The sequence below is a fragment of the Nannobrachium achirus genome (assembly GCF_963921795.1).
Source record: "Nannobrachium achirus genome assembly, chromosome: 21".
Classification (NCBI taxonomy): Eukaryota; Metazoa; Chordata; class Actinopteri; order Myctophiformes; family Myctophidae; genus Nannobrachium; species Nannobrachium achirus.
Window position 1 is genome coordinate 24,911,419 of NC_137828.1, and position 144,179 is coordinate 25,055,597.

At 41.4% G+C, this 144,179-nt stretch overlaps 3 protein-coding genes across 6 annotated transcripts; 2 read left to right on the forward strand and 1 right to left on the reverse strand.

The window, feature by feature from the left end:
• Nucleotides 1-3,013: 3,013 nt before the first annotated feature.
• On the reverse strand, nucleotides 3,014-15,136 carry LOC308307176 (ADP-ribosyl cyclase/cyclic ADP-ribose hydrolase 1; the record flags this gene model as incomplete). Its single annotated transcript, XM_080752347.1, has 8 exons — nucleotides 3,014-3,113; nucleotides 3,707-3,793; nucleotides 4,327-4,419; nucleotides 4,997-5,070; nucleotides 5,439-5,521; nucleotides 10,286-10,421; nucleotides 13,886-14,018; nucleotides 15,057-15,136. The coding sequence occupies 8 exons, from the start codon at nucleotides 15,134-15,136 to the stop codon at nucleotides 3,014-3,016; spliced, it is 786 nt and encodes a 261-aa protein (XP_080608473.1).
• Nucleotides 15,137-25,721: 10,585 nt separating this feature from the next.
• On the forward strand, nucleotides 25,722-69,914 carry LOC308307164 (inositol monophosphatase 1-like). 4 transcript variants are annotated; one of them, XR_013963216.1, is made up of 10 exons: nucleotides 25,722-25,766; nucleotides 27,222-27,292; nucleotides 29,187-29,320; nucleotides 31,821-31,925; nucleotides 34,622-34,667; nucleotides 39,567-39,675; nucleotides 42,284-42,392; nucleotides 52,082-52,233; nucleotides 61,705-62,532; nucleotides 69,897-69,914. XR_013963216.1 is itself a non-coding variant. In XM_080752333.1 (9 exons), exons 2-9 carry the CDS (start codon nucleotides 27,230-27,232, stop codon nucleotides 61,821-61,823), a joined length of 837 nt encoding a protein of 278 aa, XP_080608459.1. In that variant the 5' UTR covers nucleotides 25,722-25,766; nucleotides 27,222-27,229; the 3' UTR covers nucleotides 61,824-62,686. The 4 variants fall into 4 exon arrangements, 3 of the variants coding, with proteins under 3 accessions (XP_080608459.1, XP_080608460.1, XP_080608461.1); XM_080752333.1 differs by lacking the exon at nucleotides 69,897-69,914 and having other exon boundaries at nucleotides 61,705-62,686; XM_080752334.1 differs by lacking the exon at nucleotides 69,897-69,914 and having other exon boundaries at nucleotides 25,747-25,770; nucleotides 61,705-62,686.
• A 2,194-nt stretch (nucleotides 69,915-72,108) lies between these two features.
• On the forward strand, nucleotides 72,109-97,366 carry LOC308307163 (inositol monophosphatase 1-like). Its single transcript, XM_080752332.1, has 9 exons — nucleotides 72,109-72,248; nucleotides 74,827-74,924; nucleotides 75,975-76,108; nucleotides 79,799-79,903; nucleotides 83,244-83,289; nucleotides 86,749-86,857; nucleotides 87,890-87,998; nucleotides 90,111-90,262; nucleotides 96,490-97,366. Exons 2-9 carry the CDS (start codon nucleotides 74,862-74,864, stop codon nucleotides 96,615-96,617), a joined length of 846 nt encoding a protein of 281 aa, XP_080608458.1. The 5' UTR covers nucleotides 72,109-72,248; nucleotides 74,827-74,861; the 3' UTR covers nucleotides 96,618-97,366.
• The last annotated feature ends 46,813 nt before the right edge of the window (nucleotides 97,367-144,179 follow it).

Consider the following 144,179-nt stretch of genomic DNA (forward strand, 5'->3'; position numbering starts at 1 on the left):
TAAATATTTTATTTTGTAGCATTTTGGACAAAATAGGTGATCTACAAAAAAAAACTGATTTTCAAAAGATTCTTTATACATTTTGATAGCACTTTTACTTAATAGCAATAGTAGTAGTAGTAGTAGTAGTAGTAGTAGTAGTAGTAGTAGTAGGCTACTTCTTCCATCCCTGCCTATATGTTGTTATGTACAGGCTAAGTTACTAATTACGTGTGAGTGATCTGGGACTCACAGAGTCCAAGTGCAGAGGTGTGCATTTATGGCTGCCAGTTGCAGTTAAGTAGTATGGAGTTGCCAAAAGCTTCATCACATCTCCTTATACGTCAGTAACAGGAGAGACTGGCTGCAGGAGGCAGGCAGGAGACAGCTGCCATGTGCCATATAGTTTAGTCTCTATAGCAGGGGTCTTCAACGTTTTCAGGCCAAGGACCCCTTAGCTGAGAGAGAGATGAAGCAGGGTCCACAACCTGTTCATAGATTCCATATAGTTTCATCGTTTGACAGCACAATCATCAGTATATTTTGGATGTCAATTTGTGCTTTCAGATATTTAACCACTTGAACCGTCAATACTAGTAGTTCACGGAATATGGATATGGATATATTATATTATATAAAAAAGGAGGGAAAAAAAACGTTCTATCACGCAAAGATTTGGAGGACCCCCTGTAGTAACTCTGAGGACACCCTAGGGCTCCCGGACCCCCTGTTGAAGACCCATGCTCTATAGGCAGTGGTCAAAAGTATCAACACTGCAATGTAGAAAACTCTGTTAGGGCAAGATCACACTGCACTTTTATTCTACCTATGAGGGTGGATTCTGCCAATGAATTTCAATGGGAATGGAGCAGTTTGCTGTCATTTGTGGATTAAAAAAAAAAGAATAAAACACTCATACCCATTGAAATGCAGCAGTAGAATCCAACCTCATAGGTACAGTAGAATAAACGTGCGGTGTGACTGTGCACTTAGGTTGTTTTTTTCGTTATTTGCTTGTCTTTATATCATTCAGCCTCTTCATGGACAACAGACCAACATAATGTTACTTAAATGTTGGCAACATTTAAGTACAGCCACATACCAGAATAGAACTATTGAGTCAAACCAATTTTCAGTGAGTGCTCATCTGAAGACCACATTTATGTTGTAAACAACAACAAAAAACAAACATAATTATTAATTCTTTAGACTGGGATGTGCAGAGTGCAAGAAGCCATCTAGATTTCCATGGTTACTGTAAGAAAAGCATGGTTTCTGGTGCAGTGGGCAATGGGGGGAAAGGCTATGATATAATTATGATACATGATAAAGGATGCTCAGTTGTTCTCCTTGTGTTCAACACTCTCTTGATAATTCAAATATTCACAGTTGACCATGGTCATCGGATGGTTATAAATGTACATTGTAAATACAACACCAGAGGGAGCGCACACAACGATCTGATAATGCAAACCCATAGCACTATGGGAAAATTCTCCTTTTACAACACTGCACTCAAGTGTGGAACTCCTTTTGACTACCGGTATTTCCCTTAAAACAAGTAACTCGCTGGTCTCCTTCAAAACGGCCCTGACAATTCACCTTTCAGGAGGCCAGAAGCGAAGGTAGTCATCACTTCTCCCATAAGACAGGCGAAAAGTGAGACCCCCCCCCCCACCTTTTCCCCTGTGCTGAACATAGTGGTTTTTTTTGTTGTTGTTTTTTTTATTAAATGCAACGAATATTGTTTTGTTACTGTTGCTATGTCTGTGAATTGAGTGCCAAGGACTTCCAATGTAAACAAGACCTTAAAAGACCTTATTGGGGATGTTCCTGTTGGGCAGGATGTTCTAAGTGTACCTGTGCCGTGCTGCATCTCACATGTGACTACTGTTGTGTTGTTATTCATTGTGACTAATACAATATTCAATCAATCACATTAAAAATACAAATTCAATGAATAACACGTGCAGGTGGGAAAAAAAAGTTTGTATCACCTATTATGGAACTGGGTAGAAGACAACATTATTTGCATAAAGTATTTACTTTAATATCCAACACTGTTCCAACGTGCCTCACTACAGGTTCTAACGTGCCTCACCCTCCTCCATGTACCATTGTATGGCTTAAGACCCAACTTCTTAAACAGCCTTCAATACAATATATTGTTGACAAAAATGGATTTTGGCAGGCCTTGATGGTCGTAATAATGCCTGATTTTACACGTGGTTGCCTGCTGAAAATAGCTGATGTACAAGCTCACAACGTGATGCATTGTGAATTCGTAGATCTGATATATTTGTAATCTACAAGCTCACAATGCACCGCATTGCTGTTTTGTTATGTAGAACATGTTTGAAAATGTGTCAATGAAAAGAAATGTTCACCTGTAGGCTACTGACATGCCCAGATAAGAAATTAAGTCCATCACTGTTGCAAAAATAAATGGTTTAATCCCAGATGTATTGTTTTGTTCCAGCATAACCACATTGCATGTCATAATGAATTACATTACAAACTAATTATACAATAATAAGTGGGTTGTAATGTAAAGTGTTAATGCCTTGATAACAATTTAATCATCATTAAATGACAGTTTGATTTATTGCTTTATTGCTTAATGTATCATTCCGGAAAACAAGTACACGACTTCATCAGACACGCTACATGGTCATCAAGGTTGGGTGTGGTGATCAAGAATCATATACAAGAACGGTCAACCCCAAGCCAACATAGCGACAGTGGTGGAAAAAGTACTTTTGCCTAGGTAAAAGTATCAATACTGCATTGTAGAAATACTCTGTTACTGTCCTGAATTCAACATTTAATTGAGTAAAAGTACAAAGTATTTGTATCAAAATGTACGAATATATATGAAAGTATACTCATTATGCAGAATGTGCCGTTTCACAAATTGTATACAATAATAATGAAAATAGCCGGTCTACAAGCTCACAATGCATTGTGTGCTTGTAGATCTGCTCAAATAATTGTGTATACGAGTGGGTTTCGGCGTGAGCGTTCCGGCAAGCACTCAGCTACTTGGAAGTGTTCCTCTGTGCACGAGGCTGTTTGCACACATCTGACAGGACGACTGTCTGGGGTTCTGCATGCACTGAAGGATCATCAGAGACCTGCGGGCAAACATTATCACCACCCATTAGCAATATAGTAACTAGCCATTTAGTGTTATAACATTACAAAAACAAAAAGTTATACAGTATATCGTTAGGTAGAAACCTTGTATCTCCAAGTTTCACATTTGTATGTTTTTTTTGTAAGTTAAAGCCCCACTTCATCATACAAAAGTGTTGCACAAAAGTACTTTTAAATATTTTTTAAAATGATAAATACAAAGTAAACGGTTTTGGACATGGTTTCCACCCGACAACGACGATTCCCAGTCATGTTCCACCAGTACAGTATTTGCTCATGTAGTAATTTGTACGCTCTAAAGTCTAAACCGTACAGTATCTTGGCAGCAGTTCCTGCAGCTCTTTGTGTTGTAATTCTTATAGAAAACCTCAACAAAAGCAACAGCCGTAGCCTGATATCAGACTGAAAAGCCTGATTGCTTCACAAGAGTCTGGACCCAGGCAAACAGTAGATCAGACTTGTACCCAAATTGTATTCAAGTTGTCCCTGTTGATCATCGATCCTTTCTACCTACAGTATAACAGGCTGAAGCGTGTTGGGCCGTACTGTCAGACTTGTAGTTGACACTCACAGGTCTTTGTCTGTGCAGGTCCAGCGGAACCCTCTGGTCTGCAGAATGTTGATTAGTTCCACAATTGATCCTTTCCTGCACGATTCTCTGCAGGGTAAGAGAATAAAGAGACATAATTCAGAAAGAATTGTTCAAACAAGACCTAATCTTGGTAGAACAACCTCAATTTAGGACAGGAGTCTTCAACGCTTTTTCAGGCCAAGGACTCCTTAGCTAAGACAGAGATGAAGCAGGGACCGGCCCCCCACTACATATTGGTTTCATGTTAAATGCGAGTTTTCAGACATTTAACCCCTTAAACCCTCACTACTTTGTAAACTTGCCCTTTGGTTTGGTACTTGGTCTGCTCTTTTTCCCCCTCTATACACAAAACATCTTAGGCGAGAAAAGCTGATCTACAAGGTATTGACGACGCCTGAGCTTGTAGATCGTCTATTTTCGGCTAATGCTCCCCCCAGAATAGGGAAGTGGTCAATGTAAAAAAAAAAAAATCAAATAGTTTCTATCACACAAAGATTTGATGGCTCCCCCTGCAGTAACTCTGAGGACCGCCTAGCTAGGGGTCCCAGACCCCTTGTTGAAGACCCCTGATGTAGAGTGAGTGTTAATTTTATCCTCACATAAAGGGTCCCTCTAGGTTGGCTACCACCTTGATGTTGACATGATCCACCATTCTTGGGTTCAGGCTGTCCAATTCAACACTTCCAAACATGCTGTGAAAACATAATAATATTTATGTTTTTTCTTTTTTTTAAATTGCGGGCTATTATTATACTGGCATGTTTGCTTTATAATTAAAGGTTGGGTAAGAGATTTTCTTTGGTTAAAATAAGTGTTAAATCTTTTGTCTGAGTCAGTACTCATTGCCATAGATAGAGTGTTTGTTCAGATGTTTCTCCAGCTCTTTATTAAACAGAACATGCATTTTCAGGTCAGGATGCCAATTTTATCCAATCAGGATAGAGAACACAACCAGATTAAACAAGTGAAATTGGAAGTGGAACACTATAGCTGATGAATGGCTACTCTTTCCTGATTGGCTGAAATGTTGTCACTAGCTGAAAAATGCATTTTCTGTTTATTATGGGAGTAGTTTACCCCCAAAATGTTTTGGGGGTGAACTACTCCTTTAAAGAGCTGGAAAGACAGCTAGGATAAACAAACACTCTATAGCAATGATTAGTACTGTATCACAATAGAAAATAGTCCTTTAAACTTTGAATTAAAAAAAAACATTACAATTTTATCACACATCACTTACCCTACAGTACCTTTCATGTCTCACATTACCTTTTCCTATTGAAGGCGTTGTCGATAGATCCGTTTAATAGCACTGTGATGTTGCCACACGCTGTCTCTGCAAACTGATGAGGTAATAGAAGAGAGTGACGGTGACAGTGAGTACGGTCACACCGAAGTTTAATTCGCCAATGCATTTCAATAGGAATGGAGTGTTCTTTTGCTTGCCTGGCTCCAGCCCATAGACCCGCGTCACCCGCCCACTCTCTGAGCGGACTGCGCCGAGTCTGAAATCACAAATTCACAAATGGCAGCAAACCGCTCCATTCCCATTGAAATGCATTGACAGAATCCACCCTCAGACGTAGAATAAAAGTGAGGCGTAACCGTGCCCTTAGGCCTTTATTTTTATGAAGGTGATAATGTGTTATTTCGGGGAAGATGCTCTAAAGTCTAAATGATTGATGCTTACATTTTTAATGATTAAGCTTACATTTTGTGAGGCTTGCCTCCACAGGGAGTACACCGGATGATGGATACACTCTGACCACTCTGGGCAGGAACCTAAATCAAACCCTGTGCAACACATAAGAAACCTGCAGTGAACCAAATGTCTTGTGACTATATTTTATAGCGGGTACAGAATACTGAGTAACATGATAGACAAAAGGCCAAGGATCCCCTTAGCTGAGAGAGAGAGAGAGAGAGAGAGAGAGAGAGAGAGAGAGAGAGAGAGAGAGAGAGAGAGGGAGAGAGAGAGAGAGAGAGAGAGAGAGAGAGAGAGCTGGGACCCCCACTACACACTGTATAAAATTGTGTTGCATAGATGTCATAATACATTGCTTCATAGCAGTGTTTGACACATTCATGTTAACCACTTAACCCTTACGTTCTGTTCAGATTCACTACACCTTCGTTCTGTTCGGGTCATTTTGACCCGGGGGACATTTGGTTTAAAAAAAACAACACTAATATACATTTTAACTTAACAAATCATCATGATACATTGACTTTGACTCAATACCAAACAATTCATATGATGTATATGGTAAATGTTTGCATTTCTGCTTTGCTATATCACATTAAACACTGAAAGAGCTAGGCGTTTTTACTGATTTAGCTGAAATTCATGTAAAAAAACTACTTTATTTAATACTGGGCAATATTGCTCATGCTTATAGGAAAAAATGAAAATCAGACAATATTTTTATGAACTTTTTTTTTTTTTTTTTTCAACATGCCCATTAATTGAATACTTTTGGTTCAGGAACAGGACATCATTCTCACATAGAGCTGAACACACATGTGAACACACATGAACGTCACATATGAATATACACTTGAACGTATACGGTACAGTGGTTTTCAAACACTTTGGTCTCAGGGCACCCCTGTAAACAACATTTTCATCCACATGATGGTGATAGGAGGGGGGAGGAGGGGGGGAAGGAGGTGACTGTGTGTCTGTGTTAGTATACATGCTTTCTTTTATTTCTGTGCATCTGGGGTGGCGGGGGGGGGGGGGGGTGGGAGGGAGGTGGGGTTGGGTTGGGTTGGGGGGTTTGGAGGGGAGGGGTAAGGGTGAGGTGAGGGGGGTTGGAGGGGGGAGGGGTGGAAGGGGTTAGGGGGTGATTTTGTATCTGTGTTTGTACGTGATTCCTTGTATTTCTGTGCATCAGGGGAGGGGGGGTTAGGTGGGGGAGTAGGGGGAGGGTTCGGAATGGGGCTTCGGAAGGGGGGTGTTAGAAGTGGGGGTGACTGTGTGTCTATGTTTTGGTATAATACTGTGTATTTCTGTGCATCTGTGCTTCCGGGTCAAAATGACCCGAACAGCACTAAAGGTTCAAAAAATATGAGGGGGGTGTAGCATGGGTGTAGTGCAAAAATATTTTTTTTACATGTTCATCTCAGAAGAATCTTTAAGGCCAGTGAGTTTCAGGTGGAAAAAAATTAAACTTCTACCTTTTTTTTTCAAATGAAAATGTAAAACGGGTCAAAATGACCCGAACAGCACTTAAGGGTTAAACCTTCAATACTTAGAAAACTTGCACTTGGTCTGCTTTTCCCCCCCTTAAACCAAACCTCTTTGCTGAAAATAGTTGATCTACAAGCTTACAAAGTCTCATAGCGCAAGGCGTTGTGAACTAGATCTGCTATTTTCCGCTAACGTTATCCTCAGAGTAGGGATGCTAGGGTTCAAGTGGTTAACGTAAAACAAGAGAGAGGTTCCTGTCACACAAAGATTTGGTGACCCCAGTAGTAACTTCTTACTTACTTGTAGTAACTCTGAGGTTGCCTAGGGGTCCCGGATCCCCTGTTGAAGACCCCTAGTCTAAATGCTTGCATGAAATTCACACTATATAACAATACATTTTTTTCAATCTCAAGGGAAGATCATGTTCAGTGCAAAAAAAAAACAGTTTTTGCTCTGTTCCAGGTGTGCAGACTGAATACACTCTAAGATTACAGGCCACAATTATCTCTGGACAATGGAGTGCAGATAATGATGTATGACAAAGAGTGTAACACAAGAAGATGATTGACAGGTAACCTCGTTCCCAGTTTTATCTCCATCTCACAAGGAGAAAAATCACAGAAAAGAACTACGACTGAATGTTGTGTAACCGGAAGTACAGGAAACACAGGCCTACATGTTGACCAGCCTAGGAACATCCCTTTTACTTCATGTTGCACACTTTAGGACACACTTTAGGTCAGCGGTCTTCAACAGGGGGTCCGTGACCCATAGGGGGTCCTCAGAGTTATTACAGGGGGTCCTCTAAATCTTTGAGTGGTAGAAAGTTTTTTTTCTCCTTTTTTATATTAACCACTTGAACCTATAGTGTCCATATTCTGAGAACTGTAGCCAAAAATAGCAGATCTGCAAGCTCACAACGCCTCGCGTTGCGAGGTGTTGTGAGCTTGTAGATCGGTTATTTTCGGCAAAGAGGTTTGGTGTATAGAGGGGGAAAAGAGCAGACTAAGTACAGAGTGAAAGGTCAAGTTTATTAAGTATTGATGGGTCAAGTGGTTAAATATCTGAAAACACAAATTGACATGAATCCAAAATACACTGTCAACCTGTGGGTCGTGACCCCCAGGGGGGTCCCCAGTCCACTGGTTGAAAATCTTTGGCCTACCACGACACAATGGAGGCGCGACTGCGACAATAAAGTTATACCATGTAACTTTTTTTATAAAACAAATCTTAAAATTGTCCTAACTGTTAAATCGCTAAAGTTTTAGAACACCCACTCCGTTATTTTCAGCTTCTAAAGCCTTCTCTTTATATGTTTTCTATGATCCTCGCCGGGGTCCGGTTTTCGCGGAAAAATAACGTCATCATATACGTTGGCCAATCACATCGCGGAACATACACACATGATACACTACTGGCCAATCACAGCGGATCTGCCGGGTCTTCAGGAAGTAGCCTCGCTCAGCTACAGTGTTTACCATGGTGAAGGATTCTTAACCTCTTAATCCCCAAATCCTGGCCAGAAAATTACGTTCTACCCATGGTTCTACCCCTCCACGGATTTGTATCGGTCGCGGTGGTTTGCGACGCCGCTCCGGTGGTCCGCGGCGGTGGTCCGCGACGACTCCGGGCGAAAAACGGCCGAAAAAAGCAATACCGCTACTGACAACTAGTTTAGCAACTTACACAGTATAGCTTTAATGCATGATCGTCTATTTTCATCATTACGTGAAACTGCGGCTGAGTCGCCGACACGCTGAGGGACCTAATGATTCAGCTCTAAATGCAACTGATAGTCTAGCCTATTAAATAAATACAAATCTTTGGAATTTGCATCATGATTATATTATGCTTTGCGCTAGCAATAGGCTACATTTTTTACATAGGCCTATTCTTTTATTTATTTTAAACTAGTCCTTACCCGTTCAAAGATATGAGCTCTGAAATGATGTGCAGTGTGTGGGTTATGGGATGTGCACTGTGCACACAGTATATGAGGGATGGAAAGTAACTTTAACTGGTGCTTGCATGATAATATGTAGGAGCATCAATGTAAGAAATACCCGTTTAGTTTAATGGCTACAGAGATACTGTGTACCGATCTGCATGATTTTTGGACAAAATCTGTAACAGGGCCAGACAACAGACCCCCCCCCCCCCCCCCCCACCCGCCCACCCACCCACACACACACACACACACACACACACACACACACACACACACACACACACACACACACACACACACACACACACAGAGCTGGTTAAACATGTTGCCTCATGCTAGATGCAGAATAGATATGCCTCAAGCTAGATGCAGAATAGATATAGATACACCATAAAAATGCTAATATACAGCATATGATTTGTGAATGTGACAAACGGGCTTCACAGTTATGTTAGGTGTGTTCATATGCTAATGGTGATGTGATTTCAGATCAATTGCTCCAGCCACTGAGGAGAAACGCTGTGACAGACACTCACTCAGACAGACAGACAGACACTCAGACAGACAGACAGACAGACAGACAGACAGACAGACATTTGGAAAATTATATGTTTGATATACGGTATGTGTTGGAATGGGCAGAATGGGCACATATGTATTTAATTTGATGTTTGGCACTTTGATGAAAATATGGGCGTAATATGGCCGTAAAGTGCTTGATGAATCCGGCCCATTGTCTGCATAAAACTGAAGCAACCCAATGGTAAAACGGTGCACCAAATTCTGGGCCCAGGGTACAAGGATTCACTGTGGGCCCCACATGAATGTTGTTCATAGGGGAGGGGGTTTAACCCATTTAGACCGTTATTACACGTTATTTTGTGCTTTAACTATTGAAAAATAGCAGATACACAAGCTCACAGCGCAGCACCGAGTCCGAGTGCTGCGCTGCGAGCTTGTAGATCTGCTATTCATGAAAAATCGTGAAAATCTGTGCAAGTCTTTGAATATTTTTGACCCGATTCTATAAATGTCTTCTAAATCAAATACATTTTTTGAAAAACCTGTTTTTTTCTGCGTCAGTGCTCAAGCCTTTTCATGTGAAGGACCCCCAAAATGATATGTATTTGGCCACAGACCCCCATCTCAAAATACTTAGTTCCAGGCACCCCCATTTGTAACTCAAAATTTGAGTTACAAATGTTCGCTTAAAATACATATAGGCCAAGATTTGCACACATTTTCACGACTTTTCAAAAATAGCAGATCTACAAGCTCGCAGCGCGGCACTCGGTGCCGCGCTGTGAGCTTGTATATCTGCTATTTTTCAATAGCTAAAGTATAATTAAGGCCCCCTCCACCTTGGGCCCTGGTAACTCCCACGTCCCTGACAACAGAAAACATATAATCCAACCTATGTCCTCCTCGTGGCCGCACCAGATGAGGTCATTGAACATGTAGCCCACCAAGGTGTCCTCCAGTGTCCAGAAGCCTCGGTGCACGGCTGCATAGCTGTGCATGAGGGTCCTGGTTTTACTCCAGAACAGGAACTGAACACACCACATGGAAGCAAGACAAAGCAATTTAACTGGTTTAGGAAGAGACAGTGATTGATTTGTCTTTGCCTTTTCAACCTTTGCCCTCCTGAATAATTTACTCTTTGCATTTTTACTTAATATGCTCAGGGCTGTTAGGGTTAGGTCAAACTGGGCCCTACTAGGCACAGGCAGATTTTCAGCATAACCTGCAACCTTCTTCCGTTTGGAAGAAGCGAGATGCGTTCATTTTCCAAAAATAAACAGCCTAATTATCCACGAGAGACATGCCTATATCTGGGTATTGAAAACCTGAAGGGATGCGTCCATGACGTGTGTACCATGCGACCACCTAAACTTAAGATTTCCAATGCTAGCAATTTTGACCCACAGATGAAGTATATTAACACCTTGACGTCCGAAATAGAATGGTGGTTGGTAGATTAGCCGTGACATTTCTATTATTGTATTGTGATCTGAGACATAATATTATGTTTATAAACATGACCCCGCAGCCCCTCCATCTTGAACAGCGCCGCTGTTTTTTCTTTTTTTTTTCCCCCCAGGCCAGTAACTCACCATGATTTTCTCGATTTCCGTTGGGATAGAATGGGGGTTTTGGCCGATCGTCGATGTCCCCGTGCGTTTCGCGTGCGCGATCCTTTCACGTAAATGTCCCCGCAAATAGTCCATGTGTGACTGAAGAACAGAACTGAAAAGTTTCGCTAGCATAGCCCCAAGCATGGCTGCAGGAGGAGCTCGAGTGTGTAGACAGTAAACGGATGGGTGGAAGGTGCCTTGGAGAAGGAGAGGCGCTGACGTCACCTCTGCTTCATGCACGGTCTGCATGAGCTATCAGTGCACGAGTGGTGACTAGGGAAGGTTAGACGATCGCCGATTTTCGGATCAAAAGCTTTTATTCCGGTTTTAAAGACAAAGTCCGGGAATGTACGACGTGGCTGAGAGTCCCTGGGGGGATGTGCGATATAGTACGGTTTTAACATTAAGGGGCTCCCCTTGGCTTAGAAGGTGTTAAATTATATTGTAGGTAGTGTATCAAGATGACAGATATGCCACTTTAAAAAGGCAAAATTAAACTCATGGGACACTTTATTAGAACACAAAAAAAAATCGATATGGCCTCAGTAGTCAACCACTGAAATTATGATATTTCACGATGCCTCTCATTGGGATTGCATTGGCAGCTGCAGTGCACCGTTCTTCCTTACCCGAAGTGGGGCCGCTGTCACAATAGGGGGCGCGAATTTATAGGCGCCTGTGTGTCTCTATACTATATACATTTCGGCTATTTGAAAATAGCTGATCTACACACACACAATGCATCTTGTTGTGACACTTCTTAGTAGTTTGTCTTTCAGTTTTGTCTTTCTTTTGCATGGGTGCATTTTGGGGCCCTCCCATGACGGGCCCTATAGGCCAGTGCTTAGAGTGTCTGTGCAGAAAAACAGCTCTGCTTATGCTGCATATCATTGCTGTGGGGCAGAAACCTCTTATCTGCATATTTTAACTTTTTGTGTTTTTTGAAGCGGTGAAAGCCGCTTCCAAGGAGTGGCTTTGTGTGTCCCGTTCATGTCCATATATGGTCATTTCAGTCCAGAATGAACAGGTTTTATCTGTCCGTAAATGTGTGTCCCATGTGTGTCCCCTCATGTCCATATATGGTCATTTCAGTCCAGAATGAACAGGTTTTATCTGTCTGTAAATGTGTGTCCCATGTGTGTCCCCTGACTCCCCTCATGTCCATACATGGTCATTTCAGTCCAGAATGAACAGGTTTTATCTGTCCCGTATACGTCCAGAATATGTGTGTAGTGTCCATCCCGGTCTGATGATTGGATGATTAAAAATGTCCAATGAGACCATACTTTGAGGATTGGTCAAGCTTCACATGACAATTCGGCCCTCCAGATAAAATCATTCAGAATTCAGAATTCAGAATTCTTAAGCTCTAGAACACATAGGATAAAAGTTCACCGCTTCACTTTGAACCGAGGTTTGATTTCTTAAATGAATGCCCTTGACAAGGGGTGTTCGACATTTTTCAGCCCAAAGCACTGAGAGCAAGATGAAGCAGTTTAAACTTTTCTATAGCTATTTGGATTCACGCTAATGTGAATTTTCAGATAGTTAACCTTTTAAAACCTATAAATATATGTATCTTGGCCTGCTCTTTTTTTCCCCTCTACACCAACTCTCTGAAAAATAGCCTAACTACAAGCTCACAATGGGTGCGTTTATATGCACAGTATTCCACTTATATACGGAATGACTGCTCATTCAGAATAGAAATGCTCATATAAACGTTTAGGAATGGCCATTCCGGTGTGACCCGAATGAATTTTCATTCTGGTCTGAAGAGGTGGTTTATGCCGTTTCAATCAGTATACATTTGTCATATGAACGCTCCATTCGGAATGAACTGCTGTCTGGAATAAATGAATGCTACACATGAATGCCCCCCCCCCCCCCCTTCTCCGACCTGAAGTAGGCCTAATTTGCGCATGCCCAAAGTTCTATTCCGAATGAATCCTTTGGTCATGTAAACGACAGTGGAATGAGGGATACTTGTATTCAGGTCCCATGTAAACGTTTGGGTATGAAGCTCTATTCAGAATAAGTTCATTCTGAATGCCATTCTGAATGTGCATATAAACGCACCCATTATTGTCTCGCAGCGGGACTAGTGGAGAAGAGATCAGAATCAGAATTTCACAGGTTTTTCACAGGTTTACAGCTTTCACAGGTTTACAGAAGTAAAGAAGTGGGTGAAAATCGTTTTTGTCATCAAAATCATTCCCATTGTATCACTGCACACATATAGGCCTACCTGTATCTACATAAATACAACCAAAAAATTAAAACAATCCAGTAGAACTAAAAGACAAGTCATTTTATGGTGTTGCACTCTTGCCAATATGTTTAATTTTATAATGGACAAAGGGATTTGGGGCCTTGGGGTAGGGCATTCACGAATAGTGATTTTTAGTATTCAAATTATTCGACCTCAAAGTATTCGAATAGTCGAATATTCGACAGGCCTGGCCAAACGGGCCAAACTGTCAAATATTACAGTAAGTAAGCAAGAGCCAAACATTGTGAAAATAGCCGATCTACATGCTCACAACGCCTCGCGTTGCGAGGCGTTGTGAGCATGTAGAGAGGCGTTGTGAGCATGTAGATCGGCTATTTTCACAATATTTATCTGCGGAACCGAGTCACATTAAATGCAATACCTACAATTCCAAGTGCTTGTCAGGGTTCTTATGACTTCCTATCTACTAGCCAAGCTTTATAAACCATGGAGAAATATATATATTTTTAAAGACAAAGCAATAAAAAAATAAACGAATATTCGACTTCGGTGAACAACGTCGAATAGTGACTTTGATATTCGAATATTCAAATATTTGGTGAATGCCCTACCTTGGGGGGACAGTAAAGAATAAAGAAAAACTCACTCTATCACAAGACCAGGTTTGTTTTGGCACCATGGCAGTGAACAGCTGCTGGTAGTGCTTCACTGTTACACCACAAGACGACCGCTGGACAACAGCCTCCTCAAACTCTGTCCAGATCAGCTCACAGTCATAGCTGAACACACACACACACACACACACGCACACACACGCACACGCACACGCACACGCACGCGCGCACACACGCAAAACGATCAAAATGATCAAAATAACAATTCTTACACATTCTCTAATTGTGTAGACTTCTTGTAAATTAAGCAATGCAGATGTCTAACAATGATTTAACTCTTGAGAGCGTAAAATGGAACCAAATGGACCCGTAAGGGTCCATTTGGTTTCATTTTATAGAATTTGAATCCTGAAAAGTAACAGTTCAAAAGAGGTTTCCACCCGACAGAGACGATAATGTAAGATCAACCACAAATTCGCAGGGGAGATATACCGGTGTGTGGACTGAGAGAATATTTAGTAGTCCAGTAGTGTGCACAGCAGCAAGATTCATGAGTTGCTGATAGGAAAAGGATATCAAATGTAACACAACCACCTTAAAGGGCCACTTCACCTCCGGGACAACCCTATCTTATTTCATTATTGTTTGGGACACGATCAACACAATCCTGAGTTATTTTTTGTGTTCAGTCTGTTCTTTTAGATATTTTAGTATTTCAGCATGACTAGTGATGCATTTTGCATCATCAGTGATGCGTTTTGCATCTAATATCTCAAAAAACAGATTGAACACAAAACATAACTCAGGATTGTATTGATCGTGTCCCAAACAACAATAAAATAAGATAGGGTTGTCCCAGAGGTGAAGTGGCCCTTTAAAGACTACTAGTCGTGTGTATATCCCTCAACTGTGAGTAACCTCTGTACATAGATACTGTTATTGTACTGTTTAGACTGATGATAGACGTGTTTCCTATGTATGTGGGTATACAGTATATAAACCAACTATTCCTGACAGCAAATGCACAATTCTTATGGTTTTGTAAGTTAGATTTGCCTCAGTTGCAATGTAACAGCTCTGAGAATACATCAATTTGACATACATTATTATGTTTGATTGTATTGTTCCACTTTTGCTTTGGCAATGTTAACATATATATGTTTTCTCATGCCAATAAAGCCCTTGGAATTTAATTGTATTTACCTGGAGCCTGGGTGTAATAGTGTGATGTAATTGTAACAGCGTCCAATCACAATCTGTTTCAGGTTGGGCGTGGTCCCCATCTCTGCACACAACTCATGATTAGGACAACACAGCAGCATTATAAACCCTTTGAAATGGACACAAAGAGAGATGATTATAGGTATCACGATGTCAATATACCACAAAGAAATATATAGAGAATTAATTCAATGAAATGGATGACATGAATTGTATGTGAACACTGGGAGAAAAGAAAGAAAGAAAGAAAGAACAAACAAAGGTCTTTTGTTGTGAAAATAAATAAGGGTGGCAGCGGACCTGCAGTTTTCTGGGAGTTTGTTCCAGATATGTGGTGCTGGTGCATAATAAACTAAATGCATGCTTGCTTCCCCATGTTTAGTTTTGGTTTTAGGGACAGAAAGCAGACCTTTCCCAGGTGAGATACCTGAGAGATCTGGAAAGAAAGAAAGAAAGAAAGAAAGAAAGAAAGAAAGAAAGAAAGATGACACCAATAGAGATGTCAGGGTCAGTGACTTACATAGCACGCTGGACATTGCAGAGGACTTTAATGTTTTAACTGAGGTCATGATGTTGGTGAGAGGGAAGCCCCTGGGTTTCCTCATTGGTCTTCAATCAGAACTCAGACAGATCTGTGGTGGAGAGGCGAGTTCAAACATTTAAGTCAAATAATAAACGAATAACCTACACGTTTGTGAATAATCTATTACAAGTAGGTTAAGTTCTTTTCTTTGGTTAAAACAAGTGTTAAATACCTCTATATTCTGATAGTAATCATTGCTATAAAGTGTTTGTTCAGTAAAAATAGCTCTATTTTCTGATAGTATAGCCTAATATTGCTCTAGACGTGTTTGTTCAGTAACAGTGTTAAATAGCTCCATATTCTGACATTAAACATTGCTCTGGACTGGAGTGTTTGTTTTGTAACAGATGTTAAATAGCTCTATATTGTGATAGTAATCATAGCTCTAGAATGTTTGTTCAGTAACAGAAGTCTCCTGTCTCCATGTCTCTCAAGCTCTTAAACGGAAAATGCATTCTCAGCTCAGGATACAATTTTATCCGATCAGGATTGAGAACTCAGACAGGAAAGAGAAATTGGAAGTGATGACACAAATATGCTAAATGAGCAGACATAATTGGACCTGAAACTCAAAAAATGTATCTGATAATTGGTAGGCCTACTCTCTCCTGAATGTGGTCACCTACCGAAGATGTATTTTCTGAGAGACAGGGAGAGCCCTGTTACTGAACTAACACTCTATATCAATCTGATTACTCAGAATATAGTACTTTAGTCATAATAACATCTACTTACCGTATTCTAAAGTGTTACTGATAATGTGGAGGGGAAACGAATAAAGGGCCTTGAATTAGGGGGGCTCCAGTGAATGAATGAATAAGTCAGAGGTTCTCAAGGTGTGGTCCAGGGACCCTCAGGGTTCCTTGAGACGGGGTACCCTATGTCTGTGACTGTGTGTTCAAATGGAACCTTACCTCAGGTCGGGTGCTTGAAATTAAAAAGTTTGAGAACCACTGAACTAACTGTGTGCGTGTGTGCGTGCGTGCGTGCGTGCGTGTTTGTGCAGGCTATGGTATTTCTGGGAAATACCATAGCTGATTAAAGATCAAAGTGTTTGTGTCTGCCGTGACATGCTGACACCAAACAACAAAACTAACACATTTGTTTTAATAGCCTTTTATGGAACACCAAAAAAGCCCCAAGGCTACAAGAACATAGTTTGCAACAGTTAGCTAAACTTAGTGAGTTTCAAACACTTTTTTAATATCATGTTGTCCATAAGACTGCAGCAACTTTGATAGTTTGGTGGCTACTTCAGGGGGGGTAAATCTTGGTGACGAGTCACGCTGTCTATCTTGCTCAGCTTCAATGCAGAAGCCGGGGTCCAGGGCCAATGACCACTTGAATACTGTTATACATTATAATACAAGGAGTAGACCCGTTCTAGTGTTAGATTCTTAGGACTTCTAGTATTTGATGTTCTTCTTCAATAGACTTCTCTTCTTATATATTATATATTATATATTATTGTGGGCTCGCCTGGAAGGCGAGCACACGTATGTTATCTTCATTATTTATTTCTATATTTATATACTAGTCAGTATCTCCTCAAAACTTTGGCACGCTTCATCTCTTAAACGCTTACACCTTTCAACACCATTCAAATTTTTATGTGTTCAGCTTACTGAGGACACGTGTGCTTGTACTTTTGGTTTTGAAATGTTTTGTAGTATAAATATAAAAAAATAAAAATGTTTAACTTTAAGCACCCAATGCATTTCCAATGGGTTTAGTGAGTGGGGACAGAGTGGAGAGAAGGATAATAGACCCATGTTTATGTTAAGGCGCTGTGGCTGCAGTGTTCACACTTCAGATATGCTATCTATATCATTGCGTTCACACAGGTCTGCTCTCTGATTTGATCCAAATGTCTAAGCTGTGTGATGTATAAAACTATAGTTATAGTTAAAACTATAAATAAATGTCCCTCTCCACTCTACTGATTACACAGCTGTGATCAAGAATCAAGTCCGGGCGATGGGATGTAAATCCCATAGCCATATATCCTAGAGCCCGCAGGGACAGTCAGCCATATTAGTGGTTGTTGTTGGTTGTCAGGGAGATATCAAAACCAATGCATTTCCAAGTCAGATCCACAAACACAATAAAAGCCATGCTCCACTCCTCAGTCTGGTGTGGCCACATAGAAGAACGCCTTGGTTATAGACATAGTGGAGGACAGATGTGATCTGGGATTGTTAGCCTACAGTATATGCACTCAATATACTCCACTACAGTTGGAGTCCATTTGACAGTTGCTGGTTCCCAAACACAGAATCAAAAATGTAGATCTAGAACACATAGAATATGTACAGTACAGTAAGGTTCAGTAGAGTACAGTAAAAGTACAGTAAGGTTCAGTAGAGTACAGTAAAGTACAGTAAGGTACAGAAAGGTACAGTACAGAAAGGTACAGTAGAGTACAGTACAGTAAGGTACAGTAAAGTACAATACAGTACAGTAAGGTACAGTAGAGTACAGTAAAGTACAATAAAGTACAGTAAAGTAGAATAAAGTACAGTAAGGTACAGTGGAGTACAGTAAAGTACAGTAGAGTACAGTAAAGTACAGTATAGTAAGGTACAGTAGAGTACAGTACAGTAAGGTACAGTACGGTACAGTAGAGTACAGTATAGTATAGTACAGTAAGGTACAGTACAGTACAGTAAGGTACAGTAGAGTACAGTACAGTAAGGTACAGTATAGTACAGTAAAGTACAGTAAGTTAAAGTAGAATACAGTAAAGTACAGTACAGTAGAGTACAGTAAAGTACAGTAAGTTACAGTACAGTACAGTACAGTACAGTACAGTACAGTAAGGTGCAGTACAGTATAGTAAGGTACAGTACAATACTGTAAGGTACTGTACCTTACAGTACCTTAAAGTATCCTATTTGTTGGGTTGGAATCGAGCCCACACTGTTTCAAAGGAACAGTATTTCTAGTTATATATATATTATTAATATATCACTCTAACGGGATCTAGCCTTGCGGAGTCAAGGAGGGAATTAGGATTCTTGAATCTCTAATTATGTGGTTACAAGCTGCAATCCTTATTGCGCTCTGGTGAGTTGGTGATATTCACCGGATAGGTTACTTTAACTCAAATTCGATCACGCCTGAAATGCTGCTTCCAATCCTCCTATAGTCTCAAACATGTCATGTTGTCTATAAGGCTGTATACCGGTAGCTACTTTGATGAAAAGAGATCATAGTCCCAGCTCAACAGAGCTGCTTCTCAATATTCTTTATTATCCATTGATGTTAAGATTAAAAATGTATGCAGCAATTCAACGTATGTTCACAAGACTTAAACTCTGGGCTTTGTGGGCAGCTGTCGTGGTATGACAGAAATGATGTTCATTAGTCCCTCCAGAATAACGTGGGCAAAAATCCTTGAGTACATGCAGGCACAAATCTTCATTATGCAGGGGAGAAAAAAGATCCTTCCTTATGCAATCAAGGTTTTTGTGAATGTGAAATTGGGGGAATTTGCTTGTGGGAACTTGTGAAAGTTGAAGATAAATGTGTGAACTTGAAAAAATATAAACGGTGATTCTCCTACTTCCTGTTCTGACTACTAATACTAATGTTTGCAGTGCTTGGTAAATCCAGGAAAAACAAAACATCAAATACAGGGGTCATCGCCATGCTGGCTTGTGGACATTTTTGTCAAAATTCCATTTTTGCCATGGACAATAATATTAGCAGAAACACTTAAAGAGCTAATAGCCCTGAATGACCATTACAGGGCTGTAACTCTGATAGTGTACAAATGGGACCAAATGGACCTGTTGTACACTCTCAGAGTAATGGTGGTCCTCAAAAATAAAAGGTTTGACAAACAATTTGTACTAGCAGGGGTCTTCAACGTTTTCATGCCAAGGACCCCTTAGTTGAGAGGGAGATGAAGCAGGGACCCCCACAACCTTTTCATAGATTCCATATAGTTTCATCTTTTGACAGCACACTCATCAGTGTATTTTGGATGCATGTCAATTTGTGTCATCAGATATTTAACCACTTGAAGCGTCAATACTTAATAAACTTGACCTTTCACTCTGTACTTAGTCTGCTCTTTTTTCCCCCTCTACACCTAAACCTCTTTGCCGAAAATAGCCGATCTACAAGCTCACAACGCCTCGCAGCGCAAGGTGTTGTGAGCTTGTAGATCTGCTATTTTTGGCTAAAGTTCTCCGAATATGGACGTTAGTGTTCAAGTAGTTAATATAAAAATGGAGAAAAAAAGGTTTCTATCACACAAAGATTTGAAGGACCCCCTGTAGTAACTCTGAGGACCCCCTAGGGGTCCCGGACCCCCTGTTGAAGACCCCTGTACTAGTGGACTCCTGATGTCTCATAGAGTCATAGTAATTCAGTGTCGTACATATCGTGAAGAAAACCTGGAGTCTTGTGATCAAAATAAGAACAAAATCCATAATTTGCTACGGACAAAGCCACAGACACATTTTGTCTCTGTACGCCGGACATATTGATGACCCCCTGATCAAAGAAGTTCTTATACCATGTCGGTTTGTTGTGCTATAAACCAGTGGTTCTCAACCAGTGGTCCGGGGACCACCACCAGTGGTCCTTGAGGGGGTTCCAGGTGATCCCCAGCTAAATGATGGAGAGTTGGTAACCAAATGGACCTTTATTAGATCTTTAACTTAATTAGATCTTTAACTCTTGAGAGCGTACAATGAAACCAAATGCACAGTCCATTTGATTTAATTTTACTCTCTCAAGAGTTAAATTATTGTTAAACATCTGCATTACTTAATTTACAAGAAGTCTACACAATTAGAGAATGTAGAATAATAGCTATTTTGATTAACGTTTGCCTGTTATCTCTATGGTATAGGCCTACCACATTGGCAGTGGCTCAGGGGTAGAGAAACCGTCATTAGAACACGGAGGGTTCCCAGTTCGATCCCAGGCTCCACCAGAGTTAGTGTCGAAGAGTCCTTGAGCGAGACTCTGAACCCCTAGTTGCTCCCGGTGAGCAGGTTGGTGCCTTGCATGGTTTCCTCTGCCATGTGTGTGTGAATGGGTGAATTTAATGCACAATCTCTGTAAAGCACCTTGGATAAAGGTGCAAATTATAAATGCACCATTTACCATTTACATTAATACAGCACGGAATTGTGAACAACATCTTATCCAACAATTCTTCTAAGTGTTGGGTCTGAGAGGCTAAATCTCATCAAATGGTGGTCTGTGGCTTAAATACTGAATAAGTAATGCACCTTGATATGAAAAAGGTTGAAAACCACTGCTATAAACCCTTAGGAAACAACAATAAGAGCTATACCTCCATCAGTGGGACGTCCATGGCTCTTCCTTGGTCTTGCTGTGGTGTGATACCGAATACCGTATGAGGAACCTCCTCTCTCCAGGCTGATCCTGAGGCTGGTCTTCATAACCCAATAAAAGCAGCTCCTTCCTAATTGTTAGGGAACAGATATAGCCTTTTTCCCTCAGCCTTGTCAGTCTGAATAGTTGATCCACATGACTCTTGTTAGGGTGCCATTAAAAAAAAAGAATAAAAAAAAGAGAGAGAGAGAGAGAGAAAGAAAACTCTACAGGCTTTTCTCTATGACTGGGTGACGAGGGCTTGAAGAAGAAAACATTGTGTTTTACTGGTACCGTCTGCATTCTTTTGATTTTGTCTTGTTTTTTTTTTATGTATGAACATAAAACTTTGTATTTTTTTCCTTTCCCAGAATGCAATGCATACATAGATGTATAAGGAGATTAGGATATTTCAGTGTTTCATTCATGAGGTTCTGAATGTGAATTCAATAGGCAAGAACATTTAAAGAAATGTACTGTTATGACTGTGGTTACTTTCACTGACTCCTAATAATCCAGGCCTATTGTTATTCAGGAAAAAATAAAAATAAAATAACAACAGAGAATCCAATTGATGCCCAGATATCTTAAAAGGTCTTGGAATAAATTCCTTACCGAACATATTCTTCACCAATGTGTTCAGAAAGGTGTCTAGTAACACATCTCACAAAGGAGAATCCCTAGGAGAATCCGTTACAGCTGCTGAAAGTTAAAACACACACACACACACACACACACACACACACACACACACACACACACACACACACACACACACACACACACACACACACACACACACACCAAAATGAATATGCTTTAAGGAGGATGCAAGGGGTCAAACTATAAGGGTTTTTCATGATTCTGAATCCATTGCAAGCAAGGTAAAGGCGGCTCCCACAAGACTGTGAAAAGTGATGACTCATCAATAAACCATAGTTTTGTGGGGCCTTTTGAAGCCCGAGGAATGTTTTTTTGTGCAAACCCCAACTTTCAGCAGCTGTCAAAGATTCTCCTATGGGGAAGCTGAATTTCTGTCTTTGTGAGATGTTAGACACCTTTACAAACACATTGGTGAAGAACGTTTTTGGTAAGGAATTTATTCCAGGGTTTGACACTATTTCTGAAGATATCCCCTGACAACACCAATAGATTTCAGGCTGAGTGTGTTAGCTTAAGGATAGCATCAGAAAATACAATTTCATTCAGAACTTGGTAGGCCTACAGGGATTTTGGTGAAACATTATAGGCCTACTCACTTTTAAGGAGCTTGGCCTGACTGAAACCTTGCCCAAATATGGAGAAGGCATTTTCTCATGTCCTAAATTAGGACATGAGAAAATGCCTTGTCCATGTAATCAGCGCCTATATTATACAGTATAATATATATATATAATGAATCCAGTTGTTTGTAACAAGAAATGTTATTGGTAAGACCCAATCGTTCTTCCAATCTATGTCATTATATAGATTATTCCAATAGAAAACTGCTGCGGGTTTAGAAACAATATCTCTTTGAATAATAGACCTACTCCTTGATTCCTGTTCACACTGAAATCATAAATCACAGTGTGTTTCTGAGGTAGGAGGGAGATTACCCTGTCCTAGCCAATGAGAGGAGCACTTTTTTTTGCCAGTGCTATGAGTTGACCAATCACAGTGAGAGGTTAGTTTGTTTAGCCCCACCCCTGCTGGCTGCTAGATCATAGTGTTGCCATGTCTGCTTATTACAAGCGACTTTGGGCTTTCCCCCCCTCTAAAGTAGCTTTATTGGTAGTTGCTTATTTTGGGCCTGCCTCCCCTCGTATTTTTTTTTAACAGAGTAGATGTATTTTACTGTGTTCTGTTGAATTTTGCATGTTTGATACTTTTATCAGGCCTTCTTAAAGGGATATTCCACTTTCAACAGGGAAACAGTGGAAGGGCTTCTCTCCCCACCCACACCCATTGTAACGTCAAACTTAATTTTAACCATGATAGATTCATTAAACACCCATTATTTTTTCTGGTGACTCATACTACCCTCCTAATACGTGTTTTTTCCATAACTTTTTTAATTTATTTTTAATCATTATTTGGGAAAATGGGAAAAAATGAAATAAAAAAAATAATTATTAAAAATAAATGAAACAAGTTATCGAAAAAGCACGGCCTGCTCACGTATTAGGAGGGTAGTAAGAGCCACCAGAAAAGAAAATGTGTGTTTTTAATGAATCTATCATGTTTAAATTGAAATTTGAAGTTACAATGGGTGTGTGTGGGGAGAGGCCCTGGGCCTGGATGGCCTGGTAACATTTACATCAAATATCTAAATATTGAATCAAGCAAATTAAAATCTGTTCAGGGTGTTCATAAAATCCTGATTAGATGATACAATTACCAAAAGTTTTTTTGAAAGTGAAATATCCCTTTAACTAGCAAGGAAAATAATGGGTACAATCTAATTCTAAGCCATTAAACGCAAAGTAGGAGTACAGAAATTGATTTAATGACTGCAATGTAAGACCCATCTTTAATAGTGACCATGCAGTCATTAACGTACATGAATATCTCTGTATGACTGCATGCACTGCCCCAACCCTTTAAGCCAGGGGTCGGCAACCCAAAATGTTGAAAGAGCCATATTGGACAAAAAAAACCCAAAACAAATCTGTCTGGAGCCGCAAAAAATTATAAAAGCCTTATATATCGTCGTTGTTGGGTAGAAACCTTGTATGTCCAAAACTTCGTTTTGTATTTATCATTTACAAAAATGAACTAAACTAGTGAAAACAGCCGATCTACAAGCACACAACGCCTCGCGGTGCGAGGCGTTGTGTGCTTGTAGATCTGCTGTTTTCACTACCTTTGTGCGTCAGTCTTGTATGATGAAGCAGGGCTTTAGGCCTACTTTGCAAAAAAAACAAACTTGGAGATACAAGGTTTCTGCCCGACAGTGATGATAAAAAAATATTTTTTTTCCATTTTCATACATTTTTGAAAAAGCTCCAGGGAGCCACTATAGGGTGGCGCTAAAGAGCCGCATGCGGCTCTAGAGCCGCGGGTTGCTGACCCCCGCTTTAAGCGGAGGGTCCAGGGGGTCCTCCCCCAGATTTCTTTTTTTAACTGAGTAGATGTAATTTCCTGTGCTCTGGTGAATTTTGGGAGTTTGACACCAAATCCAGGAAAAAATCAGGAGAAATGAAAATTCAGGAGCACTGCAGGAGATGGGGTCGAACTTCAGGATATGGGTCGAAATTCGGATTCAGGGGTGTTGGCAACCCTGTGTCAAGGATACATCATTGTGTAATACCCGGGATATGAACCCAGGTCTCCCGCGAGAAAGTCCAAAATCTTAACCACTCTGCTACAATTGTTATATGTACTCAGTCACTCAGTCAATAAAGAAACATGTATCAGATTTGTATTGTTAAAATGTTTAAAACAATATTCAAGATTTTTCAAGATTTGTTTTTGAAAATAGCAGATCTAAGCGTGAGCTTGTAACATTGCGAGGCATTGTGAGCTTGTAGATCGGCTATTCAATGTTACTTTTTAATTGTTTTTATCCCATGATTTTGTAACCCATTTTTCACCCGGTACCAATAGCCTAAGCTGTAATCCTGGGCTCTGCACTCCCTCTGCCAACCTGGGGAGGGCCCCAAACTAAGCTCATGCTTCCTTCAGTGCATGACGAGTCACAGGCCGCTTCTTATCACCTGACAGGGGGGAGCTTCCCCGGTTGGAAGTAACGCGTGGAAGGAACACGTTATTCCAACCAGTTCCTTCTCCTCCATCAGGCGCCCTGGCTGGCCAGGGGGAGGCATTGTAGAGACCAGGATTACTGCCTGTTTTTGAGAAACTCAATGGAATAGGCCTACTTATCTTTATGTTTGGATGTGAATCATTGTGAGCTGGACGTGTTTTTTCGATAATGTTTTTCATTTATTTTTAATATTTGTTTTATTGTATTTGATTTTTCCCATTTTCCCAAAGAATTATCAAAAATAAATGAAAAAAGTTATCGAAAGAACATAGCCAGCTCACGTATTAGGAGGGTATTATGAGTCACTATAGAAAAAATAACGTGTGTTTTTAATTAATCTATCATGGTTAAAATGGAGTTTGAAGTTACAATGGGTGTGAGGCCCCTGGGCCTGGAGGGCCTGATAACATTTACATCAAATATCTAAATATTGAATCAAGCAAATTAAAACCTGTTCAGGGTGTTCCCAAAAGCCTGATTAGACGATAACATTACCAAACGTTTTTTTGAAAGTGAAATATCCCTTTAATGAATATATTTTAATTATTTATGGATTTCCTTTTAGATTTGTACGTTTGTTTGTTTTAAAATGTATAACATTATTTGAAAATCTATCTTTTGAAATGTACATATATTTTTTAATATAGGAAAACAAAAGATTTGTACCCAAGTTGTGTCCCAATAATGTTCTGTTTGGGAAACAGTGTTTTCATATCCACGATTTTCCAACGCCCCATAATGCATTGCGCAGACGTCTGCACCGATCTTCCGCCGCCGATTTACAAGCTCACAACGGGTTGCATCCCCTTTTATATATACTCTATGGTTGCATCTGCGGCGCGACGTGAGCTTGTATATCTGTTGTTAAACCCGGAAGTTTGGTCCTGATAGTCTCCAGTAAACTCCTGGGGAAAATTGTGGATACCTGTTTGCTTATTTCTCGCACAATCTGGCAACATTGGACGACAGCGAATAGTCAGGCTGTCAGAATCAAGGGGAGAGCAACAAAGTAAGTAAGAGCCATGCTGTCATTGTGCCGTGTCTGTTTATGCTGTCAACAAACCTATTATAACCTTATTTACCTTTTCACATCTTACTACACAGTACTAGCCTTTGGCTATCACGCAGAGCTAAGCTAACCTAGCTGGGGGGCTGGTACAGTAGCTAGCTGCTCTGTTAGCACGGATGCTTTTTCGATACACTCGGACTGAAAGACCTGCAAAAGAGGGAGCCAGTGTTAGCACACAGGCTAGCTCTCTGAGTCAGTGGTCCTTGTCATTCAGTCACACTTTCTTTCACACACTTTAAAGTTTAGTTTCCCCATATATAGGCCTTCTTGTAAGTTGTAATAAAAGCTCTCTACAAGAGTTATTATTTATGGCTAGTAAAGTACATTTACTTAAGTGCTGTACTTAAAGGGGAAGACCACCCATTTTCAATATTGAAATATGTCATTAATATACCTTAGAGGAGTTGTGTGGAAATAGAAAAAAGGTTCCCCCCCTTCTGTGTTGCCTAGAACTGGAGGATTGATTTTGGGGTTTCTATTGTAAAGTACAATGTGTGATGTCATCAAGTTGTAATTTACAATACAAACCCCAAAATCAATCTTCCAGTTCTAGGCAACACAGAAGGGGGGGAACTTTTTTTCTATTTCCACACAACTCCTCTAATGCCTCATTCACACTACAGATATATCGTTGAACGTTTTGCTTGGTAATTCAATGTAATCTCAATGGAAACCAGCTTTAAAGGCTGGGCGTGTCGGCTGTCCTTGGAATCCAGCCTTTAAAGCTGGTTTCCATTGAGATTACATTGAATTACCAAGCAAAACGTTCAACTATATATCTGTAGTGTGAATGAGGCATTAGGTATATTAATGACATATTTCAATATTGAAAATGGGTGGTCTTCCCCTTTAAGTACAACTTTGAGGTATTTGTGCTTTACTTGAGTATTTCCAATTTCCAATACTACATCTCAAATTCAAGTATTGTACTTTTACTCCACTACATTTATTTAAAAAATGGAGTTACTAGTTACTTTGCACAGTTTGCAGATATGCTCCCACCCCCCCTTTTTTCTGTCTCTGTATTTCTGCTTTTTCTGCTTTTGAAATTGATATTATCTTTAAGTACTATGTTCTATCCGTCTGTCTTTCAATGTTATATGAGATACTCAAATTGTGGTTCCTGTGGAACCTTGTACCAGTGATTTGTACTGTCATGAAACTGTACTTTTTTTCTATTGCAAACTTCTAATACATTCTTCAATCAATCAATCAATATACATTATAATATTATAAATCATACCCTATTATATAGCCCTATTTTAAACCTTGGCTATTTGAAAATATCTACAAGCTCGGTTGTCTACAAGTGTTATAAGCTTGTAGATCGGCTATTTTCAAACATTTTGTACTCCCCCCCCCCCCCCCCCCCCCCCCACCACCACTACTGTTTAGCTTTCAGTATGGCAGACCCTTGGCAGGAGTGTATGGACTACTGTGTTGAAGTGACCAGACAGGCTGGGAAGGTGAGCATCATATAAAGCATATACACAGTATAAAGCAAACATGGCCTGACTGACTCTGAACCCATTTTGCTTGAAACACTTGTGTTTGTTTTGAATATACAGTACGGTAGATGTCCTTTTTCTATCTTTGCCTGATGTTGTGCATTGGTAACAGTAAAGGTGGGCACCTTGGAAGAGTGGGCACTTTTGGAGGAGAAGAGTGGGCAGACTGGGCACCACTGAGTGGGCACTTTTGGGGGAGAAGAGTGGGCTCTAGGAATAGTGGGCGCTAGGGAAATATGGGTATCCGGACGAGTGGGCACCTGAAGGCTTAAGCCTCGATCATTGTCGGGTCCGCGGTGTAGTGCGGTGTAGTCTTTTTGAGTCATAAAACTACAACGTTAACGCTCAAAAGGACTACACCGCACCGACTCTGATCGAGGCTTTAGGATTTGTGTCTACAGAAAGTGTTTCGCATGTGATAAAGAGTGCCCGGTCTTCCCAAAAAAGATGTCCCTAGTGCAGTGGTTCTCAAACATTTTTGGCCCATATACAGTACTGTATATAACTTTTTCATCCACAGCACCCCTGACTCTTCAACGTTTTCAGGACAAGGACCCCTTAGGTGAGAGCGAGATGAAGCAGGGCCAGGCAGGGAGGGACCCCCACAACCTCATAGATTGCATATACCTGTAGTTTCATTGTTTGACAGCACAATTATAAGTGTATTTTGGATTCATATAAATGTGTGTTTTCAGATATTTAACCACTTGGACCGTCAATACATAATAAACTTGACCTTTCTTTCACTCTGTACTTAGTCTGCTCTTTTTTCCCCCTCTACACCAAACCTCTTTGCTGGAAATAGCCGATCTACAAGCTCACAACGCCTTGTGGTGCGAGGCGTTGTGAGCTTGTAGATCTGCTATTTTTGTCTAAAGTTCTCAGAATAAGGACACTAAGGTTCAAGTAAAAAGGAGAAAGAAAGTTTCTATCACACAAAGATTTGGAGGACCCCCTGTAGTAACTCTGAGGACCCCCAAGGGGTCCCGGACCCCCTGCTGAAGAACTTTGCTTCAGGGTACCTTACATTAATGTCAAATATGTAAATCCTTTCCCCTAAGATACAGTATATGTCACAAGGAAAATTTGAGAGAATATCTGTTTCCATTAGATCGAAAATAACTTTTATACTTGGCGTTTAACCACTTGAACACCAGCGCCAAGGGGAAAGAACATTCACCAAAAAATCCGATCTACAAGCTAACAACGCGTCACGTTGTGAGTTTGTAGATCTGCTATTTTTGGAGACGAGACTTGGTGTACTGAGTGTAGGCTGAAAAATATTGCACCACGTACACTCGTACAGTGAAACTCAGGTCCGCTTTACTGAGGATAAGTGTTTAAACTGAAGTGATTGATAAATTCCTAATATTATCAAAGTATTCGGAGGCAGCCCAGGCCCAGCCCAGGCCCGTGCCACGGTACCCACTTTGAGAAACCCTGCCCTAGTGCCCACCTTTCCTGTATTCAGTAGCAGCAGCAGCAGCAGTTCATTGAAAACATTTATTCGAAAATAATCTGACATTTTTATTATAACACCATTAGGGGGCAGGTAGCTCATGTGTGACATACATACACACAACATAATAATGAAAATGTACACATCCACAATCTGTCTTTGTCAGGAAAGTGTGGCTGCCATCTTCTTGGATACCAAGCAGAAATGCGCTTGCGGCAAAAAACGATTGGCTGTCTTCACACTGGCACAGCCCCCCCCAATACAGTGCTGTGCAAAAGCACAATGCAGAACACATTAGGATAATTAAAATAGCAGATGCATGCAGTCAGGCGTTGAAATCCCCCAGGTTTGTGCTCTCTCATCCTTGCTGTTGCGTGTCTGTCTGTCTGCCAGATGATCCAGGAGGCTCTGCAGAAGGACATCGCCATCATGCAGAAGAGCTCTCCCGTGGACCTGGTGACTGAGACCGACCAGCAGGTGGAGCAGCTCATCATTTCCTCCATCAAGGAGAAGTACCCCACACACAGGTAGGCCTACTCACAGATATAAAAAGCTAGATACTAACTAGGGCATTAACAACTTGTGATTTTTGCAAGTCGACTCGACTCAGTAAAAGGTTGAGTTGAAGTCGACTTTATTGTTTGATGATGTCATCACATCACACACAACCCCCCAATTCTTTTGGGGGTCCCCAGATGATTAACTTAATATGCAACATTGTTTTCTCACTCAACTGTAAACAAACCAACATAAAGTTTAAGTATATAGAGGGTAGCTTCACATTTCTAAAGTGCCAATTTAAGGACCATTTAATACCTCTAAAATGACAAATTAAACATTGTCCAAATTGTCAAATATATAGAGGCAGAAATTATGAAAATAGCAGTGAAAATGTTTTAATGTAGCACTACTGGATCATTCCGTCCTCGACAATAAGAAATCCTACTGTTTGAATGCTGTACAGACACACACATGGAGCAAAAATAATGATGAATGAATGAAAAAAATACCAAGGATTTCTTTTTTCAACTTCGACTTTCTCTGGTGGGAGTCGACTTGTGTAATGAAGTCGACTTGTCCACCGCTGCAGTTCATTGGCGCGACTGGTAAAACAGGACTGGCGGAACTGTGGAACTGGGGAAGGCACTCTGCCCCCTGCAGTGGGAAAGAGGGAGTCTGATTGGCCTACCGAGCATCCCATTCTGTGACACACAAGGAAGCGTCCTTCAGAATTCCGGAAGCTTGCCAGTCCTCTCTTACCAACGCCCCAGAGCCGGAGGAGGCGTCTACCTTTTTATGTCTATGGGTCTGCTGGCCTAAAAAAAAAAACAGGGTTCCCACTTCCCAACCCTTTCAGGCTGCGACATATTTGAGGTGGGGACCCGCGCCCTGACAAGCACTTGGAATTGTTGAGCGGTGCAAACCGCTCCTACGTTTCACTTTGTGTGTGTTGCCAATAAAACTAGACCAGGTCAACCTGGTTGTGCCAGACCCCCTGTCTGTCATCATCATTTATGACATCATGCCTTTTGTAGGCATGTCATCATCATGTCATCATCATATATACCCTTTATATAGAAAACCCGGACAGACATTTGCTTATGTAGGCCTACCCATTTCATGGGTCTGGCAAAAAAAATAGACAAAGAAATGTGCTCAGATCTCCATGTACGGAGATCCGTGCACATACAAAGTAACTGACGTCATGGACAGAACGGACCATACAAGGAGATATGCACGTGTGTCGTGTTTGCACCGCTCACTACGCACTGGTGTGATTTTTGGCATTACATTTAGTTTGACTCGGTTCCACAGATACATTTTGTGAAAATAGACAATCTACACCAGGGGTCATCAACCTTTTTGAAATGAAGTACCATGTTTTTATTTTCTAGAGTGTCAGTGTGCCATGTCAACATAAATTTTAACGACAAATATTTTGACATATTTTGATTGGGCGGACATTGTTATAATGTTAGACCCAAAGCAATAATCCACCTATCTCCCCGATTCCCTCCCCAGTCAGAGTTCAGAGTTTTAATGGATGTAGAATTTTGTTCAAGATGTAGTTTGCTATAAATGAGCTAACTTAATTATTTGACCATGTTTAAAAAAAGATTTGTTTTTAAATTAAAAATACTCTCTCACACTAATGCCACTAGTGTGCCGGTGATCACCCTCCCCTGTGCCAATGTTGGCACCCGTGCCTACTGCCTAAGGTTGCCTACCCCTGATCTACATTCTCTTGGGAGCTTGTAGTTTGTCGCTTTAGAAATGTGCAGATACCCTGTACACACTTACTGCATACTGTACAGTATGTTAGTTTGTTTACTGCCGAGTGAGAAAACAATGTTGCACTTTAAGCTAATCATCTGGGGACCCCCCTGGGGATCCGTTCCCAAACCCCAACAAAAAGGCAGAAGAGCTACTTAGGTTTTATTTCTTGATCATGGGGCATTCGTTGGTATTTCTTAGATCAATTATTATTAGTTATGACAGAGAAAACAGAAATTATAGAGAGCTTGTAGTTCGGCTATGTTCACAATATTTATCTGTGGATTATGTTGAAGGGAAACCATTGTTACACATCTTTTAATGGATGGTGTCGGGGCGTTCCACATTCATTTAGGGTGGCGGTTTCTTTGTTCTAAATGTGGGTTGTACCAGATCATGTCATTTTAATTCTCTCCATGGCTCTGTGCACTAGTGATGGGACGATATGAACATTTTATATCACGACTATTGTGACAAATGAAATCGCAATTTACGATTTTATCGCGATTATCCTGGGGCAGAACATTTTCCAGAAAATAGCAGATCTACAAGCTCACAACGTGTCGCAACGCGACGCGTTGTGAGCTTGTAGATCGGCTATTTTTTGGCAAAGACATTTGATAGAGAGTGGAAAAAAAGACTGTATCAAGTACATATATTATACCTTTTACCAATTATAGAGTTTTTTTTTTATCACGATAAACAATAATATCGCTTATCGTCCCATCCCTACTGTGCACTGCTTTTGTGAAGCTTCATCGGGGAGGAGTCAGTAGCAGCAGGATCCCCCAGCCTCCTCACAGACAACCCTACCTGGATCATAGACCCTATCGATGGCACCACCAACTTTGTCCACAGGTATGTTTTATGTTCAAAAACATTGCTGATTATTTTTCAGGCCAAGGACCCCTTTAGCTGAGAGAGAGAGATGAAGCATGAACCCAAATACATCAGGGGTCTTCAACGTTTTCAGTCCAAGGACTCCTTAGTTGAGAGAGAGAGAGAGATGAAGCAGGGACCCCCACAACCTTCTCATAGATTCCATATAGTTTCATTGTTGACAGCACAATCGTCAGTTTATTTTGGATCCATGTCAATTTGTGTTTTCAGATATTTAACCACTTGAAACTTGACCTTTCACTCTGTACTTAGTCTGCTCTTTTTCTCCTCTACACCAAACCTCTTAGCCAAAAATAGGGCTTAACACTAACGGTTGCCCGACCCGTGACAAGGGGCGGCACTGGCTCAGGGGTAGAGAAACCGTCATTAAAACACAAAGGGTTCCCGAAGGGTTCCGAGTTCGAATCCGGGCTAGTGTCGAAGAGTCTTTGAGCAAGATTCTGAACCCCTAGTTGCTCCCGGTGAGCAGGTTGGTGCCTTGCATGGTTTCCTCCGCCATCGATGTATTAATGTGTGTGTGAATGGGTGAATGTAATGCACTACTATCTATGTAAAGCACCTTGGATAAAGTGCACCATTTACCAATAGGCTCTATGCATATACGCCATTTTGTTCTACTTCCGGGTGTCTTTCGACTTCCTTCACAGGTGTTACTGATGATACTAATGAAGGGTCTGTTTGATTTATTGTACAGTGGTTCTTTAATTTCAAGGACCCCCATAACTCTGTACAAATGGAATCAACAAATGGAATCAAATGGACCATTGCAGGTCCATTTGCCTCCATTTGTACTGTCAGAGTTACACACCTGTATGGGGACATTTGGAACGCACTCAATGACACTTTGAGACCCACTGGTTTAGCAGAGTGTTTCCATAGTGAGCCAACATGCACAATATCAGCACCCTGACTCTGTTTGACCAGAATGGAACAGACCCTTCATTAGTATCATTGGTAACACCTGTGAAGGAAGTCGAAAGACACCCGGAAGTAGAACAAAATGGCGTATATGCATAGAGCCTATTACAAGTAAATAAAACGGTAAGTGGAGTTTGCTTTCAGGTTCCCCGATGGGCGTTTGAATGGGGAAGCGGCAACCTCCTTCTTTAAATATTATTGGTTATTCATAAAAGAACAAGTTATGCTACCGTTAACAAGTAGCAGTTTCGCTCATTCAGACTTTCAAAGTGACCGTCGCCAATTTGCAATTATCGATTGGATTTAACATTAATTTGATTTACCTTTGGGCAAGTAGAACTTGACCTGTACTTGTGCAACAGGCAATGCCTCTGAAACCTTAGTGTCAAGCCCTGAAGTTCCTATCACGCACATTTTTGGTGACCCCTACTGCATCTGAGGATCCCCTAGGGGTCCCGGACCCCTTGTTGGAGACCCCTGACCTATTGTTTCTGTTCCTTGTTTTTATAATCGTTTTATTCTATTGTTTTAATGTTTTGCTGTATTGTTATTGTTCCCTGTCTTGTAGAAATGTAATTAAAAACAAAAAAGTATGACATACTAGCTTGGCATTTAAGAATGTTATTACAACAGCTGCTCTATGAAGCATTAAATACTTAGACGTTTAAAATAATGTTCAAGATACTGCAGACTGGGGCATTTTTTCAGGACACAACTGTACTCACCGTAGCCGACATCAAAAAATGATTACCTTGCAGAATCAATCATTTTGGAAATGTGAAAAGACATTAAAGATCACATAAAATATATATTGCTAAGTCCCAGCTTGAGATTTGCATGCATGCTACATCTCATAGGATCTGTTGAAAAAACTGGGACATTGTTTTCATCTTTGTCAAGTTGCGTATATAATGATTAGATGTTCTGAGTTCTGACCAGTACTGTATCTAATTTAGTGAGGTTTCTCTAAGCAAAACATTGCTTAAAGTGTTTTTTGGACCTAAAGCTGTAGAAAATACTTTTGCAAAGTCGTTGCAAAGGCATTAATTGGTTGGCCGAGTCCCGTGGTCAGACTTGTGGTCATTTTCTGCTGAATAAGAAGTAGTTCCAGTGATTTGGCCCGGCCCAATTTAGTTTCACCTTTTGAATGAGTTTTGCAAGTTCTTCCTGCCGAGTCTCATTTCATTCTGATACAATCGTGACTTTTTTGCGGAGCAATTCTACCTCTCTTTTGTTTGCCTTTGTGCAAAGGCATACCTGAACACTGAATTGATTAGAGCACATTGTACGGTTCTTCTGCACAGTTTAAGAGTCTGTAAAAAACTTTGGTGCTGCTGAAGATCTATTTGTTTTTGCAGTAATTAGGCTATTGTTATGAACCATCGTTAAAAGTTATTAGCGCGCTGCCGCTGAAATATTTGTCAACGTTTACCGCAAACTAGTTTTGACATTTTTAGAACGTATTCTGTCACTCCCTTGTACTCACTGCCCGTAAATCTGATGAGGTTACCCTGCACAAATTTGTTTTTGTTCTCGAAGCTCCTTTTAGTTTAATAGTTTTTAATCCTTAATGAGCCTCTCTATGGGCATGACCTCGCTGTCGAGGATAATTAGCTCACCTAGATGGAACTGAAGCGATAATAGAAATTGATTCCTCTGCGCTCCAGTCCTCAAGGAATACACCAAATTACAGCCTCAAGCATTTTTCTCTCTCTCTTTTTTTTCCTCCATCCCAGGTTCCCTTTTGTGTCTGTATCAATTGGCTTCACCGTGAAGAAAGAGGTATTTCTTTGTTTATTTTTTTTATTTTTTTTTGTGTATTTGGACCTGTCTAGTTCCACAACAGGTTTTGAATGTAATAAATACTACTAGTTATTAACTGTACCCGTTAGGCAACAGCATTCGTCATCTTTCTAAAATAATGACGTTTCTATTTGTAATCCTCCAGAAATGACAGAATGACCGAAACACAATTGAATTCTTATTAGCACTTATTTGAGTAAAATTTCATAATTGTGACATTCTCACTCCCAGTCCCAACTCGTCACATAAAACTGTAAAGCCTAGTTCAGAACAAAGTTTGCGACGAGACCAGACCGTTGGCGGCTGACGGAGTCTCATGAGATCCCACTAGTATTCCACAGGTTTCAGAACATATGTCGCTATGATTTCTCTGTTTATGCGTTCATTGTTCTTGGCACCTGTAAGCGTTCCCGTACCCTGCACGGGTGCCTTTCCTAAATCCTGTTCACTGAGATCCTTCCACATGCTTGCCATCACAACACATTTAATACTAAGGCCTAGAATTATTGAATGCTTTAACCAGTGAAAAATAGCAGATATACAAGCTGCGAGCTTGTAGATCTGCTATTTTTGGAAAAATTCGTGAAATTGTGTGCAAATCTTTGTATTTTCAAAGCAAACGTTTGTAACTCAAATTTCGCTTCTGGTGGGTCCTAGCTGGAACTAAATATTTTGAGATGGGGGTCCGTGGCCAAATAAATATAATTTTGGGGGTCCTTCACATGAAAAGGTTTGAGAACCGCTGACATAGTAGTCTCTCAAGAACAGACTAACTGAGCTCCAGTTAAGTGAAAAGGACCTTTTCTTTGACGATGGCTGGCCAGATTGCTGACATAGAAACATAGGTTTTTTCCAAAAATCTTAGAAGGATTCAAAAGACACTTATAGAATCGGGTCAAAATTCTAATTTTCACGATTTTTTCAAAAATAGCAGATCTACAAGCTCGCAGCGCGGCACTCGGTGCCGCACTGTGAGCTTGTATATCTGCTATTTTTTTATATTTAAAGCATAAAATATTGCGTCATAATGTGTTCAGGCCTAAATGGGTTAATACATGCAAGTGTTGAGGAAAACAGTACAACAAGATAAAACACATTAATGTCTTATAGGGAAATACTGCCAGATAGTTCATGAACCCATTTATCGTTTTTGTTCCGTTTTCATCCAGACGCCCTCTATATCATCTTCTGTATATAATAGCCCGGAGGGACTGTGCTGGAATTGCTACTTAGTTGTGTATAATTTAAGTAAAGCTGAATTTATCATCTCTGTCGGGAAGAAATATCCATATTTTAACTATTTGTTTTTTCCATAAATGAACGCCCTACTTGGATCATACTACAGCGTTACACACAAGCATCAAAAGTAGCAGATCTACCGCGTTTCGAGCTTTTAGATGTGCTAATTATGCTATTCTTTTATTTCATTATTTAATCCTGAAAAGTAACAGTTTTGGACATAATGAGCTTTCCAATCGACAGACGACATGACGGCCCAGAGGGACTGTGCTTAGTTGCTAGTTGGTTGTGTACAATATTAGCCTGATACTTCAGTCCGCACATCACCACCCCCTGCTGGTGGGTGGTGTGTAGTGTGGACTGAACCCGGAGATATTTTATTTTATTTCAAGCGCGCCTGAGGAGCGGGCGCTTTGAATGGGCCAATCAGGGCTGTAGACTTGAGGCACGTGGTAGGCTTGTCCGGTCCCAGCCCCCTCCCTTCGGAGCTGTTCTGCCCACGTGAGAGTGCCTAGTGGACTCTGATTGGTGCTCTTCTGCCCACGTGAGTCTTTAGTGGACTCTGATTGGTCCGTGAAAACTGTCATGGCGGAGTCAGATTCGACTCGAATTCTTTTAATAAACTATAAAATAGCGCTGTTTCATTACGTTTTAATACCATTTTGCACTAACGTAAACATGCAGTCATATAATATGTTATGAGAAATAACGTATTTTTGCAATGTCACGCCACGTCGCCGTTTTAAGCGTGTGTGGGTGTGTATGTGTGTGTGTGTGTGTGTGTGTGTGTGTGTGTGACGTCAATAGGCTTTAGCCCGCCCACGCTGAAGTAGAATCTCCGTCCACAATCTCAGACTCTCTCCCGAAGTGAAACGTAGTGATGAGTCATGACGCTTGCAGTCAGGCTAGTACAATATAACATAAATATATGCGATACATAATAGCTAAATAAGTACGGGAGGAAAAGGTCGTCTGTCAGGGCATCAAGGACGTCAGGTGGACGTTATGAAATGGAGACGTGAGCCGTTGCCTCGGAAACGGCAATCAGCCTCCGCTCATCCTCACTGATGTGGAGGACTGTCAAAGTGTCATGTCGGCTCGTCGCAAACCCCTAGGGGGTCCTCAGAGCTACTACAGGGGGGCCTCCAAATCTTTGTGTGATAGAAACCTTTTTCCTCCTTTTTTGTATTAACCACTTGAACGCTAGTGTCCATATTCTGAGAACCTTTAGCCAAAAATAGCGGATCTACAAGCTCACAACGCCTTGCGCTGCGAGGTGTTGTGGGCTTGTAGATCGGCTATAAAGAGGTTTGGTGTAGAGGGGAAAAAAGAGCACACTAAGTACAGAGTGAAAGGTCAAGTTTATTAAGTATTGACGGTTCAAGTGGTTAAATATCTGAAAACACAAATTCACATGAATCCAAAATACACTGATGATTGTGCTGTCAAACGATGAAACTATATGGAATCTGGGGGTCCCTGCTTCATCTCTCTATATCTCTCAGCTAAGGGGTCCTTGGCCTAAAAACGTTGAAGACCCCTAACATAGGGTGCGTTCGGAAACCCGCACCGGGTGTGTGCTCAGTGTAGTGAGTGCAGTGGGCGTGGCGTTGTTGAGTGCGTTCAGTGTGGCTTATTTACGAACGACCAGTTAAGAGTCAGCTGTGTGCTTTTTCACTGTGAACTCTGAAGGTAAACTTTCTGAAAAGCAGCAGTTGCTAACGTAACGTTGATGTTGAAAGGAGATGTAATTCATAACATTGGCATACCTGCTGTTAGTTTACATGTTGATGTGTGTGAAACTATCAAGCCCAAACGACCAATTAAGCTGCAAATGCTGCATTTTGCGGTAATTTCCTCCATTGTTCACAGCTGAGAAGCGCTCGAGACACAGCGATGAAAACCAACCAATCAAAACACTGCACTGCCGCACCACACCGCCAAACCCTATCTTCTGAGTAGGCTTGTTCAGTGCTTGCACTCAACACACTGGTGCTCCACGCACTGGATTTCCGAACGACAACGCACCAAGTGCACCGAATAAACAAACGACAACATGGCACACCAGTGCTTTGAGTGCGCATTTCCGAACGCACCCTTAGTGTCATCTTTCGTCGTGCAGGCCAGGGTAGTCCGTTAGACTTTGACATATGATATGGTGGGAGCTGGGAGTGAGAATGTTATTTATTTCAACCAACGTCTGGCTGATGGTTCATGATGTGTGTCCTTCATGTTGTAGGGCATTCACGAATAGTGATTTTTAGTATTCAAATTATTCGACCTCAACGTATTCGAATAGTCGAATATTCGACAGGACTGTCCAAACTGGCCAAATATTAAGCAAGCAAGAGGCGAACATTGAGAAAATAGTCGATCTACATGCTCACAGCGCCTCGCAACGCGGCGCGTTGTGAGCATGTAGATCTGCTATTTTCACAATATTTATATGCGGAACTGAGTCACATTAAATGTAATACCTACAATTCCAAGTGCTTGTCAGGGTGGGGGTCCCCAGTTCAAATATGTTTATTTTGGGGGTCACAGCCTAAAAAGGTTTGAGTACCCCTGGTATCCACCTGTTTCCGCGGGAGTTTACTGGAGATTATTTGGACCACACTTCCGGTTTAACAGCAGACATACAAGCTCACGTCGCGTCGCAGATGCAACCCGTTGTGAGCTTGTAAATCACACTCGGCTGCGGCGGCGGAAGCTCGGTACAATGTCTGCGCAATGCACTATGGGGCGTTGGAAACCCGTGGATAGAGCATTAACAAATTCATCCACCAGGGGCATTGACAAAAAAAAAAAGAAAAAAATCACACTCGTGTGAACTGAGCGGTGGAGGCTGTGTGTGTGTGTGTCTGTGTGTGTGTGTGTGTGTGTGTGTGTGTGTGTGTGTGTGTGTGTGTGTGTGTGTGTGTGTGTGTGTGTGTGTGTGTGTGTGTGTGTGTGTGTGTGTGTGTGTGTGTGTGTGTGTGTGTGTGTGTGTGTGTGTGTGTGTGTGTGTGTGTGTGTGTGTGTGTGGATGAAGTTAGCTTGAAGTTAGCTATTGGCTACCAAGCATTTTAGATTTAGATTTTCGTCAACTTAGCCATGATTAAACCTTGCACACCTCATGCATGGGAGAAAAAACAGAGAAAATGAGCTCTAAAGATCCTGGATTGCATTGGAGTGGATGGTAAATATCAGCAAATATCGGCAAATATCGTCCTCTGTAAACAGAGAAAAAAAACAATTTTTTTGAAAAAAAAAAAAAAAAACATTTTTTTTTATTTTTTTTTATTAAAAAGCCGAACTAGTTCGGGATTGGCACTCTGGGATGCGATAATAAAGCCGAACTAGTTCGGGATAGGCACTCAATGAGTTAACATGTGTGGTCAGAAAAGGTACTGTAGGCTACATACAGACACGGACGCATACACACACACACACACACACACACACACACACACACACACACACACACACGCACACACGCACACACGCACACCCACACTCACGGCCACGTATAGGAGCGTTGTGACCACCGCTCAAAAAGCGAATATTCGACTTCGGTGAACAACGTCGAAAAGTGACTTTGATATTCGAATATTGTAATATTTGGTGAATGCCCTATCATGTTGTGGTGTTGTCCTCCAGGTGGAGTTTGGCATCGTTTACAGCTGCCAAGAGGACAAGCTGTACACGGCCAGGAAGGGCAAGGGAGCCTTCTGTAATGGAGCTCCTATCAAGGTGTCTGGACAACAAGGTACAGCAGGTTCAGGGTTCCCAAACCTTTTTGAGCGGTGGTCACACCGTCTCCATAGCGTGGCCGTGTGTGTATCCGTCTATGTATGTGGGTGGGTGGGTGGGTGGGTCTGTATGTAGCCTAAGTACCCCTGGTGACCAGAGAGGTGCTGTTGAGTCTAGTCTGCCCTGAGCATCAACTGCAATACCAGTGGTGGCCTGAGTGACATGGATGGATGGATGGCTCTCTCTCTCACACGCAAGCAAGCACCCCCCCCCCCCCCCCATATATATATATATATATTTGTATTATTATTATTTTTTAAATATTTTTTTAATCTTTTTTATTATAATTATTATTATTATTATATATTTGTGTTGCTGTTGCGCAGCCTCCACAACCACCGCTCAGTTCACACGGGTGTGATTTTTTGTCTCAGGGCACCCCATAAATATATTTTTTTAAATCCGAGGCACCCCTACATTATAATTTTCACTCCCAGCACCTTATATTTATAGCATATCGTCATTGTCGGGTGGAAACCTTGTACTGTATGTCCAAAACCGTTTTGTATTTATCATCTATAAAATGTACTAAACTAGTGAAAACAGCAGATCTACAAGCACACGCGTTGTGAGCTTGTAGATCTGCTATTTTCAGCTCGCAAAACCTGAGAGCAACCAAACATAAAATGACTCTCTGTTCCACTAGTCCCTCCCTAATGTTTTAGTCTAGTTTTTATTTTGTTGAGGAAATTGTCAATTTATTTAGTCTTAGTTTTTAGTCATCACAGCTTTATTTAGTTTTCGTCAGTGAAAAAAACGCAGTCGGCAAACATTTCTCGTCATAGTTTTAGTCGATGAAATCAACACTGGTACAGAACTACCTTATGTTTGGTTTATACTCCCGCTGCCTCCTGTTGTGATGCACTGACAGTGTGACTGAGTCCTTGTTGTCCTAGTCTAGTCTTCTTTGTCTTTTCTCTTTTTTCTCCTTTTCCCTTTCCTGGGACTGCGATGGGGGACGCGGACGCACTATATGAATCCTGAACCTACGAAGCTATACACACTCTATGGCAAGCGGTGGTTTTCAACCTTTTTCATATCGAGGTCCATTGTTGGTTCGGCGTTTGAGCCGCGGACCACCATTAAATTCATGAGTACCTGAGACGAATAACAGTCTAAGTCCGTATTTAGATTTTTTTTTGATTTAACAGACTGTAAACCACAAACTAGAAGTTTTTAATTTCTTAAAGTCTTAATGTACTCCCCCCCCCCCCCCCCCCATTTTGTTGAGTTAGATTTTTTTTACTTAACTCATATATATTGGGAATTATAAGACATAATACGTATGGAAAGTGGAAAAACAGTATATCTCCAGCAGTTTGTGGAACAACAGTCTAAGTCCGTACAAGCAATATTCAGCAGACAAAGGGAGCAGATAACATTAAAACCGACAATTAAACAAAATGAGGGGGGGATTGCATTAACAATTTATCAGATTAAAATGACTAGTTTGTGGTTTACAGTCTGGTAAATCCAAAAATGTATATATTCAAAAAAAATCAAATATGGACTGTTATTCGTCTCAGGTACTGATGGGATTTGGCCTCTCGGACCCAAAGCATGTAATGTTTTGGTTTGGTTGGATGGGATTTTGTCCACGGTTCCATGCTGTGTTGGCGTGGTGCCGTGGGAGAGATGGCAGGCAAACGTTGACTAGGAGAACACATCTTCTACATCCTCTGATGGTGTAGACTTCTTTTGAAATTAGAAACACAGATGTCTCACAGTGGTTTGACTCTTGAGGGGGGCTGTTTGGTTTCATCTCGGGAGTTAAGGATCTGTGGGGATGTTTGATTTGCCTGCTGCTCTTCCATCATTTAGCTGGGGACCATCTGGAGCCCCCTCAGGGACCACTGGTTGAAAACCACTGGATTAAAGCAAAATAAAATGATCTCACGACTGACACATTTAGTACTAATGTGTGCGATTTCAGACCATTATTATATTAGGGTTCTATGGAAGATGCCTCTGATCATAGTTTGACCACTTCAGATTTTAATCTTAAAATAATAACCGAAAATAGACGATCTACAAGCAAGCAACCAAGTAGATTGGCTATTCTTTTTGCTGCCCAACATCCTTTCATAAAAGACACGTTGGCTTCTATATGGAATCCAAATGACTGAAAGAATCTGAGAACTTTAATCATCAGTCATGTTGCAGCTTCAGTAAAGCTCCACCGGGGGGAGCCCTTCTGTGACTAGTCTTTGCTAGCAGCAGCTTGCGGCAGTGATCGAACGTATTGTGTGGAGCCGCCGAGCCGGTAGTTATTCATCACGCCTCAGAACTGTTTAGATGAAGTGACTGCGTTTCCTACAGCGCTGCGATCTGGAGCATTCAGTGTACTCGCTCCATCAGGCTGTCACTGTTAAATGATAATAGTGTCTCTCTCTCTCTCTCTCTCTCTCTCTCTATCTCTTTCTCTCTCGTTCACACACACACACACACACACACACACAGACACTGTGAAACGATTATCCTCTCTCTCTGTATCTCACTCTTTCTTCTCTGTCCTTTGTTTTGTCTTTCAAACGTTCTCTTCGTCCCTCTGTCCCTCCACGCAGACATCTGCCAGTCTCTGGTTCTGACAGAAATGGGCTTCAAGAAGGATCCCGAGCATTTCAACATAATGATGGGCAACATGAAGGCCATTCTCACCATCCCTGTGCATGGGTCAGTCAGACACGCACGCACGCACGCACGCACACACACACACACACACACACACACACAGACGAGCTGTGTCTGTTATACCAAGGATCTTCAAAACTGTCCTCCAAATCTTTGTGTGATAGAAGCTTTTTTTCTCCTTTTTTATATTAATCACTTGAACCCCAACGTCCGTATTCTGAGAACTTTAGCCAAAAATAGCAGATCTACAAGCTTGTAGATCAGCTATTTTCGGCAAAGAGCTTTGTTGTAGAGGGGAAATATTAGAAAAGCACAAATTGACATGAATCCAAAATACACTGATTGTGCTGTCAAACGATGAAACTATATGGTATCTATGGGTTGTGGGGGGTCCCTGCTTCATCTCTCTCTCGACTAAGGGGCCCTTGGCCTGAAAACGTTGAAGACCCCTGGGTTATACTGTGATGCACACACATACAGCCTACCTCACCATCTAATAAGGATGGGTGGGTCATCGTCTTCAAAAGGTTTCCAGCCAAGGATCCTTTGCTAACCAGCTCTGTGACCTTGTGGTGAGAGTGTCCGCCCCGAGATTGTGAGGTCGGGGTTCGATGTTAAGTAGGGACCCCCTACTTCGTCTCTGTCAGAAGGAAATGTCCAAAACTGTTACTTTTCATTTTCAATTCAAAATCAGCATATCTACAGGCTCACAACACATCCCAACACGCTGTGAGCTTGTAGAGCGGCTATTTCTGCTACTTTTGTGTGACACTGTGGCTGCGTCCGAAATCCACCCTATTCTCTAATGAATACAATTTAAACTATATACATATATATTTTTTATAACATTATTTTATTGAATTGTGATGAATACAAACTAATAGTTATATAGGCCTATCTCATAATAACACCGCAACATGTTGGTATGTTATTTACAGTCCACAAGCATTGGGGAGTTGATGTACAAGCTCACAACGCGTCGCTTCACCGCCTGTTGAGAGCTTGTAGATCGGCTATTATTTATTGCTCCAAAAGCCAGGGCTCTGAGCGTTTTAACTGTGCGACAGCGATGACGCAACCAGATGGCGACGGAGTAGTGTCCAAAATGCGCTGATTTGTTCACTACTGTAGTACACTGCATCTGGATCCCTCATTTAGGGTTAGGGAGTAGGGAACGTGTTCCGCATTTCGGACACAGCCTGTATGTTTTTTGTGTGACCCTGTGTAGTATGATGAAGTAGGGCATTGGACAAATACATGTTTTGTGCCCGACAGCGACAACGTTTAACCCATTTAGGCCTAGAATGATTGAATGCTTTAACCAGTGAAAAATCGCAGATATACAAGCTCACAGCGCGGCACCGAGTGCCGCGCTGCGAGCTTGTAGATCTGCTATTTTTGGAAAAAGTCGTGAAAATGTGTGCAAATCTTTGAATATATGTATTTTCAAAGCCAACGTTTGTAACTCAAATTTTGCTTCTGGGTGGTCCCTGGAACTAGATATTTTGAAATGGGAGTCTGTGGCCAAATTAATATCATTTTGGGGGTCCTTCACATGAAAAGGTTTGAGCACCACTGACATAGTAGTCTCTCAAGAACAGACTAACTGAGCTCCATTTAAGTGAAAAGGACCTTTTCTTTGACGATGGCTATAGCCAGATTGCTGACATATAGAAACATAGGTTTTTTCCAAAAATCTTAGAAGGATTCAAAAGACACTTATAGAATCGGGTCAAAATTCAAATTTTCAAGATTTTTCAAAAATAGCAGATCTACAAGCTCGCAGCGCGGCACTCGGTGCCGCGCTGTGAGCTTGTGTATCTGCTATTTTTTTTATATTTAAAGCATAAAATATTGCGTCATAATGTGTTCAGGCCTAAATGGGTTAAAGCAGTCCAGGGGTGCCGGGAGATAATTTGATAATATTTTGAATTTATTTGGTCCCTTATAATAAAATATTATAAGTATAATTATTTAGTATCATTTTTTATTTGAAGTACAAAGGTATTTTCAGTCAGTTCTAACCAAAATGGCTATTATCTTAACGTTTTCCTCACAACATAATCGCTAAAACATGCTATAAATTTAAGGTGCTGGGAGTGAAAATTGTGGATATAATGTAGGGGTGCCAAGGATGAAAAGAAATATTTATAGGGGTGCCTTGAGCCCAAAAAGTTTGGGAACCCCTGTTGTAAAGTAACTAAGTACATTTACTTAAGTACTGTACTTAGTACAATTTTGAGGTGTTTGTACTTTACTTGAGTATTTCCAATTTCCAATACTTTTACTTCTACTCCACTACATCTCTGATCCAAATATTGTACTCCACTACACTTATTTGAAAACGACTTTGCAGAAAGAAATTCTAATATTATAAAACCTACATAAACCACTTTCGTCGTTGTGAGCTTGTAGATTTGCTAATTTTCACACATTTTGTACTCTTACTTTTGGTACTTTAAGTAGATTTTGATGCCTATATTTTCGTACTTTTTTTGAATTCCAGACTTTTACCTGTAACAGAGTATTTCTACATTGCAGCATTGATGCGTTTACTTAAGTATTTCCATCGCTGCGTTTAATGACTCGGATATCAACACTGAAATATGAAGCCATGACGTGAATTTTGGAGAAGTAGAAACTTCCATAATAGATGAGAATTATTCTCTAACACACACACACACGCACGCACGCACGCACGCACGCACGCACGCACGCACGCACGCACGCACGCACGCACGCACGCACGCACGCACGCACGCACGCACGCGATCTACAAGCTCACAACGTGCCGCAGCGCGACACGTTGTGAGCTTGTAGATCTGCTATTTTCAGCACGCAACCAAGTGTAAAATCAGTAATTCCGATGCCATCAAGGCACCGCCAAAATAAATTTGAGTTGACTAAATCAACTGTAGATTTAGTCGCCTAAAAACATATGATATTTAGTCGACTAAAATTAGACTAAAACTAAACCTTTTCAGGTGACTAAAATTATGACTTGAATAAAATGACATTTTGTTCAAAAGACTACGACTAAAACTAAATCAAGATCTGCTGTCAAAAACAACATTGGTGTGATCTCTTCTCCCTCAGTAGCACAGAGGGGAACATAAGATATGTGTTTGCAAAAAGCGAACTTCTTGACAAAACTGTCGTCTTTCACGACTGAAGTCCATAACACCTGACAGTTCAGCGCTCCTTTCTGTGGCAATGAGTGACTGCCCGTGTAGCGAGCAGCGTGTCCATCAGTCGTGGAGCCTGGCATAATAGGCAAGGCAAGGCAGTTTCATTTGTGCATAGGGGTGGGCGATATGGAAAAATACAATATCACGATATTTTCTCAAGCTGTATCACGATACACGATTTTATCACGATTCTTTTTCACATTGGTTTTTATGGTTATTTTTCAAGTTACTTGACAAAACTTAGACTCTCTGGGTTCCTTTTGGGAGGTCTAAATTGAACTTTTCAAGTATGTAACTCTGACAGTATACAAATGAAACCAAATGGACCCTTACGGGTCCATTTGGTTTCATTTGTAAACTGTCAGAGTTAAGTGGAGACCTTGACATTTTAAAGTTCAAGAACTGATGATTTTGACCAAAATGCAGGTTTAATTGAATTCTGCAATGAATCTCTGTATTACTATTAACGATTGAACAGGATTTTTTACAAGGCTCCCTCAATTGTATCACGATATATACGATACCTCTGAAAAGGCATATCGTGGAGACATTGTATCGTCTCAACTATAATTATCACCATATCGCCCACCCCTATTTGTGCAGCACATTTCAACAACAAGGCAATTCAACGTGCTTTGCACAGAACATCAAGCCAAGGGAAAACAATTATACAATGACATTAGGATGCATAAAACAAAAGAAGTGAAACATAACGCTTACGGTGCAGCAGTGTTGATTTCGTCGACTAAAACTATGATGAAAAAGGGTTGTCGACTGCGTTTGTTTCACTGACGAAAACAAAATAAAAACAAAATGAAAACTAAGCTGTGATGACTAAAACTAAGACTAAATATATTGACAATTTCGTCAACAAAATAAAAAACTAGACTAAAACGTTAGGGAGGGACTAGTGGAGAAGAGTCATTTTATGTTTGGTTGCTCTCAGGTGTTGCATGCTGAAAATAGCAGTTCTACAAGCTCACAACGCGACGCATTGTGAGCTTCTAGTTCGGCTATTTTCAGCACGCAACCAAATGTAAAATCAGTCATGATGCCATCAAGGCCTACCAAAATACAATTCTACAGTGACTAAATCAACAGTGGATTTAGTCGACTAAAATCTTATTTAATCGACTAAAATTAGACTAAAACTAAAACTGTTCAGGTGACTAAATTATGACTAAAACTAAATTACATTTTATTCAAAAGACTGACTAAAACTAAATCAAAATTTGCTGTCAAAAACAAATAAAGGTCTTTAGTTGCGTTTGTTTTAAAAGAAATAAGAGTGACAGCAGACCTACAGTTTTCTGGGAGTTTGTTCCAGATATGTGGTGCGTAAAATCAAAGTGCTGCTTCCCCATGTTTATTTCTCGTCGTAGAGACTTTTGACTTTTGAATTTTGACTGGCCCACCAATGAATCAGTCAATAGAAATAAAAACAAAATATAAAATTAGGAAAATGGAAATTGCAAGTGTGGTTGCCTTAAGGCGAGTCACACTTGCAAATATCTCTGTATCTGTCAGAGATTTTTTCCCTATTCGAGAGGTGCAAACCATTCCGACCTTGTCCCTTTTATGCCCATATATGGAGATCCATGATGTCATCAATATTAAGTCCATATCTTGGAATTCCCATATATGGACATACTTAGCTCTGGTCCAGAGCGTTAGTGAGGTCTCTCTAACACTCTGCCAGGAAGCAGACTCAGATACAGGACCAGGAATTCCACTGCTCTGAGGGCTGTTCTTCAGTAAAAATAAACAAAACTACTTTGCTACTCACCTAAACAAAGGCAGTTTTGCATTGTTGAAAGTCTATTCTCTGTGGTGGGAAACCTCTCAGCACCCCACCCACTCTGTAAAATTTGCTATACTGCTACAGACCACTAGTTGAGCAACTTACACAGTATAGCTTTAAAGGGGTACTGTCACTAAAAAGTCATCTTAAAATATAGTTAGTTAATATTTTATGATGTCATTGTGGGAATGCGCAATTATAAGCCAATCAAATTAATTGACTGTACTTAGACTACTTACTGTACTGGGCAACTGTTGTTGGGGGGCGAGGGGCAGATTACACTGTGACATGAGCTTCAGACTGTTTCAGACTGTTTTCAGAGAGACCTACTGTATCATACTATTTTAATTTCGGGGCATGTCAGCGGGCCTTTAATAAACTTGACCTTTCACTCTGTACTTAGTCTACTCTTTTTACCCCCTACACCAAACCTCTTTGCCAAAAACAGCCGATCTACAAGCTCACAACGCCTCGCAGCGCGAGGCATTGTGAGCTTGTAAATCTGATATTTTTGGCCAAAGTTCTCAGAATATGGACACTAGGGTGCAAGTGGTAATTAATATAAAAAGGAGAAAAACGTTTCTATCACACAAAGATTTGGAGGACCCCCTGTAGTAACTCTGAGGACCCCCTAGGGGTCACGGACCCCCTGTTGAATAAAGACCCCTGCTTTAGCCTAATCTTTAGCCTAATTACATTACTATATTACGAGAATAATCATCCAGGAAGGGAAAACTGCGTGCACTCATTCAGAGCAGCAGCAAAGATGAGCCTCAGCCAGCGGCGCAAAGAATTGGCACTTTAACCCAAAATGGACGGATGCTTTCCGTTTCATTTTACCATCTCATGCAAATTCTATAACGCTATGTTTAATTTGCCAGAAAACAGTCAGTTGTCAAGATAGACAACATAAGGCTCTAATGAAAGACAGAAGTTATCAAGTATCATTAACTTCTCTGGCCCCTTGCCCTTTTTGTAATGTGGCCCACAGGTTCAGCTCTTTAAGTATCCCTGTACTAAGCCATATGCAGGCACTGTATGTGTGCACACAACAGTAGAAGCCAACCAGTGCCTGAGCAACTGCCCGATTCACTCCAGATTAGGGATGGGACGATATGAAAATTTCATATCACGATTATTGTGACCAAAGAAATCGCGATTTACGATATTATCGCGGTGCCATGGCATTGGTCCGAAGGTTCATTAGTCCGAAGGTTCATTAGTCCGAAGGTTCATTAGTCCGAATTTGTTAAGATTACTATGCCCAACTCTAACCCTAACCTCAGTAACCCTAACTAAATTCGGACTAATTAACCTTCGGACTTATGGGCAGTCCCCATTATCGCGATAATCAAAATCCATTGTCCTGGGGCAGAACATTTTCCAAAAAAATGTTTATGGCAAAGACATTTGATAGAGAGTGAAAAAAATACTATCAAGTATATTATAAGTATCTTTTACCAATTATAGAGAGTTTAAGTGGTACCGGATATGCAACTCGGCAAATAAAAGGGAATTGATCCCAGTGCATGACGGAAGACGTTATCACGATAAATTAAATCTCCACAATATGATGTGTTTTTATAAAGATAAATGATAATATTGCGTATCTTTCCATCCCTACTCCAGATAGGAGATAGAAATTGCCTTGTATGTAACACTTTTAATTAACACAGAGCAGCAGAAGGAAAGGGGACCCAATTCTGAGGCATGCGTAATGTCTGACGTGATGTCTGTCGTGTACTGTATGTATGTCACAGTGTCACACCCTCAAGTGGGAACTTGCTAGGTTTTGTGTGACAGGCTTGTTAGCAGGTTATGACTCACAGCTTTTAGGTGTCAAGAAGTGTTGGAGGGGGGATTGTGTTTTCCATGCGTGGAGATGCTGTAGAAGAGCCTTGAGGAATCGGATCTGACTTTTTCTCACCACGTATGTGCTGTGTGAGGGTGGCAATGAAGGACCTTGAACTCCTCGACCCTTTCCCACAAACGCTGTTTCAACATTTCAATCATTTCACTGTTTTCTTTGTTCGATTATTATTATCTTTGTTATAGTTGTGATTATTTAGTATTAATTGGCATCATTACACACACATTTTTACCAATGAATTTCCAAAACTTTTCCTGAATATTTAACCCAATTTCCAGGACTATATAACAAAAATTCAGCACAATAACGAGTCACTTACTCCTATGTGCAATGCACAAAGACAGGCAGTGTAGCAAAAATAAAGTGTGCACGCTGCTAATGGACCGTGTCGATTTATGGTGGCAGTAAACAATTAACAAAATCAATAACCAAAAACAATGCATAGCTATTTTTTCCAGGACCCTCCAGGACCCTTGATCAATTCCAAAACTTTTCCAGTACTGGAAAAATATTTTTCTAATTTCAAAATATTTCCAGGAATTTCATGACCGTGGGAACCCTGTCATTAGTTGTATTAGTTTGATTGACAGCAAGGGTATATGTAAGCCTAGGTAATGAGGGAAGGGCATGCACCTGGGTGGACACATGTTTTTTTTTTTTTTACCAGAGTCAGAGAACAATGCCAGGAGGTAAAGCTGTCTGTACCAATGCCCTTTGTGGATTTAAGTAAAATGTTCAAACTAAACTTCAACCTGTGGACAATGCTTTCTTACCTGCGTATGCCTGGGTGCATCAGTTAGGTTTGTTGGTTTGTCTGGAGGAATTGTTTGTAGCTGGTTGTTGTTCTCTCCTGTCAAGGAAATTAGGGCATTATAGTCAAAACATTCTAGTGAACAAAATAGTTATTTGATCTATGACAGTCTTGTCATACTATGTGACTGTTAGGTGTGACTGTTTCCCGTGGCACGACGCACAAGTGGATTTTCTGCAGCTGTTAATATACTCTTGATATAGCATAGTGATGTGTCCTATGTATAGATGCCTTAATGGTCCACGTCACATTCATATAAACCAGTATGCGCACGCCGGTCGGCACCAAATGAACCCCACCGTTCATAGGATGCAATGGATGGCACTCGTGTTTAAAAATGCATTCCATCAAACTTTCAGATGCCGTTTTTCTCCCAGTGTGGAGGAAGAATGCTTAGGATTTTTACTGTAAATTCTCACTCTTGAAATATATAATCCTTAGTTTCTGTTGATTGTAAACAATAATAGCGATTCAAAACAGTTGTCCTTCAAACCCCACCTCTATTCACCGTCATCAGAACAGAGGGAGCGCTCCTCATGATCACCCACCCGATCCACTGGATCACCAGAGCGTCTACTGCTCGCCCAGCTGCAGTCCATGAAGCCTAATTATGCTCCGTCCTGCGACGGTGTCGCGCGCAGAGCCGCAGACCTCCAAGCTCAGAAGGGTTGCATTGGTGACGCGATGTGAGTTTGTATATCAGCTACTCTTGACGTGGAACACCGTTGCGCAATGAAGTATATATGTCTCGATAAGGGCGCACCCATGGGAGCACCTCACTAGCACACAAGAGGAGGTTGAATAACCAGTGCTCCCCAAAACAACAGGTTTGGGGATCTGTTGGGAATTGATTACATGATACAGTCAGCTGTGCATTCAGTCTCAATGTTTGTAAACAAATAATTGGTCTATTGGTTCCCGTCATTATTGCGGCTGGTTCAGACAGGGATCTCCATGTATAACGACGATATGCTGTATTATGGACTTGTTGCTATCGCCTCTAAATAAACTTGGACATGTTGCTACTCATCTTGGACTGGACTCCAATATTCCGCCTTAACACTCCTCAGCCTCCTGCTGTCCACCATTGGCTCCGATTGGTCTTGTTGGCGTCCAGAGCGAGGTTGCTCTCAGTGAAGTGCCCTCCTCCTCGCAGGCGTGACTCGGTCACTCATGAAATGCATTAGCAGCAGTATGTGTGTGGTGTAGTGTTGATTTTGACAGCACATTTTGATTTGGTTTTAGTCATAGTCTTTTAACTCATTCGCTGCGTTTTAAAAATCTTTTTGAAGTGCCAGGATGCCCCCAGTCTCCATAGACTTCCATGTAATTCATAGTGCACGGACCAAATATCAGAAGAAGATTTTGGTCGTCTAAATCTACAGTTGATTTTGTTGGTGAAAATGTACTTTGGCGGGCCTTGATGATGTTGTAATGCCTGATTTTACACTTGTTTGAATGGTGAAAATAGCAGATTTACAAGCTCACAACGCTCACAAGCTTTGACGAACTTTACACTTGATTTTATTACCTTAAATACTTTATGCTTCCACTCGCTAGTTTAAAGTCTTCTTTCAATCTCCGTGATTGTTTTGTTATTATTACATTATTATTATTATTACTATTATTATTAAAATTATGGTCCCATGTATTTTAAAATTGACAATAAAGTAGCATATCTCTGCTGTCGTGACGAAACCTCCTAACTCCAAAATGTAAATTTTCTGGAAAATGAGCTCAAGTGGAGTTAGGAGGTTTTGTGGTGGCTAGCTTGATTGACAAGCTCCCAACCAATAGAATCCTGGTTTCATTTCCACTTCATTTACTGTCTGTAGAGTATATGGGCGGTGTCCATTTTTTTTCTCCTTCTTTTGTCTATGTGTGGTGGACACGGCTATAAGATGTTTGTGTGTGTGTGTGTGTGTGTGTGTGTGTGTGTGTGTGTGTGTGTGTGTGTGTGTGTGTGTGTGTGTGTGTGTGTGTGTGTGTGTGTGTGTGTGTGTGTGTGTGTGTGTGTGTGTGTGTGTGTGTGTGTGTGTGTGTGTGTGTGTGTGTGTGTAGGATCCGCTCGCCAGGCAGCGCGGCGGTCAACATGTGTCTGGTGGCGTGCGGCGCGGCCGACGCCTACTACCACATGGGCATCCACTGCTGGGACATGGCAGGAGGAGCGGCCATCATCACTGAGGCGGGGGGCGTCATCATGGACATCTCAGGTCAGCCGCTGACACAGTGGAGACGCTGCTCTATAGCAGGGGCTCCCAAACGTTTTTGTCTCAGCCAGGGCACCCCATAAATATTTTTGGAGCGGTGAAAGCGCTCCCAATAGACAGGTATGTCCGTGGGTGGCTGGGTGGCTGGGTGGCTGGGTGGCTGGCTGGCCGTGTCCGTAGCCTGGCAATACCTTGAGTGGCCACACACAACACACTAGTTAAAGGAGGGGTGCTGTTTTGTGCAGGCCAGGCACACTCACTCACAGGCACAGTTTACTCACTCACTCACTCACTCACTCACATAGGGTACAGCTGCTCAAATTCACCGCTCCACTTCGAACCGAGGTTTGATTTTTTAATCCGAGGCACCCCTACGTTATAATTTTTCACTCCCAGTCCCAGCACCTTATATTTATAGCATATCATCGTTGTCGGGTGGAAACCTTGTACGTCCAAAACCGTTCGTTTTGTATTTATCATCTATAAAATGTACTAAACTAGTGAAAACAGCCGATCTACAGTAGATCGGCTGTTTTCACTAGTTTTGTGCGACAGAGGTTTCTGCCTGACAGTAATGATATTTTAGTGATTATGTTGTGAGGAAAACGTTGAGATAACAGCCATTTTGGTTAGAACTGAATAACTGTACTTCAAGTTAATAAAATGATACTAAATATTTCTTTTCAAATAAATTCCAAATATTATCAAATTATCTCGCGGCACCTCTGGACTGCTGTCGCGGCACCCCAGGGTGCCCCGTCACCCACTTTGAAAACCCCTGGTCTAGAGCACTGGTTTACCCAAACTCTTTAGCCCGTGACCCCAAAGAGAAATTAGACGTTTGCCCGGGACCAAAACTGGTGAAAATAGTGGATCTACAAACTCAAAACGCGTCGCTTCGCACCGCGTAGACCGGCCAATTTTGCCCATAGTAAGGGATACCAAACTTTTCAGGCTGTGAAAAAAATCATATTTGAACTGGGGACGCCCCGTTTAGACTCCATTCCACCAATAAATATTGTGAAAACTACACACTTGTAGACGGCTGTTATCAACATTTTTGCCTCTTTCTTTGTAATATTTGACAATTTGGCCAATGTTTGACCATTGTTATAGTATACTTTTATAGTGTTGGTTACTTTTTGATGTAGTAATGGTCTTATTATTAGTCTATTTTTTTTAGAGGTATTAAAACGCCATTTTGTCACTTTAGAAATTCTTAGTATACTGTTGAGTGAGAAAACAATGTTGTACATTAAGCTAATCATCTGGGGACCCCATAAATAATTTGAGACCCCCAGGGTTCCTTGAAGGGGTTCCAAATGGACCCTTACAGGTCTGTAACTCTGAGAGTGTACACATGAAACCAAATGGACTCTTATACTGTAGGTCTGTAAGAGTGTACTTGGTTCCATTTGTACACACTCAGAGTTATAGAAGGTCCTTCAAATTAACTAATTCCCAGCCAAATATTATTTTATCATATTTTCTAGGTAGTCCCATTCAGCCAGATCTCATTCCATCTTATTCCTGATCATCTTGTGGTGTGTTAACTGTTAACATCAGTGCAGTCACATCTCTAATATGTACAGAGATGTGACTGCACTGATGATAACACACCACTAGATTATCTGGAATAAGATCTGGCTGATTGGGACTACCTAGAACAGGGGTTCCCAAACTTTTTTGTCTCAGGGCACCCCATAAATATTGTTTTAATCCGAGGCACCCCTACATTACAATTTTCACTCCCAGCACCTTGTATTTATAGCATATCGTCGTTGTCGGGTGGAAACCTTGTATGTCCAAAACCGTTCGTTTTGTATTTATCATCTATAAAATGTACTAAACTAGTGAAAACAGCAGATCTACGTGTGCTTGTAGATCGGCTGTTTTTACTAGTTTTGTGCGACAGTCTTGTATGATGAAGCAGGGTTTTGCTTTACCAAAAGACGTACACATTTGAAACTTGGAGATACAAGGTTTCTGCCCGACAGTGACGATATTTTAGTGATTATGTTGCGAGGAAAACGTTGAGATAACAGCCATTTTGGTTAGAACTGACTGAAAATAATCCCAGTAAGCATTTTGAGGTGTATTAGTTGCCTAATAGTCGTGTTTTTATCTTCTACACCACGCGTTGAAAATCAGTGTTGTAAAGGTCTAGATTTGATATTTTTGACTAGTTGTTTAGTCGGCTATATTTACACGGGTTGCTACATATACCACTATTAGTCGGATACAAAAAGTCTACATTTCGCCGTTAGCGGCCGTCGAAAGTAGTGAAAAGTAGGGCGACGGTGGGATTCGATCCACTAATCTCTGACACTCAAGTCGGCGACGCTATCCACTCAGCCATCAATGCTGATATGATAGTATAGACTTTCTGGCCGTATTAAAAGGTGACATTGCCCACCTGTGTTCATTTTAGTGTAGTGCACATTGTTGAGGAAACTAAATGTTAGCGTGTGTGTGTGTGTGTGTGTGTGTGTGTGTGTGTGTGTGTGTGTGTGTGTGTGTGTGTGTGTGTGTGTGTGTGTGTGTGTGTGTGTGTGTGTGTGTGTGTGTGTGTGTGTGTGTGTGTGTGTGCGCGTGTGTGCGTGTGTGCGTGTGTGTGTGTGTACGCCCCGGACTCATTTTTGAAGCTTGTGATTGGCTGAACCGGACGTAGGGAGCGCTCCGTTGTAGTCACTTGGACCGCGCGAGGTGCACCAAAACCCAATTATCATGGCGTTTATCGTGCGCTTGCCCAGGCCGTAAATATAACGATTGCATTCACCACGGCTTCGTAACTCGCGCGGCGCTCCGCCGGCCGCTTGCAATGTCGTGGACAATAACTGAAAACGAGCGCTCTTTGCCGTTTCCATCCATCTTTCCCAGTTGGATCCATAATCACGCGGCACTGCACTGTCTGACTGACAGACGAGGAGTTCATTTCATCGTATATTTTTGTTTTAAAGACTTTATATTGACATTGGTTTAAAAAAGGCGTTGAAAAGCCGGCTATACAAAGACTACACCCAGACAAATAGCTTAATGATCGGATGGCTATTGGAATCATTTTACACCAATATTTCGAGATCAGTTCTGCAACGTGGAGTTGTTTTTTTTAAAGAAATGTTTATTGAAATATGGATTAAATCTAATTGTCTAAATTCGGGGTAAATATAAACGTTGATACGGCGACTATAATTAGTTGGCTAAATCTCGGCTAGATCTAAACTATACTTAATAATGATCAACGGATATTATAATTATGTTAGTCCAATATTAGGAGATCAGTTAAGCACCTTACTGTTGTTTTTTTTAATAAATTGTTATCGAATCATGGAATAAATTGCAAAGTATATTTTCGGTGTGAATATAACCGGAATCTAGCCGGGTGAAATTAAGGCTAAAAAAAAACTAGTCGTGTAAAAAACGACTATTGCTCAGTGGGATATTTGTACTTCAAGTTTAAAATGATTTTTTCAAGTGTCCAAATCAATTCCAAATATCATCAAATGTGTCCCAATCTCCCCAGGAGCCAGTCATTGCAATTTTTTTCATTTTCATTTTTTCATTTCATTTGAAAGCTGGGGATCATAGCTACAAAATGATATATTGGTTGTGGAGATTGACCCAACAGTTTTGAAGATATGGCTTATAGAATGATGCCATGCTGAAATAGTACTTTTGAGATATTCAAGTTTTAAATAAATTTCTAACCTGCAATGACCTGACTCCGCCACATGGGGAGCAATCTTCAATTCAATCTTCAATTCAAAGAAGCTTTATTGGCATGAGAACACAAACGTTTACACAGTGGTGGAAAAAGTACCAACATTTTATAATAAAGTAAAGTATCAATTCTGCAATGTAGAATCACTCTGTTACAAGTAAAAGTCCAGAATAAAAAATGTACTTGAGTAAAAGTACAAAAGTATTGGTATCCAAATGTACTTAAAGTACCAAAAGTAAAAGTACAAAATGTTTGAAAATAGCAGATCTACAAGCTCACAACGCGTCGCACCGCAATGCGTTGTGAGCTTGTAGATCGTCTATTTTCAAATAGCCTTGGTATAACATAGGGCTAAAGTGGTTTATGTATGTTTTAAACTTTAGTTATTGCTCTCTAAAAAGATAATGCCACAACAGCATCTCAAGCATTATTGGGCTAAATGTAAAGACGCTACAGTGCGCCAACCGTGAAGCAGTTTAACCAATTTGCTACATACGTCTACACAAACGGTCAGATTACAAAGATAAATTGCTTAGTGAAGGCTCACAGATGTCACCATAGGGTACGCTCCAGCAGAATGTCCCGTAATGATCGTATTATTTAATGAGGAGCATTTTAATCCGATCGGTCGTCGTTTCCTTAAAAAGGTATTAATGTATCTAAGTGCAGTACACCTCGCAACCGATGGGGTCGCATGGCTGAAAAACAACAGAAAATGGCATCTGATCGGATTAAAATGCAGTTTATTAAACAATACGAAAGATACGGGTAATTCTGCTTGAGCGTACCATACTGTGACATCTGTGAGACTTCAGTAAGCACGTTATCTTTGAAATATGAAGGTTTTTGTAGACGTACGTAGCAAATAGGATTAACTGCTCAACACGAGGTTGAAGTGAACCTATTACGTGTGCAACAGGGCTAACTGTGCTAAATGTAGCATAATCAGTGTTTGTGTAACTTCAGCCAGAAGGATTATTTGACCTGATAATAAAACACAATCTACAGGCTTAACCGCCTCGCGTTGTGAGCTTGTAGAAGAGAGCAACAATAGAGTTGGGTCACGTTTTATTTGTTTATAGCCTGCAGCTAGCGCTGCAGCTAGCGCTAGCTAACGCTAGCTAGCGTTAGCCGTTAGCCACTCATAGCCAGTCAACCAGAATAGTCTACTCTAAAGTCAACTTTCCGCGACGAGTGAACGATTGCATTCCATCCATGTTTTCTTGGCTGTCAATTTATTGTCCAAAAAAACAAACACCCTGAACGTTAGAATTAGATAGTTTAGGACGACACTGATCTATTCAATGCTAAGCTAACTCGGTGACAAAGGAAGCTTCCGCACCGGAGCATACGTCACAGACGTCTCCAGGCCGCTCCAGGATCATTTCACCAGCGTAGAAGAAGAAACAGCGGAAGTCAAGAACGGCGGAAGAATAATAAATAATAATACACAAAATCATACATTACGTGGTTAATAATTGTTCATTTGGAACACACGTGGCATTAAATTAATGGGATAAATACTGTGGGTTGCTTCGCTAAGTAATGGAGTCCCGATATTACCGCATTTGGCTACAAACGGCTAACAAAGGCTGGCTAGTTAGCATTTTAGCTAATATAAACTGGGAGGACTAACAGAATTATGTACCGATCTCTCACATTAATTAAAAAAAGTCTTATTTACATGCAGAGTTAAGCTCTGGCGTTTAAGTGAAATGTAGCCTAGATATTATGAGATGCTGTTGTGGCATAAAAAAAAAAAGAGCAAAAAAAAAAAAAAAAATCATTTTGGCTACAGGGAATAATGACAGTCCCCGAGATGACTAGCTGCTGGGGGTGCTGGGACACAAATGATCTCGCGGCACCCCTGGACTGCCGTCGCGGCACCCCAGGGTGCCCCGTCACCCACTTTGAAAACCCCTGACCTAGAAAATATGATTTGGCTGGGAATGAGTTACAGTAAATACGTTTGAGAACAACTGGTCTCTAGCGGTGGTAGTTGCCAATTTTAGTGCCTGGGAAGTGGGATCCCCATAAGCGAAGATTTGTCCAAATGTGTCAAAGACTTTTCTTCTTTTCAAATCTTTTTATTATATTTTTCACATAGAAATAGCCCAGAGGCAGGTAGACAATCTCAATAAAAAAATACATCATCACATGTAGATATCTCTGAGTACATCATTATAAGAGAGACCAAAACCCGACCCCTATCCCCCCTCCCCCCACCCTCAATCCCCAGGACGGTTGCACACCAGATTCAATAAAACAAGAAATAAAAAATAAAAATTAGTACAGAGAAAAGAGAGAAAGTAAGGAAGCGGAATAGATATTCAGAACTTGCTACGTGTTGGGTTGGTCAGAGCAGGTAAGCGCCACACTACGCCATTTGGGTATTACGGTAGAACATCATAAAAGGGCTCCAAGTCTTATAGAATTTCTTTTCAGAGCCAGCAATTGAGAACCTCAGCATCTCCAGCTCCAGACAGGACATCACAGTGCAAAGCCACTGATTGAGCCCGGGCGGGGCAGCATCTTTCCATTTAAGCAGAATGGCACGTCTAGCAATCAGTAATGTGAAGTCAACCATACGACTCTCTGTCCGTGTTAGGGGAAGACCCTCAGTTCCGACTGTACCGAACAGAGCCAATAGGGGGTCCGGGTCTAGATCACGCTCTAAAATGTTGGACAGTGTATCGAATACGCCATTCCAGAACAACTGTAGCCGTGGGCACGACCAATATTGGTGTATAAGCGTGGCTTCACCGTTACATTTGTCACATCTAGAGCTCACGTCAGGGTACATGCTTGCAAGTTTGGCTTTAGAGATGTGGGCCCTATGAACTATTTTGAACTGTATTAGACAGTGGCGGGCACAGAGGGAGGATTTATGTATAGAGGAAAAAATTGAATCCCACTTTTCTTCCGATAAAGCGAGCCCAAGATCCCGTTCCCAGTCAGCTCTTATCTTGTCCAATGGCGCGGATTTCAGATTGGAGATGGTGTCATATAGGATTGATATAGCGCCTTTTGTCGTCGGATCGAAAGATAAAAAGGTGTCTATGGGATTGGTATTGGGTTCTTCAGGGAAGTCGGGTATTACAGATTCCACATAATGTCTAACTTGGAAGAACCTAAAAAGGTCCGATCTAGGCAGGCCGTATTTCCTTGCCAATTGTTCGAAAGAGGCAAAACCCCTGTCTATGAACAGGTTCTTGAAATTTCTGATGCCTTTCCCGCGCCAATTACGAAAGGTTATGTCATTTAATGACGGAACGAAAAAGTGGTTGGAGGCTACGGGGGTTAACAAAGAGATATTTCCATAGTTATAGGTTCTCCTGAACTGAGTCCATATTCTCAGTGTGTGACGCACAACCGGATTAACTATCAGTTCGGGCAATGGCCGGCCCAACGGTGCACCGAGAAGGGCTGGGAGCGATAATTCCCCACAGGACTCTAGTTCTAGGTTAGTCCACTCTGGACGGTCACGGCAAAAGCAGTAATGGTTCCAAAAGGTTAGACAGCGTATATTGGCAGCCCAATAGTAATGACGGAAGTCAGGAAGTCCCATGCCCCCTTCTCTCTTCGCCCTTTTAAGTAAGGCCCTGCCTACACGTGGTTTCTTGTTCTGCCAAATGTGTGACGAGATAATTGAGTCTAGAGATGTAAAAAATGACTTTGGAATGAACACCGGTACACATTGAAAAAGATACGTAAATTTGGGGAGAATGTTCATTTTGATTGAGTTAATGCGACCCGCCAGAGACATTGTAAGGGGTGACCACTGCTGTAATGATGTCTTAACTTGGCTTACAAGAGAGACGAAATTCTGCTGGAAAAGGTCTTTGAACTTACGTGTAATTATTGCTCCTAGATAAGTGAATTGAGTTCTCTCTACTTTGAGGGGGATAAGAGTGTAATCTAGGTTGGATGCAGCCTCGTTTGATGGAAATAATATACTTTTAGTTAGGTTAATCTTATAGCCTGAGACACGGCCAAATTGATCCAGCAGGGACATAACTGTCAGGAGGGATGTCAGCGGGTCTGAAATATACAATAGAAGGTCATCCGCGTATAGGGACACCTTGTATTCTCTCTCTCCCCTCCGAACGCCCTTGATATCAGCATTACAGCGCAAGGAGATCGCCAGTGGCTCAATTGCTAGGTCAAATAAGAACGGGCTCAGCGGGCAACCCTGACGGGTCCCGCGGCCCAGGCCAAAGCTACGGGAGAATATGCCATTAGTCTGTACGGTTGCAGTGGGAGAAGCGTAAAGTAATTTAATCCATGCAATGAACGTCGGTCCGAATCCAAATTTTTCTAAGACCGCGAACAAATACTTGAATTCGACGCGATCGAACGCCTTCTCGGCATCCAGCGACGCGACACATTCTGGCCCCTCCCCCGAGGGAGAGTGCAAAATATTGAGAAGGCGTCTCACATTAAAGAATGAATAGCGATCTTTGATGAAACCGGTCTGGTCTGGTGATATTATTCGAGGGAGAAGCTTCTCTAGTCTGTGTGATAGCACCTTCGCTAGGACCTTAGCATCTATGTTCAACAGTGAAATTGGTCTGTATGACGCGCACTCTACAGGGTCTTTCCCTTTTTTAGCAATTAATGTTATACACGCCTCACTCAGAGAGGGGGGGAGCGCGCCCCGTTCAAGGGACTCGGCGAAAACGGCCGCCAGCTGTGGGGACAAAAGCGCGGAGAACTTCTTAAAAAATTCAGCCGGGAGCCCGTCCGGTCCCGGCGACTTCCCGGACTGCATTGATGCTATGGCTCGAGCCACCTCTGCCGATGTTATGGGCGTCTCCAGGTTTTCCATTTGGTCCTGGGAAATAGTTGGAATATCTAAAGGATCAAGGAATGCAGACATCGCTACGTCATCTCCGTCGGTCTGAGAAGTGTATAGCGTGGAGTAAAAGTTCTTAAAGGCGTCATTAATCAAAGTTGAGTCTGAGGTGACTTCTCCATTCGCAGTCCTAATGTTTGTTATGATTTGCTTAGCCCTCCGTCAAAGACTTTTCGAAATGTGAAGATCTACATGATCTATTTTTGAATAGCCACAAAAATAACCTATAGCGTTTAAACCAGGGGTCTTCAACGTTTTCAGGTCAAGGACCCCTTAGTTGAGAGAGAGAGATGAAGCAGGGACCCCCACAACCTTATCGTAGATTCCATATAGTTTCATCATTTGACAGCACAATCATCAGTGTATTTTGGATTCATGTCTATTTGTGTTTTCAGATATTCAACCACTTGAACCGTGAATACTTAATAAACTTGACCTTTCACTCTGTATAGTCTGCTCTTTTCCCCCCCTCTACACCAAAGCTCTTTGCTGAAAATAGCTGATCTACAAGCTCACAACGTGCGTTGTGAGCTTGTAGATCAGCTATTTTTGGCTAAAGTTCTCCGAATATGGACGCTAGGGTTCAAGTGGTTAATATAAAAAAAGGAGAAAAAAAGTTTCTATTAGACGATTTGTCAGACGACAGTTTCCATCAGACGATTTGGAGGACCCCCTGTAGTAACTCTGAGGACCCCCTAGGGGTCCCTGACCCCCTGTTGAAGACATCTGGTTTAAACAGTTTATGAATACACACTTGGGTCACTGGATAAAATGACAACATTGTAAGTGAGCTTATTACTAACCTCTTCAGTCACATATTTATTTCGCAATGCAACTAATTGTCTCTAGGAGTTTATTTACATTGTTGTAATACCTTTTCCTCCTATGTGTTTGTCAGGAGGGCCTTTTGACCTGATGTCTCGCAGGCTGATTGTCGCCAGCAGCCGTCCAATAGCAGAACGCCTGGCCAAGGAGATCACCGTGTTCCCCTGTGGACGAGACGACACAGACGACTAGTACTACACACACACGCACACACACACACACACACACACACACACACACACACACACACACACACACACACACACACACACACACACACACACACACACTAGGGCTGGGCAGCTAACCACTCAGAACGTTTAATCAAGAAGCAAGGGTTTCGCTTGCTAATGTTTTTCTTAACAGTATACAGTATGTTGTTGTGCTGCCTAAGTGTGGATGATGACGGGCACGACAAGGTTTCCTCAGTTTAACTGCACTCAGGTCAGTACATATCAGTACTATAGACTTCACAACATACAGTGTCTTCTGTGGTTGCGTGCACAGAGCAGGGGAGACAGTATCCGTCCAGGCAGTGAGCTTGAGTACCTAGGATGTATTCCTTACTAGGCAGGGGTCCACCTCTCTTAATACACTTCCTGTATGCCAATGAGAGGGTGTATAGAACGCGCACATCCAACCACACGAGTGGGGTAACTTCAATCTTTAGGTAACACAGTCCCATGCTACACACACCACCAGATGTTTTTAAAATGTCAGGTTTCAGTCTTTGCCTTAAGAACACATGCTGTCATACAGTACTGTATGTAAAGCACTTCACTATTTCTGCGCTTATTCATTTTAATGTATTACGTTATTTAGAGGTACAACTTTGAATCTGAATACTTGTATTCATTTTGTACAGTATGAATGAGTTCAACACACCAATAATATACAGTATGTATGTGCACAAATGCTTGTTTTCCTCCCTATTTTACCAGATTCTTGTGTTTAAGCACTCTTCTCGGACTCGTTATGTAATATTTAATTAGAAAAGTTCACACAAGTTTGTCATGTTTATGTTAATATTTATGTTTTTTTTTTTTAAAGAAGACCCAAAGGGCACTTATAACTAAATCAATAAAGCTGCTACAAATATCTTGCAATATTTGTGTCTATTCTTACTAAAATAATTAGTTATATAGATATAGATATATAGAGCAGGGGTTTTCAAAGTGGGTGACGGGGCACCCTGGGGTGCCGTGACGGCAGTCCAGGGGTGCCGCGAGATCATTTGATAATATATGGAATTTATTTGGACACTTGAAAAAATATTTAGTATCATTTTAAACTTGAAGTACAAAGTTATTTTCAGTCAGTTTGAAACAAAATGGCTATTATCTCAACTTTTCCTCGCAACATAATCACTCAAATATCGTCACTGTCGGGCAGAAACCTCGTATCTCCAAGTTTCAAATGTGTACGTCTTTTGGTAAAGCAAAGCCCTGCTTCATCATACAAGACTGTCGCACAAAACTAGTGAAAACAGCCGATCTACAAGCACATAACGCCTTGCGATGCGAGGCGTTTTGTGCTTGTAGATCTGCTGTTTTCACTAGTTTAGTACATTTTATAGATGATAAATACAAAATGAACGGTTTTGGACATACAAGGTTTCCACCCGACAACGACGATATGCTATAAATATAAGGTGCTGGGAGTGAAAATTATAATGTAGGGGTGCCTCGGATTAAAAAAAGATATTTATGGGGTGCCCTGAGACAAAAAAGTTTGGGAACCCCTGATATAGAGGAAGCATAGCGGTAATATTTACTTGGAACTGGAAGGCAGAGAAACAGACCTTTTGACATGAGTTGTTCAGGAATAGACGCAAGATTTGTAACTGTACTATGCCTCTATTCTCTTTGCAGCCCCTAGACAATCATTTCCAAATACTGTTCATGGCAAGGCAGTGAAGACAGGCTCGGGTGTTTCGAAATATGCATGGTGGAGTTATGCAAGGTGTGGTATCACTGGTCGACAGTGATCGTCGTGTCTAAACCTGTTCCAACTACCCCGGCTATAGTACTTCTGCTTTCTCATACCACCAAGGTACAGTACAGCAGAAGGGTGAAATGTAATATATAGCACAGAGATATGATGATGATGATGATGAGAGCTGCAAGTTCTTGAAACTTCAATTCCCCATCAAGGCAGTATTTAATTACAATATATCGCCCATGTCGGGCGGGTAAACCTCATATCGTCGTTGTCGGGTGGAGACCAAAAACTGTTTGTTTTGTATTTATGATTTTAAAAATGATTTAAACTAGTGAAAACAGCCGATCTACAAGCACACAACGCCTCGCACCGCGAGGCGTTGTGTGCTTGTAGATCGGCTGTTTTCACTACTTTTGTGCGACAGCCTTGATGAAGCAGGGCTTTACTTTGCGAAAAATTTGAAACGTGTCTTGAAGATACAAGGTTTCCACCCGACAACGACGATATGTCCAAACACTGTTACTTTCCAGGATTAAAATCCAAAAGCATCAAAAGTAGCAGATCTACAAGCACGAAACACGCTACTTTTGACACTTTTGTGCGACGCTGTGGTATGATGCAGTGGGCCGTTAATTTGCGAACATACACAAACAGTTAGAATATGGAGATACGAGGTTTGTGCCCGACAGCATCGATATATCGGTTATTTCTCTTTTTTTGGGTCATTCAACACTGCTAAAGGTTTCGCAGGGAAGTCGCTAGTATTTCATGGTTTGCCGGGCCTTGTTGCAAACCTATCCTCTTTCACAAGAGGGGGAATTGCTACAAAGCTTTGAGACAATTTAACAGCGAAACACACTTGTCCTTTGTTGTTGTTGTAATCGCATCTCACTTCAGCTCCCAGGTTCCGCTGAGGAAGTACAACGAACAAATCAAAGCGCAACACATATCACATCAGTGATTTGAGTGTTGTTCAAATTGTTTGATTTTAGGAGATGCGGTTTTGCACCAGTCTGAGTGCCACCTGGGTTGTCTGTCTGTAACGGTCCTTTGACTCCAGATTTGTCATTTATCAAACCTTCCCTGGATGAATGACCCAATTTGAACTGCATTCCTCTTTCTTTAGCCTTTTTTCCGTTCTTCTTGATTTTTCTTCGATTGATTGAATACTTTATAAGTAAAAAATGTAAACCACACGTGGTGCAGTAAGGCATTAACTCATTTACTACTGGACTATTTAACCAAACTGTTCGTCATATCCCGGTTATTATTCGTTTTATTGCCTTTTAATGTGCTCGCAGCGTGTCCATTGTGCACGGTGCGCGTGCACGATCACTAGATCCGCGAGCATGTCGCTGTACAGATCCGATCACAAAAAACGTTAGCATGCTTTAAACTCACGAGCTAGCGCAAAAATGCATAAGACACGATGCGAGCTTGTAGATCGTCCATTTTAACTACTGCAATATGTTTTTCAAAATAGTAAACACAATGCAAAAAAGGTTTAGGGATAAGGGCAGGGGCGTCAATTGGGTATGGCAGGGGTATGCAGCTGCCATACCCTGTGTCCAGGGGGGAAAATAAAAGTTACTTTTAAATATAAATCCACAAATGTCTCTTTGTGTATCCCTGATGGTTATTATGTTGTTATATTACAGTAAAATAACTACAAATACAAAATGTAACAAAATTGTCACTTTAACAAGGTATTATAATTATATTCTTCACACTTTTATTCTCCCCATCTTGATAGAATGGTAAATTCCCAGGTTCTGCAGGTCAGGCACGTTTACTAACATGCCAAGTTTAGCTGCACTTAAACAACCGTTCCAGGCTGCCATATCCAGCCCAAGAAACCGTAGAAACCTGTGTAAAAAACTGACAAAACTCGTTTTTTTTTTTCAGACATTGTGAAAATACTGATCTACATGCTCACAACGCCTCGCAGCGCGAGGCGTTGTGAGCATGTAGATCTGCTATTTTCACAATAGAACCGTCTTTATACAAAATGTAATGCCTATTTTCCATGAGGACTCCCATCTTTGCCATACCCTAGCTTTTGCTGAACTGACGCCACTGGATAAGGGATAAGGCAGCGCGCAAGACAGGGCCCTAAGGCTAAAAGGATGACACAAAAAAGTTCTGGGGGGACTTGTTTATTTGTTGTCTCTTTGTGTCAAAGCAAAGCCCTCGTCCCTGGTCCCACGTTGAAGAGGCCTGCTTCTGGGGGTGGTTGTTATGTAGTGCAGTCTGTTCAGGCTGCTCAGGGTTTGTCATGGCCCACTTCATCCATGATTTGAAGTGGCCGACCCATGGTGAAGCCTTTGATACTTTCTTTCCATTGAGACACTTGGCGTATCACACAATGCTTGTATGGCAGTGGTTTGAAACCTTTGGCGTATCACACAATGCTTGTATGGCAGTGGTTTGAAACCTTTTCCGCATCAAGGACCATTATTTATTCTGCATTATGACGAGCCACGGACCACCATTTGACCTCGAACCTAGAATATTGTTATTGTTGGCTAAGATTTTGTCCACAATTCCATGCTGTATTGATGTTGGCACCATAGAAGAGATAACAGGCCAACGTTGATCAAAATAATAATTCTTCTACATTCTCTACTTGTGTAGACTTCTTGTAAATTAAGTAATGCAGATGTTTAACAATAATTTAATTGAGAACCACTGTTGTATGGCATATAAAAAAAATGCTTTGATGCTTTGTTCCAGACTTTTGTTTTATACTGTGTTTTGGCATTTGTGCCAAACATACTATTCCTTATGTATTATCAATGAAGGTATGGGTTAAAGTGTTGGTATTTCAGATGACTCCATGTTTCCCTCTATAAACATGAATCCTATCAGTAAAGGTTGAGCAACAGATAAGGGACAACTTCAGAATCAGACATTAATAGGGCTGTGACAATTATTACATAATCGTCTAATCGTGATTATTTGACATAATCGTGATTATTTTTCATAATCGTCATAATCGTTTCCATGTTGAAATATGTTCATATAAGTAAAAAATAGTGGATCTACAAGCTCACAAGATGCGACGCATTGTGAGCTTGTAGATCGGCTATTTCCACTTTCAATGTTCTTTTTTAAGTATAAAGTTGTCAAATATGTCAGTAATTTCTTTGTATATTTAGGTTATGTGTCATATCTACCATGTGCAACTTCAAAGCCTAAAAGCCAAACAGAAATGTAATTGTCAACGACAAAAACACAATTAAATCGCTAATCGCAATTATTTGGGTGACAATTAATCGTAATGTAAAATGTCATAATCGTGACAGCCCTAGACATTAACACACTTTCCATTAAGACCTGAGGCTGATTTGAAAAATGCCTTCAAAATCAGTGGTTCTCAAACCTCCTGTGCCAAGGACCCCCAAATTGATATATGGCCGCAGCCATCTGACAATGTTTTGTGCCAGGGACCTTTCCCGGTTTTAATGGGTAAAAAAGTAAAAGCAACGTAGGCCTACATTGCAAATATCTACCAATTAAAAACCTATACTTGCAATGCTCTTGAAGCCACCTGAAATCAAATGTATATTGATTGCGACCGTCAGGTCGCAGTTACTATCAAAACCTCCACCGGCTGTCTGTCTGTCAGTCACATCAGGAAAATCTTTTGTACCGGCTGCCCTTAAGCTGTACAACGAGACACATAACGGACGCTTGAAAAGGTCTCCCTTCCTAACTTAGACTGACGGAACCAGTGCTGTATTGACTTTGACCTCTAAGGACCTTCCAGGAAGAGTGCTCATGTGCGTCTTGCGGTGACACGCTTCCTAGTTTCTTCTTCTCTGAGCTGTTTTTTTGTTTTTGTTTCTTCTTTTTTCGCACTGATTTTTGACATTGCACTATTAGGTTGTGTTGGTAGTTTCTGAGTATTTTGCTTTGTTTAACAATGACAGTGAGATACTTGTTTGCACTAACTAGCATTGACTGCTAATGGTCTCTTTTGCAAGACACTTTATGTATATATACTTATATTTTATTCGCCCCCTCTACTGATGCACCTTCTCTTTATTGGTACTGTACTGCTCTTGTTTTTGTTTGTTTTTTTCCCTTTTATCTATTTTTTCTTACGTCTCTGTAACTTTGTAAATAACTGTATACTGCTGTGCTACTACTGGACAACTGAATTTCCCCCTTGGGATAATAAAGGTATCTATCTATCTATCTATCTACATCACGTCACACTTTTCCCCTACTCATATCTCCGCCACCATTGCCCCTATCCATGCCAAACTTTGCACACACACTCCTTGGCTGCCAAACCACAACCTCCACCCTAATTTCTCACATGGCCCTCTTCTAGTGCCACAATGAGGCCCATTCTTCTAAAACACATCTTTGGGCACTGCTCCTACAGATTTTGCCCTAGAATCACGAAAAGCGGTACACAGTATCTCTACAGTCATGTCATCAACATGCATTTGTCACATCTAGCGCCACCATCAAGCCGATTTATGCAAAACACATTTGGACACTGCGCCTACATATTTTGCTCTAAAATCACGCAAAGCGGTACACAGTATCTGTAAAGTCATGTCATCAACATGGATCTGTCCCATTTCCCTTACTCCCTCCTGATTGGCTACAATTGCCTTCTAAAGTTTGTGTATGCGACCTGATGTTCGCTTATCTCACGATTAGGGAGTCTTACTGGTGATATAAGTGTCCCTCTATTCGTTTCTATGGGGCTTGGGTGAGGCCAAAATTGCATCATCAGTATTTCTTTTGTTCTCACATTCTTAATTGAAATACCAGTGTTTGAAATGATTTGCTGCACTGCCTTCAACAGAATGTCTCATACTGTATGCTTCCTCTTCATTTCTGTAACAGTGCTGTTATGAAAAGGTACAAATGGAAGGGAGTGTTGCAATGAGAAACACCGTACTTTTTGGCACGCTTTTATTAGACTATTAAATCACGCTGTCTCTCAATACACTATTATTACTGTGTGTTCGACTGTGCGTGTGCTCGCGCAAGTGTGTGTGAGTGTGTGTGTGTGTGTGTGTGTGTGTGTGTGTGTGTGTGTGTGTGTGTGTGTGTGTGTGTGTGTGTGTGTGTGTGTGTGTGTGTGTGTGTGTGTGTGTGTGTGTGTGTGTGTGTGTGTGTGTGTGTGTGTGTGTGTGTGTGTGTGTGTGTGTGTGTGTGTGTGTGTGTGTGTGTGTGTATGCGTGTGCGTGTTGTTAAACCTGTTATGTCGAGCAGGAATGGAAAATCCAGTGACATAACTATAATAATAGATAAATAAATAAATACATAAATAAATATAATAATAATAATATTTATCATCACCTATTAGTTGGGTCTATTCAGTATACACACATTGTACATTTGAGTGAACCATTCAATCAATCTGTGTGGATTAATATATTTCAACTTTTTTCTGTTTTTTTTTTTTTTTGGATTTAAGCATCACTATGTAACTTTTTTAAATTAATCAAATGTAATGTTGTCCAACCTGTATGGTAGAGTATGGTAATAAAACATGACTTGTTGGTTGGCTAATCGCGAGATTTCACATCGCGATTTCGGTTTGAAAATGATTAACCGTACAGCAATAGTTATTTTCTGCAGAGGAGGGGGCGGTGGGGGCCTTTTTGGTCGCGGGGCCTCACGCAGACTGCGTAGTATGCGTTTACGGGCCGCCGGCGCTGCATTTAGATCGTATCAAAGGTCATGTCTCACCTACTGTAGACACAAATGACAGTAATTTTGACCTGGCGATCAAGATTCAATTTATCCCCTGAGCAAGCATGCAGGCAGGCTCTATTAGATCAATGGTAAAAATGTCAGCACTTGCGCAGGAAACCGGCTTCAAATCCAGTGTAGAAGAGGAAAGTTAAATAGTGCAGCTTTACCGATCGATCATGCTTCAGCGTCACAAGAAAGTAAACCGCTCTACAAGCTCGAAACGTGGCGTTGAACGACGTGTCTTGAGCTTGTAGATCAGAGACAGAGAGGATAATGTTTGTCTGTGCATTGTGTTGTAGCCTATATGTCTGAATTGTTTTCTCTTCCTAATAAAACAGACTAAAACGGCTGCCAACAATAGTCTATCAAGGGACTATAAAAAAAAAAGGCATTTTTCTAGTGGAATGTAACAAAGGAAAAGTTACAGTAGTTGTTCAGGAAACAGGAACAGGAACCCCCTCCCCCCCCCCCCCCCCCCCTTCCTTTTTGTCTTAATGCTAATCTTGTAGTTCCATGGGGCACGGTATGATCTATGACTAAATCAGTGGTTCTCAAACTTTGTAGTGTCAAGGACCACCAAATGGATAAACTATATACCAGGGTTCCCCAATAGGCGGCCCGCGGGCCATTTGCGGCCCGCTGGGGGCTACTGTCTGGCCCACACCAACCCCAGTAATAATGGTGGTATAAGAGCAGCAACAACACTAGTATATCGTCGTTGTCGGTTGGAAATCTTGTATCTCCAAATTTGTACGTCCTTTCGCAAATCATACAAGGCCGTCGCACAAAAGTAGTGAAAACAGCCGATCTACAGGCACACAACGCCTCGCACAGTTTAAATCATTTTTAAAATGATAAATTCAAAATGAACGGTTTTGGACATACAAGATTTTCACCCGACAACGACGAAAACTGTCGCTGGAGTAGCGGGAACGCCACCGTCGCCCCCTGCAGTGTTGTGGCCCTCGGCTTGGTACCCTAGACATAATTCGGCCCTTGGGGAGAACTAATTGGGGAACCCTGCTATATACAGTACATTTGGCTGCGGACCGCCATATGAAAAAGGGTCTGTGCCAGGGACCCCCAGAACAGAAGAAGTAATTCGATATTTATTGTGGGCTCGCCTGTAAGGCGAGCACACTTTAGATATTGTCATTATTTTCCAAAAAATGCAGAAGCTGCAAGCTCGCAGTGTGGTACAGTACGAAGCGATGCGCTGCAAGCTTGTAGATCTGTTATTTTTTGAATAGCCAACATATAAATGGATAAAGTGGTTTAAAATGATTGTGATGCTGTATTAACTGCTTTTGCTGGGGACCCCCTGGAACCCCCCCTAAGGACCCCACTTTTGAAGAACTAATGGACTACGGGTGGGTGATATGGTGATAAATATCGTTGAGACGATACAATGTCTCCACAATATGCCTTTTCAGAGATATCTTATACAGTATATAGTGATACAATGAGGGAGCCTTGATACAGAGATGCATTGCAGAATTCATTTAAACCTGCATTTTGGTCTAAATCAGTAGTTCTCAAACTTTAAAATGTCATGTTCTCCCCTTAACTCTGACCAAATGGACCCTTCCGGGTCCATTTGGTTTCATTTGTATGCTGTCAGAGTTGCATTCTTGTAAGGGTCAATTTAGACCCCCCGGGCAAAAGGAACCAGGGGCCCACTTTTAGGACCACTGGTCTAAATGGTCCGTTACTCCTTGTTCCTTTAGTTTTTGTTACCTTGTACTGTACAGTAGGTGGTTGTACTGTTAAATAACTTGAAAAATAACCATAGAAACCAACATGAAAAAGAATCGCGATAAGATCGTCTATCGTGATATCGCTTGGAAACATATCGTGATATTGTATTTTTCCATATCGCCCACCCCTAACCGAAGTTAACTCTTAACAGCAATTGTTTCCTGATGAGAATTATGTCTGCTTTTGTTTGTCAAAACATAGACCACGCAGACGCCACATAACAGGCTGCTAGGCGGGTGTGTGTGTCTAGAAAGAGTGACAGATTAATCTGCTAAGTGCTGTGACAGAACTTCTTAACAAAAGGATGTACAGTACAGTCAGTTACATGCAGGGGCGTCACAAGGGGTAGGAAAGTGGGACTGAGTTACTAGGGCCCAAGGTGGTGGAGGGGCCTTAATTATTTTATACTTTAGCTATTGACAAATAGCAGATATACAAGCTCACAGCGCGGCACCGAGTGCCGCGCTGCGAGCTTGTAGATCTGCTATTTTTGAAAAGTCGTGAAAATGTGTGCAAATCTTTGAATATATGTATTTTTTAAGCGAACATTTGTAACTCAAATCTTGCTTCTGGGGGGTCCCTGGAACGAAATATTTTGAGATGGGGGTCCGTGGCCAAATACATACCATTTTGGGGGTCCTTCACATGAAAAGGTTTGAGAACCACTGCCATCGAAACATAGATTTTTCAAAAAACCTTTGAAGGATTTGAAATATTCAAAGATTTTCATGATTTTTCCAAAATAGCAGATCTACAAGCTCGCAGCGTGGCACTCTGTGCCGCGCTGTGAGCTTGTAGATCTGCTATTTTTCAATAGTTAAAGCACAGGGGCCCCACAGTGAATCCTTGTACCCGGGGCCCAGAATTTGCTGCGACACCCCTGGTTACATGGCACAGTGGCGTTGCCTCATCACCGTTTCTTTTACGGCGTACAGGACCGCATCGTGTTGCTGCAGGTCTGCCTCTAAAACAGCTCATTGTTTTTTTTGTTTTTTTTTTTCTATTCCCGTGGGTTGCCTCTATGACTAAACCAGCGAGGGCGGTACCAGTACTTTTCCCCGTCTAAAGTTTCCTGCCAGCTGTTTTAAAATCTACCCTCTCGCAGCGACACCTTTTTACTTTCACTCAGGGAGAGATCATCGCATCCAGAAGTCATCTCCACTCCTGACAGCCTTCCTGACAGTTCTTCCTAAGGTAAGAACTTATTTCTTTTCAGCAGTGCATGGATAAACACTGCACGACTACTTGGCAAGGTGTATGCTGCGATATAATCACAGTGGATAGTATTGTTTTGTGTGTTGAATAAGAAATGTGGCATAGATTTGGTGATAAGATCAGTAATTTGTCTCTTGTCGGGTGGAAACCTCACATGTCCAACACTGTTACTTTTAAGGATTAAAAAAATGACAAACGTAACAGATCTACAAGCGCTGTTTCTCCAGCTTGTAGATCTGCTACTTTTGATGCTTTTGTGTGACGCTGTAGTGTGATCAAACGGGATATTAATTTACAAAAAAGAAAAATTACAATATGGAGTTAAGAGGTTTCTACCCAACAGCAACATATTTTATCTTTCAAACTTAAATAGAGGAAACATATTTTTTTCCCCCAACAGTTTAAAAAGATGGAGCGAAAGTACATCAGTAGTTCAGCCAGCAAGCACAGATCGACAGATAAGATAGATACCTTTATTTTGCCGCGGGGGAAATTCATGAAAACCACGGCATCGCCAAGTGATGTTGTGTCCAGGGTTCACCTGGGGTGGGGTCCATGTCCTCAGCTCACACTTTCAGCAGAACGGAGCAAAAGCATAAGACGAGTACAAGTTGAAGAAGACTTTGTTCAAACCTCCTGGCAAGAGGTCATGGTTGCACTCAGGCATATAATAATACAAACACAATAAACAGAACATGCTGAGAGCAAGATAGGAGAGGAAATGGACACATTAAGAAACCGTTTGTAAAGTAAATAAAAAAAGATGACCATGGCAGCAGGGGTGTGAGATGAAAAGTCTATTACGGTTGAGTATGTAAAGAAAATATGCTTTCCACACTGGAACGTGATGTCCTTGAGTCATAGAACAATTATCCTAATGGCAAAGAAGCGTCATCATCATAACAATGAACCGTGCAGCATTCTGAGGGAGCGTGCAGTTGATATGCATACAAACAAACCTATTACATGCATGCTATTAAAACATATTTTTTTTTAGCAAATCTGTATATTATATTATGCCAATTTATTTGTTTAAAGTCCTGAATGTGCAGCACCCCACTCTAAAGAAAAGCACCTGATACAAGATACAACTGACTGTACTGTAGTATATCTAAAATTGTTATTTGACTCCTGAGGAAGTCATTGGATTACATTTTCCACATGGGTTTGCATACAGTTTGAAGGCCAACTTGTAGAAACTTGCTTCAGACAAGTAATTCAACACACTAAATATCGTATTGTGTGCTTATTTTGTGATGTGTGTTAAAGTGATGTTATTTTGTCATTATTTTTATTTTTCGGCTTTCAACACATTTTAAATTGCACGTTCATTTTGTAAAGTCAAACTGAAAGCAGTCCCTATAACAAAGTCCACTGCAAAGCCAGATTTACCCTTAGTTGCATGCAGGGAAATGGATGATCTACACGCTTACAATGTGTCGCGGCGCGACACATTGTGAGCTTGTAGATCAGCTATTTGCCGGTGCTCGACACTGCACATGACGAGGCATAATCAAGCCCTTAAAGGACGACTTCACCTGTGACACAAGATACAACTTGACTGTAGACTAGAGTCTGTAGAAATGATAGTTTGATAGTTGCTTCTGATCGTGATGTCGGTGCATGCCGTTTTCACAGGAAAGACAGACAGACAGACAGACGGATGCCAGTAACCACCACAGTGTTGTGTAACCGCCCTTCTGTAGTAGGAGGTGTGCCAAGCAGGCATACAGGCCAGACAGGCATGTCACGCTCTGTCAGCCTCTGACTGTGAGACAGACCTCATTCATATCGTTGCTGTGTCTGGCCGAAAACCTCTTATCTCAATATTCTCCATAAACTTTAGTTTTTTTCATTAATTAACGCCCTACTGTACTTGATCACACTACAGTGTCACACAAAAGCATCGGTTTTGGAAATATGTGGTTTCCACCTGATGATATAATGTGGCACACCACGACACTAGTATATTTTGGATTGTTGCAGACAAATAATCGAGTTTTGTTTGCATGAAAGAAAATAAAAAATAAATAATGATACATCCAAACCTGATTTAATTCCAGTTGCTTTCAATGGCTTTCAAAACACATCAACACAGAGGAAGGAATTAGTGTCGGGTGGAAACCTCACGTCCAAAACTGTCACTTTTCAGGATTCAAATTCAAAAGTAGCAGATCTACAAGCACACTTCTTTTGATGCTTTTGTGTGATGCTGTAGTATGTAGTATGATCAAATTGGGGCAATGATTTACGAAAAAAAAACACAAAGCTAGAATATGGAGATAGAATATGGAGATATAGAGGTTTCCACCCGACAGCAAGGATATACTTACTGTATATTACTCGATAATTACATTTAAGGAAAAGGAATGCAAATGAAACTGCGGTAATAGTCACTATAAGGAGGTTCTCAGAGTATAGTTTAGTTGTCAACCTTTTCTTTTCAGCTGCAGCGATACTCTGTCAGTTCAAGTCCGCCGGTGCGGTGACTAATGAACGACAATGAACGATTTCAGGGTGTCGCCGCTGAAGTCTGAACGACTCTCATTTTTCACAGGTTCACGTCAAGAAGAAACTCGGAAAAAAACCAAGATGGCTGACCAATGGCAGGAGTCGTTCGACCACGCAGTGGCTGTGGCCAGGAAAGCCGGGGAGGTATAAGATCAATCTGAGAGCCCGTCGTCCACAATGGACCTGTCACGCCATATCCCACCGGCCCTGACATTTATCACGCATTAAGAGTGACTGTCAAAAGCCCAAAGTTGCACTTCAGACTCCGCTCGAGGGCCTGTCACGACGGCCCGGACATGATTTATTGTTTGTAATCTCAAACGGGTGACTATTAAAAAAAATGGGATGTTCCCCCCGGGGCTATTAGACTTAGAGGATGGGTATAGCCTGTGACTGTGAATACATTTGCTCATGTAAATGTGCTCATGTAAAGTCTGTTCTGAGGCATATAACTTCTGCTTTGTCCTGTGGCTTTTTTACTTAATAAGTCGGTCAAGTGCGATTACTGCTGTGCACTGTAATTGCGCTTGACTGTAATTGCACTTTGGGGTCCCCAGATGATTAACTTTAAGATACAACAAACCAGACACACTGTACAGCAGGGGTCTTCAACGTTTTCAGGCCAAGGACCCCTTAGTTGAGATAGAGATGAAGCTGGGACCCCCACTACCTGTTCATAGATTCCATATAGTTTCATCGTTTGACAGCCCGATCGTCAGTGTATGTTGGATTCGTTTTAATGTGCGTTTTCAGATATTTAACTGCTTGAACCGTCAATACTTAGTAATCTTGACCTTTTCACTCTTCTTAATGGCCGATATACAAGCTCACAAGGTGAGGCGTTGTGAGCTTGAAGATCTGCTATTTTTGGCTAAATATGGACGCTAGGGTTGAAGTGGTTAATGTAAAAAAGGAGAAAAAAAAATATATATATATATAATATTTATATAGATTCGGAGGACCCCCTGTAGTAACTCTGAGGACTAATTATAATATTACATATATTACACAAGATAGAGCTTTGTGAGGCGTTGTGAGCTTGTATATTGTCTATTTTCACGTCAAACTAAATGGAAACGCCTCAGCACCTACAATTTCAAGTCACGGTGGGGGGTTCCCAGTTCAAATATGATTATTTGGCACTGAAACGTTTGGGAAACCTCGATGTACTGGTAACGTTGTGTGTTGTAACAGGTGATCAGGGACGCCCTGCAGAACAACGTGAAGATCATGACCAAGAGCTCCTCCGTGGACCTCGTCACTCAGACCGACCAGATGGTGGAGAAGATCATCATCTCCTCCGTCAAGGAGAAGTTCCCCACACACAGGTTAGACGCACTGTCTAAGACACAGACGCACTGTCTAAGACACAGACGCACTGTCTAAGACACAGACACACTGTCTACGCACTGTCTAAGACACAGACACACTGTCCAAGACACAGCCACACTGTCTAAGACACAGACGCACTGTCTAAGACACAGACGCACTGTCTAAGACACAGACGCACTGTCCAAGACACAGCCACACTGTCTAAGACACAGACGCACTGTCTAAGACACAGACGCACTGTCTAAGACACAGACGCACTGTCTAAGACACAGACCAGACGCACTGTCTAAGACACAGACGCACTGTCTAAGACACAGACGCACTGTCTAAGACACAGACGTACTGTCTAAGACACAGACGCACTGTCTAAGACACAGACCAGACGAACTGTCTAAGACACAGCCGCACTGTCTAAGACACAGACGCACTGTCCAAGACACACTGTCTAAGACACAGACACACTGTCTACGCACTGTCTAAGACACAGCCGCACTGTCCAAGACACACTGTCTAAGACACAGACGCACTGTCTACGCACTGTCTAAGACACAGCCGCACTGTCCAAGACACAGCCACACTGTCTAAGACACAGACGCACTGTCCAAGACACACTGTCTAAGACACAGACACACTGTCTAAGACACAGACGCACTGTCCAAGACACACTGTCTAAGACACAGACGCACTGTCTAAGACACAGACGCACTGTCTAAGACACAGACGCACTGTCTAAGACACAGACACACTGTCTAAGACACAGACGCACTGTCTAAGACACAGACGCACTGTCTAAGACACAGACGCACTGTCCAAGACACACTGTCTAAGACACAGACACACTGTCTAAGACACAGACGCACTGTCTAAGACACAGACACACTGTCTAAGACAGGAGTTCTCAACCTTTTCAGGCCGCGACCCCCAAAATAATCATATTTTAACTGAGGACCCCCCCCCCCCCCCCCCCCACCCTGACGAGCACTAAGAGTTGAGGCATTAGTATAACACAATTCTATTGTGAAAATAGCCGATCTACATGCTCAAAACGCCTCGCAAACACGAGGCGTTGTGAGCATGTAGATCGGCTATTTTTCACAATTTCTGCCTCTAATATTAATTTTGACAATTTGGCCAATATTTCATTTGTCATTTTAGAGGTATTCAAAAATCCTTAAATTGTCACTTTAGAAATGTGCATATACCTCTATATACACTTAAACTATATGTTGGTTTGTTTACTTTAGAGTGAGAAAAGTCAATCGTCTGGGAACCCCCCAAAATCATTTGGGGACCCCCCTGGGGGTCCCGAACCCACATGTTGAGAACCACTGGTCTAAGACACAGATACACTACGCACGCACGCACGCATGCACGCACACACACACACACACGTGCGCACACACACACACACACACACACACACACACACAAGTTTGTATTACTATTCTTTTTTTAGGACATTAACATTTTAAGACAGCCCTTTTATGAATGACATTACATGGTTTTCTTGTGGGGACCAGGAAAATGGTCCTTCACAACCACTATTTCTCATATTCCACTGTGGATCGATTTCTCAGAGCGGCTTCACACGAAACACATCGCACATTTGGTCCTCACAAGTATACTAATACACACACACACACACACACATACACACACACACACACACACACACACACAGGGCTGTCACAATTATTACATAATCGTCTAATCGCAATTATTTGACATAATCGCAAGTATTTTGTGATAATCGTCATAATCGTTTACATGTTGAAAAATGTTTATATATGTCCAAACATTTAAACAATAGTGGAAATAGCAGATCTACAAGCTCGCATCGCGACGCGTTGTGAGCTTGTAGATCGGCTATTTCCACTATCAATGTTCTTTTTAAAGTGTAAAGTTGTCAAATATGTCCTTAATTTCTTTGTATTTTTAGGTTATGTGTCATATCTATGTGCAACTTCAAAGCCTACAAGCCAAACAGAAATGTAATTGTCAACGACAAAAACACAATTAAATCGTTAATCATTAATTAATTAATTATTTGGATGACAATTAATCGCCATGTAAAATGTCATAATCGTGACAGCCCTACACACACACACACACACACACACACACACACACACACACACAAACACACAAACACACAATCACATGCATTAACGCGGGGGTCAGCAACCCGCGGCTCTAGAGCCGCATGCGGCTCTTTAGCGCCACCCTAGTGGTTCCCTGGAGCTTTTTCAAAAATGTATGAAAATGGAAAAAGATGGGGGGAAAAAAATATTTTTTGTTTCAACGGTTCAACGATTTTTTTATCGTCACTGTCGGGCAGAAACCTGTTTCAAATTTTTTTGTTTTGTTTTTTTTGCAAAGTAGGCCTAAAGCCCTGCTGACGCACAAAGGTAGTGAAAACAGCAGATCTACAAGCACACAACGCCTCGCACCGCGAGGCGTTGTGTGCTTGTAGATCGGCTGTTTTCACTAGTTTAGTTCATTTTTGTAAATGATAAATACAAAACGAGTTTTGGACATACAAGGTTTCTACCCAACAACGACGATATATAAGGCTTTTATAATTTTTTGCGGCTCCAGACAGATTTGTTTTGGGTTTTTTTGGTCCAATATGGCTCTTTCAACATTTTGGGTTGCCGACCCCTGCATTAACGTATGCACGTGTTTCATGAAAAGACAAACAGCGTACTCCTACAGACAAAAGACACCAGTACACGAAGACCTTCACACTTTTTCCAATATACTGTATAATGAGAGACAATGACAACTCGGTTCAAAGACTCCAGATTTTCTGGTTGAGCAACAAAGCCAAGGTTGCCCCGTCGTCACCGTCGGATTGGAATTGCACAATTCATTTGTAAAGTCAAACTGAAAGTTGTTCCTATAGCAACTGTGAAAGATTTGCCCTCAGTTGCATGCCTGCGCCGCGCACCACGGATAGCCGATCTGCAAGCTCACAATGTGTCGCAGCACTGCACACAATGAGGTATAATCAAGCCCTTAATGTCTTGATCAAGTGGTCCTCACACATCTTCATGTCCAGGACCCCCAAATTGATGCGTACTGTATATTTATAATATAAACTAAGTATACTGTACCAGATATAGGTTTACCCATACTGTAGTTGGTTCTATTGCATGTATAACATACTGTAGCCTCCCTCCTTTTTTTTCTTTTACTGTATTGATGTGTTGTTGTGTAGGTAGGCTTAGGTTACCTGTTTATTTGTTATCTTGTTTTGTTCTGTGTCTGCCCTTCGGCCTGTTGCATTGCATTGCATAATACGGTAAAATATTCTGAAAGCGTCTATACTGTCAGGTGGATAAACAGCGAGAGTGAAATCTAAAGATCCAGTCATTCTTATACCGTCTCTCATTGGGCTCATTTCTAGCAGGTGAAATAATAGTGAAATCATGTTCATTTGTTCCTAGGGCTGTCACAACAGATCTTGAGATCTGCTACTGTATTTCCAGAAAGTTTTTCAAAATATAGGAACATTTTTCAACATGGAAACGATTATGACTATTACCCGAAAAATAATTGTGATTATCTCAAATAATTGCAATTAAGTGATTATGTAATAATTGTGACTAACTGTTCCTCATAGTAATGGGGGACCCCCCCTGGAAGCACTGTCTCTAATCAACGTCTCTCACGTTGTGTTCCAGCTTCATCGGTGAGGAGTCTGTAGCGGCCGGGCAGCCCTGTGTGTTTACTGACAACCCTACATGGATCGTAGACCCAGTGGACGGAACCACTAACTTTGTACATGGGTAAGATCTGTTTGGCTGTACCTTCCCATTTTGTACATTGATTGATTGATTGATTGATTGATTGATTGATTTAATACTTTATTAACAGTTTGCACAGTTCACCCAAACAATTAAATCATGAAGCCTTGAATTCATAGATATATATTTTTTCTTAGTTTTTTTGGTCGCATTCCTGAGCCAATAATTGGTTTAGGAATACAATAATAGATTTGTCTCCTATTGACCGATGACCCGGTCATCAAATTATTGTCTCAGGAATGCGACAAAAGCAGAACAATCTCCACTAATTCAAAGCTTCATGGGGTAACTGATAGAAAATAAGTCATATTTTGATTGAGCCCAGCCAGAGGGCTTGTTTCCATAATTCATCAAGACATATACAGACATATAATACCAGTAAGACTCCCTAATCGGGAGATAAGCGACTGTGAGGTCGCATACACAAACTCAATGGTATGCAATCATGAGGGAATTTGGGAAATGGGACAGATCCATGTTGATGACATGACTTTAGAGATACTGTGTACCGCTTTGCGTGATTTTAGGGCACAATCTGTAGGAGCAGTGTCCAAAAATGTGTTTTGCAAGAATCGGCCTCATGGTGGCGCTAGAAGTGGGCCATGTGAGAAATGAGGGGTGGAGGTTATGGTTTGGCAGCCAAGGAGTGTTTGTGCAAAGTTTGGCATGGATCGGGCCAACGCAACGGTGGTGGAGATATAAGTAGGGGAAAAGTGTGACGTGACTGACAGACTAACTGACAGACAGCCGGTGGAGCTTTTCATAGTAACTTAAATGGTAAATGGTGCATTTATATAGCGCTTTTATCCAAATCGCTTTACAGAGATTGTGCATTACATTCACCCATTCACGCACACATTCATACACCGGTGGCGGAGGAAACCATGCAAGGCACCAACCTACTCACCGGGAGCAACTAGGGGTTCAGAGTCTTGCCCAAGGACCCTTCGACATTAACTCAGGGGGAGCCCGGATTCGAACTGGGAACCCTTCGGGAACCCTTCGTGCTCTAATAACGGTTTCTCTACCCCTGAGCTATGCCGCCCCAACTTGCAACCTGACGGTCGCAACTATACAATAATTCATCAATACTAGGAGCAATAAAAGAATATTTACAGAAAAACAGTGGGGGGGTCATTTATTTTGGCAAGCTAGAAGAGTTGTCTAGGTCAGGGGTTCCCAAACTTTTTTGTCTCAGGGCACCCCATGAATAGTTTTTTAATCCGAGGCACCCCTACATTATAATTTTCACTCCCAGCACCTTATATTTGTAGCATAATTGTCGTTGTTGGGTGGAAACCATGTATGTCCAAAACTGTTCGTTTTGTATTTATCATCTATAAAATGTACTAAACTAGTGAAAACAGCAGATCTACAAGCACCCCGTTGTGTGCTTGTAGATCGGCTGTTTTCACTAGTTTTGTGCGACGGTCATGTATGATGAAGCAAGGCAAAAGACGTACACATTTGAAACTTGGAGATACAAGGTTTCTGCCCGACAGTGACAATATTTTAGTGATTATGTTGCGAGGAAAACGTTGAGATAATAGCCATTTTGGTTAGAACTGACTGAAAATAACTTTGTACTTCAAGTTTAAAATGATGCTAAATATTTTTTCAAGTGTCCAAATAAATTCCAAATATTATTAATTTATCTTGCGGCACCCCTGGACTGCCGTCGCGGCACCCCTGGTTGCCCCGTCACCCACTTTGAAAACCCCTGGTCTAGGTCCAGTTGTAAATTGTGCTCTTTTATGGCGGTTTTGAAGGGAGTCAAACTTTGTAATGGCTGGTGGTAGGGCATTCCACATTTCGGTGGCACAATATTGGATTGAATTAATCGCCATGTTTGTGCCGTATCTAGAGGGACTGAATGAGATCAGTGGAGCTCTCTCTGGTGTTGTGGCCGTGGGCGATTCTCACTCTTCTGAAGTAGTCAGACAGGTACATGAGCACTGGTCCCTTGAGACCCATTGCAATAAAGTCGCTGTACTCTGTCCTCTACCCTGAGCCATCCCACTCATCTCATTAGCTTCACATTAAACACATACTCACTAAAAGTACCAATACCACAATGTAGAAAAAACTCTGTTACAAGTAAAAGTTTGGTATTTAAAAAATGTACTTGGGTAAAGGTATTGGCATCGAAATATACTTAAAGACTGACGCAATATGTCCATACATGGGCATTCCCAGATATGGGCTTAATATTGATGACATCAGGGATCTCCTTATATGGGCATAAAAGGGACAAGGACGGAATTCATTTGTGTGACTCGCTTCGCGACAACCACACTGGTTATCATGAGACTGACACAATATGTCCATATATGGGCATTCCCAGATATAGGCTTAATATTATAATATTGATGACATCAGGGATCTTGGCCATATATGGAGCGTGATATGAGGCGTGACAGACGGACATGATCTCATACTAAATGCAACCTACTGTCGCAATTACTAGTAACTAAAGTCAAATAATTGGAGTTGAGTGAAAGTATAATATTTGCCTCTGAGATGAAGTGGAGTGGATATAAAACTATTGAAAATTGGAAGTATTCCAGTAAAGTAAAAATACCTCAAAATTGTACTGTACTTGAGTAAATGTACTTAGTTGCTTTACACCACTGGTAATATCTCTTTAGCTTTACATTATTTTTTTTACACAGGTAAGATCTCTTTGGTTTTACAGTACATTAACATTTAAGCAATATTACACGAGAGGGTGTGCATATAACACGGTTATCCGGCACGACAGCCTTACCAACTGTTGCCCTTAACACAGCGGGTGCCCAGAATTATTCAACTTTTAATTTGCTGGTGCCCATGGCAACCTGCCATTTTACCTACCTTTGAAGTACTGGCGAGAAAAGTAATCCGAGTAAATGTAATCGAAGCATGTCCTGTTTATTTCGCGAAAATCTTTTCTTTCAGTCAGGACCGTTTTTTATCAATTCTAAGCCACAGCGTTTGTGTTACGGCCGGTAGAAGAGGCCGCCGTTTTGAGAAAAAAATAAACTTCAAAATCAACTTCATTTCATTGTATTTCTGATTTCTTTACTTGATGAGAGACAGTGCATCTGTGCTCGTTATATGCACGGTTGGAGAGCCTGTTTTCCATTGAGAGCCCGACTACCTGTTGTATAATTTGCCATAGCGACTTGCAGTGAGATTTTGTTAAAAAAAAAAAGAAAAGAAAAAAAGAAAACCATTTCAAATGAAGCTCTGACCTTTCTGTCACTCGGACAGACTATTCTGCTTTGTACCGTTCTGTACCTGAAACGTTTGACAAAACCTTCCGTTGCTTTTGTGTTTACAGGTTCCCATTCGTGGCGGTGTCTATCGGCTTTGCCGTCAATAAAGAGGTATGTCAAACCGAGGAGTGGGGATTAAACGTTTGTAATGACAGAACCGGCGCACTTCACAGCACTGCAAATACATTGAGTGGGTAGTCATGATTATGAAGACTAAGGCCCATCGGAAGGCAGCATTCCCCTCTTTTTATCTGGCAGACAAGGTGCTCAATGTTGTCAGGGGTATATGTCCATACCAGGGCATTCACATATTTGAATATTCGCTTATTTTTTTTATTGTTTTCTCTTTAAAAAAATATATAGTTTATAAAGCTTGGCTAGATAGGAAGTCATAAGTATGAGTTGTCAATGCCCTTGGTGGATGAATTTGTTAATGCTCTATACCAGGGCTTCTCAAACCTTTTTAGGCTGTGACCCCCAAAATAAACTGGTGAAAATAGCAGATCTACATGCTCACAATGCCTCGCAACGCGAGGCGTTGTGAGCATGTAGATCGGCTATTTTCACAATTTTCGCCTCTTGCTTACTTAATATTTGACAGTTTGGCCAGTCCTGTCGAATATTCGACTAATCGAATACTTTGAGGTCGAATAATTCGAATACTAAAAATCACTATTCGTGAATGCCCTTGTCCATACACTAACAAATATGTCCGTGGCAAAGACTTGCTCTTGTCTCTGGCAAATCTTAGATTTTCTTTTTTTGTACACCATAATAATGTTCTTATTTTGATCACAACACACAATTACCGAATGCCAAGTCTGCAGGTTTTCTTTAGAATATGTATGACACTTATTTATGACACTATGGCAGTGAACTGGCGGCCCGTGGGCCAAATGCGGCCCCAGCAGAACTTTCTTGTAGCCTAGCCCCTGGAGAACATTCCATATTCCAATGTAAAAATATTTTTTTATTGGGTGGTTGGATGTACAGGATGACCATTTTGAATGTTCAGCAATTTCTTTTTTCATCATGGAGCTAGGCAGCTTGGCAACATACAAGAGCTCGAGTGCAGTTCATCCATCCATTTAAAACCATTTCTGGGTTTGGTTGTCCATTTGCCTCAAAGAAATAATTCACCTGTATTGTGTCCATCTTCTCCATCATCATTAACTTCAAACACATCTTGCGCTCTTATCAGTCGGGTACTCAAAATAAAAGCAAAAGCCTTCTATTCATACGAACATGATAACACTTCACCTTGCCAGCCTGCCTCAAATACTCTTCCCGCAAAGACACTTCCATGCCAATTACCCATGCAGAACATACTGAAATACTGTATCTACAAATTTTCTTGATATCAAAAGCTAAGCCTTTGCTCTATAAAGGACTGGCACAGAAAACATCAAATGCATTAATGCAGCATGAAGCAGGGCAGGGCCTATAAGTTACCATAGCCTAATGGACATACATGTCCATTGTTGTGTCTGAAGCCTCTATCGGAGTCCAGGGTGTAGAGCTATTCACTTCACCGCGTTGTAGTTTCCTAGCTATCAACTAGGCTTTGTTATGTATTTTTAGGTGATGGCTAGAAAACTACACCACGGTGAAGTGAATAGCTCTTCACCCTGGACTCTGATAGAGGCTTTATCGGACACAGCGAACAACAAACCGTGAACTGGTTAACCATGAAGATTTTTGTTCATTTCTGTTGTCACAGTCTTGTGGCCCCCGACTTCAATTGACTTTACAATTGTGGCCCACTGCCTAAACTATTTGAATACCCCTGCACTGTGGCACTGAGTCAGACTAACTAGTACTAGTGGTTCTCAATTGTTGTATGTGTAATGACCACCATATAATAACTCTGATGTTGTACAAATGGAACCAGATTTGGTTCCATTTGAACACTCAGAGTTACAGACCTGTTAGTTATAGTCATTGAGGGCTAGCTCTTTGTGTTTGTAATATTATTGTCTACTCATTCTGTGTGTCCATGGCAAAAATGTCCACCACAAGCCAGCATAGCGATGACCCCTGTGTTGTAGACCAGTGGTTCTCAACCTGTGGTTCGGGACCCCCAGGGGGGTCTCCAAATTATTTTGGGGGGGGTCACCAGATGATTAACTTAACGTGCAACATTGTTTACTCTCTTAACAGTAAATAAACCAACATAAAGTTTAAGTGTGTAGAGGGTATCTGCACGTTTCTAAAGTGACAATTTAAGGACTTTTTAATGCCTTTAAAATGGCAAATTAAATATTGGCCAAATTGTCAAATATTAGAGGCAGAAATTGTGAAAATAGCCGATCTACATGCTCACAACGCCTCGCAACGCGAGGCGTTGTGAGCATGTAGATCTGCTATTTTCACAATAGAACCGTGTTATACAAAATGTGATGCCTCCCATCACTCTTAGTGCTCATCAGGGTGGGGGGGATCCCCATTAAAATATGATTTTTTGGGGGGTCGTAGCCTGAAAAGTTTGAGAACCACTGTTGCAGACAAGGTCAAATATCTGGGTCACATCATGTGATGATGACGTTCAGAGACCGAGTGCACAAGCCACCATGTCGTCATGTACATTTTACACGTGTACTATATTTTTAAAGCTTGTACTGTATGTACACCGCTATACTGCCCACACATGTGGTGCTGCTACAGCAAAGGTAAATAAAAGTTGCGGATGGCATATAATGATGCTCTCAGAATCCCGCTGGGGCCCCACGAGGTGGACAGGTGCCAGCCAATTGTTTGTGTGAACGGTGGTGTTCCCACTCTAGATGCTGTCCTCAGGAATCTGATGGATAGTTTTATGATGAGGTCGAATGACTCAAACATTATCATTATAATGACTTAAACCATGCCTAGAGCAGCAATAGGGTGTTTTTTTTTTGATGAAATGTCCCTTTTTTTATGTTTTTTTGTTGTTGTTGTTGTTTTCAATCTTTGTTGTGTTGTCCCCTGTATTGTCTTTCATACGGACCTATTAGAGTCTGAAATAACAATTGCAGCAGAGAATGTCAGAGGGGCAGGGTCTGAAATGTCTAAAAGGGCCTTTTGGTGAAAATATTGAAAATAGCAGACCTCCCAAGCTCACAACGTGTCGCGTTGCGACGTGCTGTGAGCTTGGAGGTCGGCTATTTTCAGTACTTGATACCACACTAAACTAAGCATAAAAAAGGCAATACTGGAGATGTGGTGTAACGGCATGGATTTCTACACAGTGAGGGCAATTCTTTCAACATAAGACGATGCATTCAAGTTCAGGAGAGTTTGGACAAGGTAATTCTCTTGAATGCTGCCTTCAGGTATGGCATGGAAAGAGGGCATTTGCATTTCTTTCACCATAGTGAAAACTGCATTCATGGTCTGGAGAGGGGAAAATAGCAGAGGGCAGGGGCTCAAGCCCCCTTTGATGTCTATGTGTGCACATGCCTGAACGATTGATTGATTTATTGATTGATTGATTGATTGATTGATTGATTGATTGATTGATTGATTGATTGATTGGGACGGTGGCTGAGCGGTGGGTCTGAAGGAGAACGCTGCTGTTTGTTGTGATTTCAGCTGGAGTTTGGCGTTGTGTACAGCTGCTTGGAAGACAAGATGTACACGGGGCGGAAGGGGAAAGGAGCCTTCTGTGATGGAGAGAGACTGCAGGTGTCTGACGTGACAGGTAAACAGTCAGAGTTACTGTGTGTGTGTGTGTGTGTGTGTGTGTGTGTGTGTGAGTGTGTGTGTGTGTGTGTGTGTGTGTGTGTGTGTGTGTGTACAAGTGTGTGACTGCAGTGCCGTGATTGTGTTCTGTAGTTCTGGATGTCTGAGCGTTCTATCTGTCATAACTAATAATGTATTGTCGGGCAGAAACCTCTTATCTCCATATTCTACATTCTTGTGTTCTTTTGTAAATTAACGCCCTGCTTCATCACGGGTGTCGCTCTCCATTCCGACATGTCGCCACTCCGAAATGTACTTCTTATTGTCGGAGTGGCGACACTTCCATAGGGGTTAAGTTTAGGGTAAGGGTTAGAGATAGGGTTAGTGTCGGAATGGAGACATGTCGGAAAGGAGACATGTCGGAGTGGCGGCGTGTAACCCTTGATCACGCTACAGCTAGGGCTGTCACGATTATGACATTTTACATGACGATTATGTGTCACTCAAATAATTGCGATTGTCGTTGACAATTACATTTCTGTTTGGCTTGTAGGCTTTGAAGTTGCACATGGTAGATATGACACATAACCTAAATATACAAAGAAATTACTGACATATTTGACAACTTTATGCTTAAAAAAGAACATTGATAGTGGAAATAGCCGATCTACAAGCTCACAGCGCGTCGCGATGCGACACGTTGTGAGCTTGTAGATCTGCTATTTCCACTATTTTTGTCATTTTTTTTTTAAATATATGAACATTTTTCAACATGGAAACGATTATGACGATTATGAAAAATAATCACGATTATTTCAAAAGAATCACGATTAGACGATTATGTAATAATTGTGACAGCCCTAGCTACAGCGTCGCACAAAAGCATCAAAAGTAGCAGACCCACTAAGCGCCGCGTTTCGAGCTTGCGGATCTGCTACTTTTGATGCTTTTGAATTTGAATCCTGAAAAGCAACAGTTTGGGACATACGAGGTTTACCTCCCGACAGAGACGACATGCAGGAATATGGAATCCATGTTGTTGATGTTGCAGAGATCAGGAAGTCCATGATCATCAGTGAGCTGGGATCCAACAGGGACAAGGAGACGGTCACCAAGATCTTCTCCACCATGCAGAAGATCCTCTGCATACCCGTGCACGGGTGAGTGGGCGGTCGCAGTGTGCATGCCGTGCGGGCATGCACACTGCGACCCACACAGTGCGACACACACACACACACACACACACACACACACACACACACACACACACACACACACACACACACCCTCATGCACGCAAGATCACGTTTTATGTTTTTAAAAGGATCCCTGGCTAATAAGCCAAATATACCATAATAACTCGAATGTAAAATTAAAAATACCTTAAATATTTGTTATTTTTTTAAATAGTTCCAACTTTTACTTAAAGGAGTAGCCTAGTTCACCCCCAAAATGACTTTTTTTCTATTGATTAGACATGCCATGGAGACTTGAGTTCAATAATATTTTTTTGTATTTGTCGCATTCCTAAGACAAAAATGTGATTATAGTAAATGTACCCCCATTTATTCCGGATGGGGAACCAAATGCATGGCCCTGGATGGGGAAACCGTCCGGGTAAGTTTTACTATAATCACATTTTTGTCTTAGGAATGCAACAAAAAACTACAAATATTATTGAACTCCATGGCGTGAGTAATCAATAGAAAATAGATTAAAAAAAAGTCATGTAATATGAACATCAAAACTATATTTAGTATTATGTTTTATTGGCACATGCATTCCATACATTCCATAGGGCTGGACCATACATGGACAAAATTACATCAAGTTGGCCCCCTTCACTAAAAGATGGAACTATTTCTAAAATAAATACAATATTTAAGGTGTTTTTAATGTATTGTGGTTAACAAAGAACATAGTTGCCCCCATAGGGGAATGTGTCCCACACAGCAGAGGGCAAACATCATAACAATAACAGACAAAATGGGAAAAGACAGTAAATGATGAAGTCGTCTAGGGGCCATTCAGTGGGCATACAGGAAGTGACAGAGGGAGTTGTCGGGGCCAAGTAGAGCAGCGCTCCTTTTTACAGTGGAACAACTTAATGTCATGTGGGATAAAGGAGAACTTCAATCTTTGTGATGCAGTGTGCAGGAGCCTGGGTCTGATGGGAGTAGCATCAATTCTCAGGGTAAAGGTGGGAGTATATATATAGGCCAGGCAATGACATTATTCACACTGTGGCCATTTTGCTCTCGCGAATGAATTATGTTGAATGAATTGTTTTATTTTAGTGTCATGCAGGGGTGTCGCACCAAATTCTGGTCCCTGGGTGGGTACAAGGATTCACTGCGTTATTTTGTGCTTTAACGGTTGAAAAATAGCAGATATACAAGCTCACAGCGCGGCTCAGAGTGCCGCGCTGCGAGCTTGTAGATCATTTTTTCCCTCAGGTCCCAGGTGTTCTCTTAAAGCACAACATACAATACATACATGCATACATTGGCCAAATTGTCAAATAATATATATTAAAAAGAAATAGCCGCTGCGAGGCGTTTCGATCTTGTAGATCGGCTATTTTCACAATAGTTAGCAGTGGATACATGGCCTACTTGTGCACGAGGAGCAAGTTGGCACCTCGACAGAGTGCAGTTCTAGTTAACCTCTTTTTTTTTGCTTTACATATTCAGCATTATTGAGAAATAAACCCATTCGGGGTGATTAGACCCCCTTGTCAGGGTCTAATCATTGTAATCAGTCACCCTGCCTGGGTTTATTTCTCCATAATGACCTGCTCCCCATTGATTATCCCTTGATTGAATCCATTCTGTGTCCCTGTGTGTGGTGTGACCTGTGGCGACCTCCAGCAGGGGTGTCACACCACATTCTGGGCCCTGGGTACAAGGATTCACTCACATTTTGTGCTTTAACTACTGAAAAACAGTAGATCTACAAGCTCACAGCGCGGCACCGAGTGCCGCGCTGCGAGCTCGTAGATCTGCTATTTTTTGAAGAATCGTGAAAATTTGTGCGGAGTCTCAATATTTCAAATCCTTTTATTTATTTATTTTTTTAAATGTCAGTGGTGCTCAAATGACCCCCAAAATGATATGTATTCGGTGCTGCGCTGTGAGCTTGTATAGGCTATCTGCTATTTTTCCAATAGTATAAAATAATGAAGGCCCCTCCACCTTGGGCCCTAGTAACTCAGTCCCGCCCCCGCCCGCCCCCCCCCCCCCCCCCCTTCTTGTGACGCCCCTTACCTCCAGGCTCCGTGGCTCGGGGACGGCGGCCACCAACATGTGCCTGGTGGCCTCGGGGGCCGTGGAGGCCTTCTTCGAGATCGGGATCCACTGCTGGGACATCGCCGCCGGCGCCGTGATCGTCACCGAGGCCGGGGGCGTCTTGATGGATGTGGACGGTGGGTGGAGTTAGAGGTTTTTTTTTAAAGATGCAGTGCCATGATTCTTTTCTCCTCTAAAACATGATGATCAGGTATTGTGATTATACTAGGAGGAAGATTCTTTCAAAAAAAAGTGTCCAGAAAGAGTTAAAATTGTGTTTTTATGTGGCCACACCCACCAGTTCATTAGGTATGCCTTAACCTCGCCTACCAGGCTTTCTGGGGGAAAGCCTGGTGTTCATTCACAACAGGCTTTGGTTTCCGCCTAAAGCGCGGAAACCACTAGGAGAAGCGCCGTCGCTTTGATTTGGTTCCCCCCGTTTGTTTCCCCAATCCCTATTAAAATGCTCGAGTAGCCTAGTGGTCTTTCCAGTCGCTACGAGTTGGACTAAAATGCATATGCCAAACTAATTTTTCAAAAGCAAAACTACTCTGCATCAAAGAGTTTATTAGGTAGGCCCTAAAAGTATGTCCTTGAGCGCAGGGGAATTATTTTGGGTTACAACTGTTTCCGGTGGATAGTTCTGGCCAAATTGTAGTCTTTGAGTACTACAACATGACATGTTGTGGTTTCCGCTCCAGACCAGTTACAAGCCCGAAAAGTGAAGTAATCCCAGACTAGATACTGTATGCCTGGTTGTCAGGTGGCTGGTGACCCAGCTGAAGTTAGCCACACCCACAGTGTTGGGTGAATGGTAAAAGGGGAGGGGATGAGTTTATGATGTCATTTAATCTGTGTTTTTTTGACTGGGCCTTTTTGAGGCCCAGTCTTTCAGCTTTCAGGAAGTAAACACAAATACACGGGGAAGACGAATCTGCACATTATAACTCCACCCGGTGGCCTATTAGTATAATGTTAACTTCATAGACACATACAAAACAGAAAAAGTACAAAACTATGGCACCATCTCTTAAAATCCTCAGATGATGAAGTCTGCATATTATATCAGTGGTTCTTAAACTTATTTTTAAAGTCAAGGACCCCCAAATTGATATGTATTTGGCCGTGGACCCTCAAAATGTCCGTGTCCGTCTGGACGTGTACACATTTTTACGGTCTATGGGTTTGTCGCTCTGACATCATGCTCTGATGTCACTGTGATGTCAGGGGAACTCTTAACAGTCTTTTTTGTTGATACACCTGACACTGTTGTTCCCCTGACACATCACTGTGACATCACAGGTGACATCACAGTGATGTCAGATACTCAGAGCAGGGATCTCCATATTTGGACATAAACAGGTGACATCACAGTGATATCAGATACTCAGAGCAGGGGTCTCCATATATGGGCATAAAGAGATTATGTTAGGGATCTCCATATATGGGCATAAAAGGGATTGTATCCCAGATGATGCCCTGTTAGGAGAACAACACTAACATAATCCATTATGGCCAAGACAGATGGCGCGACCTCGCCCCTTTAGGGCGAGGTCGCTTTTCGCCCCTTAGGCGTCTTACTGCTGTAGACTTCTTGTAAATTGAGTAATGCAGATGTTTAGCAATAATTTCACTCTTGAGAGCATTAAAGATCTATAAGGGTCCATTTGGTTACCAACTCTCCATCATTTAGCTGGGGACCAAACGGAACCCCCTCAAGGACCACTGGTGGTCCCCGGACCACTGTTATATACTGTACAATAAGCTTGTGTAATGGCTATTATGCAACAGCGGTTGTTGTAGCAGAGACCTTGTCATGGTCGGTGCTTACCACCATGTACAGTAGGCATGAGAGATGATGCAACCCTGTTGGGGAAGTGGCGACAAAAAGGAGAACTCCTAACATAATCACCTCTTCCTCCCAGGTCTGTTGTCTCGTTGTGTAGTGTAAACTGAACCCCATCTCACGGAACAGATATTACAGAAATGACTTTGGTTTCAGGCTGGAGGAAGTTATATGTAACAACAGTTCAAACCTTCTTACTTTATTTTATTGGATTCTGTTTGACGGAACGGCACATATTAATGAACACTGAATTGAATTGAATTGAATATTTAAAGTCAATAAGTAAACAGCGCTTGGTACAGAGACATCCATCAACTTAGCATAACAATAACACCAATGCAATTACAAATGCAATGTAAATACAGCGGAAGCAAGAATGATAATTTCCATTCATAGTCCCCACAGAAAACATTAAACTATAAAGCACAATTCTTGCAATACGAGAAAAACATTGACGAAGCAACGGTACTGCAGATAAATGAACACACATAATGTGTACATATGTATACACATACACACCCATTTTGTGTATGTATATGTCACAGTTAGTTTGAGACTCGGTTAGATTGAGAACAGGAGCGCTCGTTTTTGTGCACAATGTGGAGCAGGCGTGGAGTGCCTCCTTCGGGGAACTAGGAATAATTTGACTGAGGTTAGGATTAGGGTTAGGTTTAGGCATAGTTTTACTGAGGTTAGGTTTAGGGTTAGGTTTAGGGTTAGGGAGGTTGTCAGAGTTCGATCAGTACTGTTTACATTAAGGAATCATATTTAGTGGTTCCTTCCTGTAAATAGTTCTGAGGGAATGATTGCACTCGCCATAATTTAAAAATGTAGGAGAGGGCTAGTATATTCTATACATTTCTTAAGTTCCCTATGGTTATAGTCTGTTTGGACTATGTGTTTAGGATTTAAATAGGTTATGGGCTATAATTAGTCCTTTTTAGTTTTTCCAGGTTTAGGGTTAGGTGTTAGGGTTAGGGTTAGGTTTAGGCTAAGGTTTAGGGTTAGGTTTAGGGTTAGGGTTAGGGTTAGGTTTAGGTTAAGGTTAAGGTTAAGGTTTAGGGTTAGGGTTAGGTTTAGGTTTAGGTTTAGGCATAGTAGCATTCACCAGCGTGGGACTAATGCAGTCAAATGCTCTACCACTGGGACATGAGGTGAACAAAAACAAGCGCTCCTACCCCAATCTAACTGAGTTACCCAAACTAACTGTAACATATACACACGCACGCACGCACGCACGCACGCACACACACACACACACACACACACACACACACACACACACACACACACACACACACACACACACACACACACACACACACACACACACACACACACACACACACAAGCCTAAGATACAAACCTAATTAGAAATGCTCACAGCCAGGGGTGTTTCTTCTCCATATAAGCCGAGCTATAAAAGACACGAAGGTCGAACATTCTCTTATTTCGATGGCCAGCTTGTTCCAACGAGTGCTGCTCTGAATCGATAACACACTCTGTGCAAAAGGCCGTGCATCTGAAAGCACACCTCAGAATCCCCCCTGGCTGTGGCCCAGGGGCGTCAATTGGGTATGGCAGGGGTATGCATCTGCCATACCCTGGGTCCAGGGGGAAAATAAAAGTGCAAATAAAAAAATGCAAAATCTAATAAAATGGTCACTTTAACAAGGTATTATAATTATATTCTCCACACTTTTATTCTCCCCATTAACAAAATGGTAAATTCCCAGTTTCCCAGGTCAGCTGCACAGGTGCAATGCATTATTGTTAATTGTGGCAAGTTTACTAACATGCTAAGTTTTGCTGCACTTGAACAACCATTCGGGGCTGCCATATCCAGCCCAAGAAACCACAGAAACCTGTGTAAAAAACAGACAAAACTCGTTTTTTTCAGACATTGTGAAAATAGCCGATCTACATGCTCTCAACGCCTCGCAGCGCGAGGCGTTGTGAGCATGTAGATCTGCTATTTTCACAATAGAACCGTGTTATACAAAATATAATGCCTCTTTTCCATGAGGACTCCCATCTCTGCCATACCCTAGCTTTTGCTGAACTGACGCCACGGCTGTGGCCCTTGTACCAAAGCCCCTTTCGGGCTTTCTTTCTTTCATATATCCTCTCAGTGGAGGCAGGTTTTAGTCCATATATCGTTTTGTACACCGAACTGCACAAGCTTGTTTGAAGACTTTAGAATGGTCAAAGCTATAAAGAACCTATATTTACTCTGGATGTTGCAGTGCATGGCGGTACGAGTGTGGCTTTTATCAAAGACCTTCCTTACACAGTAGTCCGCAGTGGCGTCAGTTCAGAAAAAGCTAAGGTATGGCAACATGGCTGGTGTTCGCGCGCGTGCAAGACACCAGTCATGTTGCCATACCTTAGCAACAGGCATGATACATTCATTTATACATTCTATTTTTTCCCCGTTTCTATGGTATCTTGGGCTGGATATGGCAGCCTGGAACGGTTGTTCAAGTGCAGCTAAACTTACCAAACGTCCAAACCTGTCATGTTAGTAAATGTGACACAATTAACAATAATGAATTGCACCCGTAGCTGACCTGCGGAACCTGGGAATCTACCATTTTGTCAAGATGGGGAAAATATAATTATAATACCTTGTTAAAGTGACCATGTTGTTAAATTGACATTTGTAGTTATTTTACTGTAATTTAACAACATAATAACCAGCGTAGATAGACAACAAGATATTCATGGATTTATTATTTAAAAGTAACTTTTATCCGAATGAATCCATTGCAAGCATTTGTTTTGCATGAGAAAACATTCTTTGGGCTAAAAACGCCCCCCACAAAATTGTGAAAAGTGATGACTCATCGCTAATCCATATCTGGGGCTGTTTTTAGCCCAAGGAATGTTTTTCATGCCAAACAAATGCTTGCAATGGATTCTGACTAATTAAAAACCCCTAGTTTGACCCCTCACATGGGACTTAAAGCAGATTTGGGGGTATTTCTTTCCTTTATAGTATAGTGTATAGTAAGTGAATGGGCCCCACACTTTTACCCCATAAAAGAAATTGCTCAATGCTGACAGGCGGTCAGCAGGTGGATTCATGACTGTTTGTAGACAATATGTTAGGCCAATAAAAAAAACGATATACCACATTTCATACCCCACCTCAGCCCCCACAAAACTGTGAAAAGTAATGACTCATCACTAAACCATAGTTTTCTGGGGCTGTTTTTAGCCCAAGGAATGTTTTTCATGCAAAACAAATGCTTGCAATGGATTCAGAATCATTAAAAAACCCTATTTGAAACTACCCTAATTGGAAATCACATGCTACATTTTTGGGGGTATTTTTTCCTTTATAGTAGTGTATACCGTATAAGTGATGGGCCCCACACTTTTACCCCCTATAAAAGAAATTGTAAGCGGTCAGCAGGTGGATTCATGACTGTATGTATATAGACAATATTTTAGGCCAATAAAAAAATAATATATATATATATATATATATATATATATATATATATATATATATATATATATATATACCTAATGTTATACCCCAGGACTGGCCAAACTGTCAAATATCAAGTACCGGTAAGAAAGAGGCGAACATTGTGAAAATAGCCGATCTACATGCTCACAACGCGTTGCGAGGCGTTGTGAGCATGTAGATCTGCTATTTTCACAATATTTATCTGCGGAACCGAGTCACATTAAAAGTAATACCTACAATTCCAAGTGCTTGTCAGGGTGGGGGTCCCAAGTTCAGATATCTTTATTTTGGGGTTCACAGCCTAAAAAGGTTTGAGAACCCCTGGTATAGAGCATTAACAAATTCATCCACCAGGGGCATTTGCAACTCATTCTTATGACTTCCTATCTAGCCAAGCTTTATAAACTATATATTTTTTAAAGATAAAACAATAAAATAATATAAGCGAATATTCGACTTCGGTGAACAACGTCGTATAGTGACTTTGATATTCGAATATTCGAATATTTGGTGAATGCCCTATACCCCACCTCAGGGGCAGCTGGACTACAGTTGTTCTGTAAGGTTTCGAGTGACGCCCACACCTGTGAAGGCTCTCATACAGTGGTGTATGAGAGACGAGACCACAAGGGAAGGTTACTGCAATTTCACTGCCGCCATTTCCTTTTTATCCTTTATAGTGTTTTGTATTTATTAACAAGATATTATTTTGTACATTTTGTATGCTACTGTATGTTGATGAATTGAAAACATAGACCCACAAAAGTAGTGAAAACGCACAAAAGTAGTGAAAACAGCCGATCTACAAGCACACAACGCCTCGCGGTGCGAGGCGTTGTGTGCTCGTAGATCTGCTGTTTTCACTACTTTTGTGCGTCGGCCTTGTATGATGAAGCAGGGCTTTACTTTGCAAAAAAATGTACAAATTTGAAACTTGAGACAACGACGATATAGTATGACTCATTCACTTCATGTGAACCGATATACAGGTCACGTTGTAGCCCTGAAACCATTTTGTCGTGTTTTGATACGATGTATAGGTGGACCGTTTGACCTGATGTCTCGAAGGATGGTCTCCGCAAACAACAAAACCATCGCCGACCGCCTCGTCAAGGAGATCGACATCTTCCCGGCGGAGAGAGACGACGCTCCGAAGGAGAAGAAATGAGCGTAAACCTTGGTTTATGCTCTCTGCCACGGTGGAAACCTCATATGTCCCCAACTGTTACTTTTCAGGATTCACATTCAAAAGCATCAAAAGTTAGCAGATCTACAAGCTCGAAACGCGTTTGGAGCTTGTAGATTTGCTACTTTTGAGGCGTTTGCGTGACACTGTAGTATGATCAACCAGGGCGTTGATTTATGGAAGAGAAAAAGAACACAAAAAGTTTAGAATATGGAGATAGGTTTCTGCCCCGACAGTAACGTTAAAGCTGAATTAGGGCTGTCACGATTATGACATTTTACATGACGATGAATTTTCTCTCAAATAATTGCGATTAACGATTTAATTGTGTTTTTGTCGTTGACAATTACATTTCTGTTTGGCTTGTAGGCTTTGAAGTTGCACATGGCAGATTTGACACATAACCTTAAATATACAATGAAATTACTGACATATTTGACAACTTTATACTTAAAAAAGAACATTGATAGTGGAAATAGCCGGTCTACAAGCTCGTAGATGTAGCTTGTAGATCTGCTATTTCCACTATTTTTGACTTTCTTAAAAATATATGAACATTTTTCAACATGGAAACGATTATGACGATTATGAAAAATAATCACGATTATGTCAAATAATCACGATTAGACGATTATGTAATAATTGTGACAGCCCTAAGCTGAATGTGTCATGGTCTCATGCTTTTCTTGTGGTTTTGTTTTGGACCAAATAAAAACAAAATTTTACCATCATTTCATAGTACACAAAAGTGTCTACCTTGTGTCATCATCACCACCACATTACGTGGCTTAGATCTGTAACAGTGAGAATGAATCAAATCGAACATTTTAAAGAAGTGCATTTTGTCTGAATAAAACACATGGTTTATGGCAATCGGTGGTCCTGATTGTTTGCACGACAGATGCTTTGGAAGAACATTGGTATTTGGCAATGTAATATTTTCAGTGAGAAGGAAATAACCATTCCAGCCGGCAATTAAGCAAAACCTCGAGCTTACTCTTCCCGTTGGCCTCCTTTCTTTATGTGTTTGTCAAAACAATATTGATTGAAGTGGGAAGATGGCGGTAATGTTTTGCCTGGCTCCTAGCCCCGGGAATCTGCTAATCGCGCCCTTTCCACATGTACTCACTCAAAATGGAAATTAATTCACACACTGTCGAGGAGTGACGGGGCTTATGTAATGTTTCCATGCAGGATTCCTAGTATTTGGAGTCTTGGACATTTACATGTTTGTCCATGTGTTGTGCTTTCTGGTGGAGGCATATGTCTGTCTCAAGGCCGAGTTATACAGTTGCTTGACAGTGGTGGAAAGTAAAGTACATTTTTTTTCTTTTCTTTTTTAACCTTTATTGGAGTATTTCCAATTTGCAATCATATTACTTCTAGGCAAATATCGAACTTTTACTCCACTATAATTATTTGAAAACTTTAGTTACTAGTTACTTTGTAGATTGTGATTATTATTATTACAAAGCCACAAGTTCACATGTCGCAAAGCAACGTGTTGTGAGCTTGTAGATCTGCTATTTTCAAATTCTACAGAGCAGATCTACTTCTACTTTTGTTACTTTTAAGTATAGTTTGATGCCAATAATTTTGTACTTTTACTCAAGTCATTTTTACATACCAAATGTGTACTAGAATAGGGTATTGGTGCTTTTACTTATGTAAAAAAATAGATGTGACATTCTGTGAGCTTGAAGATCTGCTCTATTCAGTGTTGACCGACACCAGTGCACGACTAAGTACCAATCAAATATCTGGCATCTGCAGAGATACCTCAATGTTGACATAACAATACTAGTTGTTTGCCCTGCATTCGTCTAACACTCATTTTCATATTGTTTTGCCACACTTCGTAGGCCATAATAAACTGATGGTGGGGGTGGGGCTGGGGGTGTTGGCGAGCACTTATCCAATGAGACAGTGATGGCTATTTTGACTGGCTGGGGAAACCAATCAGTTAATCCATCTCACCACACTCCACACCTCCCAATCTCTCTAATGTGTAATTATCTGATGGCGGCGAAATTCCACTATAGTGTGATTACCCTCATTAGAGAGAAGCAATCTGAGTCACTAAGTGAAGTCGATACTAGATTACACTTTATGAACACACACACACACCGGTCCCTTTCATTTTCAAACTATACACACACAGGGAGGGATCAGCAAGGCTACCATTCCATAGAAAGAGATAAAGACATAAATATCAGGACCAGCCCGAAATAAGTAACTACACTTTAGAAACCAGCCCAAAATTAGCAACTACAGTTTAGAAACAAGCCCGGAATAAGCCCAAAGTCACTTATAATAAGCAGACATGGCAACACTGCTCAGGCTCAGCGCTGTGCTAAACCCAGTGATATTACTACAATGCAGTGCCGACGGTGGCCTATAGAGGTCACTAATGCATCAGCCATAGGATGGTGCTGCTGCTGCTGTGTGTGTGTGTGTGTGTGTGTGTGTGTGTGTGTGTGTGTGTGTGTGTGTGTGTGTGTGTGTGTGTGTGTGTGTGTGTGTGTGTGTGTGTGTGTGTGTGTGTGTGTGTGTGTGTGTGTGTGTGTGTGTGTGTGTGTGTGTGTGTGTGTGTGTGTGTGTGTGTGTGTGTTTTTGTGTGTGTGTGTGTGTGTGTGTGTGTGTGTGTGATTTCCAGAACCTCATGTTTCACTGTGGCCATTGAACTTGCAGTAATGTTTCATGAATGTTTGAATTATTATTCATTAGCAACAGCAGAGTTTTCATTAGTTGTCATAATCATTAAGGCTAAATGACACTGCATAGTCTGAAGTCCATTTATGCTGTATCAACTAGTTTCATGGCCTCAGGATTAGGCTATTTGTGTGTGTGTGTGTGTGTGTGTGTGTGTGTGTGTGTGTGTGTGTGTGTGTGTGTGTGTGTGTGTGTGTGTGTGTGTGCTGCGCGTGCGTGTGTGTACGTGTGCATGGGAGGGCTTTTTTTAGAGTCACAGATTGACAACAAAGCATCAGGTCTACTGATCATAGTGCATGGAAAAAGTAGGCTACTCACAAGTTTTACTTAAAGAACACTTCACGTTTCAGCTTCCTCAACTGGTCCTCACTAATGTTCAAGATAAAATGTGTCTCTTAGGAGGGCTGTCAGTGACATCATCGTTATGGAGATTCTTTTAAACAAGATTTCTTTTTTCAGGAATAGAAAACCTAGAAGCTTGGATTCCCCATCGATGATGTCACAGGTAGACAGGTTTCTGAACTGCCCACAGCCCTCCTATGAGACACAGACCGAGTAGAAAAGAAGTGCTATTTTATCATGAACATTATTAGTGAGGACCAATTAATTATATGAAGAAAGGTTGAAAAGTGGTGAAGTCGTCCTTTAAGTTAACGTTTCAGTTCTGCAATATAGAAATACTATAGTCCAGAATTCAAAAAGTAGGCTACTTTAAGTAGGCTACAAATTGGTACTACAAGTATGAACGTGTAGAACGGCTATTTTCAAATGGCCGAAATGTAACTATAGGTCTTAATGTAGGTTATGTTATAATCATCCAAATGTACAAAGTAACTAAAGTTTTAATTGTAGTGGGAGTAAAAAGTACAACATTTGCCTCAGAGATGTAGTGGAGTAGAGGTACTGACAATTGGAAATACTCCAGTAAAGTAAAAACACCTCAAAATTGTGCCTAAGTAGCCTAGAGTAGCATACTCGAGCAAATGTCCTCCGTTTACTTTCCACCAATGTGCGTGTGCATCATGCGTGTGCATCATGCATGTGTGCATGCATGCGTGCTTGCGTGTGTGCATCATGTGTGTGTGCTTCATGTGTGTGTGTGCGTGTGCGTGTGCGTGTGTGTGTGTGTGTGCGCGCGCGCATGTGCGTGCGTGTGCGTGCATGTGTGTGTGTGTGCGCGCGCGCGCGCGTGTGCACTTGCGTGCGTGCATGAAAGGGCTTTCTTTTAAAGCCAGTGATTGACACAAAAGCAATAGCCCTGATCTGTCATTTAGTATATTGACCAACACACACCCATGAACAGAATAACAAGAGCAGCTGCAGCAGCACAAGATTACTTACACCACAGATCTTAGAAGGAGAAGCAACAACAACAGCATCAACAACGATACTACAGTACTTTATACCATTAAGGCCTGAGGGACGATTCTAACACGTGCCTTCTAAAAATCACCAGAGGCGGTGTGTCAGAAAGAATAGGAAGTGGCAAGGATTTCAAACATTCCTCCCAAGAAGATAGCGAAAATAGTGGATCTACGCGTTGTGAGCTTGTTAGATCCTCTATTTTCGCTATCTTCTTGTGAGGAAAAAAAAACTAACACATGCCTTCTAAAATCAGCAGTGGCGTTGTTTCAAACATTCCTCCATAGCAGATAGCGAAAATAGCGGATATAGCAAGCTCACAACCTCGTCAGATCCACTGTTTTCGCTATCTTCTTGGGAGGAAAAAAAAAAGCTGAAATGTTTGAAAATGTTTTGCCTATAATGACATGCCCAAAGATATGGTTGCACACAAGAAGACACATGTCTGTACACACAGTAGACACGTGTGGAGGGACAGGCATGGATGGAGATGCATTCAGCATTAATCTGAAATCAGATTGATCTGAGTTGGGTAAAATATGCATAAAGTGAATGGTAAGTTATAAGTGAACACTATAGGGTGTGGGTGGCAAGTACCAAAATCAGTACTTTCTCACACTTTAAAGATATTCAAAAATATGTTCCTTGGCTTGTACATCTGCTATTTTTGTGTTCATTTTGACAGCAAATTTTGATTTAGTTCAGTCATAGTCTTTTGAATAAAATGCTATTTTAGTCAGTTTTAGTTTTAGTGTTGTTACACATTGTCTAAACGTTTAAACAAAATAGGACAGTCATTTTGAGCTTGCGGCCCTTTGACTTTTTGTATTTTGCTGAGTGGCCCCTGAGCCATCTTAAGTCGAGTAGCCCTGCCCTAGCGCAACTAGAAATAAAACGGCTTTTAGTTCTACTGGATCTCTTCACCACTATAGTCCCTCCCTAACGTTTTAGTCTGTTTGTTGACGAAATTGTCTTAGTTTTAGTCATCATATCTTAGTTTTTATTTCGTTTTCGTCAGTGAAAAAGGGTAGTAGACAAACTTTCTTCATGTCATAGTTTTGGTCGGCGAAATGAACACTTGGTGGTGAGCCATTTTTGAACAGCCAACGCACACATTTTAAAACGACACGGATGCTTTCCCGACTTTACTGGGATATTTGAGCTGAGACAGGAGGCTCCGAGATTCAGGAAGACGTGTTGCCCTGCGGGCCCATAAGGCTTCCCACCCATCACTATCATTACCCTCCATGAGGCAGAGAACAAGAGCTGGAGAGCAGGGATGGGACCATATGAACATGTAGTTAGCGATTTACGATATTACCGCGATAATCAAAATGCATTATCCTGCTGGGTGGAACATTTGCCAAAAAATAGCAGATCTGCAAGCTCACAACGCGTCACATTGCGACGCGTTGTGAGCTTGTAGATCTGCTATTTTTTGGCAAAGACATTTTATATAGATTGAAAAAAAAAACTGTATGAAGTACGTATATTATAAGTACTTTTTTACCAATTATAGAGGGTTTAAGTAGTACCGGATACGCAGCTCGGCAAATAAAAGGTGAATTGATCCCAGTGCATGACGGAGGACGATTTCACGATAAATTAAATTTCCACGATATGATTATCGTGAGTGTTTTTTTTTAATCACGCTAAACGATAATATTGCTTATCGTCCCATCCCTACTGGAGAGAGAGAGAGACAGAGAGACAGAGAGAGACAGAGAGACAGAGAGAGAGAGACAGAGAGAGAGAGAGAGAGAGAGAGAGAGACAGAGAGAGACAGAGAGACAGAGAGACAGAGAGAGAGAGAGAGAGAGAGAGAGACAGAGAGAGAGAGAGAGAGAGAGAGAGAGGGAGGACTGGTGGAGACAAAAAAAGTAGGACTACAACTGTATATTAGAGAGATCTGGCTGAATCGATCCAACACAGTCTTTCCTTGGCTGTTGGATTTCTACCACCTGTAATCTCTTCCAGCGCAAGTGTACCGTATAATGTCTGCGGATGCTTTTGAAGTAGGAATAACTACCCAAAAATCATATTTGAAATGGGGACCCCCACCAGTGCACTGACAAGCGCTTGGAATTGTGTAGGCATTACATTTAGTTTGACTCATGACATAATATATAAGTTAGTATAGCGGAATTAATGTGTTTGTAATGTCATAAACAATAAGAAATCATAAAGCTTTTATTAATGTTCATCAGCAGTTTATAAACTGTAAAGTATAGCCCTTAATACATGTCTTGTAATCTAATGACAAACGTGTTTAAAGGAGCTATAGTCAACTTTTTCTTGAAAAACGGATGCTAAAATAAAAATAATGTTTCGAAAATATTTTATAAAAAAAATAAGCTTCATATATGTGTTTCAATTAAAAAATGACCACAAAAAGCGAAAAAATAATGATAAAATAATCATTTTGGCCCTTTGTTTACATTTACGGGCCCTGTAAATGTAAACAAAGGACCAAAATGATTATTTTATCATTATTTTTCCGCTTTTTGTGGTCATTTTTAAATTGAAACACATATATGAAGCTTATTTTTTTATAAAATATTTTCGAAACATTATTTTTATTTTAGCATCCGTTTTTCAAGAAAAAGTTGACTATAGCTCCTTTAAATGAACTCAATATTGGTGTTTTGAGTTAATAGTGTCGTAACAATATTATTATTGCTGTTCATATCAGCTTTTTCAAAGTTATTTCAGAGTGAGAGTGCAAATGCAGTCCCCCACTTTCAGAATACGGTTGAGATTCCCACATTTGGGGAATTTGCAGGTAGATCAGCTCAGCTGCAGTGCAATGGCTATGCCTCAACCTGAGTAAACCACCTTCTTCATCATGGTGTGACTCAGGCGCGCCGCGCGTAGCTATAGGCAAAGCAGCCAATTGCAGTCACATTAGGGCCCAGGATGGGGGGAGGGCTGCCGCCTGCCCACGCTGCCGGGAAGAAAAACAAATCTATTCAAGTTGAAAATTGTAGAACAGGGTTAGCATGACATGACAAAGTTTAAGTTTATTTGATCATCATCACAGTATAAATAAAAATCAACACAATCATAAATCAACAAAAAAAAACATTGGTTGCACTGTTACGGTGATCAAAAGGAATAGGCTGAAGCTTAAAGCTTGTAGTTGTCTATCCTACGAACATAGGCTACCAATAGTTAGGTTTCAAAAGATTCAAACAGCAACATTTTAACAAAGAAAAGAACAAAGAAAAAAAGAAGAAAAACAAAGAGCTTGCCAAAACAAGGATCTACCAGTATCCAAATATGATGTTGATCCACACATTTTACCATCCATATAGGCCTAGTTTTATAGTTAATTGCGACAGATTAGTATGGGAACAGTCACAGCTTGTCCGTATGTGTGTATCTCTGTCTGTCTGTCACGCCTGACACTGTTGTTCTATGGGTTTTATCACTCTGACATCATGCTCTGATGTCATGGTGATGTCAGGGGAACCACTCTTAACAAAATGTGTTTGCCGCTCTGGCTTCACTGTGATGTCACACTAACAGAATCCCTTTTATGCCCATATATGGAGTTCCCTGATGTCATCAACATTAAGCCCATATCTAACAGGACTTCATATGCCCATATATGGAGGCCACATCTGCCACATACCAGACTAACAGAATCCATATATGGTCAAGACAGATGGCCCACTGAAGCCAGTGGCTGGTTCTACAGACAGGGATCTCCATGTATGGGCATAAAAGGGTATGATGTCAGATGTCATAGACGTCATAGGTCACAAATAGGTCACAAATAACTGAGTAAGCATGTTTGGGCTCTCACAGCATATCTCAGTACATGGATCTCCATATATGGGTAGCAGGGGTCTCCATATATGGGTGGTCCGATATACATCACTGGCCAGATGGCGACCTCGCCCTGAGACAAAATGTTTGATACAGGCCGATGTGAAACATTTGGTGTAGGACTAGAGGTTTTTACTTGGCCTCCACTATCAAACACAGCTTCTCCCTTGCTGTTCATGGTCTTCTACCACAGGAGTTTTCAAAGCAAAGCCCTGCTTCATCATACAAGACCGTCGCACAAAACTAGTGAAAACAGCCGATCTACGAGCACACAACGCCTCGCATGTAGATCTGCTGTTTTCACTAGTTTAGTAAATCTTTTAGATGATAAATACAAAACGAATGGTTTTGGACATAAAAGGTTTACGCCTGACAACGACGATATGCTATGAAGGTGCTGGGAGTGAAAATTATAATGTAGGGGTGCCTCGGATTAAAAAGATATGTATGGGGTGCCCTGAGACAAAAAAGTTTGGGAACCCCAGTTCTACCATATACCTGTAATCTCTTCCAGCGCCAGGTGTGCAACGTCTGCGGAGGCTTCTGGAGCATGAATAACGGTGTCTCTATAATCACACAGCCATACATCTGTCTGCTGCTTGATCTCTCTGTAGTGCAGATGAAGTCTTGTGATGTCGGGGCAACAGAGAGCTTTCAGAAAAGGTAAAAATCTGTTTTTCTTGATCCCCCCCCCCCCACCCCCCACACACACACACAGCACGGCGGCGTGTGTTCACTGTATTAGATGTGTTAGATTAAGAGAAGAGGTGGGGTTTATCTTCACAGTTCTACTGTCTGAGGTAAATTATGTTTTATTAGTATCACACATCAAAAATACAACAGAGCGGTCACACAGCATCGTTAAATCATTCTTTCAAACCACTTGGGGGTTCACGGTTCAAGGTTGCTGCTTTATTGTTACATCTCGTGTACAGGTACATCAGAGTGAAACTTATTTTTTTGTCCTTCAGACAATACAGCGGCATGGGTAATAATAATAAGAATAAGAATAATAACAGCAACACAAAAGAAAGAAGAACACATCAAAGGAGAACATCAGCATACTGGTGCTGTATATTCAGTACACCAACAGCATTTGTCATCAGCTGCCACATTACTTTATGTAAACAACTTCACAGTATCTTCTGAAAGGACTGATATCAGATACTTTGAAGGCGCGAAAGTCTTGCGCCCTGATATCATGCTGACCTTCTTCTGCCCCCTCCTACAACCCTCCCCGTGCCCGAAGGCAGTGGTTTCTCAAACTTTGTCATCTCAAGGACCCCCAAATTGATGTGTATTTGGCCGCGGACCCCCATCTGAAAAGATTTGTTGCCAAGGAACCCCATACAAGTTGTGTGGTGGGAAAATGAATAAATATTCAAACATTTTCAAAAAGTGTCAAGATTATTTATTTCGAAATAGCTGATGTATAAATGGAACGTGCGGTCCCTGGACCCCACTTTGAGAGCCCCCTGCATGACCACGGACCACCATAACTCCAACCAGGGACCCAGTGGTGGAAAAGGTTCTCACATGTGTTACTTAGTAAAAGTATCAATACTGCAGTGTATACATACTCTGTTAGTATTAGTAGTAAGTAAAAGTCTGTAATTCAAAACGTAAAGTAAGAGTAAAAGTACAAAAGTATTGGCATCAAAATATAATAAAAGTACCAAAAGTGAAAGTACAAAATGTTTGAAAATAGCAGATCTACAATCTCACAACCCGTACGATGCGACACGTTGTGAGCTTCTAGATTGGCCATTTTCAAATAGCCTAGCTATAAAATAAGGCTAAGGTTGATTAATGTGTGTTTTATAATATAATAATTTATATCTGCAAAGTAACTAGTAGCCTATCTAAAGTTAGTAGCCTAACTAGTAGCCTAAAGTTTTCAAATAATTGTAGTGGAGTAAAAGTACAATATTTGGATCCGAGATGTAATGGAGTAGAAAGTATTAAGTAAAAACTATTGGAAATTGGAAATACCATAGTACAAATACCTGCAAATTGCCCACTGGCCTACTGGTCCAGGCACATACCACTTAGACAGACGGTTAGATTCCCGATCTGGACGACCTTTGCCGCATGTCACTCTCCATCTCTCCCCCCATTTCCTGTCAGTCTACTATAAGTAAATGTGCTTAGTTACTTTACACCACTGCCGGGCACCCCTCAGATGGGGCTCCTTAGAAAATTGCAGATCTACAAGCCTTCTTTTAAATTGTGTTTTGTTTTCCTTGCTTTTGTTTTAATGTGTAACTTCTCTGTGCAGCACTTTGTGACTTCTGTTTAGAAAGGCGCTATATAAATAAAGTTAATATTGTTATTATAGATATGCAATGGAGTGCCATGCCATTCAGACGTCATAAAGTATGTGAATGTTGATTTTGTTGTTTACTCTCTTATTGTAATTTGCTGTTTATCCAACACTGACATCAGAGCATCCCGCCTACAGTATCTGTTCTTCCAACAATGAGAATTATGTACAAATACATACTGTCCCAGATACATTTAATCACTATGGACATTGAGGGATTCTTTATATATATATATATATATATATATATATATATATATATATATATATATATATATATATGTGTGTATTTGCACCTGCATACTGTTAGCCGCAGTATTAAAGGAGTAGTTCACCCCCAAAATGACTTTTTTTTCTTTTTCATTGATTAGTCATGCCATGCATGGAGACTTGAGTTCAATAAAAAAAATGTATTCATCGCATTCCTAAGACAAAAGAGATGATTATAGTAAATGTACCCCCATTCATTCTGGATGGGGACCCAAATGCATGGGCCTGGATGGGGACCCAAATAAGGCCCTGGATGGGGACCCAAATGCATTTGGGTCAGAATCAATGGGGGTAAATTTACTTGACCCTTGACCCTAAATTTACCCCCATTGATTCTGACCCAAATGCAAAAAGTTATTTTGGGGGTGAACTACTCCTTTAACACCTCTGGATTATGAACCAGTGTCGATAATATGCCATCTATTTGTCTAGAATCTGGAAAACACAAAAGCAATTGAAAGCTCACGAACTGAACAGTTTTAGCTTTCAATTAGAATTCCTTTCGAGACCAAAAAAAAAGAAAGAAAAGAATTAAAAAAAAAAACATTACACCTGCGGAAGACAATGCTAATGAACTAGGCGAGGGCAATATCATAGTATTGCAGAGGACCAAGTTTGTGTGTGTGTGTGTGTGTGTGTGTGTGTGTGTGCGTGCGTGCGTGCGTGCGTGCGTGCGTGCGTGCGTGCGTGCGTGTGTGTGTGTGTGTGCAATCTGAGTTCACAGAGGTTCTTTTTTTCGCCACTAGTGTGTGTGTGTGTGTCTGTGTGTGTGTCTGTGTGTGTGCGTGCGTGTGAGTGTGTGTGCGTGCGTGTGCGTTAGAGAGAGAAACAAGAGAGACAAACAGACCGAGAGCGTGCAGGCGAGAAAGTAAAAGAGAGAAAAAGCACTTGGCAAGCCCCACATATCTACTCAGAGTCCAACCTTTCTGCTTCAGCAGAGCCAAACAAAGCAGGCAGCTTTAGTAGAGATGGACTGTGGAGATCCATGCGGGTCCACTAGTGTGTTTACACTGCACAGTAAACAGCAATGTTCAGCCATAATGATGTTGTCCCTGCTATCATTAACTATCAGCATTATTACTGGTGCTATCTGTTGACCACAAATACATTACTGCATGCATGCACATCAAAGTATGAGGAGGAGGGTCCCAAACTTTTCAGAGAGCGGACCCCCCCCCACCCCCGTTACAAGCACTTGGAATTGTAGGCATTGCATTTAGTTTGACTCAGTTCCACAGATGAATGTTGTGAAAATAGTGTTGTGAAACTTGAACCCTTTATAGATTGGCTATTTTCACGACGTTTTCTGTTATAACTTGAATACTATCTCCCCTTTCCAATGTGGTCCTTTATGTTTGCCTCTTTCTTACATAATATTGGAAAACAAACAAACTTGGCCAATTTGGTATAAAAAGGTTTTAAAAGTCATTAAATTGTCGATTTAGTATGGGATCTGTTTGCCTACAAAGCTGTGTCGATCTCCTATTTTTACTGAATTTTTGTCTACTTTTTGCCGAATGTTTGTCTATTATGAGAAGTCAGAATAAGGATGCTATCGGATTCATGTACGTGGTTAAAACATGACCAAGAGTCTAAAAGCCCCTGAGGCTGGAGATTTTAAATTGCCATTAGGCCAGGGGTCGGCAACCCAAAATGTTGAAAGAGCCATATTGGACCAAAAAAAAACAAAACAAATCTGTCTGGAGCCGCAAAAAATTATAAAAGCCTTATATATCGTCGTTGTTGGGTGGAAACTTGTATGTCCAAAACTTTGTTTTGTATTTATCATTTACAAAAATGAACTAAACTAGTGAAAACAGCCGATCTACAAGCACACAACGCCTCGCGGTGCGAGGCGTTGTGTGCTTGTAGATCTGCTGTTTTCACTACCTTTGTGCGTCAGCAGGGCTTTAGGCCTACTTTGCAAAAAAAAAAAAAAAAAAAAAATTGAAACAGGTTTCTGCCCGACAGTGACGATAAAAAAATCGTTGAATCATTGAAACAAAAAATATTTTTTTCCCCCCATCTTTTTCCATTTTCATACATTTTTGAAAAAGCTCCAGGGAACCACTAGGGTGGCGCTAAAGAGCCGCGGGTTGCTGACCCCCGCATTAGGCAGACACCTCTTTTCTCCATTTTCCAATTCTTTGTGTTTTTTCGTAAATTAACGCTCCTACTTGATAAATACTACAGCGTCAGAGAAAAGCATCAAAAGTAGCAGATCCACAAGCGACGGGTTTTGAGCTTATAGATGTAAGAGTTTTGGACATACCGGTATGAGGTTTCCAGACGATATTTTTACGTTATTGATTGTGCCAGAATTGTGGGAAAGGGGATCGTAGAGCAGGCAGGGTCGGCAATTTTTTTTGTCCAATAAGAAAATTTGTCTAGAAACCGCAAAACATAATTTGAGCCTGCATGAAAAAATATAGGACTAAAATGAGCATTCATTAAAATGCAGTGAGAGCCACGTTGCAAATTGACATGGAAGAAGTGTCTCGGGAGATTTGGCTGGAAGCGCTGGTGGGGAGTGGAAATCCCACCACCAGGGGTGTCACACCAAATTCTGGGCCCTGGGTACAAGGATTCACTGCGGGCCCCCCCTGAGCTTTAACTTATTTTGTACTTAAACCATTGAAAAATAGCAGATATACAAGCTCACAGCGCGGCACCAAGTGCCACGCTGCGAGCTTGTAGATCTGCTATTTTTGAAAAATCATGAAAAGTCTTTGAATATTTCAAATCCTTCTAATCCTCCTAAGTTTCTATGTCAGCGGTGCTCAAACTTTTTCATGTGAAGGACCCCCAAAATGATATGTATTTGGCCACGGACCCCCCATCTCAAAATATTTAGTTCCAGGGACCCCCCCCCACCCCCCAGCAGCAAAATTTGAGTTACAAATGTTCGCTTAAAAAAACACATATATTCAAAGATTTGCACATATTTTCACGACTTTTAAAAAACAGCAGATCTACGAGATCGCAACGCTGTGAGCTTGTATATCTGCTATTTTTCAATAGCTAAATAATTAAGGCCGCCTCCACCTTGGGCCCTAGTAACTCAGTCCCACTCCCCCCCCCGTGACGCCCCTGCCCACCACCGAGCGGGTGGAGGAGAGACCCGACGTGTCTGGGAACAGATGCTCTGATATTTTAATGAATGATTATTTAATGGGATCTGCTGTCCGTGAACAGGCTCTCTCCACCACGCCTTATCTGAACCCTCAAAGCCCTGGAACGCGCCCGAGTCGCGTTAGATTTGAACCACTTTAACCATTATTTTATGCTTTAACTATTGAAAAATAGCAGATATACAAGCTCACAGCGCGGCACCGAGTGCCGCGCTGCGAGCTTGTCGATCTGCTATTTTTGAAAAATCGTGATAATGTGTGCAAGTCTTTGAATATCTTTGACGCGATCTTTGACCCGACTTCTAAATCCTTCCTCTAAATCAGTGGTTCTCAAACTTTTTCACGTCAAGGACCCCCAAAATTACAGGTATTTGGCCAGGGACCCCCATCTCAAAATATGTTGTTCCAGGGACCCCCAGAAGCAAATATTTGAGTTACAAATGTTCGCTTTTAAATAGATATATTCAAAGACTTGCAAAAAACAAATTGTGATTTTTCAAAAATAGCAGATCTACAAGCTCGCAGTGCTTGTATATCTGCTATTTTTCAATAGTTAAAGCATTTAATAATTCTAGGCCTAAATGGGTTTAATATCTGCTGCTGCTGCAAAACTACAGCAACTGTAATAGAGGAGTTTGGCAATTTGATCAAAATGGGGGGGGGGACATTTGCTCTGCTCTGTTTTCTGTAGCAGATCGCTCTCTTTTCTCTCATCATTCCTGTCACACTTTTCAGCAAATGCAGAGTGCATGCGCTTGTTTTGGAAATGTCAATTTTGATTCCTGTTGTTTGCTGCATTTCTTGCTTGTAGGGCCTGTAGGTAAGCCAACAGCGTTGGTGGTGAAAGCAAACCAAAACGTGCGCTGGACAACTACTTTTTTTTACCCACTAAAACCAGGAAAGTATCTGTCACCCGACAACGACGATATACCTATTGCAACATACGATTTTCAGAAAACTAAATAGCAGATCTACAGTCCACAGGCGGAAATGGGAGTTGCAGGACAGTGGACATACATATAATAAAAGGAATTGCTCTGTTGGCGTTCCAAAGAGATACATTGTTCTATCATTGAAGTTGGTTTTGCAGTTTATTTTGCCTTTTTCCCTAGTGTCTTTCTGCTCTTGGTCAAATATATAAGTTTATTTTTCAGTTTATGTCCGTCTTGACTCTTGCGTGCTTTCTTTGCTGTGGTTATTGCCAGTGTTGCAGTGCTGATACAGGCCAATGATATGCATACAGGCTCGTTTCTTTGTTACAGTAAAACACCCTGTTGTGACACTAAAGTGTTGTTGTGGTGTGAACTTGGGGGGTTTAGGCATCAATGCATGTCCGTTTGCGTGAGAGGCTTGACCCCTGCTCAGAAAAGCTATGGGTCGCGCGACCTGACTATTGCATTACTGGTTATTGCAGCGGTGATAAGTAAATAATAAATATTCATAAAAAATCATAAAACCGTTAAAAATATGCCCATATCCAAAGGAAAAGGAGGGGGGAAACCCGCCCAAAACCCGACATCGCGCACGCGAAAAACCCGAAACAGCAACCATGAAGGAGCCACCATCAGTAAGAAACAGCAACCGCGCGCGATTGTCCACACCTAGCTTTTCATTGTATTAACGCGTCTGCTAAAGTCTTACAGGCGCTTTGGGCTGCGCTGCAAGCTTGTGCATCTGCTGTGTTTGAACATTTTCAAAAAATCTTGCAAAATGTTCCCTGACACAAAACATTTACAGATGGTTGGTCTGCGGCCAAATACATTATCATTTTGGGGGTCCTTTTGGCACAAGAATGTTTGAGAACTTTACTGATTCAGAAGACAGTGGTGGAAAAAATACTCAAGTAAAAGAATCAAGACTGCAATGTAGAAATACTGAAAGTCCGAAATTCTAAATGTAGCCTACTTGACTAAAAGTATGAAAGTGTTGGCATCAAAATGTAATTAAAGTGTAAAAGTACAAAATGTTTGAAAATAGCAGATCTACAAGCTCACAAACGTTGTGAGCTTGTAGATCTGCTATATATTTTCAAACAGCCATGCAAGGTATAAAATAGGGCTAAAGTGGTTCATGTATGTTTTATAATATTATAATTTATACCTGCAAAGTAACTAGGAACCAAAGTTTTCAAATGATTGTAATGGAGTAAAAGTACAAAATTTGCCTCTGAGATGTAGTGGAATAGAAGTAAAAGTATTGGAAATATTTATGTACAAATACAATTACCTCAAAATTGCACTAAGTACAGTTTTTGAGTAAACGTACTTAGTTACTTTCCACCACTGAGAAGACATTTGTGGAATAGGCCTCAGGTCTTCTAGGGTTAAAGCCACTGACTGACACAAAAAAGGAATAAAGCTTACAGTACCATGTAGTCCACTCTGTTACGCTCCAGTCTGATCTGTACTTTAGTATCGACCGACACCGACACCCATAAACAGAGCAGCAAGAGGTTATGGTTTAAGGCAGTGGTTCTCAAAGTGGATTCCAGGGACTCTGTGGGTTCCTTTAACTTGGGGGTCTAAATTGGCCCGTACAAGTCTGTAACTCTGACAGTGTACAAATGGAACCAAATGAACCCTAACAGGTTCATTTGGTTCCATTTGTACACCGTGAGAGTTAAGGGGGAGACCTTGAAACGTGAAAGATTGTTTAAAGGAGTAGTTCACCCCCAAAATTACTTTTTGGAGCGGTGAAAACGCTCCCAATAGACAGGTATTTCCGTGGGTATGTCCGTGGGTGGGTGGGTGGGTGGCTGGGTGGCTGGCCGTGTCCGTAGCCTGGCAATACCTTGAGTGGCCACACACAACACACTAGTTAAAGGAGGGGCGCTGTTTTGTGCAGGCCAGGCACACTCACCACTCACTCACACACACGCACGCACGCACGCACGCACGCACGCACGCACGCACGCACGCACGCTCAGATTCACCGCTCCACTTCGAACCGAGGTTTGATTTTTTTCTATTGATTACCCATGCCATGGAGAGTAGAGTTGGGTGTAAATTTATTGTTATCACATTTTTGTCTTAGGAATGTGACAAAAAACAAAAAATATTATTGAACTCTACTCTCCATGGCATGGGTAATCAATAGAAAAAATGTCATTTTGGGGGTGAACTACTCCTTTAAGGGTTTCCCCTCTTTTATACTTAGTTGTGCGGTGATAGCACACCCAAAAGTATCTGATTTACAAGCTCACAACGTGTCACAGTGATACTTGACGTGAGCTTGTATATCTGCAATTGTTTGGCGATTTTTCAGTATGCTGTCTGAAAATGTATACAAACTGTGTGTGTGTGTGTGTGTGTGTGTGTGTGTGTGTGTGTGCGTGTGCGTGTGCGTGTGCGCGTGCTCATGCGCGTGCCCGTGCGCGTGTGCGTGTGTCGCTCATGTGTGCATGCGTGTCTATTTAAAATTGGAGAACGTAAGAATGATTTTTGCCCCGTACAATAATCAATGGAAATTTAAATGTTAATGAATAACCATGGATTAATTTCCATGTTTTTTGGTCCACAGGGAGCCACTGGGAAGGGGCTGAGGGAGCTACAGGTTGAGGAAAGGACATGGGCTCAGTTAGAGGCCGCAAACACCAGCAGCGCGATGAGCGTCGATTTTGCACTCACGGTCACGCGTTCATTCATGTGTGACATTTTTATCTGCTTGCCGAGAGCTGAAATATTGGTGTTTGGAAGTATTGTTTCTTTTGGCAAGTGCTGTGCGTTTTCAGCTGGCTAAAAATGCTTTGGTGGACACATTACCTTATACGGTATGTTCATCTTCCGGTGTTTGAAAAGCAGTGGAGGGAAATTATTATAAAAAAAATAAAAAATACAAATACTTTTTTGGTCCTCACTAATGCTCATTATAATATGGAACGGTAAGCTAATAGAAACTGCTGGCTATTTCTGTCAATTTAGCATGCTATGATTGAAGCCATTGTTCTCGCATTAATACAAATCTATACAAATCCATATTTACTAGTCACCTCCGCATCCATTCCAGACGCCGGAGGACCCAGTGAGATTTGCCAGGGGCATAGAATGGTCGCGTTAGGCTTAGGCGAGACTACTGTCCACGAAATGCCACGATAATCCAGTCCCTAAGTGTTTGCCTGGTGGACTGACCCTGATCCTCACACATGTGTCTGTTGCCATAGCATTCTTCTCCCCCTGTGTTTGTCGTGGTGGTTTGGTTTGAGTCACTTTATGCAAAGCGATCCGACGGCGAGGCCAAAGATATCCTGGCCACAGCAGAGCAGACATATTGACTTTGGCTGCTCCCCGACTCCTGGTTGTTTTTGATTCACCATTAAGCCACAGTGTAAAGTGGGAGAGACATCTCATCCAAAGCATGTTTTCATGCTGCGATACCTGCCTCCCCTCTCGGATCAGATCAAAGCCTTCATCATCCTACTTCGAGCGAAAGACTGCATGGTCAATGCACTGACCATGCAGTGAACTGAATGAACCGAATCATCGGGAGGTTCGATAGGATCACATGTCTGCAAATCACGTCTATCAAAAACCAATAAGAAAGGAGTGCATGTCCGCGATGCGGTTAATACAGTAACATCGACATCAGACTCATTCGGAGATCTACTGTATGCCGAATCAATGGCAGTAATTGAAGGCAATAGGCGTCCATGCATGTCTTCTGTCCCACCCAAGAGTCCCCTTATATTGACATGTTTATGTGCTGGCCTAAGTGGTCTATTCTCCTGAACGGTTTGATCAGTCCTCTTTGTCTCCTCTGTCCACCCCCAAATCGATCTCTTTAACACATGCTATCTGTGTTTGCTCCTTAAAACCTGAGATTTTATTACAATTCCCCGGGGCTCTGTTTTGTCTGTGCGAGTGCAGTTCTTTATGGTTGATGTTTACGCGTGTCAGTAGTTTTTTCAGAGATCTACCGGTATCTGTCATGTGTGTTTTTTCTTTTGTACGTTTGTCTTAACTTTCCGGTGGCTTGCTCGACAGCTGATTGCTAGTCTGTCCGTCACCCGGAATGCGGCTTCTGCTGATTGGCTTAATGCTGCCCAGAGACCATCATCATCGGGCCAATCAGAGGTCTGTAAAGTACTGTCACAGTGTTGTCATGGCTGCCCATTCTGGCTGTTCTGTCTGTGGTAATTGTTTGTTCAGTGACACTTTGTAGGCTTGTCATTGGTTGATTGAATACTTTATGAACAGCGTGCAAAAGGTACAGCGGTACAGTTATACAATGATGCTAAAGGGATGACACAAAAAGCCCTGAGCGCTTGTGTGAGACTTCAGTGCAGAGACCATTATTCACTATAATCTATGTTGTCTCCCTCCTTCTCCTAGACAAGGACGTGACAGTTTAACTGTTCAGTGTGGATATGGCAATACACTGTAAGCATTCATAGCATTATAAACAGAATGACTTTATTCTCCAAATACAATCATGCACAGGAATGTGGCTACAATGAAGGCTCTTATTTATTTTTTCACCAGAAGAGTGCCTTGTCTCCCCCCCCCCCCCCCCCCCACCCCTTGTTCAAAATAGAAAAGGATACAATTATGTGTTATGTGTGGTGTATGATATACCGTCTTTCACACCGTCTACACACAATAAAGACAACTTCTAAGGTTCTATATCTAAGGTATAGATATAAAGACCTTAATTCTTCAGGAAGGTTACTGCTTCTCCTTAAGCTTACAAGGTGAGCAAAATCCTTTGCTTCTCCAGTTATTTCTCATGCACAAAAGGAGGGAAGAAAAGACTTTATAAGGACTATGTCTACCAGAGTGTGTTCTTTTTCTGCAGCTTGCCAACGATTCCGAGGTCAACTGGAAATTCTTTGGACACTTTGGATATTGTTGAATCCTGAAGGGATTCTTAGCACTGTGGTAAGGGAACATATCGTCGTTGTCCAGCAGAAACCTTGTATCTCCAAGTTTTAAATGTGTACGTTCTTTCGCAAAGTAAAGCCCTGCTTCATCATACAAGGCCGTCACTCAAAAGTTGTGAAAACAGCAGATCTACAAGCACACAACGCCTCACGGTGTAGATCGGCTGTTTTCACTAGTTTAAATCATTTTCAAAATGATAAATACAAAACGAACGTTTTTGGACATGTTTAACGACGATATTGTAGTCTGAGACTGTGAGGCCACGTTTAGCCTCTTTGGGGTTTCCTTGACACGGAAAGGCCTGATAATTAACCACGGTATATACTGTAAGGTGACGCACGTTGTGAAGACAAGCTGTGCTGACGTCTAGATGTCATTCATGTTGCTTGGACTGTGAGGTTGAGAAATCAATAGGACTGGCGTGTGCGTTGTGTGGGCAATAGCAATTAGCAGCTATTAATAATACAGCCTCTGCAGGCAGATGGAGGGATCAAACTGATGTCGGGGAAGGCTTGTTCATTTGAGAAATAAACACGTAAAATTGTGGCACCCTCCGACATCATCCTGCACATTGGTATGAGAAACGATAGCCTTAAGATGCCTTCAAATCGAGGGAATAATCATCCCCTTGATGAAGGAATGACATGAGTTGAGAGACTTGTTTCAGTTTCCTCAGAAGCCCCCCTATGTCAGAGGCAAACATCTGTGCATTATTGTCTCCACCAGGCGAAGGCATGGGGAAGAGTATGTTTTCGCCCCTGTCCGTCCGTCCGTCCGTCCGTCCGTCCGTCCGTCCGTCCGTCCGTCCGTTACCAGCTAATCTCTGGCGCTGTTGCCTTGTTCTCTAAGAAACTGTGCACACACACTCCCTGAATGCCAATTCAGAACCTCTGCCCCACATTTTTCAAATGGCCCTGTTCTAGCGCCACCATGAGGCCGATGTTTGCAAAACACATTTATGTACACTACTCCTAGAGATGTTGTCCCAAATCATGCAAATCGGTAGACAGTATCTCTACAGTCATGTGATCAACATGGATCTGTCTGATTTCCCATATTCCATCTTGATTGGCTACAATTGGCTTCCAAAGTTTTTTGAACAAAATGCCTCAAATCATGAACACAGCAATCTTGGTGTAATTAGGTACGCACGTTCCCACTAGGCAGAGGAAGAAATTACACTTCAAATTTCTCAAATCAGCCTCATGGTGGTGCTATAACAGGCTAATTTGTGTTTTTACCTTTAAACACTCGGGTGACTGAAAATAAAAAACTACCACTCTGACTGCATTTATAGGTCAAATTGACAGGTAAATTCTCTCCCTTTTTGCCCAGGAGAACAACACCTCCTCCCCTGCTGCCAGCGGGGGTTCTATTGTCTGTTTTTCTATTGACAATAGAACCCCTGCTGGCAGCAGGGGAAGAGGTTGCTCTCCTGGGCAAAATCTTTGAAAGAATTTACCTGTCAATTTGACCTATAAATGCAGTCAGAGTGGTATCAATGTATATTATTTCATACTTAGGAAATGTTTCAGAAGCGGGAAAAAAACGAGAACATATATCTTGAGTATTTAGGAAAAGTCATGGAAGGGGACATTTCTGAGACCTTCACGGGGAGAGTTATTGCACTTTACAATCTCAAAATCGGCCAAAATGACCTGTTAGTCACCCATGTGTTAACTCCACCGATAAGTGGAAAACTCTGTATGCACATTCCCTAGAGGCTAAGGATAAACCTTTGCCCTGCATTTTTCACATTTGCCTTTTATAGCGCCACCAGGAAGCTAACTTATGTAAAACAGATTCTTTGCTATTACTCCATCTGATTTTCACCAACAATCACGCAAATCAGTACACAGTATCTCTATAGTCAAGTGATCAAGACCATTCCATCTGCTATTCCATATTCCATCCTAATTGCTATAATATTGGCTTCCAATTAAAGTTTGCAGGATTGCTCCTTTTTTGAACAAAATGCCTCAAATCATCAACGCAGAGCTATATTTCATATTCCATCCATTTGCTTTAATATTGGCTTCCAAAGTTTGCAGGATTGCTCAGTTTTCGAACAAAATGCCTCAAATCATCGACGCAGCTTGCAATTACAGTGAAATTTGCCACACATATTCCCACTAGGTCAAGGAACAAATGCTACCCTTTTCACATTGGCCTGTTATAGCGCCACCAGCAGGTAGACTTTAGCAAAACACATTTTTGGAACACAATGCCTCAAATCTTGCATGCAGCGTCCGATCGCCATGAAAGGTCTAAGATTGGCGAAGAACACATGCCACCCTTTTTTACATTGGCCTATTATAGCACCACGAGGACGCCTGGCCTGGAGACCTGTGCTCGGAAGAGCACTGCTTCTAGTTTATTGTCATTTTGATACCCGGATACAATGCAGTATATTTTTTTTACATGAAGATTTATCCAAACTATCGTCGCTGTCGGGTGGAAACCTCATACCGGTATGTCCAAAACCGTTACTTTTCAAAATCTGCTATTCTGATGCTTTTGTGTAACACTGTAGTATTATTGCGACCGTCAGGTCGCAGTTACTATCAAAACCTCGACCAGCTGTCCGTCTGTCCGTCAGTCAGTCACATGTCACACGTCACACTTTTGCCCTGCTCATATCTCCGCAACCGTTGCCCCGATCCATGCCCAATTTTCCCACACACACTCCTTGCCTGCCAAACCACAACCTCCACCCATCAATTCTCACATGGCCCTCTTCTAGCGCCACCATGAGGCCGATTCTTGCAAAACACATTTTTGGACACTGCTCCTACAATGTTTGCCCTAAAATCACGCAAATCGGTACACAGTATGTCTACACTCATCTCATCAACATGGATCTGTCCCATTTAGCGCCACCTTCAGGCCGATTTTTTAAAACACAATTTTGGACACTACTCCTACAGATTTTGCCCTAAAATCACGCAAATCGCTACACAGTATGTCTATCAATCAATCAATCAAAACTTTATTTATATAGCACATTTAAAAACGACAATGCCGACCAAAGTGCTTTACAACAGTGGAATCGAAAAACAATACAACCAAAGTACAGACAAATTATCAAACAAGCAAGAAGAAAAATAACAAAGTTAAAAATTTAAAAGCTGCAGTTAAAAGCCAGATTAAAAAAGTGAGTCTTAAGAAGGGACTTAAAAGCCTCAATAGACTGGGCAGACCTGACACGAAGAGGAAGGTCGTTCCACAGCCTAGGGGCGGCCACGGCAAAAGCGCGGTCGCCCCTAGTTATGAGTCTGGCAGTAGCAGTGGGGTTCAATAACGAAAGGTCAGCTGACCGTAAGGCTCTAACTGGGTTGTATGGTTCAACCAGTTCAGCCAGGTAGGTAGGAGCCAGCCCGTTAATGGATTTAAAAGCAATTAAAAGGATTTTAAAATCAATTCTAAATTTGACGGGGAGCCAATGAAGAGAGGCCAGGACAGGGGAGATATGGTCCCGCTTTTTGGTGCCAGTAAGTAGGCGTGCGGCCGCATTCTGGACCAACTGTAGGCGCTTTAGTGAAGCTTGGTCAATACCGGAATACAAAGGATTACAATAATCCAATCTACTAGTAATAAAAGCATGTATTAAAATTTCGAGGTGCTTGTGGGGGAGATATGGTTTTACTTTGGAAATTAAACGTAACTGAAAGAAGCTAGATTGAATCACAGAGCTGATTTGTTTGCGGAATTTAAAAGAGCTGTCAAATATAAAACCAAGGTTTCTAACAAAGGGACGGAGATTAGGGGTTAGGGAGCCCAGGGAAACAGAGGATGAGGGAGTATCTTGACCAAAAATAATTATTTCTGTTTTATTGTCATTTAAGTGTAAGAAATTTGTGTCCATCCATAGTTTTATGTCCTGAAGGCAGTTGAGCAATGGTTGGAGAGATTGAAGTGGATTATTACTGTTGTGTATTGTAAGGGGCATGTAGATCTGGACATCGTCAGCATAAAAATGAAAAGAAATGTTATGTTTAGCTAAAATGGGTCCTAGAGGTAACATATATAATAAAAACAAAATAGGGCCAAGAATGGAGCCCTGGGGGACTCCAGAGGTGAGGGGGGCTGCAGTGGAAGTGAAATCGCCCAGCTGGACGGAAAAGCTCCTTTCGGCTAAATATGATTGGAACCATGCTAGGGCCGTGCCAGTGATCCCAACATGGTGCTGGAGGCGGGAGAGGAGGATCCTGTGATCGACGGTGTCGAAAGCCGCCGAGAGATCAAGCAAGACAAGGATAGCGGGGGTGCCATTGTCAACAGTTAAAATCAAATCATTAAAAACTCTTAAAAGGGCAGTTTCAGTACTATGGCCCGGCTTAAAACCAGACTGAAAATTCTCATGGAGGTCATGTGTGATTAAAAAAGATTGAAGCTGGGCATATACAATTTTCTCTAGAACCTTGGATAAAAAGGGTAATTGGGATATGGGCCTAAAATTGGAGAGTATGGTGGGGTCAAGATTTTTCTTTTTAATTAAAGGATGCACCACAGCGTGTTTAAAAGCAGCCGGGATGCAGACTCATGTCATCAACATGGATCTGTCCCATATAGTGCCACCATCATTTTGTCAAACACATTTTTGGACACTGCTCCTACAGATTTTGCCCTAAAATCACACTGCGACCTGACGGTCGCTTATCTCCCGATTAGGGAGTCTTACTGGTTTCATACCACCAAAGTGTCTACCTTGTGTCAAATAATTTTGGAGGGTCCCCAGATGATTAACTTAATTTGCAACATTGTTTTCTCACTCAACAGTAAACAAACTATCATACAGTTTAAGTGTATAAAGGGTATACCGGTATGCACATTTCCAAAGTGACAATTTAAGGACTTTTTAATACCTCTAAAATGACAAATTAAACATTGGTCAAATTGTCAAATATTAGAGGCAGAAATTGTGAAAATAGGCGATCTACATGCTCACAACGCCTCGCAACGCTGTGTTAAACAAAATGTAATGCCTCAACTCTTAGTGCTTATCAGGGTGGGGGGGTCCCAATTTCAAATCTGATTATTTTGGGGGTCACAGCCTGAAAAGTTTGAGAACCACTGGTTTACACAGTGTCTTACAAGCCGTGACGCAGACAGGCATATTGCTCTTTAGCGTGGGGTGGGGGGGGGGGGGGGGGGGGGCCTATAACGAGGCCATAGGCGAGACCCTGTGTCACCTTGTGTCTACCAGTCCAGTCCTCCCCCCCCCCCAGCACCAGACTGAACTCACAATGGGAAAGGTCACTACACATGGGGAGTGACCACGTCTTGGGCAAAAGGGCAGCCCCAAAGGCAAGGCAACCATGCGTCTGAATAATAATTGGACCAACGCGTGCCCTCGTACGCACGCGTGCACACACACACGCGCGCGCGCACACACACACACACACACACACACACACACACACACACACACACACACACACACACACACACACACACACACACACACATTTCTTTATTTGAGTTCACATAAAATATATTAGGGACACAAATATTTTTCAGTTGCTTCTGATGTCCCACATGCTTGAAACACATGTGTCTCAGTGCTTGAATCCAAACAAGTCCAGACAGTACAGAATCAACACATCTATATTGTGAGCTTATTCACAGTCAATATTGGTCACACTTCAGTTGGTCATATGCTCATATCACCAACCGGATAAATAATTATGGGTACAGATAGCACCTTCTCCTCCAAATAGATCGGCTGCCTTACCAGCATATAATGGAGAAGATTGAGCAGTACTATGTTGCAAGCTGCTTTGCCTTACACTTGGACAACAAATATAAAAACAATGAGCTGACACTTATAGCCGAGATGTATAATGGCTTGTAGCTAATGGTTGGTATTTAACTAGTTTATATATAAAAAAAAGCTTACTCTAAACTTGAATCAAAAGCACAGTCAACTTCCAATAGGAAAACCTCTCTGCTGTTCTCATCAATCACAATGATGTCTGGTGTATTTGTCGTTATATTTGCAAATACATGGGGGTCATTGCATTGTAACATTTCTGATTTTACCCAAGATTTTTTCTAAAACACAACAGAGGAATCAAACATGGGTGCTTTTGTAATAATGTAAAACATTCTTTCATGCCTGGCAATGTAAAGTCCTTTGTAAACATTACAGCCGTTTAATATATCGTCACTGTCGGGCAGAAACCTCGTATCTCCAAGTTTCAAATTTGTACGTTTTTTCGCAAAGCAAAGCCCTGCTTCATCATTCAAGGCCAATGCACAAAGGTAGTGAAAACAGCAGATCTACAAGCACACAACGCCTCGCGCTGCAAGGCGTTGTGTGCTTGTAGATCGGCTGTTTTCACTAGTTTAAATCATTTTTAAAATGATAAACGCAAAACGAACGGTTTTGGACATACAAGGTTTTCACCCGACAATGACGATATGGGACACAGACTCTTTGTGTGCTTTATTTTCGGCACGCTCAACACCACATTCTCCCAGTCCCAAGTATCCCTGCGGTTGCGCGTGACCGTTGGCAGCCAATAGCATTCGAGATGGTACCATTTCTATCAATGAACCTTGATTTCTACAATGATGGCGGCACCCGTACAAGGGCCAAATAACGTCATTTCTGCAGCATAGAAGGTGATTAATGCTGTTTTTTATGCATTTTGCCTCTTTTGTAATCATAAGAATAAAGCAGAAAAATACCAGATCCACAAGCTCGACAGGGGTTTGTAGATCAGCTATTTGTCGGGTGCATGACACTGGTGAGGACCAGGAACATGTTCCTTAATGTCTATTTGTACTATACTCGTGTGGACATTTGGTCCTCAGACATATAACACACACGACGCGCACACGCACGCACGCACGCACGCACGCACGCACGCACGCACGCACGCACGCACGCACGCACACACACACACACACACACACACACACACACACACGCAGACACACCACATTTGCATAGTTGGGAGGCAGTCTGCTGGGGTTTTATGATTCACTTTTTAATGCCACCCTGTGTTACCGCAGTGGAATGAATGACGCAGGGCGGATGTTTAGCATAATTTGAAAAAGCAACTTTTCCTCGTGGCTCTTTGGGAACTCAGTAATGAGGCAAAGACTGCTGGAATGAGAAAATAACAGCATTTTATACTTTCTATGAAAGAGAGCCCACATCTGTTAATGTGTTATTAACATATACTTTGAATGCATTATAATCTGCTTATAAAACGGTCTAAAGGCAGAGTGACCGAGAGTGATCAGTTTAACCATTAGTGGACATCCACCAATGCACCTCCTTGCAAATACTTACCCTTTTATTTTCTCTTTTTTATAGTTTCTTTATTATTCAAAGAGATGTAAGCGTTATACAAAGTTACAAAGTTTCTGTCAGTGACCCTTTTTTTTCTTTTCTTTTTTACATCACAAACATACAAAGACAGCTTATAGACTGTTTTATGATATGTGTGTGTGTGTGTGTGTGTGTGTGTGTGTGTGTGTGTGTGTGTGTGTGTGTGTGTGTGTGAGTGTGAGTGTGTGCGTGCGTGCGTGCGTGCGTGCGTGCGTGCGTGCGTGCGTGCGTGCGTGCGTGCGTGCGTGCGTGCGTGTGTATGTATATATATATATATATATATATATATATATATATATGGCAATATTACAAAACATCCATTAACCACTTCAGCCCTAGATACATTTTGGCCATTTGAAAGTAGCAGATCTACAAGTAAATTTTAAATTTGAGACATTTACTTGTAACAAAGTATTTCTACATTTCAGTATTGAAATATTGAAGTACTTTTCCACCATTATGCTTGATCCACTGCCCAGCCCCCCCAACATTGCACATTTCTAAGTACTCTTCACTTTCTAGTACTTTTCTATGATTGTGACTGAGTACAGTATGTGGTTAATGAGCAAAAGCATATCATGACATGAACATGATGTTCAACCTTAACAGCGTTCACAACATGGAGTTCTCTTGCCTTCACTTTCTCCAAGAGTTGGTCAGTTTCACAAATCAATCAATACATTCGGAGGAAAACCGACGATCAGGTTTTGACTGTGCGTGACTTTTGGGCAGTGGTGTAAACTAGGTAAATACATTTACTCAAGTACTGTACTTAAGTACAATTTTGAGGCATTTTTACTTTACTTTATAGGCTATTTCCAATTTTCGATATGTTTACCTCTACTCCACTACTGTACATCTCAGAGAATAATATTTTACTTTTACTTAATTATTTGAAAACTTCAGTTACTAGTTAGTTACTTTGCGTTGTGATGCGACACATCGTGAGCTTGTAGATCGGCTATTTTCGAAAGATTTTTGAACATTTGAACTTGTGAATTGGGACATTCTGCTTATAACGAGTACTTTCACGTTTGGTACTTTAATGCCAATACTTCTGTGCTTTTCTTCAAGTAGGCCTACATTTTCACCAGACTTTTACTTGTAAAGGCCCATTCCCACTGGGCCAGATGACAGATAAAAAAAATCTCTTTCACCAGATAAAAAAAAAAAAATCTCTTTCTCCATTCAAGTGGATGGTAAGATACAGATTTTATCTGTGACAGATATTCTTCTTACCATCCACGTGAATGGAGATTTTTTTTTATCTGCAGAAAGAGATTTTTTAATCTGTTATCTGGCCCAGTGGGAATGGGCCTTAACAGAAGTATTTCTACATTATGGTATTGATACATTTACTTAACTTAAAACATGTATTCTTTCTTTCTTTTTCCACCACTGCTTTCGGGATGGATTGTCCATACTTTACTACTGCATCTGACAAAATGTGTTGCAGATGGTGATGGACACAAAGCAACGAGCACAAAGAAAAATAATAAAAAGTAGCATCACTCAACTACAACCTTGCTTTTCACTTTCATTTCACTGCATTACATACAGTAACAAAATGTATGGGATGTGTATCTGTCCATGAGGATACAATTGACAGTGCAATAGTGAAGAAGACTGACATCTTGGTGCAAATTGAACAATTGCCAGTTAGAGTCTGAAGAGTGAGAGAGAGAAAGACAGAGAGAGAGAGAGAGAGTGTCTGTGTATGTCTGTGCGTGGGTGGGTGGGTGGGTGCGTGCGTGCGTGCGTGCGTGGGAAAGGAAAGACGATATGTCATCAATGTGTTATCTTTCTTCCTCTATGTTTGAATAAGCATGTGCATCCAGTTGTATCTGGTAGTTAAAGTCTGAAGAGTGAGAGAGAGAAAGACAGAGAGAGAGAGAGAGAGAGAGAGAGAGAGAGAGAGAGTGTGTGTCTGTGAATGTCTGAGCGTGCGTGCGTGCGAAAGGAAAGACGATGTTTCATCAATGTGTTATGTTTGTTCCTCTATGTTTTAATAAGCATGTGCATCCAGTTGTATCTGGTTTGACAGTAATGTCAAATCAGTGTTTGCATCCATTATGTATTGAATAATTCAGATTTGTGTTTGTGTGCATGCGTGTGGTGTAGAGTAATTAAGTACATGTACAAGTACTGTACTTGTATTTTGAGGTATTTCTTACTTTCTTCAGTATTTACAATTTTCAATACCCTACTTTTACTGATGGTCAAAGTGTGTTTTGAAGAAAATTCAAAGGAAATCCAAGGACTCCAGGGGGAAAATAAATATTTTACGACCAACGTTTCAAGCAAAACGTAAAAAGGCTGTTATAGCACCCCATTCTTTTTTAAATTATTTGTTTGTAATTATCATGAACCTTCCCTCCAAATGTTGTAACTGTAGCCCTTACAATTTCAGAGGGAAAAAGTACTTTAATGGGAGTTTGCATTTACCCATTGCATAATGGGGAAAACGTATTCACTAATACATTAATATCAATTAAACTATACAACCTGTCTCTTAGCAAAATGCAAGCAAATGATTCCCGGTGAAACGCGTCAATTTGACATATGGCATGAGTGCGTGCCACAAAAACTGTGAGGAGTAGTGTGGCAAAATAACGTTGGTGCGTAAAAAGATTAAGTCGGACAAGTACTACAGTAATATACTATACAAATTACTAAAGGTTACAAACAGAGGAGGATTAAGAGGATGAAAAAAAAAACTGTAAAAAGAGGCCTGTTAAAAGAATATAAAAAAATATATATTCACGTTTGATTGTCCATGCATGATCCATCCTTTTAGTTGGACCTTAAAGGAGTAGTTCACCCCCAAAATGACTTTTTTTCTATTGATTACTCAGGCCATGGAGAGTAGAGTTCAATAATATTTTTTGGTTTTTGTCACATTCCTAAGACAAATGTGATAACAATAAATTTACCCCCATTGATTCCGGATCCGGTTTTTGTCACATTCCTAAGACAAATGTGATAACAATAAATTTACCCCCATTGATTCCGGATCCGGAATCAATGGGGGTAAATTTACTCGAATCAAAATGTTGTCTTAGGAATGTGACAAAAACCAAAAAATATTATTGAACTCTACTCTCCATGGCCTGAGTAATCAATAGAAAAAAAGTCATTTTGGGGGTGAACTACTCCTTTAAAAGATGTAAAGGATGGACTCTCTTATGTGAGTGGTTAGATTGTTCCAAATTTCGCATTCCTTGAACTGAAGGGGAATATTGCGCAACCAGAAAAGTGTTAAACCAGAAACAGGATTGGGTCAAAGATCACGTGCAACCTGCCGGTATAGACACTTGATCTAAATATCTCCATAGAAAAGCAGGGAGACCAAATATAACCACTTTCTATGAGTTATATCATATTAACGTACTCTAAATAAAATAAAAAATACAAGCACTCAGCAAGCATACAAGTTCTGAGTTTAATTGTGTGACTCACTAATTACATTCCTCCCATCATCCATTGCTTTTTATACAAATTAGATACTGTTTCTGTGTTCATTTCATTTTGTGAACTTTAGTTAGCTACAGAGTCAGGCAAATTGTTTCCCCAATCAATTGGATAATTAAGTAAACTAGCTCCTGGCTGTATAGCTGCAAAAACTAAGATGCATTTTTGAATAATATGTCTGCTTTGTACTGTTTTGAAAATAGCTTGTACAGTTAGATCGGCTATTTTCACAATATACTGTATATCTGTGGAACAGAAAATGTAATGCCTCAACTCCTAAATTCCATGTGCGTGTCAGGGTGGGGGTCCCCAGTTCACATATGATTATTTTGGGGGTCTCGGCCTGAAAAGGTTGAGAGCCACTGCTTTATCGGATGATTGTCCTCATGCTCTCAAAATGAAGGGAATATCCGCACTCTCTTGAATAATGACTTTAAGATTGATTTATGTATTTATACATACATAAGCACAGCAGCAGCAGTCTATCTAGAGCAGGGGTTCCCAAACTTTTTTGTCTCAGGGCACCCCATAAATATCTTTTTTAATCCGAGGCACCCCTACATTATAATTTTCACTCCCAGCACCTTAAATGCATAGCATATCGTCGTTGTCGTGTGGAAACCTTGTATGTCCAAAACCGTTCGTTTTGTATTCATCATCTATAAAATGTACTAAACTAGTGAAAACAGCAGATCTACAAGCACACAGATCAGTAGTTCTTGATCACTAGTTTTGTGCGACAGAGGTTTCTGCCTGACAGTGACGATATTTTGCGAGGAAAACATTGAGATAATAGCCATTTTGGTTAGAACTGACTGAAAATAACTTTATACTTCAAGTTTAAAATAATACTAAATATTTCTTCAAGTGTCCAAATAAATTCCAAATATTATCAAGTTACCTCGTGCCCTGTCACCCACTTTGAAAACCCCTGATCTAGAGAAACGGACACGTTTCGGCCTCCTTCCTCAGCGTTTCAAACTATAATAAGTCAAACAGTGACATAAATAGCCAAGCAAAAGGTTGTACAGTTGTATCTCATCATGGAAAATGTGTTACCTCCCTTTTTTCCCCACACATTTTCATTTTACCAATAAGTGCATAATAATACTTCAATACTTCAATAATGTACAATGTAAATTACATACAGTTTCCACAGTCAGTGCAGTCAAATAATTCGATTTACAAAAAACAACTCAATAATAGTTCTTCATTCCTTCCTTTAGGAAACTCTGTATTAAGAACATGGCTCCAGTAAGCTTCTCTTTGGAGTAGTAACTTGTCTCTATCTCCTCCTCTTCTTGGGGGTTTAACCAGTTCAATTGATATCTCAATGTGCAAATATTATGCTTAACCATATTAAAATGCCTTGCAACAGGAGACTTCTCGTCATTATTTCTAATGTTGCTTTTATGCTCTATGATGCTTCAAGAGAGTGTAGATATTCCCGTCATTTTGAGTATTACATGAATCTGCACCCAAGGACCTCTCCACAAGACTCCTGCAGAGAGTGTGCCTTCTCCTAATGATACTGAACCAGATAGGAGTATTGTTCTGTCCTCATGCTCTGACACCAGTCCAGCACCAACACCTCATGGCCCTCCTCCCAGCACCAATAAGCATCCATGTGTCATCCGTCCCCTTGTAGCTAATTATAAGCCATGTCTCCTTCTGGCTTCCTCGTTGGTGTAGCAGTGGAGAGCTGATTCATATTAACTTAGCCTTATGAAATACCTGCTGAGTCAAACTGAGTCATACAGCCACATGCAGCTATAGAGCATCGCAGCGGAATTGGATTCCTGGGGTCACTTAATATTCCCCATTCATTTTCGCCATAGACTTTTACAAATATGTTTATAACAATTATGTTAAGCCTCGAACCAAGCCATCCAGGATGGAGGTGAATCATGATCATATAACCTTTTTTTCTATGAAAAGAACATTTTGAAAATCGCTAAACAAAGGGTAGTTATTAAATGTAGTATATCAAATAATGTAATATTAAAATATGTTTTCACATAGGATCAAAGGTTATATGATCATGATTCACCTCCATCCTGGATGGCTTGGTTCGAGGCTTAACATAATTGTTATAAATATTTTTGTAAAAGTCTATGGCGAAAATGAATGGGGAATATTAAGTGACCCCAGGAATCAACTTCCGCTGCGACGCTCTATATGCAGCCCATTAACTCATTTTGTGCCCGCGATTTTCGGTCGCAATGATGTCCAGAGTGCCTCACGCAGGCTCCATCCGCTTGCACTCTCTTATTTTGAAAGCCAGAAGTGCCACAGCGTGATCACTTCCGGTCTGACGTCATCGGGTCGTGCGCCGGAACCGATCATTGTTTACGTGGTGCCATGCTGGATTGCAATGGAGCGTTTATACATGTGTTATATAAGCGAGCATCTGCCTCCATCTTCGCTTCTAAAGTGTTGTTTTGAGATAATGGACATTAAAGATGAGATCGGCCGTCCACCTCAATGTTATGGGATGACTATTGTGTGCTCGTGGAGCCGTGATGATGACAAATCAGCGCGGATTTTCGTCTCCGGACATCCGGCCATTCTACTCGGTAATGTACTCAACGTTACAGTAATTTATTACTTTTTGCGCGACATCACGCATTCGGCACTGTAAGTACTCTAGTACTTATTGCGTGACATCACGCAAACGGCACTAGATGAGTTAAGACCTGTGGCCGATTCTACAAATGCCTTCTAAATCAGTAGTTCTCAAAGGTTTTTGTGCCGCAGACCCTGGCCCAAATCTGTACCGTTTCCTGTTGAGATTGACACATTTCCTGGGGCAACCTGCCAAGATCACACATGTGATGTCACACAGGTCTTTTTTTCTTTTTTACTCTCAAAAAGGCGGTGCATTTGAAACTACATTGCAGTGCACATCATGGGGTGATCACTGCTTGCCTTCTGTGAATGGTTTTGTTTATTTTCTTTTTATTTCGTTGCTGAGTGAGGTCAGCAGACAAGTGACATGAGTGAGAGGAAAAACCTGGGTGAAATGTGCCAATCTCAACAGGAAACATCGGTATATGGCTGCAGAGTCAGACCCCACATCAGATTTCTTTCTTTTTTTTTTCTTTTTTTTTTGTGCCAGGGACCCCCCCAGAAGTCAAACAGATATTAAAAACACTTGATCAAAAGCCCAACCGTTACAACCATTGCATATAGTTCAAAAATATATATATATTTTTTTTAATTTTGATGGCTTTAAAAACATTTTGCAGAGTCAAACAGTTCATATGAGGACTGGAAAGTGGTGACAGAGCAACAAGGGCGACTACCAGAGGGGACTGGGAAGTACCATTCAGACAGAGTCTGTTTGGTGAAACAGCCTTCTCTGTTAGAGACCCCCGTCACTGGAATAATCTCCCTGCCGAAGTAAGAGAGACTATCTGACCTTCAAATTAAACCTTAATCATCAACTCCATTTGTCACTGGTGTCACTCATATTTCACTATAATTGTTCGATCCCCTGTACTATGTTCTCTTGTCTTCTTTTGTATTGTACAGTAGCCTATATGTTTTTGTATGCAGTTGTATCACCACTTTTTTTACAGCCTGCTCAGGAACTACAGATAAAACATAGCAAATATAGGGTGTGCCAATTAGAGTCCTAGAGCGGCCATATTTTGAGTCAAACACAGCCTTACACAGGTGTTCTGATTGGAGTAGTACTAGTAGTATTAGTTCTATGCCAATCAAACAATTGAAATTGACCCAAAATATGGCCGCGCTAGGACTACAATTGCGTCACCGTTGGCACACCCTATACAAACTCTCAGCTTGTAGATCTCCTATTTTTGAAAATGTGTGCAAATCTTTGAATATGTATATATATATATTAAAGTGAACATCTTTGCTTCTGGGAGGGTCCCTGGAACAAAATCCACGGCCAAATACATATAATTTTGGGGGTTCCTTGACATGGAAAGGTTTGGAGCACCGCTGAGGCGCTGACATAGAAACATATCGTCGTTGTCAAATGGAAACCTTGTATCTCCAAGTTTCAAATGTGTCCGTTCCTTCGCAAAGTAAAGCCCTGCTTCATCATACAAGGCCGTCGCACAAAAGTAGTGAAAACAGCTGATCTACAAGCACACAACGCCTCGCGGTGCGAGGCGTTGTGTGCTTGTAGATCGGCTGTTTTCACTAGTTTAAATCATTTTCAAAATTAAAAATGGTTTTGGACATACAGTACAAGGTTTTCACCCGACAACGACAATATGTTTGTTTGTTTTTGATAACTGTTTATGTGTAGAACAAGCCTCAGGTCTTAATGGGTCAAGTCAATGTAGACTTGACCTAATCTCTAAATGAGCTCACTCCGGTTTCTCTCCCAACTGGCTTTCTTGTGCTATAATTAAGTCCCACTGAGTTGGTATGAGCCACTGTACCAGCCACATGCTGTGGTAACAAGGACCAATTAAAGGTGTTGTAAGTGGTAGTTTTTGTTAGAACATGTTTGCCAGACCCAGGGGGTCGGCCTACATAAGGCTTTGTCGGTCTGTCGGTCTGTCGGTCGGTCGGTCGGTCCCTCTTTTCCTCAGTGTCCCGCTTTTCCTCAGTGTGCCTGTGTTTGCCTCTGACTGCTCATCTGCCCCTCCCTTCCCTTGCTCGGCTGATTGCCTTGAGTGCCGTCACCTGTACGGGACCAGCTGAGTTGAGTTGGCTGACGAGCTGCTGAGACTATAAATTCCTGTGTGTTCATGTGTTAGTTCAGTGCTGCAAAACATTTGCCCCACAGCCATACTAGTGAAAACAGCCCATCTACAAGCTCACAAACATTTCCAGCTGCTCAGCCTATAAAATCCTGTGTGTTCATGTGTTAGTTCAGTGCCATACTAGTCAAAACAGCCGATCTACAAGCTCACTACGCTTTGTTGCTGAGACTATAAAATCCTGTGTGTTCATGTGTTAGTTCAGTGCCATACTAGTGAAAACAGCCGATCTACAAGCTCACTACGCTTTGTTGCTGAGACTATAAAATCCTGTGTGTTCATGTGTTAGTTCAGTGCCATACTAGTTTTCATTGCGGGTCTGGCACAACCAGGTGACCTGGTCTAGTTTTTTTAATAGTTGGTAAGCCAGCCCGCTCTTTCCCTTGATTTGAAAGACAGGTTATTAAAGTGGCACTGTATGTATTTTTTCTTAAATTTGTCCAATCTATGTTACTTCAACTTGTCTCCCTGCTCTTATATTGAGACATTTAGATTGTGTCAAAGACACAGGATCTGACACAAATTTTGACTTGATGGTCAAGATTCGATTTATCCCCCGAGCAAGCAGGCAGGCTCTATTAGCTCAATGGTAAATAAATGCACTTACGCAGGAAACTGGGTTCAAATCAGAGGTAGAAGAGGACATTTTCATGTAATAAATTGTAACTATTGTAAATCTGTAATTGACTCCCCCTGCACTTTCATTTGTTTCTACTGCATCTGTGGATGTGTGCTGTTTTTCTAATTAAGTCTAAGGCAATACTTTAACTGTGCGCTGCCTCTCCCTCATGCCTCTTGGCACATGGAGAGCAGTTTTCTCTCATATAACCAAATATTTTGGTGACTGTTCAGGTTTACAAAGAAGAACATTCTCTGTGGTGCTGTAGCGTGACCGTGAGGCACGAGGCAACAACCCGGGAGGCGAACCCAGGCCGCTACTTAACAGGGCGCGTACGTTAACCAGTCAGCCAAAGAGCTGAGCTCGTTGGCGAGTGGCCAATGCAGCACCCCGGAGCCTACAGTCGTCCCCTCTACCTAGAAGCGCGACCACGCGCTCCGGCCAGGAGCTAAGCTCGACTTTGAAACCGGGGGGGTCCAAACGCAACCAGGGATGGAGGATCGACACCTCCTCCTACCACAAGTCCGTCCAGTCTTTCACGGCACTGCCCGGCGACCATGGGGACCACTGCCACCAATGTAGCGTGACCACGAACCCGGGCCGCTACTTAAAGGAGACATCCAGACCAAAACACATATAGGGTTAAATCTGCCTTTTATCATACCCCTAACAGACCCCTCCCTCCCCTCCCTTTCTAGCCTCTCCTCTCCCTGCTCTGGTGCAGAGCAGAAGCCGTTTGACAAGTAAGGGTGCTTGTGAGGTCAAAACAGCAGTTTGGTTGGTCTCAGGACGTTGTGTAAACACAATCCAATCAAAAAATACTAACTTTGAAGCTAAAGAAATAACCGCACTAGCCTAAGGACAATCCACTGTGTTAGTTATGAGAGAGCCCGCGAAATCTAGCAACAGGGGCAGCCAAAATCTAGCAACAGGGGCAGCTATGAAAAAAATCGACTAAAGCAGGTATGAAGGGGTATGATAAAAGGCAGATTTAACCCTATATGTGTTTTGGTCTGGATGTCTCCTTTAAAAGGGCGCGTACGTTAACCAGTCAGTCAAAGAGCTGAGCTCATTGGCGAGTGGCCAACGCAGCACCCCAGAGCCTACACTACCAGTGCTGTAGAATGTACGGTAGTCTTTTTCCTATAATTTTTTTTATCCTAAAAGTTTTATCCCACAATTTTGTAACCCATATTTCACCCGGTGCCAATTAACGCCTAAACTGTAATCCTGGGATCTACCTTCCCTCTGCCAACCTGGGGAGGGCCTCGAACTGAGCTCATGCTTCCTTCAGTACAAGTTATTCCAACGAGTTCCTTTCAGGGGGAGGCATTATCGAGACCAGGATTACTGCATGTTTTTTCTGATGGTATCTACCCTAGGGAACATTAGTGCCCCCCCCCCCCCCCCCCCTAGGGTATGGGCACTAATGACACAGAGGAGAGAACACGCCCACAGCACCCACAGTGTACCCAGCGCAAATCGAATCCAGGACCTTTTAGCTGTGAGGTGACAGCGCTACCGACTGCGCCACCATTACCCTGTAGAATGTAGTCTTAACATGTTACTCATTGCATGAGTCATGCTGTGAATCAATCAATGCTCCTGTCAATATGACAGATTTGTTTGTATTGGCTTTTTGCACAACGGATTATGCAAACTAATATTCTATTTCCTGACTAAGGATTCTACCATACAGATTGTATGAGTTATATTGTATTAACATACTCTACCATACAGATGGGACAAAATAAAAATGTATTCATTACAATTACAATAATGTTACATAGTTCGGCTTTAAAGTAGTAGTAGGCAAAGCGTTGTTCCAGTGCCCAATGTTACTTGTACGTGTTATTTTCAAATATAACATAGCCTGCCTACTCATTCAGCAACTCTGTGAAATGTCTGTGATTTCAAGTGTGTTAGGCAACATCTGGCGTTTCATGTGTGAATTGTTATAGTTATAGGAATTTCAGGGAGGCCATGAAGGCCTTGTGCCCTTTCAAAAAATGGCATGACCTGAGGCCACAGTGGCCTTAATGCCCCAGCTGACTGTACCACTTAATACCCGCTCAAGGACCCCTGAACTTTGAGAACCACTGGCCACTGGTGCCAGTACGCCCAGAAACGCCATTGCAGAGACCCATACCAAAACATGTCTTCCAAGGCAATCTGAACAGTTTAAGAGCTGCGTTTCTCAAATGCCCTTTGACATTAACACTCTAATAAAGAACCCAGGTTTTTAAAGCAAATGAATAATGTGGATGATGTCAATATGACAATTCTTCTCTAATTGCTTTTAGTGCTTTGAAAAGTTCAAAGCTATCACTTTGGAAAATTAGAGGTAAGAAAGTAGTAAAAGGTTCAGAGATGGCCATGGAAATAATAAGAATAATACACTTGACTTTTAAAGCATCTTTTCAAAAAGGATTATAAATTGCTCTATCTACAGAGTATGTCCGTGGCAAAAATATATTTTGAGGAAAATGTCCATCACAAGCCCAGGGGTTGATGATCGACCCATGACCAATACAGTGAGTCTGATTTGTGCAGGGCTGAGATTTCACTGCAGATAGTCTACATTTCAAAATCATCCTAACCCTTAAATTGAATTATTTCTTTCAATGGACTAAACCTTGTTTTATTTGATGGCCTTCCTGCCTTAGCATTTGGCCCTTGTGCCCTCCCAAAATTGACAACAACAAAGGCCAATAGACCATATTCACACCGCGGCCATCTTGGATCACATGACTTCCTGGGGTAGCAGCCTGCACATTGCACAAGCCTGCATTACAAACCATTGTGAACAATCGAGCGATGGTCCCAAAATATGAGTTCTGTTCAATCAATTTATTTTTACAAAATTGATAAATGGGCAGATGACAACATCATCATCCCCAAAATGATTAAATAGAAGGGTATTATCCACAATATTCATGGTAGTTAGGCTGCAACCTTGCTGTGTACAAAGACTTGCTATCTGTGCAGTGCTTGCTCCACTATCATATTAAAGGAGCTATAGTCAACCTTTTCTTGAAAAAAGGATGCTAGTCTAAAAGACTAGAATGTAAACAAAGTGTCGGTCCGATAACGGCCAAAATGATTATTTTATCATTATTTTACGCTTTTTGTGGTCATTTTTGAATAGAAACACATGTATGAAGCTTATTTTTTTATAAAATATTTTCGAAACATGTTTATTTTAGCATCCGTTTTTCAAGAAAAAGTTGTAATATTAACAATATGAAGGCAGAGCAAGCACTAGTCTGCATACTGTAGCAAGTCTTTTTACAGAGTAACACTGCAACCTAACTACCATGAATATTGTGGATAATACCCTTCTATTTAATAATTTTGGGGATGTTGATGTTGTCATCTGCCCATTTGTCAATTTGGTAAAAATAAATTGGTTGAATAGAAGTCATATTTTGGGACCATCAGTCCATTGTTCACAATGGTTTGTAATGCAGGCTTGTGCAGGCTGCTACCCCAGGAAGTCATGTGATCCAAGATGGCCACGGTGTGAATATGGTCTATTGGCCTTGCCCCTAAAACAATTCTAGGCATGGTTGGGAGTGCCACAGACCTCAGTATTTTATATATATATATATATATATATATATATATATATAAAACTCTTCCAAAACCTGTAAACGTATACTGTTATAAAGTTTTATTTCTGTGGACGCAGATCCAACAGTGTGACTGTGCACAGCCACACATGACTCGAACACCATCATAACATAAAGTGTGCTGTCGACACGATAGTGATAGGTCGAATTGTCAGTCAACTCACTGGTACTTTTGTGCCAGGAGAACAACCTCGACCTTAACGTCGACGAGATCAACGAGCTGATCGTGGACTTGCAGGAGGCCGCGGAGAGATCATACGGCCGTCGATGGAGCTGCAGTGGAAAAGCGAGTCAGCGAGTTCAAGTTCCTCAGAGTACACATGGAGGAGGAGCTCAAATTGGAAACACACACCACACACGTGAGGAAAAAGACTCAGCAGCGACTGTACTAGCTCCAGCAGGCCCGGATCTACCATATGGGCACTTTGGGCATGTGCCCAGGGGCCCATGGGCATCAAGGGCCCTCCAAGAAAAACAAAAACAAAACACGTTTTTTTGAAAAGTGCTGATTGTTTGTTAAGTACAATGTACAATATTTCATGAAAGTCAAGTCAACTGATTAAAACTCCGCCGGGCTGCGCTGAGCCAACTGCTGCTGCAGATGTTATATTGGACCTACATGCCTACATATGCCTACAAAACATTTTGCGCGCACACAGGGGCCCCTTGGCGCTTCAGTGCCCAGGGGCCCTCTGAGATTTTAATCCAGCCCTGAGCTCCAGTGCCTGCAGAAGTTCGGAGTGGGACACTAAAATTCCCAGGCTGTACTACAACAGCTCAGTTGGAGGCGTGTTACAGCCTGGTAGGGTATGCTGTAATGCCCAAGAAAATATCAGCCTACAACGTGTAGTACAACGGCAGAGCGCATAATGGGTAGTGAGCTCCCCGCGCTCCAGAAACTGTACAAAAGGTTGTGTAAAGCCCAGCGCATCATCAAGGACAAGCACCACCGAAGTCACAAACTGTTCAACCCCCTACAACGACCGCGGCCGTCACTGAACAAGGCTTATGCCGGGGACTCGGACTCCAGTCACAGTAGTCAAGTACATTATATTATAAAGCTGTAAAGCTCATTTAAAAACAGTCAAAGGGCTGTACTGTAGGCTACATCATGAAAATTGTACATACACATACAGACATCAAGGCTATAAGCAACTCATACTGTATATGGCTAGTAGTAGTATAGGGTTTAAGTGGATAAGTGGTTAACTGTCTGCAGGTTGTGTAATGTATTTGTGGTGTGAGGCCTATGGCCAACCCAGGACCAGTAATAATGCTGATAGTTAATGATAGCAGGGACAACATCATTATGGCTGTACATTGCTGTTTACTGTGCAGTGTAAACACACTAGTGGACCCGCATGGATCTCCACAGTCCATCTCTACTAAAGCTGCCTGCTTTGTTTGGCTCTGCTGAAGCAGAGAGGTTGGACTCTGAGTAGATATGTGGGGCTTGCCAAGTGCTTTTACTTTCTGGATTGCACGCTCTCTGTCTGTTTTTCTTGTTTTCTCTCTCACACACACAGCACGCACGCACGCACGCACGCGCGCACGCACACACACACACACACACACACACACACACACACACACACACACACACACACACACACACACACACACACACACACACACACACACACACACACACACACACACACACACATCGTTCATTAGCATTGTCTTCCGCAGGTGTACAGATTATATATTTTTGTTGTCTCCATAGGAATTCTAATTGAAAGCCAAACTGTTCAGTTTATAAGCTTTCAATTGCTCTTTGTTTTGTGCTTTCCAGAGAATACAAGTTAAAGTAAAATGACACATTCTTGACACTGATTCATAAATACAGAGGTGTTAATAATAGGCTACTCTTGCAATACCAACAGACAGGAAAATATTCCTTGCATATCCATAGTGATGAAATGTATCTGGGCCAGAGTGTATTCGTAAATCATTCTCATTGTTTGAAGAACAGATACTGTGGGTGGGATGGGGGTGCGCTCTGATCATGTCAGTGTTTGATAAACAGTAAACTAAAGTAAACAATATAACCAACGTGTTCACATACTTTATTTATTAATGGAATGGCACTCATTGCATATCTGATACCAGTCTTATCAGAAGATAATGTGAGCTTGAAGATCAACATAATTATATTGTATATGTACACAATTGTGTTTCATGTGTATAAACATACCATGCTATTGTGCATTCAAAAGCTATTAAAATAATAATAATACAATAATAGAGTAGGCCTAATATTTTCATGCTTTTATTTTAAACATGCATGTAAGTGGCCGTACCACTGCCATTTATAAACATACCTACTGAGAACCAATGGTCAATATGTATCAATCTATCACTAACAATCTGCACAAGCTTCAAAAGAGAATCATGTTTTTTAATATTTAAAGGGGAAGACCACCCATTTAGAGGAATTGTGTGGAAATAGAAAAAAGTTCCCCCTCTCCTGTGTTGTCTAGAACTGGAAGATTGATTTGTGGGTTTGTATTGTAAAGTACAATGTGTGATGTCATCTAAGGTATATTAATGACATAGTTCAATATTGAAAATGGGTGGTCTTCCCCTTTAAAGAATTGTTTTTTTAAATCTGTTTTTAAATAAATAAATAGCATATATATATATATATATATATATATATATATATATATATATATATATATATATATACAATTTATTAATTTTTTTCCCAACAATTTTGGGGACCCCCTGTAGTATCCCCGCGGACCCCCTAGGGGTCGCGGACCCCCTGTTGAAGACCCCTGCTCTAGCAAAAGAATGCAGGATAGACGCCCCCTTGTGGCTGGAAGGTAAGGACAACGTTTAGCCTACTCCTTCTGTTTACATCGTGAGAGTGAATGACTTCTGGATTATATAACAACATTCCGCAACGTGGAGTTTGAATTCAAGGAGGTGTTGGCAGTGATGACATTTAGTTTGGCGTTTCTTTCTCAAGTGATTTCACTGATTATCCCGGTGAGTTGGCTGCTCAACATGCCGTTTGATGCTGCCGGCTGGGGTTGAATTTTGTGTTATTGTAGTTGTAGCATAATGGTGCAACTGTGAAAGATAAAAAAAAACAAAAACAAAAAAACAGTCAGGACAAATAGTTTTTTTGTGATGTTCAGTGTTTGTAATGAGTTATGCTGGATTGTTGGTTCTCTCATTTTATTTTATTTACATAGGCCTATCTACTGCATAGTAGCCTACTGTGTTCTATTCGTCTGTCATTCAATGTTATATGAGATAGGCTACTTTAATGGTTTCCTGTGGAAATAAGCTTAGTCTTTTCATGGATCTCCTTTTAGTAGACCTTGTACCAGTGAACTGTACCGTCATGAAACTGTACCTTTTCCTATGCAAACTTCTAATAAAGTCTAAATCAATTGGTCTATAAACTATGCAACTGAAACTTAATTCTTAAGTTCTCAGTGGTGGAAAAAGTACTCACATTTTTTACTTGAGTAAAAGTATCAATACTGCAATGTAGATACTCCACAAGTAAAAGTCCAGAATTCAAAATGTACTTGAGTAAAAGTACGAAAGTATTGGCATCAAAATGTACAAGTACCAACAAAAAAGTAAAAGTACAACATGTTTGAAAATAGCAGATCTACAAGCTCGAGCTTGTAGATCGCCTATTTTCAAATAGCCAAGGTATAGAATATTAATGTAGTGCATTAATGTATGTTTTATAATATAATCATTTATATCTGCAAAGTAACAAGTAACTAAAGTTTTCAAATAAATGTAGTGGAGTAAAAGTACAATATTTGGATCACAGATCGTAAAGTACTGAAAACTGGAAATACTGAAGTAAAGTACAAATACCTCAAAACTGTACTTAAGTACAGTATACTTAAGTAAATGCACTTAGTTACTTTAGTGAATGCAGTTTTTACTATGGTTAAAGAAATGCAAATGCCCTCTTTCCATGCCATGTGTACCTGAAGGCAGCATTCAAGAGAATTGCCTTGTCCAAACTCTCCTGAACTTGAACGCAGCATGTTGAAAGAATTGCCCTCTCTGTGTAGAAATCAAGCATTGAAAATTGCCGACCTCCAAGCTCACAACACGCTGCAGTGTGATGCGTTGTGAGCTTGGAGGTCTGCTATTCTCGATATTTTCACCAAAAGGTCCTTTTAGAAATGTCAACCCCTGCCTCTCTAACATTCTCTTCACGTCCTTGAAACTGTGTAACTTTTGGCCTATGTTATTTATAGATACAATACGTAAAACTATTTAAGCCATCATTTCCCTCTACTATACTATTGTGCTGGTGTGTTTCCCTGCAGCTAGACCAGGGGTTCCCAAACTTTTTTTTGTCTCAGGGCACCCAATAAATATTTTTTTAATCCGAGGCACCCCTACATTATAATTTTCACTCCCCGCACCATATATTTATAGCATATCGTCGTTGTCGGGTGGAAATCTTGTATGTCCAAAACCGTTCGTTTTGTATTTATCATCTATAAAATGTACTAATCTAGTGAAAACAGCCGATCTACAAGCACACAACGCCTCGCGATTGTGTGCGACAGTCTTGTATGATGAAGCAGGGCTTTGCTTTACCAAAAGACGTACACATTTGAAACTTGGAGATGACGATATTTTAAGTGATTATGTTGCGAGGAAAATGTTGAGATAATAGCCATTTTGGTTTAAACTGACTGAAAATAACTTTGTACTTCAAGTTTAAAATGATACTACAGGTAAATATTTTTTCAAGTGTCCAAATAAAATTCCAAATAATATCGAATTATTTCACGGCACCCCAGGGTGACCCGTCACCCACTTTGAAAACCCCTGCAGCTAGACACATCCCTCTGGCTGTGTTTTCCTCCACTGTTGGCATTTGTGCCTCTGTTAATCAAACTGGTTTGTTATTATGGATTTAAAATTCACTTGTCACTCGATCGTGATGATTAACGGGGCTCCGTGGGAGGACATGACGGACCCACCAAAAACATTGTTTAAGTGCACTGTAGCATTTAGCCTCTGTCAGGTGGAAACCTCATATGTCCAAAACTGTCAAAAGCATCAAAAGTAGCCGATCCACAATTTGAGTGACGCTGTATTTAGGGGTCGACATTATAAATGGTCCGCTGGCCCGGATGTACTTTTTAGAGTGACAGGGCCACCAGAACTCACCAGGGACTTGCCCGTTTGGGCCAGTGAATTTAATTCGAATTTAAACGTTTATATCTAATTTCACATGTATTCCCTGTGGTACTGTTTTTTAATAATTTCGGTGAAATCGTCTTGTAATTAGGCTACCGCTAAAATATAGCGTTGCGTGATCCCGATCAAAGACGGCGCAAAGTTGCCTTCTGCGTGCAGCGTGCGTGCGCACAGCAGCTGCAGTCACAGTTACACACAGCAGAGCAAGGCTCGCTCGACGCTCATTCACATCCATGCGTTCGGCAGGATATTTAGAATCAACGTGTACTGTAGCCTATTGAGAATATTTATATCAAATGAGAAGATGAGAATGGAGTGTCTCAGTGTCAGAGATGGATGGATGAGGGACAGACAGCTAGCATGTAACAGAAGAGTGGGCACTAAGGAAGAATGGGCACTTTGATGTCAAATGTGGCAATTATTTTCCTAAATGTTAAAAAGTCAAATATTTAGGAAATGGTCTTAGGTAATGTAACAAATAGGCATACATGATTAGAACACGATTGAACATTCCACAATTAAGGTCTAATATTTCTATAATTGCTGTCCTATCTTCTGTATAACTGACTACTGGAGTAGGAATGTATACACAGTTTATAAATATGATGCAATTATGCCAGCATAAACCCTTAGCCTTGGATCAAGAATATCATAGATGTATTTTATTTACATTTTGATATCATCTATAAAATACAGCTTTGATAGCCTTGATCCTAGGCTAATTAACCCCAAATTAGGAGATCCTGGGAAGGCAGACAGACAGCTGTCAATCTGGGCTGGGACCCTCACCAGTTAAACAGGCTACAGCTGGTGTTAGGAGTAGGCCTACATGTTATTGAATCAAATTAGTTATTTTTATGGGGAATGATATTTTGAATGGCAAAAGGGACAGGACAATACAGTTCACTGATACAACTTCTACTGAAAGGATTTAAACCACAGAAAGCTCAATGGCTTGTTTTGCATTGGGGTCCCATGTACTCAATTCATAAAAAGAAAAAAAAAAAAAAAAAAAAGGACGCAAGTTTTGCACGCACACGCGTGTCAGAGCCAGTGATCATCAAAATCCACTGGCCCTGAGGGCTAGTAGTAAATTCCCCTTAACTCTCCCCACGCTTTGAACGTTAACGTTCGCCCCATTTTTTACAGAACCTCGATGCCAATACGGCGCTCGTTCGGTTCGTTCGTCTGATGACTGTAAGCTGATGAGGGGTCGCGCGGCCGTCTACTGTAAACACATTTTCCGCGGTGATGGTGTAAAAAATCCATTATGCGTTAACATCAACGGAGAACAATTCACTTCCTTGTTGATTTCCTCTGGCTGTAAGGCTCTGTGGCCAGTGACTGGTCTTCTTCTTCTTCAACACATAACAGGCAAATTCACATTCATTCTCGCATGACGCCGCCCTCTGCTGCCTGGCAGACCAAAGTGCACTATTGCACAATAAAAAAAAAAAAAAAAAAAAAAAAATGTCTGTCTATCTACTATAACGTCGCAAAGGTAAGCCGCTTTTTGATGGCACCAGACCCAATAAATAAATAGATAATCTGGCAGTAGGAGAGTTAATGTCTATCCCTGCAGTTATAATTATTATGCCCAACAGCAACGATTTATTCATAGCAGTTCACAGCTATACTGATAATTGTCAGCGTTTTTTCAGTGTTTTTACCTTATTGTCTAGGCTCCATGAACGGACACGCGGCCATCCGTGCTTTTGTTGTGGTCTGTAGAGAAGAGCTTGTTTTATAATATCTTTTTGTTGTTGCTTTTTCGGCCTTTATATAGTACTAGAAGCTTCGGGCGGCCCAGCGTCTAGTCGGCGACCTGGCCAACTCGGGAACGATGTAAATAGAGAATGAATGCCCCGCCCTTTAATGCAAACCCCATTATACCTGTTGTCATAGGACCCGTTTTGACCATCTGTTTGCCTGTGTCCATTTATGCCCATATATGGAGATATCTGTATCTGTCTGTCTGTCGGCGTCCATTTTATGTCCATATATGGAGATCACTGCAGATATAGTTCTGGGTCCATTTTATGCCCATATGCCCATATATGGAGATATCTGTCTATTTGCGTCCATTTTATGCCTGCCCCACCCTTTAATGCAAACCCCAATATACCTGTTGTCATAGGACCCGTTTTGACCATCTGTTAGCCTTTGTCCCCACCCTTTAATGCAAACCCCAATATACCTGTTGTCATAGGACCCGTTTTGACCATCTGTTTGCCTTCTGTTAGCCTTTGTCCCCACCCTTTAATGCAAACCCCAATATACCTGTTGTCATGTTGTCATAGGACCCGTTTTGACCATCTGTTTGCCCCAATATATGGAGATCTCTGCACACACAGTACCGGTTGCGGAAAACTCTGATGTCAGACATCAGCTCCGCATTCGGGGATTCATTTTGTGCCCATATCTGGAGAACGCGCGTGCCGGTGGGAAGAACGGTTCTCGAGATTCACATACATACATACACATTCACAGAGATTTTTTGTTGACTCCTGGCGTACGTGATGTCAGAGCCTTTTATGAAGTGATGTCACAATGAGTCAGCGATTGTGCCGATTTCCTCAGGAACAGCCTGATGTTAACAATCAGCTCCGCATAAGGAGAGTCCGAACGTTTCGCGCCGCTTCGGGAAAACCGCATGCCGAGTCGGGCCGAGGCCCGGCACTGCACTCCGCAGCGGGGAACGCGCGTGCCGAATCTGAAGCCGGTGGGACGAACGGTTCTCGAGATACGCGGATTACAAACAAACAAACAAACAAACAGACAGAGATTTGTCGCATTTATAGATAGATTACAGTGAAGATAGGACGGGAAACAGGGAGAGCGAGATGGGGAGTGACACACAGCAAAGTTAGCCGGTGCCGGGACTCAAACCATTTGTGTTATGCGCCTGGACCACTAGGCCAGCAGGCGCCCCCGAAGGGCTTGTTTTAAACAAGAACGCGATCTGGAGATTACGAGATGAATCCATTTTCCTTTACAGCATTCCATTGCTGTGAATGGAGGGTTTCATTTC

Bases quoted from the DNA above. Each gene is read 5' to 3' on its own strand.
- LOC308307164 (XM_080752333.1), top strand. From the start codon at position 27,230: ATGGCAGACCCTTGGCAGGAGTGTATGGACTACTGTGTTGAAGTGACC. The intron at 31,926-34,621 runs GTATGTTTTATG...CCTCCATCCCAG, and splicing joins ACCACCAACTTTGTCCACAG to GTTCCCTTTTGTGTCTGTAT. The intron at 42,393-52,081 runs GTCAGTCAGACA...GTGTGTGTGTAG, and splicing joins CTCACCATCCCTGTGCATGG to GATCCGCTCGCCAGGCAGCG.
- LOC308307163 (XM_080752332.1), top strand. From the start codon at position 74,862: ATGGCTGACCAATGGCAGGAGTCGTTCGACCACGCAGTGGCTGTGGCC. The intron at 79,904-83,243 runs GTAAGATCTGTT...TTGTGTTTACAG, and splicing joins ACCACTAACTTTGTACATGG to GTTCCCATTCGTGGCGGTGT. The intron at 83,290-86,748 runs GTATGTCAAACC...TTGTGATTTCAG, and splicing joins GCTTTGCCGTCAATAAAGAG to CTGGAGTTTGGCGTTGTGTA.